Here is a 121,201-nt window from a genome sequence, read left to right as displayed (position 1 = left end):
CTCCTTCATTGTGACTTTGACAGAAAATGTAGGTTCTCTGATAACATATTAAACAAGAGATTGACCGGTCTTTAGTCAATGTTTGTCTCTATAAACTAGGTGAAACTGTATGTATCAAGGTATGCTTTCTGCCTATTTTGTTTTCCTTTTAACCCACTGCTGTCTCTATCCTATATGTATGTGAATAAATGCTTATACTGACAATGGTTTGCAAAGTTGGTACTTATCATTTCTTTCCTTTTGGGTGTTATATTTGTGAATGTTTGTCTGTGAGGCTTAGCATGCATATGTGGTACAAGAGGACAGGATTACTTGGAATAAAGAAACGCTAAAAAAGAAATGGGGAACAGACACTACAAGAAATAGGGGGCATATATATACCAGCATTACTGGTGTATTATTAAACAAAAGAAATATTCACCAGAAGGCAGCATTTAGCATGGTAAACATTTTTGTGTTAAGGAATTTTGTACCATTTCAGTTCAAAGCCCCGATGTCCTTCACACTGAATTTTTAGTGCTGTACTTGCATCACAACAAGAGTAAAAAGGAGTTATGACTGTTTTAACACTAGACACTTCTTTGGTTTGTGTGCTGGCAAATCTACACTATTGTCACTCTGCACTGTCTCACTCTCTCTCGCTGCCCTTTCACTCTTTGGCTTTGCTGGTACTTTTGAGCTTTTGAGCTTCGTTTTCAAGTTTTTTGCTTCAATTGGGTTAAGCATTTAATATTTTATGTTTGATCTTCAATTTCTCTTCTTTGTTGAGCAAAAAAGGTTAGGGCTTTGAAAGCCTTTGCATCAATTTTTTTACTTGTATTGTTGGATCTTTTCTTTTGTTTATAAATCAAAGGCAAACTTGGAGAATCATAAGCATCTGTAGAAGCTCCAATTTTCAACAGTGATGCTTTTTTAAAAATCCTCACTCTCATCTTTTGTCCTAGTAATATTTTTTTTTTCTGTTTTTCTACTTGACTAGTTGCAATTTCCTTCTCTGTAGTGTTTTCTTTGTGAATTTTGAAATATAGACCAACTGAGAGCATTGGATCATTGGAATTTTTTTCTTTTTCTATTTCTTTGTTCGAGGTAAACTGAAACCTTTTTCAGTTTGAGCTGATTGGCATATAGTTATCGTTTAAATTGGGTGTAGAAATCAAATCAATTGTCTGTTCAGTAAAGGTTTTATGCTCAGCATGAAATTTTCTTCAATGAGATGATAATCTAGAGAGTAATTTCACATTGTGGCACCACTTGCTTCTCACTTAACTATCTAGTTTTACTTCTTTGTGTTTTTGAAAATGACTTTCAGCAAGGTAGTACTTAAATTCCGTGTTAGACATGCACACACATGCATATAGAGGGAGAGGTAGACTTGTTTATCATGTGATAGTTGAGTCACTATAGCTGAAAAGAGATTGAAAAAGGTTAAGAAGATTCCAATCAATACTAGAGAGTAAGAGGATCGGTCGAGATATCTGCAGTAAAGGCAAAAGTGATTGTACTCCATCCTTATAGGACTTGTCTTTCATCTATTCCTCTTCTCTACACAAGTAGCTGTGTTAGAATCTGGCTTGAAAATGGTGGGGGATTTTTAATATGATACGATAAGCTTTGTTGTTTCCAGAACTAATTTGTCAATAACACGTCTTTATAGTGGCAGCCTGATCATATGATAGTGTTTCTTCAAAACAAAGGGTTGTGTGCAAAATGAGGTCAAATCCTCTGATACAGTTGAAATGAAAGCAGGGTAGCTTGCTATACATTCTTGCAACTTACATTAGTTTTGATATAACATTACATCAGATTAAACTGGGTGGGTCATATCATACGAGACGTCCTTTTATGCATTAAAATCCAACCTTAAACTTGGAACTGATAAAGATAAACAAAATATGATTCGACTGCCGTATGCACCATAGCACACCTTATTCATTTTTTTCTAAACTTACTGTGAAACTGCTTGCTTTTATCCATGTTTATGATGAGAAGAAGAGAGAGAGCAACAGAACCAAGTTAATACACATTGTTAGAATGGTGTTAGACTTGGCCATGTCTTTTCTATTATTTCATGCTATGAACTCTCATTTCTGTTGTTTGGCTGGAGAAGTAGTGGCTTCTAAGAAAGCACCTAGTTATGGAAGCAAAAGGCTGGTGGAAGATACCAAAAAAAACAAAATTGTATCTAATGAGATGTTGTTTACTAATTTACTCATTGTTTCCCAAAAGGTGGTCGTCCTCTATACAATGAACATGTTGAAGCAAGGGTTTTCCTCTCTGTAAGCCCCAGTCATATAACCCCTTTTCTTTTGAAAAAAAAAAAATGCTGTAACTTAAATCCACAATATAATAGTTTATTAAGAGTACAAATTTTCCATTAAAAATATTGAAGATGTTAGTGATTTATATTCATGCCTAATGCCTTGAACTTCTTGTGGCAACATGAGACCGAAGCCACCCCATTGCATTGAAATGTTTGAATACTAACTCACAGGAAGGATGGGTGTTTCATGAATGCAAAAACAGAAGGAATGGCAGGAATTGCATAAGCTAAAAACTGCAATTATTTTATGTTGTGCATGTTTTTGAATGCAATCATTGCCTGTTGATTTTAAAATTTGATTTGTCCTAGGAGAAGGCAAAAAGATTAATGGTTGAGCACTGTCAATCATATCAAAGAAACATGTCTTATATAGTAGATAAGATATTCACACGAGCACTGGCCGAGGAACGAGTAGTGGAGCCGATGGCTGACCCTGGCCAACTAGTTTTAAGGCTGTTCTTTTGGAACTTGTGTAGTATACAGCAAGAGCCAAAACTTGCCCAAATAGCAGAGACTGATAGATCTTACATGGAACAAGGAAATAACATCTGTCCAAGCTTCTAAGCTTGGTGAAGTAAAATTGGTTAAAGTCTCTAGGTAGTCTTCTATCCATGCGTTTTTGTACTCAAAATCTGATTAATTTATTCTCTCCATTTTAAAAAGTAAAATAATTTAATCATTTTCTTTACATTATCAATATTTATTTTTCAAAGTGATGATGTCAGTATTGACGTGGCAATACCATGTCACTCCAACATGTTAATACGGTAGTATCACATGACACTGACATGATTATATGATAATACTAATGTGATATTAACATAATGATATGATAATGTTAACGTGATAGATTAAGAAACAAATATTTTTAAAAAAAAAATTTAATCATGTTATAGGGATTAAATTGAACAAAAATATACAGTATATGAATTAAATTTAACAAAATTGAAGTGTTTAAGGACTAAATTGAATTAAAAAATATTTAAAAAATATAAATTTTTTAGTAGATGGTACATGTATTTATTAATAAGTCAAATTTTTAAATATAAAAGACTTACAGTGTTAAGAAATAAAAATAAATATTTTTTTACCTAATTATTTGATTTCATGATAAGTAAATTAATTTATCTTTTTTGCAAAAATTAAATTTGAATTCCTCTCTTATAAAGAAAATTCCAATATGTTATAAAGTTATATTTTTATAAAATCATGATTAAAATCATTATCACTTAAAATTTTTCTTTTTTTATTAAACTTGATTATTTTTAATGAGATAATTTCATAATTCATTCATAAAAAGAAACAAAAAATTTAATGACCTTTTTAATATATTTATAAATCAAAGTAAATCCATTAAATGCTTTAATGACAAAATAATTGGTCAAGAAATCATTTAATTTAATATTATATTATATATATATATATATATATAAATCAATTAACTCAATAGATCAATTGGATCAAACTGTTATATCCAAATTGCATTTAGATAAAACAATTGAATTCAGATACAATTAGTTTAATTGGTCGATACTTGGTTCTAAAATTTTTGAATCAAACCTACCAAAAAATCAAATTAATTTTATATATATACATTAATATATAATATATATTTAATATTTTTAATTTTTAATTACTATTTACTAGGTTACATTCCCCAGTTTTACTTCTTCATTTTTATTTTTTAACCACCTGTCCTTTAGTCTTTCTTTTTTTCTCACCTAGTGACCTTTACACCTTACTCTTTCTTTTCTCCAAAACCTGACCCAAATTCTAAACTCCCTAAGCAAGCTACAAGCCATAGTCAACTGAATCAATTCGATTATTTGTATACGATAAAACTTCTATAAATTAATACACTTATGATTAAGAAAATTTATTAATTAATTAAAATATTATTTAATTAATAAATTAATAATTTATTAATTTATACATTAATTAATTAAAATTAATTTATCAAAGTCTTTTTTATTTATATTTTCAAAATATTGAATTTAATACATATATTGTGTATTGTGATTATATAATTATTACCTAATTATCAATTATAAATTATCATTATTTTATGTATTTGTTTAACCAAAACAAATTCATGAATGTAATTAGTTTTATTAAACACAAGTCATAAATCTATCTATTTTTACAAAAAACGAAAATTACATTCCATGTGTACTTAATTAATATACTCATGAATATTAAGTCAAGTAAAAACACTTACAAAAATAACATACAGTATCACAAACATATAACTAAACACAATGACTTCTTATTTCAAAAGTATAAAGAAATTAACAATGATGAATGAAATGCATATAGTATTACGTGAATACAATATGAAATATCCAAATTGCATTTAAAAGCAATTGCAACGATGGGTGTCAAAAAAGTTTAATTTGCCAGTGAGCCAAGCAACAATATCAAATACGATCAAGAAGTTATCAGGGCATTTATCAACCAATATCAATTTTTTCTTGCAATTCGAGAACATTACACCAAAGCTTTTTAATGTAATGAGAAAAGTTAACAGTAAGGTCTAAGAACACGTCAATTTCAAAAAGAAACATGAATTACTAGATTCATGTATGACTAAGTTCATGATTATCTTAGTTCATGAATTCAATTTAATTCCCAATATTCATGAATTCAAGTTTAATTTCTAGCATTCTCATCGTTCATAAAAAAAGAAAGAAACAAACTAACATGAAAAATGTATTCAGAAAAGTTAGAGATAAGGTCTAAAGACACATCAATTTAAAAAGAAAACGTGAATTACTAGATTCATATACGACTAAGTTCATGATTATCTTAGTTCATGAATTCAATTTAATTTTCAACATCCTCGTCATGCATAGAAAAGGAAAGAAACAAACTAACATAGAAAATGTTGCACTTGCCCAAATAGTAGATATTGACAGATTTTATAAGAAACAAGGAACTGATAAACTTTCAAGGAAAAACAAGGAAAAAAAAAGGGAAACGGTTTATTGAGAAGTAAAATCAAATTCTGGATTTCTTTACATTTAAGGCTGTTAATGAACTTTTGCTGGGAATGACAGCAATGAGCCGGCCCCAATACCAAAATTGTACAATCATTAAATTTTGCAAAGCTTTTGAAGGAAAGATGCAGCTGATTATTGCAATCATTGCCATATTTAACTATTAATATACATACATATACACATATGCCATCCAGAATATGAGTATAGAGAATCATGGATTACAAATCACTCACAATCAGCATTGCAGTCACCATCGCAGTTGCCATATTGGCAAACCATGTAGTTTCAACGAGAGGCTTTTCTGGACAGAAAGAAACAGAGCAGATGGCAGAGGTCAAAACCATTAATAAGCATGCTACCACCAAGACTATAATGGTTAGAGAAATTAAACAATTTATATATCCATGTACTTCAAAATTGAAATAACTGATCAGATAGATCATGTCAATGCTAACATAATATTCGTTGTTGCAGACAACATTTGGGGACATCTTTGATTGTGTGGATATACACAGACAACCAACTCTTTTACATCCTTTGCTTAAGAATCACAAAATTGAGGTTCTTGATCCTTTTTTCAATAATGTTTTTCCTCATATATCTGTTATATTCTCATTATTATTTCTTACAAAGATGCATTAGCAACAACTAAAGTTTTCTTTAGTTTTTGTTGTCGTTGAGATGCAATTCAATTTGTTTCCATGAACTACATCTACTAATATTGATCTTTATGCCAAAACAGATGAGGCCTGGTTCAGCTTTGCATAGAAATTTGAAAAATTCTTCATTCAGCACTGAGTCTTCCTCATCAACTAATGTTGCAAAACTAGTTGGGTTGGGAAAAGGGTGTCCTAAAGGAACCGTTCCCATCCGAAGGCTAGTTGGGAAAGAGAACATGATCAGATCCTTTGACTATAATAAGTTTGGGAAAAACCTATCAATAGATTTTCCCATCAAAGAATCGGGTGGCACTGGTTATGATGTAAGTATCCTTGCTACTCTATGTAATTGATTATGGCTAAATCTTACAGTAGTCTCAGGGTAGAAATGATTCATATAATTGAATTCATAGTATGCTGGAATCGTTATGCGCCCGGAGAGTGGGAAGTTGATTAAAGGCGCGGCTGCAAACTTGATTATATACCAACCAAAGGTGAAAGACCACCAATTTAGCGGAGCAATCATTGAGGTTTCAAATGGAATGCCTGGTAATGCGGGCGCTATCCACCTAGGTTGGATGGTAAGTTCAAAGTTATCCAAAGGCCTACTTGATGCTTGCCGATTTGCAACAATGTCAATTCTAAACTAATATTATTGATTACAGGTCGACCCTCTTTATTTCGGAGACGGTCAACCAAGATTGTTCGCAGCTTGGGCTGTATTTTCTTCATCCCCATCCCACTTTTGTTCGTTTGTATTCTACCATTACTATTACTATTACTATTGATACTAAAACCTTTTTGTATCTCTCAGCAAGCAAGCAATGGGAAAATATCAGGATGCTATAATATGGATTGTCCTGGCTTTGTTCAAGTAAATCGCTACGCCACTTTTGGTTCTACTTTTAGCCGTGTTTCAGTAATTGACGGGCCGCAATATGGAACCCACATGAGTTTGACCGTGGTAAGCCCAAAACTTCATATGATTATTAACTAGTAATTTTCTAGAACAACATTGATTTATTTGTTCCATAACAATAGGAACCAAGTGGAAATTGGTGGGTCAACATTCAAAATGTTGGGATTGGCTACTTTGCGAACGAGTTCTTCACTGGATTAAGGGCTGGTGCCGATTTGACGCTCTGGGGAGGAACGGTGTACAGCCCCTTCCCTTCCTCTCCTCCGATGGGAAGTGGTCTTAAATATAACGGCGGTCCTTTCCGTCGAACATGTTACATGATCCAAGTTGGGTATGTTAATCAAGATGATGGGCATCGGTACAGTGACCCCAACCCATCCTCTGTGCAGGTAAAGGAATCTCGCTGCTATCTTGTTGGCAAAAATCGTTATGTAGATGATAAGTGGCGCTACACTTTCTTCTTTGGGGGTGAAGGTGGTGATTTTCACAGTTGTCGTTATTGAAGGATTAAATAAGAAAGAACCATTTCAATAAAATGACAAATATCACCTTAACAAATGCAGTTTGATCTCGTTTAATTCCTTTTCTTTTTTCTTTTTGAAGCAAATTGTGATGACATCCTGACGATACACAGTTTCCCCTTAGATCACTATAATCTAAATAAATTATAATTAAAAATAAAACAGAACAACGCACTTAGATTTCCTTTCAATTCTGCTGGTCAGGCAATTGCACTCCCCGTCCAGAGCAGACTCCAAAGGGTGCAATGTTCTTTACCTTGAGCTTTCAAGCAAGAACAAATGGAAAAACGAAGGAAAACATTACAGACAACAGCATCAGCGAGCTGGATGCTGTACTACCATGTACATATGTAGCCTGTATATCTGCATGCCCACAAGTTCTATACAGTTATGTAGGACTAAAGGAAAAAACCAAATGTGCTTTTTACAATGTTTTCTAGGCCAACAGATCACTCATAAATCTTATCCAAAAATACCTGTATCATATATCCTTTGATATACAGATAACGAGGAAAATGGCTTCAGCTGTAAAAGCATGTAGCAATCTCAAACCATAGAGCTATACATATGTGCAAATATACCAATATTGAACAAGTTCAAAACTCTCATGAACCTCTGCTGGAATGTTCAGCTTCAGAAGCATAATTGGCAGATGTGTAAGACCTACCACCTTCACTAAGCAACAAGTTTTTCAACTCTCTGTAACCCCGAAGTTCCTCTAATGCATCAGAAGTTGTCTTTGATGCAACAAGCCTAGAAGATGCAATACTTGAAGAAGTAGCATGTTCAACAGTTACAGCCTCTAAAATCTGGTTTTGCTCTTGGACACTGTTGCTCCACATTTCTGGCCTGGAGGCTTCTGAAAAATTAATTGAACTTGAAACGTCTTGGCGAAGAGGGGCTTTCTTCAGCATACGTACAAGAGCACCAACTGCAGCATCTTGGGATTTTCTATTCATAAACAATCCTGTCTCATGTGGATCAGACAGATGTCCTCTTCTATCATAAGACTCGGGCCTACATAATACGCAAAACAGGCCAATTCAGTTAACCCAAGGTTTCACAAATATTTAAGCAGCAAATTCATTTCAAAGATAAGAGATATAGCCGTTTTCAGCAAAACCCATCCATGCCAATAAAGATAACAGGTTGACAAGTGACCATGATGAAAAAATATATGGTGTTCTCTCCAATTTCAGAAAATCATAAAATGACTCATTGTGGCTTTTGAGATGAACTTCATTAAACATTTGTTTAACTTCTGTTCAATGATCAAAGAATTTTCTTGAGGGAACACTCCAACCAACGATTTCAGAAACAAAAGGCCAAACACTCAAACTACCTTTAGAACATTTGGGACCTGTGATAATTCTAAGATTAATAAAACAAAAATAGGAGGAAAAAGAAAATCACTTGTCATTTCATAGGAAACTCTCAAAATCAGGGAAGTAGGATGATGCAGAACAGGGGACTGGGAAGGAAACAGAGAAAAAAGAGTAACTGAAGAAAATATGAGGAAATGGGAAAGAAATAGAAGAACTTAGGGAGAAATGAAGAAAGACTATCCAATTCTGATAACTCAAATATAAAAGTCTCATTCATCCATAATCCCGACATCTCAATCATGCAAAAACTTGTAGAAGCCAACATAAAATAAGAAGTTGAGGAATTCCATAAATCCAAGTATCATGAGAAATACCAATCACAACCCTAATACCCTAATACTAAAAACAAAATAAAGCAAAACACTAACTAAAGGAAATAAACTGATCTTCAAAAAAAAAAAAAACCTTAAGGAAATAAACTGAATGGTGAGTGTCTGCGTGTGCCCTTTAAATATAACAAAGTAACAAAATAAAATCTACAGTTTGTTTAATCCTTCAAGCGGATTTATAATATCCAGCATTACAGGAAAGCAACTTAAAGACTGAAAAAGTTCCATGTTGTAATAAAGGATGATAAAAGTTATTGCAACTACAAAGGCAAATGAGACCAGCTACTCAGCTATTGTTTGCTGCAATTTTAGAGGTCACCGTTATCCTTGCAAACGGCAAAAAGGATAGATAATTCATGAAATGACTCCTCTGGTTTTGGTCTATTAACATGACCTAGCAGTATAAAGCCCCAATTTCAAACGGCTGCTTACTCCTATTCTAATTAACTATTCATTAGCATAGAGTGCTTCATTACTTTTAAACCAGTTGAGTCTATCAATTGGGCAATTTCTAAAACAAACCAACATCTTTATTAAGTTCAGAGCAATTGCTTTTACATGACAAAAATAAACTTATTTGGTGTTTGCATTCACAAATTACCCAAGAAAAGTAACAACAGAACTTAACTGAGGTTTACATGAGTTGAGTTGTATTTATTTTCTTCAAAGCTTGTGTTACTGTTTTATAGTTAATTAGTTGAGCTTGAGACATATTGGTGCAGAGTCCAAAAGAAAATAGACCATTAATGTTAGAAGGATACAGTATGAACGGGTTCTAAACATCTTTCGTACAGATTCTGACATCCTAAACAAGTTCAACATTTCCATCAGCTTCTATGCTCCATAAACTTTAGTCATTATCCAAATGATCTAATATAAGCAAGAGAAAGTACACGATATGCAAATAAACTGCCACGCGGTCTTATCAGCCATTAGAAGTTTAAACTCACGCAATCTTTAAGGCCTACGAGGCTATGACATTCAACTTTGACTTCCACCTTAAATTACATCTCATCCCCTACCCAAAAAAAAAACAAGCAGATAAAGAGGAATCCATCCATAAATCCCAAGAACATAACCATCTACAAACCTAATGTCTAAGTACTATTACCATGAAGATCTATGAAATGGTCAAAATATGATTAAACAACAACATTGTCAACTGATTTCAAGAATCAATCTCAATTTATTATTCTGCTTCCGAAACTTCAACAGTTAACACCAGGAAAACTCACCATCAATCTAACAACTCTAAGCCTAACCTTCCTGTCAATCAAGACTTTCTCACTGTCAGACATCTGTTCAACAATCAATTAAGATCCATAAGGAATCAAGCATCAACTGATAGTTTTCGACAAACCTCTTATATTCACTACCGACCCTGACAGATGGCCCTATTAATTAATTAAACCTAAATTTATATCGCTAAGCACCTACACCAACACATTACAGTTCACAAACATTGAGCCTTACCTACAAGATAAACTAGCACAAGCCCGCTCCCTCGAAAAGGTAAAAAAACCTACATGAATGTTGTCCTTTAACAAGCTATCCTTCCTATAACTCATAACAAATCGAAAGGATCAAATTGGAGCAAGAAGGAATGTGTACAAGGCTTCTGCAACCACCATGTCCTTCAGTCAATAACACATCTACTTAATCACCCATCTTTAGATTAATTTATTTATTCACCAACTAACAATGAGAATAAGTAAGGCAGCTATTGTTTGAGACTTCATAATTAGACAGGCCAAGTCAGCTAAAAAGTGGCCTCCAATCCTACCCTGTGACTTAAAGACATACTCCTACTTTCCTTACTAAAAATGATGTTAAAATAAAAGATATCTAAACAAATATGATGCGGACACCAATACTAGTTGCACCTTACAAGAAGCAGCTGAAGTAGGATTAGCACTATTTTCTGCTAAATACAACTAACAGTAGAAACTTCAGCATAGTAATATGATTGAACTTCCTCATATCTATTAAATATCATAAAGTTAACCAGCCAGGTTGTCTTTCTCAAAACACGAAAGCAAGCCTTATTTGGTAGCTCTCCATAGATGATAAACAAATACTTATCCCAATCCCTGAACCATGATTTTCCACTACTTAGGCTACTACCTGAACTAGATATCGATTATTCAGCTCCCTAGAAGCACCATATCATGATGCTTACATCAAATCTTGCGAGATCAGAACTAGATCAAGAAAAAATTCTCACACCCAAAGGAAAACTACTACTTTAGGCAAAAACATGATATGTTGATTCTAAGCTTTTTATTAAGTTTATACCATTTTGAGCAATTAGGACATAACAACATAGAGAAATTAATCCAGGGTCAGTTAAAACAACCAAATCAAGTCCTGAACCAACAAAACGAGGATAAAAACAACACAGGTAGTTAAAAGTAGAATTAGTAAATTAATTGTCTGCATTGAAACAGTGCACAAATGATGTGAGGGGTTAATTTTGAAGTAAAATTTACTTGATCTGTGCTTTACCTGCTACCTGGGTCCGTCATATCATCATCCTCCACATCAAATGGACAAGGAAACTCAGAGTCATCAAAATCATCCTGTAAAGACCTACTAGAACTTCGGGAAAATGAAATTCGTGGTGAGCTGTTGGAAGATAACTTCACTCCAGAATATTTCCGATAGTCTTCTTTCCCAAAGGAGAACAGCTACAAGAGACAAAGAATAAATAATTCCAAGTGGCAAAACAAAATACACTAGAAACCACAAGATGCCATTATGAGTATATAAAATACCTTCTCAATAGTTGCACCAGTTTGAACTGGACCGATATTATCCTTAGAAGTACCAGCTTTTGTAACTTTAAGGGGAGGAGATGGTGGCAAATTTTGTTTGCAGGACAATGCAGGGGAAGTAGCAAGCCTTGGAGCAGGTATGTTCACTGGAGCACTTTCAGAACGTAAAAGAGCTTTTGAGAGATGACTTCCAGGAATGTGAATGGGAGGTGATGGTGAGGGGGAAGGGGAGGCAGAGAAATTGGGGGAAGGACAATACTCATCGTAGTTTGTATTCTTCCTATGAGCTAGTAATGTCTCAGGAGGATGAGGAGATAAGCTCATAGGTGGCAAACACCGAGAGCTTGGGTTAGAAACCGAAGCACGTGATTCTGAATGTGTCGGTGATGGTGAGAAAGAAACTAAAGGCGGTGAAGCCTTGTAATGGTCATAACTCCAACTATGTCTTCTTGAGAATGGCAACGATGATGGAGAGCCGTGGGACACAGGAAGAGAGGGGAACCTCCTCAGTGGGTCTGCCAATGGGCTTCCAACATAATCTGGTATAAATTGAGGGGACATAGGGGTTGATGACTCAGAGCTTATATCTGAGATTGATGAACGGTACAAAACCGAAAGGGAAAGCCTTCCACAAGAAGTGTCCACAGGCGTAAACCAAAATCGCTGCATTTCTGCCTCTTCTTTACGAGTAAAGGGTTCAACAAAAGAAGATACCCTAGGAACAAGCTTAATGGCACGAATTTGACCAGATGAATTGAGATCACGAAAAATCTTATATGCAGGTAAAAGCCTAACAGTCACATATAAGGACCTCAACAGCAATATTGATTTCTTATATAACGTACTCAAATTATTACTACTTGACCTTCTGCTCCCTGAACTACAATCCCTACCCTTTCTACTTTCATGCTGCACCAACCATCTTTCTATAATCTTCTCACTTTTTGTCTCACTTCCCGATTCTTCTTGGTCAAAGTTCCAGCAAAACGAATTCTTATCTTTTGATGACAAGTTCCTCACAAGATCCCTCTTGGGGGAAAAAGTCACAGGTTCCCAATCAAGTGGCTTCTGCTCCAATATTACATCAACCACTACTGTCTCAAAATTACTCTGGCGGCAAAGATCAAGACTTTCTAGTGCTGAAGGGCACTCCCTAAGAGCTAAATTGAACCATTTATCTCTTGGTCTCACACTTGACGAAGACGATGAGGATGAAGATGGAGATGAAACAGTTTGTTCACCACTATAATTACGTGATGACACATAAGGAGACCTCGATTCAAGTATTATAAGAACACCTTTATAGAAGAATTCAGTGATAACTTGTTCCATTTTTGCTGCTTCAGTGTGACTACTGCTATGAGAAGATGCCATATTCTTAAAATTAGCTAAAGGAGAACAATCAGACCCTATAAGGGAAATTGAGATTGGAAACTTGTGACACCTGTGGGTATAAGCACACTGCAGTAAAGAAATCATTACGAACAATCAAAAGCTCATTCATCCCTACAAACCCAGTAAGAAATAACTCAAAAATAACTGAATTAACCAGTGAAAATAGCGATTCAAGTAGCTAAAAAGCACAAGAAGCAGCTACACGCATACGCATTAAAGATAAAAAAATCTAAGTTACCGGAAAATCCAATAAAAAGAACAACTTAGACTCCTGCTTTCTTATGTTATCTATAACTAACTCAGTCTGGTTGTGTAAGCAACACGTTTGGGCACATGGGTTTTTTTCATCCTTTTTCTGATATTTTTCATTTCGGGTTTTTCTTCTCTCCATCCATCTTACTTTTCCCAGAAATTTACTTCGCCAAAGTTTAAGAACTTCCTAAGAAAAGCTCAAAATTGCAGAGCCAGACCAACAAAACCAAAGTAAATAAAAACTTTAAAAAGAAAAGGGCAAAGGAAACTGAGAGGGAAGCCAACTCACCAGCTTGTTAATAGAGTGAAAATTGAATCATGGGTTTTTTTGTTTTCCCTTTCTTTGGAATGACTGGCTTATCTCCTTGTTTAGTTAAAATACTGTAGTTTAGTAAAAACTTCTTTGCTCTAGAGATTTTTTCTGAGGGAAAAGAAAGCAGGCCATGGTGAACTTCCTCGTGAAGTTAGCAGGGAGGGGAAAGGATGGGGCCCTCGGGAGCTGGACACCCCACTCCAGCTTGATCTTGCCATGTCATCAGCGGGTCCCTCTTGCCTAGACTAGCGTAAGACCATGGGTTGCCCCTGTTATCATTGTCCTCGGAAAACCTTAATTCCCTAGACTGGACCAGTTTCCAGTTTGTAGGCCCAAGCAAAGCCCAAATTGTGGTGGATTTGTTTTGTGAGTTAGGTTGTCCCTGTTTCTTCAAGTGGAAATCACATTTCTTTCATCTTACGATAGAGGTGTGTGTCAGTCACACTCACAATATAAATTGGATGTTATAAAATGCAAAATTTAGAAAGACTATTTTGTATTACACCCGAGTATTTATTTAATTGATTGATGTATAATTTTTTTCTTAAAAAATAAGATTCGAATCCTCCCTTCTCCCTTTCTCAATTATTAAAAAAAAAAAAACTATTTTGTATTTGTCTCTATCCCAACCACTTTCAAACTTGTCAAATTTGGATTTTCTTGGTATATTATCTTTGGTAAATGTAATATTACCTTTTATGTCACAATAAAAGATATAATTTTATGTGAAAATTTTTTTTATAATGCTTTTAAAAGAAAAATCAGCCCATCTTACCATGATTGCAATGAGATTTATTAGTAAATAAAACATGAAAAAGAGAACTTTTTATCAAGTGAGGGTTTGATTATTTGTTATGCATATTTTGTGTTTTAAATACACAAAATATTTGAGGACTTTTATCTATTTACATATTTTGTCACTTGCTTCTTTTGACATTTTGGATTTTTTTCTTTTTTATTTTTTATTTTTTTGAAAATTTTTAAATCAGACCCAACTTGACTTAGGTCGAAAGAAGAGACAACAGGCCCAAAATATTTTTGAAATAAAAATGCCTAAATCATTTAGTCAACAAATAAAATAAAACAAAAAAGAAAACAAATGGAACAAAAGGAAAAGCAATTAAATTACTAGACAAAAAGGGTTAACTATTGGTCATGCTGGCATGTATTTTGTTATTACAAACTATTTCAAATTACATCACTCATTACTAAATAATAGTTTTTGTGATATTTGTTTTGTGCATTCATTAATTATTTTTTATATATTTCTGAATCATATTGTTAGGATTGACTTTGATTTTCGTTTTGATTTTGACCTATGTCATTGATATTATAAATTGACATTTAAAATACTTATAGGATTGTTTAAATATTTCAATTTTTAAAATTATTTTAAGTTAGTTTATTTAGATCTTATCTTTACGTTTTAACTTCATGAATTTTCCAAAACCTTGTTCTACATGACTTTTCGAATTCAGTTAAATATTTGGAGTCATGGTCAATTTTGTATATTTAAACCTTACAAGTATATATATGGCATCTATTATGCATCAGGTCAGGGACATGACAATGAACACCAACTATCATTTTATTGAACAATGCGATACGTCACAACTGCATGTAAAATTAAATTTTTTAAAATAAATAAATAATAATACATCAAAGTAATATTTCAACTGTTAAAATTTATAAATTTAATATTTCAAATCTAGAGTCAAAATTTTGGAATGGACGAGATAGATTTATAGCATGTTTGGTTGAGGGAATGGCTAAGTCATTCCCCCTTTATTCTCAAGAAATTTTAATTCCTTTGTTTAGTTAAAAAATGGTCCAAAGAATAGTCATTCCATAAAAATGGCTATTAAAATCCTTCAAAACCAAGGAATAATTAATACCACCCTCTCCTATGGTATTAGCTATTCCATGGTTGAGGAATAAATTCAAAAATTAATAAAGACAAAAATACATCTTATAAGTTTAAAAAATTACAACTTCATTTGTATAAAATATTATTTCTCTCTCTCTTTTCTTTCTCTCACTTGATTCCAATTTTTAATAAAATATTAATATTTTAAAATATTAATATTAAATTATAAATAAAATATTAATATTTAAATTATCAATTATTAATAAAATAAATTATAAAATTATTCCTATTTAAAAACAAAATAAATTAAAAATAAATAAACATAATATCATTTAAATTAGATAAACAATATTAATAATTAAATCATCAATTATTAATTTTTTAAATAAATTACCAATTATTAATATTTAAAAAATAAAATAAAAAATTAATCATAATAATATTTAAATTAAATAAAATATTAATATTTAAATTATCTATTATTAATATTTTAAATAAATAATCAATTATTAATTTTTAAAAATAAAATAAAATAAAATAATTGATCACCATAATATTTAAATTAAATAAAATATTAATATTTTAAAATATAAATAATTAAATTATAAATAAATATTAATATTGAAATTATCAATTATTAATATTTTAAATAAATTATCAATTATTAATATTTTTAAAATAAAATAAAATAAAAATTAATCATAATAATATTTAAATTAAATAAATATTAATATTTAAATTATTAATTATTAATATTTTAATTAAATTCTAGATTATTAATATTTAAAAAAATCTAATAAAAATAAAATGTCATATTAATAATAAATGGTATTTTTGTCTTTTTATTTTCTATTCCTTTCTTATTCCAAAATTATTGTTACCAACCAAACACTACAATAAGTCATAATAATTATTTTTGTCCTATTCCCTTTGTCATACCAAACTAAGTAATAATTATTCTATTCTAATCTCACCTCATTCTATTCCCACATAATAACTATTTTATTCTATTCTTATTTATTCCGTCAACCAAACGTACTATTATAGAATGGAACAAAGTTTATTATTATATAAACAAAAATATTTTGTATCAAAAAATAATAAACTAATAATCATAACAGTTAAGACTTTGACTAACAATTGTTACTAATACTAAAATTGATTAAGAAATTAAGAAATAATGATAACTTAATAATATTTAAATAGAAAGATGAAATAAAGTAGGCACTTAATGGGATTGGCTCAAGCTGAAAACTATGTGGAAAAAATGCCTCTGGCTCTGAGTCTGACCTGTGGTTTGCAGGTGAGTCGTAGTAATCTGGGCTGTATTTTCTTAAGGTTGCTCCTCTGATTTTGATATGAACTAATTTATCCCAAGGCCACCTGACTCTTATTGGAGTAGAAAAGAGTAAATTGACCCCTAATAGTTTCCATTCTTTGTCGGATTTATCCTAATCCAATACACATATCGCAGTCTGCAAAATGAGTTGGTTTTCCACTCATGCTCTCTGTGGCACGATCGAAACGAGAGAAATCAGTTGACAAATGCTCTGTCGTGGGCCTTGCCCACCTCTTTCCCCTCCATTATGTGAAACTTCCACGAATCCTCCTCAACCCCTTCGTTTTTTGTTTTTTTAAACAAAAAGTTAGGATTGCATCAGTCAGCTTTTAATCCAAAACTTTTGAATGCTCTCACGATATGCTTCGAGCAACTTTATTATGGACTTACTTGGAATTAGCTTTAATGAATAGCTACTACAAAAATTCCCAATGGCATGCATGCATGTGTCCAGTTTTCTCTTTTGTGACAATGTTCCCACCTCTGTGTTTATTGTTAACGTCTGCAATTTTGATAAATTCATTTCATGCTAATATACTCCATAAAAGCTTCATTTAAGGGTTATCAGGTACACATGAACTTAACAAAAATTTACAAACGTCTCATGTCTATTTAAAATCAGTCAACTCAATATAGGAATAATGGAATTTAAAAACGGTACAAGCACATTTATACGCACTTGTAACATGTCTATTTTCCTAAATCTTGTAAGGATAATTTGGATAAAGAAAAAGATGATGCTTATTCTATGACTTATTTCCCATTGTCAATTAAATTTGTGAAGATACTTTGCACTCCACTTGGGAAGCAAAAGAACTATATACACAACACACCTGGTACGACTAAGGCTGAAGATTGTCGTTAGATTACACCTCCGGAAGATGGATTATTAAAGGGGAAACTGTACTGCATGCCTTTTTTTTTTTCTTTATGTTTTTATAGTTTAATTTTGTCTGTAAAGTGATAACATCAATCTTATTGTAAAGCTTAGTATCTTATAGCATTAATGTTTAAGTCCAGCTATGAACAGATGGATTATGGATAAGGAACAATGTTTAATTTATAACCTTAAACTAAGTTATTGGTTTCTTATTCTACCTCAGATTTTTGCAAGATCTCATAGACTATGTAACTTTAATTTAGACCCACAAGCATGGGTTCTTTTTTTTATTATTGGAACTCAGTAGATCGCTATCGGACTACTTGCAAGCAACAAGAGCACGAACTGGATTTCAGGGATGATGCAAAAAGATTTTTGTTTGGTTTTGTGGGCTATGTTGGGGGTTAGGGATGGATCCAGGGGGACATCATAATATCTAATTGTGATCGGATGAGAACCAACAACAAGCACAGTGATCACATTAATTAAACTACTTTTTTATTATATATAGTTTCAATTGATAAATATGAAATAAGATTTGAGTAAAAATCATATGATGTGAACAGTAATATTCAAAATATCGTGCTATCTTGTCACTTTGGTTTAAAATCACACATGCATTTAGTTCTGCTTGATTGGATACCGTCTAAGTAACTAAGATAAGCAGCTTAATTATAGTATTTTTTTTTTTTTATCCATGTGAGAAGATCAACTAAATCACTTTAACAAGGGAGCGTCTATCAAACTGAATTAACCTCTTTAGTCTCAATTTAGAAGCATTCAATCACTTTTAATTACTTGTCAAATCAATAAGTTACAAGATTCTCTCATTAATTTTACAATTCAATCGTTTATTTTTTTTCCAAATAAGTAATCTTATAGTTTGATAATTCTAACATGAACATCAAAAGTCCCTTACCAATCCAAGCATTTTGGACTGTGAATAAATTTACCAATCCAAATTTCAATATACAACAAAATTAAATGGAAAAAAAGAATAGAAAGAAAATTAAAAACTTTAGCACATTTTTTGGGACAAAGATTTAGATTAACTTAATCAACAGTAACAAACATATGTAATATGATATCCAGGGTATATTTCGGCTGCTCCTTTGTATGGTTAGTGGGCCCTTATTTGGGATTTGGAGACAGGCGGAGGCTCCTTGGATGCTCATATCTGGAAAAAGTAACGGATAAAATCAATGATCTGTTGAACACTACTTTAGTCGTTCAACTTTCCCTATATATGATCTCCCCTCATTCGACTGCTCAGCCAAGCAAGTTTTATCCAAACTCTGCAAACGCGCTAAAAGCATGGATTCAGCTCCTTCTACATTCCTCCAAGATTTCCTTGGAAACTTTCACTCCAGAAAATTACTGCTATACAAACCTCCTAGCCAACCATCAGTTACAGCAGCTCCTCCTCCTTACTCTCAGAATACCAACTTAGATGAAAATGTTTTCATGATACTATCAGTCCTCTTGTGCGGCCTAATTTGCTCATTGGGATTGAACTTCATTGTCAGATGTGCGTTTAGGTGCTCAGACAGGGCAGCTTCCGAGTCCAGTGACAACCCTTCAGCTGGAACAGTTAATAGAGGAATAGGGAAAGAAGCCCTGAAGACTTTTCCTGTGGTAAATTACTCAGCGGAGATGAAACTGCCAGGGCTGGACACGGAATGCGTCATATGCCTATCCGAGTTTGTGCCTGGTGAGCGCCTGCGGTTACTACCCAAATGCAACCATGGATTTCACGTTCGTTGTATTGATAAGTGGCTTAAATCACAGTCATCATGCCCAAAATGCAGGCATTGTTTGATTGAAACATGCCAAAAAATCATTGGGTGTAATCAAACTAGCTCATCAGAATCACGTCTTCCAGCTCAAGACAACGTTGTGAATATGCTGCCACTGGAACCTGAAGGTATGGTACGTGATTATAGGGGAGTGAGATGAGCGTGATTCTTTTCTTTTGGCCATTTGTGGAAGGCCCTCTAGCACTTTAATGGTCTTATGTTCCATATGGAAGCTCAATTCGGAGTTTGAAAGGCACCAAACTGACAACATTGATGTTCTTGCTTAAAGCGTAGACAAGTTCAATTTATAAAGCAAACCAAACTCGCCAAGAAAAAAAACGGCTGCAGTGGACATAATTTAAGCTGAGAATTACCGTCACGATTTCGGGAGACATATCTGAATTACCGTCACAATTATCAGTTCCATTATGAAGATGATTTCATTGAGCCAATGGGGTGTAGTGTTAATAAATTTTAAAATGCAATGAAAGGATCTTCCTCAGATTCCCTTCAGCTGTTCTAGTGTAATGATCACCTGACTCTTTAAGATATTTTGTTGTCTCCTACTTGAATGATGAACTGCTTCAAGTGGGACTATGTTTTACTGCAGTCAATCTTTTCCCCCGTCAAAATTCCGTTAAGAAACACATGGATAATTGAAAGTTGATCAATGTGTAAAGTTAAAAAGCGGGTTCACTCTCTGCTATTAGTGCAAAAGGGTAGTTAGAGATGCCTGATAAGAAAGGCACCAACAGACAAGCAAAAGGGAAAGCAAACACCCAACTTTAACCGTATTATGGAGACCTCATCATACTTTATCTTGAGCCATTCGAGACAAATTCAAAAGAGAGATAAGAGTAAGATGATGTGGCACTTGTTATTTTAGTTTATCTCAAAATTTTTTTAATATCAATTTGCCAATTGAAATCATTTGAAGTTAAGCTGTCTGGAAGAATCGTATTTGGCACCACCTCCACTGCAAATTTTATCGCCTCATTCGGACCATATTCTTGGTTGTGAATGAGTACAAACAACAAAGGAAGTCAATTAATTAAGAGCAAAAGAGATCTGAAATTTCACTGAGCCCACGTGCATGATAATGGATATTGGAGCGGGGTTCTAATTCTCAAAGCAACTTTCTGCCTTTTATTATGCTGTTTATGCATATATATATATATATATATCTTTCCAGCATTTGTTCAATTCATATTACCCCACTCATTGCTTTTATTAATAATAAAAAAATAGAAAAAAAAAAAAAAGCATGCTCTATCCTGTTCATTTGTTCCTTTTTACATCTTTCAAACGAGACCTATGGGGCCCTTCTCTTGGATCCCTTTGAAACTTGGCTCCTCATGTGCATTGTTTAAATAAAAAACTAACACCATATCAAGCAAGTTCCAAGACCTGCAAACAAATCCTCCTCAAACTTCAAACCACTGTTTTCTAAAAAAAAAAAAAAAGCTAATGCTGAGATCAGTGCCACATACATCAGAATTTGTTTACATTCAGCACATTGCAAGGGAAAATGGTTCTCATTGACAAACATGTTCCATAAGGAATATTTTTTGAATCAAATCCAATGTTACCCAAGTTCATAGAGTAAAACAATAACTTGCCCTCAAGGTATGCTCCCCATCTTATTCACTTTGACGATTTCGGATTGTGTGTAACTTGATCACCAAATACTTGGATGAGTGCGGTTCAAGTACCCAGCATTACTTGACCTTTGTGCTAATTAGCAGATGAGAAGAACCTAGTACAACCATAGAGTGGTGTCTTTTCATATAGAAAGTTAACGGCCACTTGTACTGAATAATCTACTACAAAGTTTGCTCAGCAAATAACAGCATCACTTCAGCTTTCAGCTAGTACTTAATTCCCACTTGTAAACTCCTAACCATATGTAAAAGGGTTCTTGTGATAGGGAGAAGAAGTGTTGCAAACAAATAAAAAGATATACCGAGGCGGAAGAGAGAAAGATTGGAGCAATTCTTAAAGTATTGAGTGTTGTGACAAGTGGAAGACAATAAGAAAAAAATTAGAGAGTAGAAGATAATTAAAGAGAGCATTTAGAGAGAGAAGCTCTCAAGTTGAGAATGTGTTAGCTCGAAAGGAGAGAGAAAAGTCCTCTTAAATGAATTATGAGGCTTTATATATAGTGGTAAAAGTGACGGTTACTCAAAAATAGACTTTAATGTGCTTAATGAATGACATTATTATGAATAACATTAATGTGAGTAACCGTTACTGTAATTGGATGTAACAAGACTTATTCTCAAGTAAAAAGTAATAGAAAAGATGTGTACAAGAATAGGTACAAGAAAAAAGCTATAGGAGAATAGGTACAAGAGAAAAAGATGTACATGAATAGGTACACGAAAACAAGGTAAGAGGATAAAACACTTGTACTTCAAGAAAAGATTAAGAAGAAGATCTTTTAACTACCTCCATATCTAAGCCACCAAGCCAAACTCCTCAGAATATTTCAAGACGAAAATAACCCATGAACCATGCCACTTATTCCGAATTGTTTTCATTGTCATCCAAGTGAAGTGGTTATTTTATTCGAAATAGTTGTTCTATTTGTATTAGTTGTTTAATATGGAGTAATGCTTTACTTATTCTAATTGTTTTGCTTTAAGTAATACTTCACTTATTCTAGTTATTCTGCGTAAAGTAGCGCTTCACTTATTCCAGTTATTCTGCGTGAAGTAGCACTTCACTTGTTCTAATTGTTCTCTATACAATATTATGTTGCAATATAATTCTTTAGAAAATAGGTATTAATCAAAATTAAGTATCTACACCATACTTACAAAAACATTATAAAAAATAGCTTGTGTGTAACACGTTGTAGTATTTGTTTACTAATTTCTGAACAAAAACCTGATTTTCCATCTTGTCTCTCTTGTTTTGCCCAACCTCTGTGCAATCCAACCCAGAGGATATGGATTCATTTAGTGGTACATCTAGTACAAAACAAAAACAAGTGCTTCCCTCTAGGATTAGCCTATCCCTGATCTATCAGTTTTATATGAAACATAGTAGAAAAGTAAAAAAGAAGTATCCCCCGCACATTTCTTCTAACAACTTTTGTCAAAAATCTATAATATTTCCCTGTGTATAAAGTACTTTACATTCAATTGGTGGTTCTGAAGTATTAAGTGCAGTATCCAGATAGATTCTGAAGTATTAAAAATCAGACTACTTGTATGGCAGGAAGCCAATGACCTGATCTCATAGCAAAATACACAAATTAAAGAGCATGGGTTCTAGAAACCAATATCTTATCTAATGCCAGCAAGAGTGATTTGGCTGTAGATTGCTGATGATCCACCAAAAAAATAATATAAAGTGCAAGTTATTAGTATTACTTTGACTGCTAAGACGAATTAACCATAGCCAAAATCAACTTGCATTCCAATATAGGAACATCATTGGCCTATCCCTTAAAGACAGGACTGCTGAGCTAATTTTATTGTGAAACATTTGTTAATTTATGGTTGCAAGCCTGTCCTGCATAACAGCATACAAGTTGATCGAACAACTATGTAAGAGCTGCAAATTATTTCTCCAAACAGCTAATTTGCTGGCTAGAAACCAACTCCACTACTGTCCCTATCGTGATCCTTAAACGAATTCAAAATAATTTTTAACATCGTGCTTGGTGCTAAGGTGTCATCAGGTTAATTAACATACCTTGTTCCACGGATTCCGGAGTTCCCTATGTCTACAGATAATTGTAATAACAGCAGTGAAGATTAATTTGCAGATTGGAAATCCATACTTGGACAGACAGACAACATAATATTTATGTTCATGGTACAGCTAGCATAGAGTTCATACCCTTAATAGCTGAACCGGTTTTATCAGATAACTCTACAAAATTAGAAAATCCAGGCTCAGAGAAAACTTTGACCTATATCAGTTTAACAAGATTATTCAACAATTCAATAGAGAAGGCATGATAAAGAAATTGAAAATCTGTCCTCTTGTGTGCTCGAGTTTCTAAAGTCATCTTTAGTGTGGCAAAGGTTTATCAGTTAATCTCCATTCCCAGATGACTGGCTAGTGGCTACCTAGTTGAGCTAATTCCATGGATGGGAACAATGGATGGAAACTGCCACATAGCTCCTTTTGCTCTGCTGATAGATTAATTGCCCTTTCCAATTAGAAGATTATATGTTGAGCTATAAAAGGCTTAATTACTGAGGATCAAACTTGTCTTAGTCCTAAATAAAATCTTGGAGTGGTTTAATTACCCTCAACACCCTCAAGAAATATTCTCATATATACTTGGCAAGCTGGCTGCTTTAACATAATTTTATATTATAAGGCTCTGACACACCTTTTCAGTGTAACTTTTTCATGTATATATAATTCTTCAATGAAACCAACTCCTAGATCAAGTAGTGCAGCCATCAGAAGAACTAAAACACTTCGAAAATATGTCAACTTCTTCAAAGCCCACCCAATTCTCCCAAGATTTACTTGAAAACTTTCACCCAAGAAAATTTCTCCTATATTCCTCTCTTTACCAAACAGAAGCCCCAACAATTTCGCCAGCACCAGAAAACAGTTATGCCATCACTAACAACTTCGATACAAATGTCCTCATTGTGATATCAATCCTCATATGCAGTTTGATTTCCTCTTTGGGGTTGTTCTGTATTGTCAAGTGTGCACTTAAATGTTCAAGTTTAGTTGCTGCTGAACCTGATGCGAACCCTCCATCAAAGTTAGCAAATGCAGGAGTTGAGCAGAAAGCCTTAAAGGCCTTCCCAACTGTAAAATACACATCCGAGTTGAAACTACCAGGCTTAGACACAGCTTGTGTTATATGCTTGTCAGAATTTGCCGCTGAGGAGCGTTTGCGGATTTTGCCAAAGTGCAACCACGGATTTCATACTCATTGTATCGATCAATGGCTTAGCGCGCATTCTTCATGCCCTACATGCAGGCACTGCCTGACTGAAACAGATCAAAAGACTGTTAACTGCAGCCAGGCAGACTCATTGGAACATCCTCTCCCAGTGCAGGAAAGCAGGCACATGGTAGAGAACTAGAAATTTGTAAACATTTAAGGCATAATCACAGGGATAAACTTGGCAGGCTTTCGTGTAATCTACTCATATAAGGACATTTCAACAATCAAACTTTCTTGTCTGCTCACTGAATAGAAATTAGATTTCAAAGCCATTTTTTCACAGTGATTACTAATAATCATTAAAATCATGATTAAAGCTATTTAACATTGAAATTCCCAACCTTCATTAAAATTCATACATGGTAGGGTCAGAACTCGACCACTTAAAGCAAAGCTGCAGCCACATAGTGCAATTATGCAATCTTGTGTCTGGTATATCAGTTTGCTAAAGATACACGAGAATTTTTCTAATCAAGAAATTGCCTTGTCGAAGCAACAAAGTGTTCATTGAATTGAAAATTCTTGAGAAGTTAATGTAGCAAAATCCTCTAACTGGATCAAAAAATCCAACCAATTGTACGATCAATCTTGCACAAGGAAAATGCAAAACGTGACCAGAATTCAAAAATAAAACCACGAATACTCCATCAACCAACAAAAATAGTTTAGAAGCACTTTACTCTGTTAAGAAACAATATATAGCAAAAGCAATAAAGGCAACCCGAGCTTTATCTTTGTTCCCCACTTTTCCAGAGGGCATTACCGACAAAACAGTTCGTTGCATTTGGACAACCCGAATCCGTTCGATTCCAATTTATTGTATAATTCTGAAGGGTATTAGCTCTTTATAAACTGGACTCTTAGAGTTTGCAAGTTGAATTTAGTTCAAAAAGACTCATTTCCATTTTGTTTTAGTTGGTTATCAAAGCAGGTCAAGATGTTAGAAAGTGTTGTATGACAAACGTCGTGTGCTTCCATGATGTTACCCCTAGAGTAAACGGGCTCTTTCCAAAAATTTGATGATCAATATGAAACGATGAACGATTCCTTATTGACTCAAGAAGCACAAGAAGGTCATCTTCACTTAGAATCAGTTGAACACATGGAGAACATGAATAAGGATTTAACTAGCTTGCCATTGTTTCAATTGCAGGATCCTAGGCAATTCTACGAGAGGAAAAAAGTAGTTGTACGAGTGTCCAATCATATAGGTGTTCATATTTTCAAACCGTAAGGATCATAGGTTTTTTGAATGGAACCTTCGAGGTTTGACTGGACGAGGAAGAGGGACAACTTCAGCCCTTAACAAAGAAAGAGCTCATTTGCTTTAGGCGCAACATCATGAAAGCACATAGTTCGTGATTCAACATCTCACCTGCTAGCTGTGATATCAACTGATATGCACCAACTTTAAAACGAATAATAAATAAATACTAATTATCCTAATAGACAGTATATAAATCCCATTTATCAAGATACCCTATTATCTAACTAATACCTAGAGATAATACAGAACATGTTAACTTTGATTAGAAATTGCAGTTGAGTTCAGAAACGTTGTAGACGCAAAACGAATTGTGGACAACAAATTTACACTTGGAAGTACTTAAGATGGTGCCGCTTCAGAGACAATCATAGTCTGTGTGTTCCTAGGTAATAAGAAAATCATAGTCCCACCTCACAGAATCTCAAGATGAACCCACCACATTTACAACACCATAAACCAAGAATTTTTTTGTAATTTTTGGTAAAAATCATAAAATAATATGTCTGCTGCCTTTTCTTCTAAAACATTTCAGGTTAAAAAGTTGTGCAAATGTTGATTAATGCACATGCTGAATTATCGTCTAACTTTATGTTGGTTTGTTTATTGATTCATTTATTTGATTTAACTCATTAATTTCTATGCAATACTTAATCACTTTATAACTTCAAAGTTGATTATTTCCACTCTTAGTTGGGGCTGCCATGCATGGCTGTGGTTGAATCGTTCTAGAAACTCTAAATTAGATATAGTTTTAGCAGCTGTGTCAGTTAAAACTAGTAACAAGGTGCTGGCCAGGAGGCTAGGCCAAAGAGCACGTACGTGGAATACACTCCAAACTGAAGAAAAATGCACATAGAAGGTGGCGTACAAAAGGCAACTTAATGCGAACTTCCACAAGTCTTCTTCATTGCTTTCCTTTTTCTTTAAATTTCGATTTTAATCGAACTTTTTGGTTTGCATTTTAGTGTCCTTTCCACAACGATTGGATCGTGCCTTTCACATGGTTTATTTATATTTCCTTTATTTTGGGACAGCGTGCTCATTGTAAAGAAAAGAATGCAAGGGTTTGTCGCCCTCAAAAGCTTCATGCCATTGCATCTTTTTGCCCTTTATACTTTGGACACTGTACACCCTAAGATTTTGTTAATATCCCTTTCCTACCTTTTACTTTCCGCTTATCAGCAGATGACAGGAGTTTGAGCAAGTGGAACAATTCCGTATATGCTGTTTCATGATTGGAATCCATGATTTATAGCATCTTTTCTATTTCAGATTATATGTGCAATGGGATTAATTTCAGGATTAGACGTAAGATCATTAGTTTAGTCTTAATTAGACTCTAGCTAGCTAGCTAGCCAGTACCTTTCAATCTGCTATGGAATTCCATGTGAGATTACTATTAAGAAGCTACTAATCACATATCATTGGAGCATGCATGCCTGTAATGCTTTGACCTCCAAATCATGGTATAGATTATTATAACTACTGTTTTAAGAGCATAAAACTACAAATTTGCTTGTAGAACACCACTTCTCAACATTGTTCTCCACGCCATTATCAGGAAGCCCATAACAATAACTAGAGATAATAATTTAACACTTCCACTAAAAGATATATAGTTCATTTAAGATTAGCCTATCACTGTCCTCTCATCTCTCACAGTCACAGAGATACGTAGATGGAAAAAAGAACACATTCCCTCACCTAACTTTCATGAACATGAAAGTACATGTACCTAACATTTAACCAAATACCAAAATTTCATACATATAATTTATAAGGCAATTAACCCGACAGATATTTTTCCAAGCTGAAGTAACTAAAGCACTTTAAAATCGTAGAATTAATCTCTAACCTAACAACTTAAGGAGGAAAAGGAAGGATTATGAAAGCATAGCATATTCAAATACGCAAGGTGTTAACCTGCCAACTTTTCATCCATTCCACGGAGTAGCAACTTGATTTTTAATATTACCAAAGGATTCACCCAAGATCCCCTGAAGAATTTTGCCTCAGTTTGGAGCCACAAGGAGTTATATATAGGATTCTGTTAGATTGTAATCAGCCACTTGCACAGCAGAAAGATAACAGCTTATCAAAGGGAAAAAAGAAAGGAAGAAAGAATCTTAAGGGGTCCCATTTGCCTATCAAATTTTGATGAGATGGCTAATGATAGGCTATTGAAGACGCTCCGTACAGATACCAAATCTCTAAACACTGGTGTGATAAGAAAGCAACAGTGAATACAACTAGTAATGAAAATGACACTGATGAACAAAAGGAGTAGTTATTGCATTGAGGAGTGGCTCACAGGGTGAGAGAAGCGCCCGTATTCCAAAACCAGTGCGACTCAGTGGTGTCTTGTTTATCTCTTTTGGTTATCTCCATCATTATTAACAGCACCTCGGCAAGTTAATGCGAAACCTTCTACATAATTCTAGAAAAACGAAAAAACAACAGTTATTTGACGTGATAACCATTCTATTTGTTATGTATAGTTTGATTTCTATTGGGGCTTTCTCATTCATTCACCATCAAAGATAGGCACAACAAATTCTGACCTCAACGCTAGTCAAAATTCAGCAGTTTCTTATATGTGTCAATAAGTGAGACAAGCACCAAATGGGAAATGGAGGAAAAAGAAAGGTCAGGGGCCAAGGGATGGAAGAAAAACACATACAGAATAGATACATGGCTGCCTCCTTTACTAGTGGGTGGCTACATGTGTTTTAAGCTGAACACAAGGATTATAGACTTGAGTTGAGTCTGACTCGAAAAAATTTTGGCGTCTATATCGCTTAGTACATTGGAACATGATTTTATTAAAAAAAAATTATAATCTCTATCCTGACAAAGCTTAAATGCCCACTTGACTGTTGAATCAACATGAGACATGTATGGCCCTACTAATCTCAAGACTGGAAAGGTTCATGGCTCCTTCCTGGCTTCTGCTGGACTGGGTCCATCAGGCCATTTCAAGATATTATCATGAAAGGCAATTGCCACGTGGCACTTTCTTTGCAGCAGAAGGTGGGTGGATCCTATTTGATAAGAAAGCTTCGTGAACTTCATAAAGTCAAGTGGAGTAACCATATGGTTTATAATTCTCCATAAAATAAAAGATAGAGCCCCTACTATGGTCTAAACCCTCAGAATATTCCCAACATAATTCATAAATTCAACAAAAAATATATTAAAAAAAAGGAAAAAACCTTATCATAGGACTCAAAATACAAATTCCAATCCCTACCTTTCCCTATATATAAATCCCCTTTTACAACTACCTGCAAGAAGTAGTATTTGAACGTCTGAACTCACCCTGCCTAACTATGTCCATTTCCATATCCACTCAACTTCTACAACATTTGCTTGGAGAATTCCACTCTAGAAGGTTGCTGCTGCATACCCCACCTTTTGAAACACCAACTACAGCAGCTCCAGCAAGCCCTGAAAACAACCACAATTCATCAGATCCTTACACCGGTAATAACAGCTTCGATGCAAATGTTGTTATGGTTCTGTCAGTCCTCTTGTGTGCCCTAATTTGCTCACTAGGACTGAATTCCATCATTAGGTGTGCATTGAGATGCACAGGTTTAGTAGCCTCAGAGTCCGGAGCAAGCACCTCAGCCCGGTTAGCTAACACAGGGGTCAAGCGAAAAGCCTTGAAGACCTTTCCAACAGTGAACTACTCTGCTGACTTGAAGCTCCCTGGCTTGGACACAGAGTGTATCATATGTCTATCAGACTTCACCCCTGGCGACCGTGTGCGGCTTCTACCAAAGTGCAACCATGGATTCCACGTCCGGTGCATTGATAAATGGCTGAGCTCCCACTCATCTTGCCCTAAATGCAGGCACTGCCTCTTAGAGACATGCCAAAAGATTGTTGGGTGTAGCCAGGCAAGCTCATCAGGACCTCCTCCAGTGCAAGAAACCATTGTGACCATCGCACCGGTAGATCCTGAAGGTTTGATACATAGCTATAGGTGAATTAGCTTAGTCGATTTTTGGTTTATTGTATCACATGCTAGCCGGAATTCAGCCCTGTTCCATGAAGATTGGCACTAGAAGGCCTCCACTTGATATGGAAAGGTCAGGAGCCAGAATACCATTCAAAACAAGTGTAAAGCTAGTTGTAAATTTTGTGCACAGTTTAAAATTTGTTACCTCCGTAATCATTTTTCTACCCTCCATAGGAAAAAGTGTTCATAACTTAAAATGGAAGTCGCTGCAAAGTATTAGACAAGAAGGACCAAGCAACTTAGTAGAATTTCTCTTGAACTAATCAGCTGAAGAAACAAAGGACGAAGCAAGTCAAAGAGTTGTGGGAGCTGACTGTACCAAACTGAAAACGAAGATCACTTACACCAGCAAGACCACAAACTTCATTTTAATATGAAAATAAAAGAAATGGCCACATTTTAATAAGTGCCTTTCAAACCAGCTTCAAATATAATACTACTAGTAGTAGTACTACATCATAAAGACCATTACCATCGGAAAACTTTTTTGTGGTTTAAGGGTAGGAAGGGTCGGGTTCTATTTTGTTCTACTGCCAGGACTTGATGTCTTTGTGTATTGGCAGGACTGTGCATGTATCAGTCATGGGAAGTGTATAGTGTCAGATTTTTGTATAGCAAATTTTTCTGGGTTGATATGGTTAAGATTTGGAGATTATACCTGCTTTTTGTGCCCAGGTATAGCCCACAAATCACTGGTCCTTTACTGATGTATTTTTGAAAGGGATTATTCCACCTTTCTTTGCAATGAAACTACGATCTTTCAAAAAAAAATAAGAGTACAAAATGATGGGTCTGCAACATCTTTCTTCTAAAAAAATGCTATTTTGTCTGTCAATTGGACGATCTGGCTACTTACAAATGACGTATACATAATAAATAACAAATACATGAACATTTATTTATTGTGAACAATATTAACTAAAAGGAATATTTAAGTATCTGATTAGTACTCACAAGAAATTCATACTCATGAATTTGTTATTTATTGTGTTCATGTCATTTAATTGTGGGTAATTAGAGTGTGACAATCAGATGAACATTTTTTTTTTTGAATTAATTACTAGAATATGATATTAACAAAATAAAGCTATCGCTTTTCACAAAAAACAAAAACAAGCTATCACTAGAATATTATTGAGATAATGCCATCTCAAGCAAATCCCAAAAAGATGATTCGGGACATGTGCAGTGAAATTTGACTTGTTTCAAACACAATGCAAAGAGAGGATACACACTTGCCAATCGCCATGGAGATCCAGAGGTGGCCTAGGTTGAAAAAGAAAGAAACCACATTCAAAACACAATATCTTGAACCAATAACAGAGCATTAAATCAATGGATGCTGAAGGTGAATCCACTAATGTACTTTCAAATCAGTATGAAATTGTACCAAAAGGGGGAACTTGTTTCATAGTTCTCACATAGCGGGAGCTGACTAATAACAACACTAGGCCGGCCGCCAAAATTTGATTTGGCTAGGCTTACTGGCACTAATTGCGGTTTCAGAGGGTGGGCCATGGATGGCAAAATATACTGAAGGTTCTTATTATGACTTTAATGTGGCTGTGAGCAAAGCTTAATGTAAAATCTATATCACCAATACCACCAGAACTCCAGCTTAGGAGGAGATCCTAATGAATTAGGGAAATCAATTGTTGTTATAACCACATTGTGGGTCCAAACTACCAAGAAAAATGGTGCTCCAATACCCTAAGGATTCATAGCAATCAAGGTATCACCGTATAGGAACAGCTGTATGTGCTAATTATCACGTTGAACATCATCCCAACTGAAAAAGCAAAATGTGATAGCAAACTGATTAAAAGAAAAAGCTTCATTATCTACATATCTACACGGCACCATGCCGTGTTAGTCAATCATTAGGTAGGTACATTGCATTTCTCAACTTTGTCCAAATTCCTTAAAGATGCATTGTTCGGACTCTTTCCCAGGTCTCCTCTGATGCATATTGGACACTCCATGAATGTCCAGTTGACACATCTGCTTGTACCATTCTTTCTGTGAAATGGCATTCTTTCTGTCCAACTGCCATTTCACAGAAAGAATACGTATTGAAAAGTAACAGTGACAAGGCACACAGATTCTCCAGGCCAATTAGGCTCCATAAACTACAGTATTTATCAAACTAATTTCCATCATTATATAAGCAGAACTATGTATTTCTTCCACATTTGTACTAAGAGGAAAATCTAGGTAAAGAGTGGGCGGAGATGTAGATAATTGTGCAATTGATTCCTTTTCTTGCTTCCACTGCAGCTCCATCAGGCTACAGCTTCAAGCATCGTAACCATAACTCTACACTCTAGATTTACACGCTCAATTTAGGCACGCAGGCATAAGTACACAAATGTATTGCATCAAATGAACAAAAAAGAGACACCAAAGGAATTACTACTAAAATAATGCTTTCAAGATTAATATTTTCAGAAAAGAACTCTTACATTGCTTCCACTTCATATTTAAACAAAGCTTCGGCATGCAGATGCAGATACACAATCCATTGCGACGATGAACACACAAGATATACCAACACAATTACAATTAGAGAAATGTTTTCCAAATTCTTTTTCCCTGCGTACAAAAAACAATAGAGAACCCAAAATACAAAATGTTGCACACAGTCGCACAAACTAGTAGGAAGCTGAAAGCTCAAGCTAGAGTGGAGATCCGATAAGGTGAAGTCCATGGTAGATTTTGAGCATACAAACAATTTGTCAACTCAGATAGTCAGCAAGCAATTCATCAAAATCTTGAATTGCACCCTGGCCCTGAAGTTGGTAATTATCAGCCTTGATAGAAACACATGCAATGCCACAGCTTAACATCTAATAACAAATTCACAAATGCATAAGTTTTTGTCAACTCGTGAATAAACACATAATGATGTAGAAACAAAAAACATTAACTGGACTAACTTATCTAAAATTGTGACCACTTTCTTTTAGAGAAAAAAAATCCTCAAGTATGTAATATTGTACAACAAAACTTGCAACCATTTAAGTTAAATTGGGATTTCCCAGTCCAACCCTGCCTCCCTCCCCTCCCCCCTCCCCCCTCCTCCCCCCCCCCCCCCCCCCCCCCCCCCCAACCACTAAAAAAGAACCCTGAAGTTTAAGAAGTTTATTAATCTGAATTGTTGTCAAAATAAATATAAAGAAGATCCTCATTAGGGCAGAGCAGTGGCTTCTGTTAATCTTGTGCTACAGAATAAATCAATGAACTAACGACAATGCCAAGCCAGGACAGCAGCTCCCGCTAATGCAATTGTAGCAGCTCCAGCCCCCACACCATATAACATCGAAAATTGTCCATTCGAGAATCATCCTCATGCCACACTCTTAATAAATAAATTTGCAATATGCCACTACACTTCCAATGTAAATTTTTTAAATTATTATATATTGCTAAACCTTTTCAACAAAAAATGCAAAATGAAAGATTAAAACAATGAAGAAAGACAAACCAAAAAAGTACACAACATAAATTCATATTATGAAGTTACAAGAACATAATACAACTTTTCAATAATAAAACAAAAATATTACCATGAGAACCTCCAAAGCTGTAAAAGTAAAATATAAACAAATCAATAAATTTGAAAAAGACCTAGAAATTAGTAGCATTTACACAATCTTTCAATGAATTAGGGAGGGATTTTCTTGATTTCTTTTGCACACTACTATGCTTTCAGATTCAATAGTTTGAGACTAAAATTTAAATATATATATATATATATATTCAAATAAAATGATAAACAATATAATGTCAATAAAAAAATACCTTAGAACAGTAAAGTAGACTTTTAAGCCTTAGAAATCATAAATTTGGAGTTTTTCCAACTCTTTACATAGTAGCCTCAACCATAGACCGTGAAATTTTTAAATTGATCACAGTAATTGTTTTGGATCTTTGGTGTGTAGGATTGAAGAGTTAAAAGTGCTTGCTTGTGAGTTGAGACATTCCAATTGCAATTGAATCGGTGTCTTGGTGAGAAAACCAAACCAATTTGGTTTTTAGTTAAATGTGCATGCTTGTGACATTCCAATTGCAATTGCATATTAATGAGTAAAGTCAAATAAACAAATATTTGTGATTTAACCACTCTCAAATACAATTTACTTTTAGTCCATGTGCCCACAAAGAAAGAGCACCACAAAGAAAATTAACAAAACCAACATATTTGCATCTCAAAGCCCACTTGTATAGGGTATTCAAACTTTGCGGGTGCCATTGTCCCCACGATCCCTGAGAATATATAACCACATTTGTCTATGGAAGAAATTTCAACCTAACTTTGAACTAAGATTATTTGCTTCTATTTTATCTTGGTTAGTTTACATTATATCAGTTTGGTGTCTTAAAAACACTGGTTGAATTGTGTAAGGATTTTGCATTTGTGTTGGATAACACTAGTCTCTCTTCTCACTTTAATTCAAGGTAACTCGCAAAAAAACTAATCTTCATTTATTGTTTACTTCCCAGATGAGGAAGTTGCTATATTAACTTGCTAGGAATCACTGCATGAATCTTTTGACGATATTATCCTTAATTTCCAAATCATTGGGACATCTCCCTCCAAATGTTTGGAACAATTTGTTTGTCTAGCTAGAAAGTTTTCCCTAAAACTATGAACTTAATGTGTTCGTGGGAGTCATATGTTACATGAATTATAGCATCTAGCCTAAGGTATGAAAGGGTTCCTATTATCAGGGACAGATCAATTGAAGGGCCATCAGGGCTCAGGCCATAGCTCCCTCAAAAATTTTTGAAAATGTTATATATGTGTATATACATTACATTATACTATAACATTCATAAAATTTCTGGTCTTGTTCTTCTTGTAGTTTGAAATACTAAACCAACTTAAAAGGTTGCAAATTCTAACTTACAACATTACATACTTGATGGTTTCGTTTCTCTAAAGGAACAACACTCACAAGTTTAGCCCCAAAAGCTAACATTACATACTTTATATAGTATTCGTTTGGCCCCAAAAGCTAATTGTTTCTAGTTTTCAACAATCACATGGGAAAAACCTATTAAGGCATTAACCCAGAAATAGCTAAAAAAGGAAATAAAGCAAATCCCGTAAGATTAAAACACCCCAACCCCGCCCCCCCCAAAAAAAAAAAATTAGACATTAACAATGAAATAGAAAATTAACAAAAAAAAAACAGCAAGGGAATCAGAAAGAGGATAAAAAAAGAGAACAATGAACCTTCAGAGCTGTTAAAAAGCAAACATCACAAGGTCCAGGAAGGAGGAATTGAGAGAAGGCCACGTGGATTGAGAGATGGAGAGAAATCGAAGAAGAAACACGAGCAGCCCTCGAAATTCAGATTGAAAACTATTATTCATTGAGAAATTCGGACATCAGGGTCCCCTCAGATATTTCTTCATCCACATTTTTCTGGCCGCTTCCAGTGTATAACTTCTCTTTCTTTCTCTTCGCATCTCTCACCCAAAGCGGAGGCCAACACCCTCGCCCCCCTTCTGAAAAATGAGGATCGCAACTCTCTATTTATCTTAGCAGCAGGGGCTTTACAAAAAGGCCTTCTTCCTGGCCATTTTTTTTACTTCTATTTTTAGTAAGTGCAGCCCAGCTCTTTAGGCTTTCAGCCCGAAAAGGTTTAGGCATATTCCGTGTTAAGATTGTTATTATAAAAATAAAAATATTGTTTTTTGGTGGAAAACAAAAAAAGAAATAGTATTATTATCACTCTTTGCATAAAAATTATGAAAACTATTAAAAATGAAACATTATTTTAACATGGACAAGAAAAAACATAAATTAAGGTTTAGATTCTCATAGTATTTTTCTTTAACTTTTCCCTTAATTTAAAATTTTAAAACACAAGCCTTGCTTTACTTTTTAATTGCTATGTATATCCTTGAAAAAAATTTAAAACAAATATGGCATACGTTTTTGGCAAGTGATAATTGTGATTTGTGACATATAACTTGACATAGAATCAATCTGTGTTATTTCCAATTTTCAAATTAATAAAAAAAAATGAAAGAGATTTCTATAAAATAGTTGTCCATTGTTTTTCTTAGAGTTGACTATTCATATTCACATGTCTTGTAATTTTTCTTAGAGTTGATTATTCATATTCATGTATTTAACCGAGTTCAAGTATCAACAATTGTATAAGAAATCAGGAATATGATATGATTAATTAAATATGTCAAAATCTTAAATACAAATACATATATATTTATTAAACATGTAATACGACACAGTACGCTAAATACATTTATTAAATAAATCAAGTTAAATTTTATGTGACACAACACGATTTATAATATATTTAAACAATTAGTATGATTAAAATTTTAAAAACAATTAATATGATTAAATTTAAATGTATACAATTACAAATGAATTATAAAACTTCATTATTCAAATTTAAAATTAATAATCATAAAACAATAAGATCCATAAAGTAGAATAAAATCCAACATCACCATCATCAATTATTATAAAAGAAAGTATTTATATAAAGTTTAAACGGGTCATAATCGAGTTATAAACATGTCAGGTAGACACATTTATAAGATTAATTAAACAAATAATAAATAGATACGAATTATATGAATATATAATAATATAATTAATTAAACATGTTTTAAATAGGTTAAATCAGTGTAACACATTTAAAACACAAAATTTTCGTATCCTAATCGTGTTAAGACAATTAAAACACAAAATATAATTATTTTAAATCCAAACTAACTTAACTCTATTTCATCTTATCTCGTTATATACAAAATTTCCAGGTCTAACTTTTTCTATAGTTCATTAAAAATGAATGTTTATTTTTATCATATACAATTTTAGAAAGAGAAAATTTGAATGCAAATTTTTGAATGAATAATACATATACTTATTATTAAATCAAATATACAACTTTAAAATAAATTTGATTTAAAAAATAATATGACAAATAGTTTTTTTTAATAAGTTTGCATTTACAAGTAAAATTACAATGAAATAACTTTTATTTGCATTGAATAGATGAAACCAATAAATAAATAAACTAAACAAACAGATCAAACAAAATCAATATAAACTTTGAGTAAACTTATAATTGGTAATAATAGTTAAATTACAGATTTATGAAAAAAAAAAAAAAAGGGTTTTGAATCTCTACTTGTGTGTAACAAAATTGAAGTCAGAAGTCAGAATCTATCCCATGAACAAAACAATTCATATAAATTCAAACCAAAAATCCGCAAACCCTGGTCACAATTTGTCATCAAATCCAATGACAAGATAAATTTATCAAAGGCAGTGACAACAGAACAGGGTGGTCCCATAAATGTATATAGATAGTAGGGACAAGGGCAGTTCATGTAAAACCAAAAGCTTTGTTCTCATTCAAAATTGAAATGGATGGGTTTGTTTAAAACATAGGAGTTTGAAGTTCATTGAAAGTGCAGTTTGGAGGTTGTCCAACTGTAACCGGGGTTCCACTATTGCTCCTTAAAATTTAAAAAGGGTGTATGGCTGAGTACACTCATCCTCTCCCTTCAAAATTTAAATACGGCAGCCATTTTACCCACTACTCCTCTTTTGATTGAGAAAGATGTGTTCCTCTGCTCTTTCGAAGGTGGAGTCCAATCAGACAGATTTAAATGCATTGGCAGCCATGTCATTATCAGGACGACATGGCCATTGGTTTTTGCTCTTTCGGCTAAGTCATGGATGGGATCTGCATACATGACTCCATTGTCATCGTATTAATTTTCTTTTTTGGGAATTATTTGTTAGATTTTATTATTATTATTATTATTATTATTAGTAATATTTTGGTGATGGCTCTCCCACCAACTCTGACTTGGACACTACTCCAACTAGGCGACTTCTTCTTATTCTTAATAGCTAAGCAAAGATTAATGATTTTAGGCTACCATTTGTAGCTACATATACCATTACAACATATATACCCTCAAATGATAATTATTTCTTTGCTTTGAATTTACTTTTACACTGATTCAATGTTCACAATATAAACTTTGTTTGTTACCATACAATCTAAACAATGAATCTTCTATATATATTTTTATTAATACGAATATTTCTTTTTTTATTATATATAATTTTGAATAACACAAAAAGAGATAACACTTTTTTATCTCGTAAATTCTATCTCTTTCGCTTAAGATTTCGACATGTTATTTTTAAAAAAATGAAATGTTAAATTCTAGTTGTTTGGGTATGCAAATAAATTTTTTTAATAAAATAATTATAAAAAGAAAAAAAACGTGATGAAAGGTGAGGAAGCAAATACAACAATGCATGTGCAACTTATTAACACGTATTACCCAAAGATATAACCAAAGTTATTGAATTAATCAAAATGAAAGGTGCAACATTATTGTAATGTGAAGAATATATTAAAAGAAATGGTAATATATCCGGTATCATATCAAGAAAGCTTGATGGCCCAAGTTATGGTGTGCCGCTACATAAAAGAAACGTCACTTTTTTCGCTAATCTATATGGAAGGAGTGTCTCTTTACAATGTGGCATATAGCCCCAAGGCCAAACTTTAAGGTGTAACAATAATTTAGTAGCTAGATTATCCTCATTTTCTTCCTTAAAATGCCTTTGGGTATTTTAGGTGCCAACCTAGCAACTGCTTTTCCAACTTCATTGATAAATTTAGATAGATGTGATTGTACTTGCCACATGTTAGCACATGCAAGTTTATAGGCAAAAGGGAAAATTTTATGATCCATTTTTAGGTTTTGCTTTATGACATACCCTGCTCCGTAATCAATCACAGGTGCAAATAATGAAGGAATCTCTTTTCTTTTCTTTTATTTTTTCACTCTATTATGAAAAATATATATAAAAAAATCATAACCATAATATCTGTTTAATCCGCAATTTCAAAAATTTTGCGACCATATTGTTATAATTTGCATTAAAAGAAAGAATAATAAATTAAATTAAATTAATAAAAAGAGAAAATGTTTCTTTTGCCTTTCAACTTCAATATTTCAGTATTTCTTTACGGGCGTCGGGAAGAAGTGGAGGCAATTTGAAATTTTAGCCCAATTATTCGAAGGTCCACCAAAAGGGTAAATGAGTAAGTCGAAAAAATAACCAAAAATGTGTCATGCACTGCATTTAATTATAATAGGTAAATATTAAACCATGCAATTTCAACTAGTACTACTACAACGTAAACAAATCATACTGCTTAAAAACTTGAACAACCCTGACACGTGCACATAACACGAGTTATCGTTGGATCATAAATTTAGAATAGAATGGAATAATTGTATGTTTAAAAAATAGGTAAAGAAACAAAGATAGCACTAGCACACAAATTATAGAATTCTTAGGTGCATTTGGGATTTGGGGATTTGCCTCCCCGCGAGCGAGTAAAGCCAAATGTTAGCATTCTCAGCTATTTATTTATTTTAGCGTATGATATAAATGAAATACTAACTTTTGATTGAAAACAAAACATATTTTGATACCAATAAGGTTCAATTGATAAGTTTTTCCACCTTAATAAAGAATAGAGATATCAATAGATACTTTGCATTACTTGACACGATTAAGTAAGATAAGGATACTTATAATCGGGTGCAAGCAAGATTTGAGTGAAAATCGGATAGTGATTTTAAGATACTCACTACTCGAACTCAATTATAAATAATAATTTTTAATATCAAAATTTAGTTATATATAATATTCTTTGTTTATAAATATTCTTATAATTAATATAATACTTACTAAAATTCATTAAATATTCTAAATATGATTTTAAGCTTTAATTTATTTTTAATGAATTGATTTTAATTTATTAATTTAATTTTAATTAATAATACACATAAAATTTGATTTTTAATTTACTTTAATCAAGTCTTTAATGGATATGAATATTTAACGGAGTAGTATGTAAGATATTCGTGTAGGTTTTCAGATAACAATTTCAAATTTTAATTACGTATTTATAAAGTCTAAATATCCTATTATATAATAAGATTAAAGTTAGAATACCTAAAAAATAAAAAACATTATACCCGTTGACATCCTTAAATTAAAGAGTGATCTTTAGTCATTCTTACTAGTGATCTTTAGTTGTTCTTACTATATTGGTAGTGGAATATTTTAAATTTTATAAGTGTTTTGACAAAAAAAAATCATCAATGGGAATTAAATAATTATCATTGGTTTAATAATTAATTAAAAGTCTATTAAATATACCTAATTGAATATTTAAATAATTATAATTGGTTTAATAATTAATTAAAAGTTTATTAAATATACTTAATAGAATATTTAAATAATTATAATTGGTTTAATAATTAATTAAAAGTTTATTAAATATACCTAATAGAAAATAAATCACATACTGTAACCTCATTTTTAAGTCACGACTATGTATAAAACAATTTTTTACTATTAATTACAATATATTTTGTCCTAACTTAAGGGTTAACAGATTGAACAACTAAGTACTAAGCATGCAGTAGAAAAAAGAAAAAACAGGTTGAGTGAAGCCAATATAAACCAAGCCAAGCCGAGCTGCAGTGCCGGCAAAAGACATTCTTTTGGTATTGTCTTTAAATAAAAATGCCGACCAGACCCCAACAAGACGGAGGGCGAATATATAGCTTTAGCTGAGATTAGAAGCGTAGCTGAGGCTTAATCGAACGGTAGAGATTAGATCAAAATCCCAAGGCGAAGAACGTGGGGTTGGGGGGGTGACGGAAATAAAAGCTGTCAGCCAGGTCACCCTATCTTTTCTCATGGTGGTGGAAATGATTCCCCCTTTGGATTCCCAAATTCTTTTCAATTTGCTACAAATTTCATTTGCATTTCAAAAATTTGCCAACTCTGCTTATACTATATAAATACCCCCTTTCTCCTCTTTCACTTTCCATTTCCACCTCCAGCACCAGAGAGAAGAGAGAACAGGGAAAAAGCGTCGTCGTTTTCTGCTTCTTCTACCACTCTCTCTCTCTCTAAAATATCCTCCTCGTTTCTCTTCTTCAGGTAAATCTTTTAACTCTTCTTCTATTTTACTTCAAATCGACCGATCTGTGGATTCTGTGTGCTTGATTTTGATGCTTTTTCGACGATGAACTGAGATCTAGGGTTCTAGAAGTTTCTGTAGAGTTTTAGAAAGTTAGATTTAGCTTGATCTGCTTCTCTTAGTCACTGGATCTTTACTTGGCTTGATCTGCTTCATTACATTTGCGATTTCTATGTAGATCTTATGAGAATTGATTTTTCTGCCTTTATTTTTAACTCGATCTTCTTCCACTTGTACGGATTAATGCATTCCCTGTCTAAATTTAATGATTTTCGAATTTTTTTTTTGGTTGAAGAAAGGCTCTACTCTGATCTTTATTTCTTTGGATAATTGATTCAATTTTCAGTCCCTTAGATGCTGTATGCTCTACTCCAATGACTGTTGTATGCGTTTTGAATTGATAAAAATTGGTTGTGCCGCTGCAGTAGCAAAATTTACTGTTTTTAGCTTTGCTAAAATGCTGAACAATTTTATCATATATATCTGAAGAAAGTAGTCGACTTAAGTGTTTCGACTTGTCATTTGGAGAAACTAGAACTTGATTTGTGCAACTCTTTACTTTTGCTTGTTTAGGTTGTTGAGAAGGGCATAGAATCCAGCTCAGTATCTTAATTTTTTTTTGCAGTATTGTAAAAGATGGCTGATGCTGAGGATATTCAACCCCTTGTCTGTGACAATGGAACTGGAATGGTGAAGGTTAGTTGATTTGCGGACATGAGTTTTATTCTCCATTATTGTTTATTTCTTTATGAAAAATGTGTCACTTTATCATGGTTAATTGGATATTTTGTTTATTGTGCAGGCTGGTTTTGCTGGCGATGATGCTCCCAGGGCAGTTTTTCCCAGTATTGTTGGTCGACCCCGACACACTGGTGTCATGGTTGGGATGGGTCAGAAGGATGCCTATGTAGGAGATGAGGCTCAATCCAAAAGAGGTATCCTTACTTTGAAATATCCCATTGAGCATGGCATTGTCAGCAATTGGGATGATATGGAAAAGATCTGGCATCATACATTCTACAATGAACTCCGTGTTGCTCCTGAGGAGCACCCTGTGCTTCTCACAGAGGCACCTCTCAACCCCAAGGCCAACAGAGAAAAGATGACCCAGATCATGTTTGAGACTTTTAATGTACCTGCCATGTATGTTGCCATCCAGGCTGTTCTCTCATTGTATGCAAGTGGTCGTACAACAGGTTTGTTAAAATAGAAACCTATATGAATTTTTTCATATTTTTAGATTGCAACTAATCAAGCTAACTCTGAATTATCTCCCTATTGGAACAGGTATTGTACTGGATTCTGGTGATGGTGTATCTCACACTGTGCCAATCTACGAAGGGTATGCCCTTCCACATGCCATCCTCCGTCTAGACCTTGCTGGTCGTGATCTCACTGATGCTTTGATGAAGATTCTTACTGAGAGAGGTTACATGTTTACCACCACTGCTGAACGGGAAATTGTTCGTGACATGAAGGAGAAGCTTGCTTATGTTGCCCTGGACTACGAGCAGGAACTTGAGACTGCTAAGAGCAGCTCATCTGTTGAGAAGAACTATGAGTTGCCTGATGGACAAGTCATTACTATTGGAGCTGAGAGATTCCGTTGTCCAGAAGTCCTCTTCCAGCCATCTCTCATTGGGATGGAAGCTGCTGGAATCCATGAGACTACCTACAACTCTATCATGAAGTGTGACGTGGATATCAGGAAAGATCTCTATGGTAACATTGTGCTCAGTGGTGGTTCAACTATGTTCCCTGGTATTGCAGACCGAATGAGCAAGGAGATCACTGCCCTTGCTCCAAGCAGCATGAAGATTAAGGTCGTTGCACCACCAGAGAGAAAGTACAGTGTCTGGATTGGAGGATCTATCTTGGCATCGCTCAGCACCTTCCAGCAGGTGAAATATTTTTACTTACATTCGGTTATGTTTTATGCATAAGTTGGTTGTCCAAGAGGGCCAAGACTGACATTCTTGCTTTACCTGTTGCATCAGATGTGGATTTCCAAGGGCGAGTATGATGAGTCTGGTCCATCCATTGTCCACAGGAAGTGCTTCTAAGTTTTATTAGTGCTTTGATGGTGAGTTACATTTTCCATTTAGTTGGCTTTTTTGTGTCCTGTGTCAAGTGAACTCAAAGTCTGGTTGATGTGGGGAAGTGTTGAAGGTGGAGATCATTGAAGGAGGGTGTACTTTGATCTTGATGTATTATGTAAGCCTTTCATCTGTTGTGACTTGTGATGACCGCTGGTGTCACCGCGATTGAGATGCTGGCCCTCTGGATATGGTGGTGGGCAGACAATTGGTGCTCTCAATTCCTTCCTTTCCATGAATCTTTCAACCATGTTGCTTAATAGGATGTTTGTAGCTGGAGAGTGATTGTCCTGCTTCTTTCTTTTATTTTCTTTAATTTTCATATTCAAGGTTTTTTTCCCCTGAGAACATGAATGTTAATAGCTATTGTACGAGAAAATTTAAATTAGTGTCAGTTTGCGGTCATAAACTTTTATGGAAATTATATTTGATACTTGGTTTTGAAATCTTATCATGAATTCTTTTTTTATGACAGTTTGTCAGCTCAGTTGTGATTATTATGGGAAAATATTAGAAATTATGCATGTTTGTCCTTGCTGATTTATGGGTTTAGGTGGTGAAGGTGAAACGTCACCTAGAGTGGGATGTCAAGTTACGTTTTATTGACTTGGCTTCGAAGGCATCTCTGGGGAAATAATGGGCATGTTGATATAGGTCGGATCAATAATTCAATAATTTGTTTTGAAATAAAAAATTAATTATATTAATTATTATTAAAATTAAATTAAATTATAATATAAAATATTATTAATAGTTTAAATATAAATTTTTAAATTATAAATAATATATTTATAAAGGAGAAAAAAAAAGAAAGTTTAGTATCTTTATAGCATTATGTATAAATAAAATTTTAAATTATTTAAGAAAATTAAAATAAGTGTTTATATTTATAATTATGTTTGATTAAATTTTTTATATTATTATTTTAAGTTAAATAATTTATTATATTTAATAATTGATTTAAGTTAAATTTTGTTTATTATTTTATATTGTATAATGTTAACGTGTCATATTAATATATCATAATTGATATGATATGTTGATATATTATAATTAATAATTGATATGATATATTGATTTGTTATTATAAATATTATGCCTATACTTATAAAAAAAAAATTCTAAAATTAGAACTTAAAAAGAATTGAATCTAACTTTTGAAGATTAGCTTAAATTTTTTACCACTACTTCAAACTAGCTCATCTATTTTGTGTAAGGGTGAGAAAATTACATATTATGAATTTTATATACTAAAATAAAAAAAATTAAAAATTGAGAGGTAGCGGCCGCTACCCTCTCCCTTCGCCCCTGTATACGCCTAGAATTTGATATTCCACGTGTGATGTTTTTAGAGAAAGTATAGGTATCTAATGCAATTATGAAAAATGGTACCAAAAAAATATATAAAATTGGTACATTTCTTAAGTAGTCATGGGTTAGGCTTTATTTACATAAAATAATTTTTTTAAAAAATTATATTTCATTGAGAAAATAACTTTTTTGGAACTGAATCCAAACCTAATCATATTGGGCGGGTTAAACTTACGGGTAACCCGGCCCTGAACACCTTTAGGTAGAAGTTAGCTGAAGGGCGGATATGTTGAGGAGTTTTAGTTTTAAGGTACCTTTGTCGGACGCTCTTCGTAAAACCCTGAGTAAACCCTGGGCACGTCTTCCTCAGCACAGCAGCTCTTTGCTTTGTGTTTCTCCCCGGCAGCTACCAGCCTGCCTGCCTCACGACACCGAACTTTTAAAAAACTCTCCCTCATTTTGGAACCCAGAAAGCCCTCTAGCTTCTCCATCTTTTAATAGATTCCAATCGAATAACCCCAATTCTATCCTAAGTATTTGAAATTTGAGCCGTTTTCCGACTAAGTTCGACTACTGCAACCAAGCTCTTTTCCTTCTGGTACTGCCACTTCTCTTTATTTTTGAGCAATATTTCCCATTTTGATTTATGGGTATTGATGGTTTTGTTTGTTTAGATGTTGGGACAGTCCTTACAGAAGATACGGCCTGCACTTTCGGCCTTTCCAACTTACTCTCCTACTGCTACAAAAGAGGTTCTGTTCTTGATTTGTCTCTCCATTTTCTCTTCATAATTCATTACTTCAGGCACTGAGCTAAGGACTTAGTATTTGCTTTTGCTCTTTGCATTTCGCTTCTTAAAATTTTGCTATAAAGTAAAAGTAAATAGTAAAAACCAAAATCTTAATTGATTAGAAATGAATACTCCTGTCCCAATAAAGTTCTCATTGGTTGACTAATTGCTGATAAAACATTTTAAACTTTGAAAATTTTTAATTTTATTTTATTTTTATAATTATAAAAATTATAAAATTGTTTTTTAACAACTTTGAATGAAGTAGTTTATATATATATATATATTGTAAAATCTAATTAATTAAAATATTTAAATTATAGGGGTGAAAGTTGAAATTTTTTATCAAAACAAAGTCAGTGACAACTTTATGGATAGAGGGAGTAAATAACTAAAATGCAACACCAACTCTAATATCGTTTTGTTCTATGTAAAAGTAAAATCATGCACTTTATTCTCTAAAAAAATTACATATTTAACTTTTAGTTCTTCAAAATTTTCCTTTTTTTGGTACTTAAATGCACTTTTGCCTTTTTTTTTTTTTTCTATTCCAGAAGCAAAAAGTAAGAAATAAGAATTAAATGTAACCTAAAAAAGGGAAACTGAGAATGTTGTAATACTTTGTTTTCCAGCAGATGCACTATGCTCTTGCCCAATTAGCTTCCAGTTCATCTGATGAGCAAGAAACTGTCAGTATCCCAAATATGAATCATAACAGTGACCACTTCTTTGAATTAGATAGAGTTGAAGTTGTTCAAACTTTGAATAATTTAATAAAACAGCCCAATAAGGCGTTGTCATTTTTTAACCAATTGAATGAAGATGGGTTCTCTCATGATCTTTGTACATACACTGCTATTGTGAGAATATTGTGTTATTGGGGTTGGGACAGGAAACTGGATTCGGTGTTGTTGGAAATCATTAGGAAAGAGAAACGTTTAGGCTTTGAAATTATGGATTTGTGTGAAGCTCTTGAAGAGGGGCTTGAGGGAGAAGACTCATACTTGTTGGTTCGATTGTCCAATGCATTAATTAAGGCATATGTTAGTGTCGAGATGTTTGATGAAGTTATTAATATCTTGTTTCAAACTAGAAGATGTGGATTTGTTCCACATATATTTTCATGTAATTTTCTTATGAATCGTTTGATTCACTGTGGGAAAATTGATATGGCTGTAGCTACTTATCAACAGTTAAAAAGAATTGGACTGAAGCCAAATGATTATACTTATAGCATTCTAATTAAGGCACTTTGCAAAAAGGGTAGTTTGGAGGAAGCTTTTAATGTTTTTCGAGAGATGGAGGAAGCAGAAGTTAGACCAAATGCCTTTGCTTACACAACTTATATTGAAGGGCTTTGTATGCATGGTAGGACAGAATTAGGTTATGAAGTGCTTAAAGTGTGCAGGAAGGCAAAGGTTCCTCTTGATCCCTTCGCTTATAGTGTTGTGATTCGGGGCTTCAGTAAGGAGATGAAATTGAAAGTAGCTGAAGATGTCTTATTTGATGCGGAAAACGATGGGGTTGTTCCTGATGTGACTTCTTATGGTGCCCTGATAAGAGGATACTGCAAATGTGGGAATATATTGAAAGCTTTGGATATTCACCATGAAATGGTATCAAAGGGTATCAAAACGAACTGTGTGATTTTGACCTCAATACTTCAAAGCCTGTGTCAGATGGGCCTGGATTTTAAAGCTGTAAATCAATTTAAGGAGTTTAGGGACATTGGGATTTTTCTTGATGAGGTTTGTCATAATGTAATAGCAGATGCTCTCTGCAAGGGAGGACAAGTGGAAGAAGCTAAAAAATTGCTTGATGAGATGAAGGGTAAACAGATTTCTCCCGATGTTATTAACTATACCACTTTGATCAATGGATATTGTCGTCAAGGTAAAGTTGAAGATGCATGGAACTTGTTCAAGGAGATGAAGAACAACGGCCACAAGCCTGATATTGTTTTTTATAGTGTACTTGCTGGCGGCTTAGCTAGAAATGGCCATGCACAAAAGGCAGTTGATCTTTTAAATTCTATGGAGGCACAAGGCTTGAAATGTGATACTGTCATACACAACATGATCATTAAAGGCTTATGTATGGGAGATAAGGTGAAGGAAGCTGAAAATTTTCTAGATAGTTTGCCGGGAAAGTGTTTGGAAAATTATGCTGCCTTAGTTGATGGTTATCGTGAAGCATGCCTAACAAAAGAAGCCTTTAAATTATTTGTTAAGCTGTCTGAGCAGGGATTTCTAGTGACAAAGGCTTCTTGCTCAAAACTCCTCAGTAGTCTTTGCATGAAAGGTGATAATGACAAAGCTCTTATGTTACTCAAGATAATGTTGTCTTTGAATGCTGAACCTACCAAATTAATGTACTGTAAACTCATTGGTGCATTTTGTCAGGCCGGAAATTTGAGTATTGCCCAGCTGTTGTTTAATATTATGATTAAGAAGGGGCTAACACCTGATCTAGTTACTTACACAATAATGATAAATGGATATTGTAAGGTGAAACTTTTGCAGAAGGCCTTGGATCTTTTCAATAATATGAAGGAGAGAGGGATTAAACCTGATGTTATCACTTATACAGTCTTGCTTAACAGCCATATGAAAATGAATTTGAGGTCTCTTTCTAATCCTGATGTGACACAAAAGAATGGCAAGACAATAATGGTTGCTTCACCTTTTTGGAGTGAAATGAAGCACATGGGAGTAGAACCTGACGTTGTTTGCTATACGGTTTTGATTGATCAGTTCTGTAAGACAAACAATCTTCAGGATGCAAGTAGGATCTTTGACGAAATGATAGATAGAGGATTGGAACCTGATACTGTGACATATACAGCTCTTATTTCAGGCTATTTTAAAGGAGGATATATAGACAAAGCTGTAACCCTTGTTAATGAACTGCTAAGTAAGGGCATACAGCCAGATACCCATACCATGTTGCACCATTGCATCTTGATAGCCAAGAGAGTTGTGAGAAGTAAGGACCTCTGTGACTCAAGTGGGTGATTTATCTAAAACATAAGTTACATTGAATCATAGAATGCTACTGAGTGATTGTCATTATATTTTGTCTTGCAGGATAGAAATGCTCAGACATGACCTTTTATCTTATCTTTATATTTGAAAGTGGCCTGTTAGTATGTGGCAGGCCTGAAGAAGGAAAGCTTTCTCACAACAAGAGTAGAAGTTATTTGCTTTTTCAGGACTCAGGTATTGAAACCACGCATATGATACTTTAGCACTTGGATGAACTTATGGTGATTCTTTTCATATATGTGATATGCAATGAGGTTTCTGTTGGGAATTGGATGTTGATGTAAAAATTAGTGTTCGAGAGTGGTGCAGTGTTTAAGCTGGCATAAAGGGATAAATCATTCTTTCCTCTTATCTTTTTTAATTTTTGTGTAAAGATTTGAGTGTTCAAAGTATGTACTTATAATAGCACGTAATAATCCTTTTGGTACTCGAGTAATTCAATATGCTGAATTTGCTTGCAATTACTGTGTAGCTTGAGGATGTGAAGCTGCGCAAACCTTTGTATTCATGAGATCTGATACTGGAGGACGAGAGATGAATTTTTACAACTTCAGGTTAAATTTTTTTTTATTCTGTTTTGCAATTTGCTCCAAAGACGCTGGATACCTCTCTGCTTTTTTCTTTTAATGGTGTTTCTTCTCCTTATTTTTAACTTGATTTTCAGGTTCGGAAAATTAATTTGCTCCATGAAAGCATCATGCAGCTTGAAGAGAAGATGCAAGGTATTCTTAGGAGGAAACTGTGCAAGTTAAAACCATTTCATAATTACAAATTTAATGCTTTCTGAATAATATTCATCAAATTAACAAGCTTATCCTGTTTTGATCACAAAAATTGCATTAAGTTTGGTCTCCTCAAGAAAAGGGTTTTGAAGTATTAAGTGCATTTCTGAATTGCATTTTTACTCTATTGTTCAACATTCTATAAGGGATGTAGAAACATCAATGTAAGGATCGTGATCACCTTAAGAATGATGTTTGACAGTTGCAGATAGGCTAAATGTATACATGATGTAGGACAGACTGGAAACTGTTGGCCCAGTTAGGGTATATGGTGTCTAGACCATAAAATGCCCTTTATATAAGTTAAGGGCTTATGGTAAAATTAAGGTTAGGGTTTTGCATTGAACTAGGATAAATTCAGTTGAGATCAGAACTCAAAAGAGGGCTGGAAAGTCAGGGAAGGGTTGCTGGAATTTTCTTGTAGCAGTACAATTAGAATAGAGCAAATGATTGCTGCCGTTTCAAATCTGTGAACAGTCACCAGAGAATCTTGTAGCAAGAGAGAATAAGAAGGGAGGGAAAACTCAATCACAAATTCTCCAAGAATTCTCATGAACTCAAATCTTTATTAAAATCAACTCTACCATTTTTGACCGGACAAAGAGATATAATACGCAATTACTAACTTGTCCTACTTGGTGGACTAGATTCCTAACCATTTGACTCAGGAATAGAACTCAACTAATATAAAATAAAGAATACTTTAAAATCCAACAGTTTGAATGAACATAAAACTCTAAGGGCCATTCCAGCAATACATAAAATAACCAAAGTACCTCTGGATGCCAAAACAACTATACTGATTAATTACTATTGTAATGCTGAACTAGCTACCAAGCACATCTTCTCTTGGAGCAAAAGGACTTCTTTGTTGTTTAATTCATAATCTTACTTTTTGGTTTCCAAAGAGGATGAAGTTTATCTAATCAACGTATTGATGTGTTATTAGTATATTTTTCTGATTATTTGGAATGAAAGAAATAGGTTATAGCTTTTTGTGTCATATTTTACTAGTCTGGTGATATTATTTGAGATGCTAAAGAAGAGAAGAAAAATAGTCATTGGCAGTAGCTTAGCTCCATTAATCTCATGTTGGCCAAAAGAACAATGGATGATGTTGCACATTTACTGAAGTGGATAAATATATGCCACTGTCGAAGTATGATTGCTAAATGCCAATCTTTGGTATAATTCTGATGTGGGTTTCTTGTTGGTAAATTTACTGCACACTTTCAATTTGACACACTTTACATAATGTCGCAACTCTTCTTATCAAATTAAGATATGCTTGTCTCGTTATCTTTGGTACTTCTTCTCCTATTATGAGCTCTTGGATTTATGGATTTACTAGCCTGGTTAAAAAACCATAAGCAAGCACCCAACGAAGAAAGCAGTATGAAGAGGAACAAGAACAAAAAGAGAAGAAGAAAGTGTCATTGGAAGGTGGCATCTTATTTGGCTTGCCTGTGTCCTTTATAACTTAAAATAATTGTCCATGTTGACGACACTGCTTCCTTTTAAATTCTTTAGATAGGATTTAGAGCACCATTAGTTTGTGCTTTTGAGATATCCCATCCCACATCTTATGTGAGTGTGATTCTTAAGACTCATATAGAGGTTCAAGTCAATCGCTACTAACAATTTGAGCTTAAGCTTTTAAGTGTCATGTGGTTTAAGCCTGAAAAATTACTAAGTTAGTGGTGCTTGGGCTTAACTTGTTGCATTTGGTATCAAAACATGTGTCAGCCCGGTGTGTGCTCCACATGGTGCTAATGAAATGTTGGTGCTATGGAGTGGGCCTTGATTGTGATTGTGGATGTGTGGCCTTGATGAAAGACATCAAGTATTTGAGTGGATGGGATTTTGTTACCTTATCCACATTTGATGCAAGTGATTTTAAGACCATATAAGGGTCCAAGTAAATTGCTACTAGTAACTTTAGCTTAAACTTTTTAAGGGCCATGTTGCTTTGGCCCAAGAAGTTGCTGGCCTGTGGTGCTTGGGCCCAAGTCATGACAGCGTTACTGTTGTGGTGCATGGACAGAAAAAAGCTTGAACGAGCAGGTCCTGTAAACATAATGGAGTGCATTCTGGATGTTATTACTTTCCTCTGCCATCAAATGGCATATTGCATTTATGTTCATCTTGTATCATCTCTATGGACCATAATCTGAGACATAAAAGCTGTAATCCCCACTGGCGCTGCCCCACCTCCCACTTGGGGATAGCTTTGGTATTTCACTAACACAAATAAACATCAGAAAAGAAGCATGTGGATAGCTGTGTCCATGTATGTGTGGAATATAATATTCTCTCTTTTTCTTTTCTCCACTGATATTATCAAAGTGTTGGAAGACAAATTTACCATTTTCTTTTCATTTCTTTCTTCTCTGGTCTAGAGTCAAACATAGGGTTAAGTATGGGTTTTCTAGATTGCTTCTTAAAAAGTAAGCCCCTTGATAGCGGACACTTTTCTGTGTAAAAATACAATTTTGTTTTAACCATTCTTTTAGAGAAGCAGAAAACCACAATCTTCTTGATTTGCTTATCAGAAACATTATAGGAAGTACTATTTTCATGTTTGGAAAAATAAAATGAGAAAACAGAAATGACATCACTGCTTCACTCCTACTTATCAAAATTTCTCCACTCTTTTTTCATATCTATTTGAAACTTTTGTCTACTTCCCTTGTATTTCACACTTTTTACTGGGATTATTTTTCTCAGGATAGCTCTGTGGTTCAGCTTCTTTCTGGAACCTCTTAGATGATAAAGCAGCTCCACATTGATGGTCAGAAGATTTTCTAAAGAGTAGCATGCTCAATATTGAGTAAAGTTGGAACTGGTCTAATCCGTAGAGACGGTTCTTCAGTTCTGGCAACCTGCAGCATCCTTTAGTGGTTATTGTTTCTGCTTTGCTGAGCTTATTACTCCTTTCTTTTCTCAACTTTGGGTGCAACAAGTGCTAATTGTTTGCATCAGATCTAGCAGTCCATTGCCAGATCAGATATCCATAGCATGCATGTCAGTTGCCCCTGTAACAAGTCATCAACCAGCCAAAGCAACAGAAGAGAGGAGATTTGTTTTTCCCAAAACCAATATGAAACTCGTAAAACAGGGAGGAAGCTAGTGACCCTCATCTTGTAAAAGCTTAAGAACCACATGAGTGAGCTGGAGAATTCAGAAGCTCCAGTTCACTCAGCCATCTCAAAAACCCAGTGAACAAACACTTCCTAGTTTTGAATTCAGTGTTGCACAAGAATTTGCCTATTTAAGCAGAGACTGGAACTGGTGCTCAAGAGATCATACACGGTAGATTCTGTACTGGGGATTGCTGGTGGCCAAGCTGCTGCCAGCTTCCTGGAAAATCTTCTTTGACCTCCAATAATTGAAGAATCTTACGACAATTGATAAGAGTTAATACATTGTATTTATTCATTAAAACTTTTTCCCCTGTAGGATTCTAAGTTTTGATTATATTTTTATATTAGATGATAACTGTATGCCCTTCTCTTTATGACGATGAGCTAAATATAGCAGAAAACATAATGTGGTAAATGGCAGGTCTTCTTAATAGCATTGTAGGTCCTTTTGGTATTAATATTGGTTAGATCCTACTGCTTTCCACTTACCTGGAAGCATTCCATTTTTTGATGTCATACTCTCTTTTTTATGTTCATGGTATCAAACACAGTCGAAATGATCTCCTAAATCTTAATATTTCAAGGCAATGGAAACTATTCTTCAGGTAAAATGCTCTATAGTTTTTTTCTTTTTTGGTTTCTGGATCATGGAAATAAGAAAATTACCTCTCATTCTTGAAGACTTTCCTGCATAAGGATGAGCTTCCAAAAGAAGTTAATAGTTTCATGTTTGCCTTTTGTGATTTATCTTTGCTTCCATGTTGCTATTGGTGATTCTTGGACACCAATATTGGCAGATTTATTTACATTTCTTTTAGGATACTATTTGCTTGATTTTGCATGTCTGCCCGTTTCACACATGAAATCTTTGCTTCTCATATGAACTGGCTAATAGTTGCTGCTAGGGTGAATGACACTTTTTGAGAGTAGATCTTTCCATGCATTGCTTCATAAAATTCATATTAATATATAATGTCAATCTCTTAGTTTGCATCACATCTAACTCGGTATTATTTGGATTTCAATGGTTTAACAGATTGATGTCTTATTCATTTACAATATTACTTAACCATGTCACTTGTTTAATGTTTAAGATGGACTGATGACTTTGCTCAATTCAGTTACTAATTCTCTCACTTATACTTTCTTTTCAACTTTTGCATGCAAAGAATGCTTCCTAATTTATTTTGTAATAATTTAATCTTGCAAATAATAATAAAAATATATTGGATGAACTAACTTGTTTTTAGTTATTTAACCATATGCTGTCTGCCATGAAATTCAGGTGCAAAGGCGAATACTCCAATCACCCTAAAAACAACCTGATGGAATTGCAACTCTGGCCATGAAGAGAAGCAGCTCGTCAAATGTTAGTCCCTACCTACCCAATCAACAATGGAACAATTTGAAAAGAAAACAGAAACAGTGAAAGAATGTAGAATGAAGCTAGTCGCATTTGGTGCTTTGGCACGCTTTCCTGATTCTTCATCCTTCAATTGGTTGCTTTGCTACATTTTTAAATTGAGGTGCCTGCCTGCCACCAATTCTTCTTTGGCAAAGACCCTAAAAAAGAACTAGTTATTTTGGAGATGAAAGTCATGTTCAGAAAGCTGCAAGACAACCTGAATCAAATTTCAGCTTCCCAGGCAGACTTTTCAAATGTCATTTTATGTGAAACAGTCGGACTATTTAGCATTTAGATATTTTAACTTTAACAAAGCCAATATTAGGCCGATGGATTGAAGCCGGGCAGCATTTCCTACTCTTTGCTTAGTGTGATTTTAACTAAAATTCATGTTGTTATTAGTATTTCTTTTTTAAATAAATATTATCCCTCATATGCCTGAGATATAGATGATAAATGCTGATTCTTCTCAATCAAATGCATCCTGGCCGGTTGTTGTTCCAAATGGTTGTATATTTGGAAAATTTCTTGTTTTATTAGAGGGTTGCTGATGGTACCATGTACATTTCTAGCTACTTCCTGCTTACCTTCAGAAGTGATTTTCACCTGCAGAATCTTGCTAAAACATAATTTGAATTGTGGATCTACTTATCACATAAGTGCAACCCAATACGGATACAGAGTGACAAGTGCTAGCAGCTGTCTCTTCCATCTTCACCAGAGGTGAGCATTATACACTCGTGCTGTTGGGACTTAACAGCAGTAGAGTAGATTATTTTCACACATCTCCTTAACACCAGGATCTCAATACAATACCCTACTCCCATTCTAGTAATAGGAAAATGAACATGCCGCCTCACTTTGAAGACAAGATAATATTATGCTAAAACTACAAAGAGTACTGTGAGCCAAAAGTAAATGCCAATAATTAGTGTTTATCTTTCTATAAGTCATCAAGTACAGTTCAAAAATAGAAAACATACAAAGTATCTAAACTATTTCATACAAAATTGTGACATAGAGCACTCCCTTCTTCCTTCTCTCTAGATAAAGCAAATATCAACCAAACAATAGCTCTTCAAAACATCGCCAATCAAAGACAATACCCAAAAATTTGAACCTTTGGATATCACAGATTCCCTCAAGCAGCTTGTTTTGTTGACTTCATAAGCTCTATGAATTCTCTAAAAGCTGTGGCAAGAAACAACGTGTGTTGAGCGAAAGAAATGGTTTTAACAAACATGGGAATCTTTGATCTTGGTTAAAAAGGAAAAACTGAAAACCAATACGTCAAAATTAGATGTAGGACAAAGTTCTCACCACAATCTGAATCATGAGGTCCTGGGGATGCTTCAGGATGGTACTGAAGAGACATAATATTTAAAGAAGGATATGCAAGACCAGCACAGCTTCTATCATTAAGATTGACATGAGTCACTTCCACACCCTCAGGGAGTGATGCAGGATCAACTGCGTAGTTGTGATTCTGCCAAATAATAAATTCTAAGGTGAAAACACAACCCAAATGATACAATGCACTTTTAAACAAATCTAACCAAGTAGATATACATCCAAACTTATAGATAGTATAAATGCAAAACATTGCAATAAAAATATAAATAAGATCTGCAATATTCAGATGAATATATCAAAACTTTGTTTTCTTCATTTTTGTGTGTGTGTGTGTCTGTTTTTCTTGTTCTTTTTTTTTTTTTGGGGGGGGGGGGGAGAGGGGGGGGTGGGGGTTGTGGGGAGGAGACAAGGGGGTGTTTAAGTGGAGTGGAGTTGGTTCCCAGAGTAAAATTTAAATCCATGCTGACAAAACTATACATGCACACAAGGGACTTATTTATGCATGGAAACACTTTGGCTAGTTAAACACACCTGAGCACTAATCTCAACATGACCATTGCGAAGGTTGCGAACAGGATGATTTCCTCCATGGTGACCAAACTTCATCTTAAAGGTTTTACCACCCAAGGCCTGGCCAAGTAACTGATGGCCCATGCAAATTCCAAAAACAGGAACTTTTCCCAGAATTTCCTTAACCGTTTCAACAGCATAAGGAACTGCCGAAGGATCTCCAGGACCATTGCTGAAAAGAACTCCATCTGGCTTCATCTTTAGGGTTTCAGCAGCAGGCCACGTGGATGGGACAACAGTGATTTGACAGCCATAAGATGCTAAGCGCCGAAGTATATTATGCTTGATCCCAAAATCATAGGCAATAACCTTCAATTTAAAAAGAAATGGAGCAGTGTAAGAGCAGACACAAAGCAAGGATTAAAACCTCCAACATAAAATTTCAAAAATAATACTAACTCTGTAAGTCTCTCGATCTCTTCCATTGGAGTTGAAGTCCCATTCTGATTTTGTTTTATCAACCCACTCATAAGGGGATTTGCAGGAAACACCGCTTATTAAATCAATACCTGCAAAATAAAGACAAGAAGAATAAGATTGCTTATCCTTTAAAAAGTGCTCATAACTTTTAAATAAGTATAGCTATTCTTACCTACAATGTCCCATGAACGTGACATTTCCAAAAGTTCTTCATCTGGTTTAGATTGTTCCGTGCTCAAAACCCCAATAAGACTTCCATCTTGCCTCAATCTGCGGGTGATTGCACGTGTATCAACATCATCTGCCATTATAGGAAAGCATCGAGATCAAAGGAGGCCAGAAGTTATGCCCAAAGAAAAGATTTGTCACAGTACATCTTAGGTTAAGCAGTCAACTATATAGATATTCAGTGCCATATATACAACTTACAAATTCCCATAATATTTCTTTCTGCTAAGTAATCACCAAGGGTTTCTGCACATCTCCAATTTGAAGTGCTGCAAAACATTTAATTAGAATTTGGGAAACAAAGGAGCAAACCTTTTGTGTGAAAGCTGTAAATGGCATAATCTAAGAGATTGAGAAGAGGACGAAATTTACTTAATACTTAGACTTCTGATCACCAGGCCCGCAAGAAAGCATTGACTTGATTCTTCATCATCTGATGGGGTAGGCATCAACATCAGATCATATATAGTTTTTCAACAAGTCAGACTTGCAAGGATTTGAAAGGTAAAATTTACTTACCAAAATTTACTCCAGTGTTGCCAATATGTGGATTGGTCATCAGGACAAACTGACCAGCATAACTAGGGTCTGTTAGAATTTCCTGATACCTGCATAACAATTATATTTTGCCGATGAATTAGACAATGCCTACAGATGATAAACTTCAGTTTCCATAGTCCACATATTTACTCTACAATGAGAAGGAAACAAAACAAAGACATAGCAGATAACAAAGTTTATAACTCCACTATAAAAGCAATGACAAGCCTTAAAACAAAAATGAATTAAAGGAAGAAGTCTTCATTAATTCCATTATTACACAAAATCTAGATAATCTTATCAAACACAGCTTCAAATTAAAAAATTTACTGCAACTTAAGTTTATTAAATCCCACCTTCTTTCGTCATTCCATTATTGTCATTCAGAAACTTTGAAATTTCTTAAGATTTTAAACCAAAAGCCAAGGCAATCTCATGTTGAAATATAATATTAAGCATCAACAAGCAGTCAAAATTTCCTTAATTTTGTTTATTCTAAAAGGAAACCAAAATTCAAATAATGTATCATCTTACCCTGTTAAAGAAGTGTTGAAAACCACTTCACCGACTTGGGTTCCAGAGGCACCAAAAGATTTAGCCCTCCAAACAGAACCATCTTCAAGAACCAGCCTTGAATCCGCTAACTTCCATGGCCTCTCCGCCAACCCTGAAAACCACCCAATATCACAGAAAAAAGGAAGAGACAAACTTTAGAAGGAAAAGAAAAACGGAAAAGAGTTTACCAGTGGCGGCACCGTCAGGGGAGAGAGAGCATCTGACGAGCTTGGAGGAAGGTTTTGGAGGGTTTTGAGTAAAGCAAATAGAAGGGTTGATTCTAAGCGAAAAATCCACAGCTTTCATGCCCATTTTTTTCTCTGAAAATGTCCTTGTCTTCCTTCTTTAGGGTTTTATTATGTGCGTTGAGCTACAACAACGCTACCGGTGATAAACCGCTGCCTTTGGGTTTGAGCTAAAAGACAGCTAAACGATGGCTGCTCTGAAAAGTGAAGGCTGCTCAGCGCTCAGTTACTTCCAAAATGCATTTTGTCGGTTTTTGGAGGAAGTAGGTATTTTTGGAAAATCCACTGCGTTTAGGCTCTCATGAGCCTCTTCCCTTCAAACCAATCTTATTTTTTAATAATGTTATTGTGCAAATTATTGGTAAATTATTTAGAACCCCGTTTGATTATTTAAATTTGACTCATTTATTGTTGAACCAAATTAAATTTTATAATATTCCATTCCAGTGATTCATTTTGAATTTTTCAATATTATATATATATATAATATAATATAATATTTATTAAAATTTTTATATCAATTTTGAATTTAAATTAAATTAATTATAATTACCTTTAATCAAATCTAACTTAAATAATTCAAATGTCGAGCTTAAACCCAAATAAAAATAAATTTTGATTGAGCTTCAGGCTTGAGTTTTTTAACTGAGCTGAACTCAAACTTGATACTAAATCAAGTCATCTCTAATTGACTCGTAATTGCGATAAATATTTTTTTTTTTTTACAAAAAAAAGTTTGTGTTTACTTAAAATTGAAGTAGTTTTAAAATTTTATTTAATCATATGGTTTGGTTCAAGTTTTAACTAATTGTTATTATTCATAAATAAATAAAATAAGTGTAATAAAGAATATTTTATAAACACTATAGCATTTTTTTCTATTATGATTTCATTTGGTTTAAATTCATAACACAATAGTTTGCACAAAAATAAATGGGCCGTAAAAGTCCACCTTGGAAATAATATGGGCCATTAGTAGGTTGGGGGACTCAGACGGTCTCCAACTAGGTTTAACATCAAATCCACGGGAGGGGCGGGGGGCCCTATCATATTTTCTGAAAAACCCAAAACCTCAGTTTCTTTCATTTTCTCATTTCAGGAAATAGAAAGCATTTTAATTATTGAGTTTCTTAAACCCCAGAAAAACCATGATCCGCATCGCAAGCCATCCCAAACCTCTAACAACACTCGGTCACCAACTCCTCCAACGCTGCACCGTCAGCGGAACCGCCAAGGGCAAAGCCAAACTCAAAGCCGGCCAACCTTTAAAGCGCTCCAAAGTCTCCACTAAAAAAGGTAAAGGCGGTGCTCCTACCGACGATTCACTCCCGAAAGGTGGCCGAATCCCCGACGAAAAGCAAAGACTCTACGACCAATGCCTCAATGCCCCCACTCCAGTCCGTCACCTCTCCCCCAAGGAGCGAGGCCGCGAAGCCGAGCGGGAAAAATTGGGATTAATAAGCAAAGAACGGCAAAGGGAAATGGAGATTTTGAAGAAAGGAGGAAGAAAAGCGATGGGAGTTCCTGATGATCCTATGATAATGGGGACACCTGGGCTGGATTTGATCACATTGGGCCTTATTGATGCTGATAAGATACCCAAATACGAGCTGACGGTGGAGGATGGACGGAGATTGGCTAAGGAGTATAGTAGGGTTTTAATGAGGAAGCATAGGGCAAGGCAGGCGGCTGAGAGTAATTTGTTGAGAATGAAAAAGGAGGCGATTGAGGCCTTGCCAGAGAAGCTTAAGGAGGCGGCTTTGGTACCGGATTTGACCCCATTTCCGGCGAATAGGTTTATGGCCACTTTGACTCCGCCTATTGAAGGGTATATTGAGAAGGTTAAGGAAGCGGCTAGGAAAAGTTCCGGGAAGCAGAAGCTTAGGTGAAGTCTAGGTGAAAGGTACATTTTGCTGTTTAAGTGTTTTAATTTAGAATTATGAAATGGGTTCTTGATGAATTGTTAGGTGCTTTAGAACAAAAGCTGTTTTCTTTATATTAAAAGTTTTATTTTTGATGGAATGTATATGCAATTTTTTTTTTTTGTGGGTTTAATGTAATTCAGTTAAAAACCAAATATGAGTTAGTTTTTGTTAGTTAGGTATCACCGATGCATCACTTGACAATTCTGAATTTGTTTGATAGTTGAAATTGACCTTAATTATTGAAATCATTTTGGGTTTGGATCAGAATGGTTGGACTATTTCATTTTCAATCTTAGTTAACTGATCTCTGGTCTTGAAATAAATTTATCAAAGGTAGAAGTGATATGTGGCTGACTGATTTTTTTAACTTGTTGTCACTGGAAATTTTCCAACCTAGAGTATCACAATGTCAGTTTGTGAAAGAAAGGGCCTGCTCATGGGACATCCCAAGTCTAGAAGGATGCTTTTTGTGACTGATTTTGCATTAAAGATGTTCCATTTCTTACTTTATAGCTTTGTTTGAAATATTTGTTTTGACAATGTTCATTAGGACATAAAACAGGATTTTACTTGAAAAGTTCATTGTTGGATCAATAGTTCTTGAATTGCCTGATGTCAATCAAGTTACATAATAGAAAAGTTTTTCCTTCTCTGGATGAGTTCAACATGTTGGCCCGTTAAATTTTCATAGCATTGGCATCATGTTGTTCACTCAGACTTCTAATTTTGAGAGATTTTTGAGCAACTCTTTTTTTTTTTTTTTCCATGTTTGATGTGGATTGGACATTTGGTTTTATCTGAGAGTAAACATTTGTGGAATATATTAATAATCCAAATATCACACATGCATTTCTTACTCATGAAGTCTTTATGAGCAGTGCTATATTTTGGTGTCAAAAGAGTTGGCCAAGCAAGTATGTCTTTGATGTCAAGGTATCTTGAATGTATATTTGCTTGATTCATCAATTGCTAGCTGGCAAGAACTTTCTTTACTGTTCCTGTATCAGCAACGTTTGCAATTTCTCCACCTGCTTGCTATTCTTGTGGCTCTACAATTCGGAACTTTGATGGTTTTATAAGATGAACTTGCTTGTTTCGTGAATACCATCTTTTTCTCACTCTAGGATCTCTTGTGGCTGCAGAATGAAGGGACGTTCCTTACCTATGAAATTGGTGATCCATTATAGCTGCAGTGTAGTGTGGTTTTCTCTGACAGCAGACGGTTTTAAAGTATTAAAAATATCTAAATGTTAGGTGCCTGAAAATAGTTTTGTGAAAACTTATCAATGTACTATTTTCTGGTTCAACATTGAAACTGGCTTCTTTGATGATGTGTTGTAATCCTAGCATAGGCAACTTACAATGATGTCTTTCAAGACTTGCATGCAATAATCTGATGGCTCAAAATTGATGGTGTTGTTTTTACTGAAATTGATGGCTTAAATAGCCTACTAAGGTTGTAGTGAATTTTCCGTGGTTTTCCCAGCATAGAAGCTTTAGCTATTTCTTGCGCAAGGTGAAGTAAGTGGCATGAGCCTGGATTTCTCTTATCAATTTCAACGTTTTTTGACATTTTGTGCTTGTGTGTATTCATTTACTCCATTAACTAGGTTATTAGTTATTGTTATTTCATAAATTCTCATCACTAATGAAGAGGAAATTCAATCTCCTCATATGAGTCAGCTTGTAAAGTACTTTAGTTCCTACCAAATAAAAGCTTGCTAGCAGTGGCACCGTCGTAAGCTACAACAATCTCTTTCAGCCCTATGAGCAACCGGACGGAATTTCTATGGTTTGTCTCGGCCCTCTGCGTGCAGTCGGTAAAACTCTGTTATCATTAACACCTCCAAGAAACGCATTTTGTATTCTTCGCATAATGTTAAATCACTTTTTCTTATCAGACCAAGCTCTTGAGCTTTCACTGCTTAGACAATACTTTGTGCCTTTTCGAGAACAATTCATCTGTCAATCTGTTATCTGGTGGTGGTGGGTCTCTCAAGAATCAATTTTAGTCACATAGGCTATAGCTACCATTGTAAGTCGTCCAAATCAGTTGCTGCTGCATTCTTCCGCAGTTCCTCTTTCTCCCTTCATATGTACCTCAACCATCGCTCAGTTTCTTGTTAGCTTCTATCATCAGCGGCATAACTATTAATTGGTTGAACCTGATGTTAATTGATTAAAATAGATTGAATTTGATTAATTAAGATAGATTGATAATTAATTAGAAGGGACAATATGTTCGAATATTTCTATTTATTTTAAATTTTTAAAATTTGAAGTAAAATCCATTGAAAAGTTCATTATTAATAATATAGTTTTAAATATATAATATCTCAAGAAATCCATTTTTTATTTAGTAAAATTTAAATAAATTTTTATTACGTTTAATTAAGTTATTGTATATTTATTTTATATTAAATAAACATTTATTATTACTGGTTGATTAATTTTCGTTAGTTACAATGTCGTTTGTCATTTACGATTACTTAATATTGACATGTTATAATGAATGTGATGTGTGATGATATTGTCACTTTGCATTTTTTACTGTTCACGTCATATGAATATAAAATTATAAATGATATTTTAATTAATAATAATTAATTAAAAGTTAGTTATAAAAATTTATTTGATTCAAAATAAAAGTACATAAGTTTAATTAAACACTATAGAAAAATAAAAACTTAGGTTAGATATCTAAATAAGCTTCCGAACTATACAAAAATAATAATAATTTAGTCCCTATCTTTTTATTACACTTAAAAAAACTCCTAAACTTTTATTTGTATCAAATAAAATCTTTTATTAACGGTTGATTGTACCGCATGATGATGTCACATAAAAAAATTTATTAATGTAGGGCGAGAAATGTATATTTGATTCAAAATAAAAGTTCAGATATTTAGATATTTAATCATTAGTTTGAGTAATTTTTTTATTATAATTCAATCAAATTTTTTTTACAATTAGAATTTATAATTTCTACTTAAATCTCATTCACTTTTATTACTTAGTTGAACCAAAATGGTTTTAGGCACGCATATAATGTGTTTACATTTCTCTTTGCCCCATGGCAAAAATTTCATTTTATTCGAATTTTATATGGATTTATAATTAAGTTTAAAATTATCTAAATAATTTTTTATATAATATTTTAAAAAATCTATAAATTATTTAAAATATTTAAATAATTTGTTTATTTTCTATTATAGTCAATTAAGTTTTTATATTTTTATTTTGAATCAAATAAGCTTTTATAACTAATAATTAATTAATAATCATTAGTCAAAATGTACTTATTATTTTACTCTCATGCATTGTTGATATGGCATTAATACGATGTTAATATAAATGATAAAAAATTTCATATGATTTATCATGTTACATTGGCATGATAAATTATTATCCATTATGATACGTCAATGTTATATAGTATTGCATGACAAGTAATATTTTGATGAATAATATTTAATCAATCATTAACTCTTAAGATTTATTTGACTCAAAATTAAAAATATAAAAACTTAATTAAATGTAATAAAAGAATAAGATCTTATTTAAAATGTTTTAAATAAGTTAATTTTTTAAAGTTATTCTAGCTAATTTTTTAATTATAAATATATATTTACTATTGAAATATATTATTTTTAGGTAGGGTTTTTTTATTTATGTTTTAACATTCAAAAAGCTATTAAAGAAAAAAATTTCAAGTTCAAATTTTATGTTCTCTTTTTATTTTATGTTGGTTTAAAAAATAAAGTTATTTTTTTAATTTTATTTCTAATAATCAAAATTGAGGGGCTAAAGTAGTATAATAAAGATAATATATAGTATGATTGACAAAAAAGGGAGAACTGGAGATGATTATACAAATTTATTAAATATTAATTAACAAAATAGTCTAAGAAAAAGTTATTATCAAATTTAGAAAATATTAATCATTTTAATGTATATATAAATTTAAATTTCCTTCTCCAACTTTTTATTTAACACATAAACTTAATTTCTAAATGGAGTAGTAATTAAGGACAAACTCTTTAAAATATATATATAAAAATATAAAGAAAGACATCAGACGTGCCGCTTAAACTGTTTCTACAGTGGCACCAACGTTGAATCCAGATCCCTCGTTTCTTCCCTCTTCTTGCTGGGTTTATCAGGTGTTTTGATTTTTTTAGGGTTTAATTCTCACTCTCTGTCAATATAACCTTCGTAGACACCTTAATCTCCATTCTAAAACCCCTATCCAGAAAATGGCTCGAAACGAAGAGAAAGCTCAATCGATGCTCAATCGATTCATAGCCCTAAAAGCCGAGGAAAAAAAGAAACCCAAAGAGCGCCGCCCATACCTCGCCTCGGAATGCCGCGACCTCGCCGAGGCTGACAAATGGCGTCAACAAATCATGCGAGAGATAGGCCGCAAAGTCGCCGAGATCCAAAACGAAGGTCTTGGGGAGCACCGCCTCCGCGACCTCAACGACGAGATCAACAAGCTCATACGGGAAAAGTCACATTGGGAACGCCGTATTGTCGAACTTGGCGGCCCGAATTATGCCAAACACGCTCCTAAAATGACGGATTTAGAAGGGAATATAGTGGATGTTCCAAACCCTAGCGGACGAGGGCCTGGGTATCGGTATTTTGGAGCTGCAAAGAAGTTGCCGGGAGTTAGAGAGTTGTTTGAGAAGCCGCCGGAATTGCGAAAGAGAAGAACGAGATATGATATATATAAGAGGATTGATGCGAGTTATTATGGGTATAGGGATGATGAGGATGGAGTTTTGGAGAGAGTGGAGGGGCCTGCGGAGGCAAAGATAAGGGCGGAAGCGGAGGAGGAGTGGAGGAGAGTAGAGGAGATTAGGAGAGAGGCAAGGAGAGGGGCGAAGGAGGTGGTTAGTGTGGGGGCTGCGGTGAGGGAGGTGTTGTTTGAGGAAGAGGAGGATGTGGTGGAGGAGGAGAGGAGGGAGAGGGAGAGAGAGGAGAAGGAGAGGATGGAGAAGGAGAGGGAGTTTGTTGTTCACGTGCCGTTGCCGGATGAGAAAGAGATTGAGAGGATGGTTGTGGAGAAGAAGAAGATGGAGCTATTGAATAAGTATGCGAGTGAAGGATTGTTGGAGGAACAGAGTGAAGCAAAAGATATGCTTAATATTCATCGGTAGAATAGATGATGGTAATGTTGTATTTTTGAATTTAGACTGGTGATATAACATTTCTGTTTTGGTTAGATTGCTTTAAATTTTATGTGAATTATGTGGAATTTGAGTTTGTAGAAGTACTTTTCCATATGCAGCTTGGTAATCATGTCCAAATGAGCAAGAAAATTGTTTATATTTGCAAATTTTGATAATATTTGCACTAATTTTCTGTCATTGATAGACATGATTGGAATTATGATGATATTTTTGTTAATCTTGTGATAGCTCTCACCTGACCTCTTGATGATGCTATCATACCTTGTTGTTATCTTTGGTTGTTGGATGAAGTTAGAGATTATAACAGAATGTTGGTTTCTTATTGATGCTACTTTGAGTGATAGCCATTCATTCTAGTTTTGATTGTAAACCTTGAATAGTTATCTTGGTAAAGTTTTACTTGACATTGGATGAATGATATTGCCTGTGACCTCTGAGTCTTTTTGATATTTATAACAGTCACTATAACAAGTTTTCTTGAGTTTAAGGTGAGGCTGTAGATAGTTTTTTTAATTGAATGATATAAATTTTGCTTATAGATGACATTTATGAGATTTGATGATATATAAAAACAGGTTTTGTACCATTTAAATCCATACTGGCCTTTCAACACGATGTATTCTGTAAGCATTAACTCTATTTTAGGGGTTAACTTTTAAGTGGAAGATATATAACTGTTGAACGAACTTCATGTTTGAGGATAGCATGATCTGTGCAATTCCTATATGGCAGTTGATTCTAACTGATAAAAATCTTAGTTAAAAGAAAAATCATGCTCTGTTGCTGTTTTGGTACATGAGTTATTGTAGGTTTCCTAACTTGTTTAAGTACCTTTACCTTGTGGACAGCTTTCAGACTTTCACTTTCACCATGGAGAGGTCATTAGTTTGAGGGAATAGCCTTCCTACAATCAGTGGAAAATAGAGTAATCATTTTAATAGATAGAAAGTTGGTGTCATTGCAGTTTATGGTAGCATTCATGTCGATTAACGATACTTGCTATCAAACAGGAAAATGACGCGGCACTTGTGATCTTTATTAACAAAAGATTTCCCCCAAACTATTACTTAAAAAATTAATTACAATGTACACTACAAAGATCCGTGCTGATGATAAACATGTATGAATTTATGTTCAAGGCATAGATTCTAAATGTCAAGCATCCCATATATGATGTGTTAAGATTTTGACTTTACAGTTCTTATGAAGTAACTTCAGGATATCTGACCATGCATGGGTTATGTGGACTTGTGTGGCATGATTGTCTGATCTGAATTGATTAAGAAAACTCCTAGGACAATATAGTGTAGCAGTGTAATGGATTCCATAAAAGCTTTGAAGTTCTATAGCTCCATTTGGTTGTTCTCTAATCGTTTTGATTCTTTTGGAGAGCAATTTTTTTCGTGAAACAAAATGTGGATAATAACAAAACTTCTGCCAACAATGTTGTTTTTTATTTGGTATACTACCTCAAGCCAAAACTATTGGAGATCATCTTTTGAAGAGGTTGTAAATCAACTATGCTTCTAAATTCTGTCGACAGTGTTGTTTTTCATTTAGTATACTACCTCAAGCCAAGACTACTGGAGATCATCTTTCAAAGAGGTTGTAAATCAACTATGCTTCTAGCCTTGATGATGTCAAAATGAGACAAATCGATGCAGTTACAATGCTAAAAGAATATGTTATGGTTCATGATTTGTGGTGAAAGCCTCATTTTGTGTCCTGCCAGTGTATGCAATCTATTTATCTTTGAATTATTTTTTTAATTGTCTAATCATTGCCAAATTGATTGCCTTCTAAGAAATTCCAACTGTCTACTTCGTCTCCTCCAATCACACTATATTATAAACATGCACAATCGCTGAAGTGCGTGTGTTAAGAGGTTCGATATGTATATCTGCATGCAGACATCAGAAGATGAAGAGAAAATTTTATCCTTTCACTGCAGGCCATGTATTTTATATACTGTGTTAATGTGTCTCAATTGCTGTGCAGCTACAAAATCATTGTGGTCTTGGATAGTGGGTTTTATGTGATTATATGTTTCATTTATCAAAATAAAACTATTTAGGATGAAAGTGAACTACTTTTCTGATGTTTCACACAGAGTATTCCACTTTCTCTTGGCATCTTATCGTCTACAGTTGAGAGCCAAAAGAGACATCTTATACACACCGTTCAGGAATGTGTTTGCTTTTATCAAGTTGTTTTTCGAAACCGATATTTGGTGTGCAGCTTTTGCCTTTCTATTGACTGTTTGAAATCGGTTGAATCCAATTTGTGACCATCGCAAGCACTGATTTTTGCATAATTGCCTGGTTGATTTTAAATATTTTTCTGAGGAAGAGGGGTAGAGAGATGAGAATGAGATGGTTTTGTTGCCTGAATTCTACTTTGAGCCAAGGAAACTTGTGCACACATGCGAACATAACTTAGTTATACGAGATGCAGAAAAAGCTTTTGCTTCTCAGTCAGGCAAATTCTCTAAAAGGGTCAATAATGAAAAATGCATGAGGCTGGTTTCGCACCGGGATTCCGCTAGTCTTGGAGGTGAACTCTTTGCCTCTTCCATTTTTTATCATAGCAAAGACATATAATATCTTATTTAAGTTGCTCGACACATTTTGCTTGCAATTAGATGTCGATATCAATGGCAAAGTGAATGGTAAGGCAGAACCTTAGGCGAGAACATTTGGGTAAGGTTTGTCAAAGTTGTGTTTCTGCAGCTACAACGATAGCAAAATGGATATTTTTTTTCACTTGCTTCATATTTATGAATTGGTTTGGTGGAAGGACTGATGATTAAATTTAAAACGTTTAATTCGGAGGCAAAATCTCAGAACCTCTTGGCGCTTGCTTCTCAAGTCACAAGGACAAGAAGCAGACTTGTGCCTGGAATTTCAATGCCAAACAGAGTGCTAGAGGAGTGGCCCAACTGTTGAAGTGAATCCTTCCTTCAGAATCCAATCTTTCCTATATCACAACATACTATAAGGCATGAGGTTACTCGAGAGGTGAGAGTCTCAACAATTCATTTCGGATTTTCCCGATTGCCATATCTGACAAGTAGACTGACGTTACATAACAACTTGAGTCCCACACCGTCGAAACACTAAAGAGGAGATGTGACCAGCTGCTATAAAAAATAAGCATGGGCGAACTGGGAAACATACTTACCTGGACGGGGTCAATGGGCGATCAAAAAGGCTCATGGCCTAGGTAGATGGCCTCCATTGCACTTTGGTGGTGCATCTGTCTAAGGTCTCCCCAAGTGGGAGAGCCTACGTCATAATTTGTGGCAGAGGGGGCCTGCGTGCGCGCGGCCCCTACCCAATTTTGGAAGTGTAAACGTTTTGGATTAGGTGAAGATGGAGCAGATGAACGCCTGCGGGTTGCTGTGGACCCGGAGACAAAGTGGCGATTAGTTTCAGCCGTCTTTGAATGTTGCATAAGCATGACCTTCATTTACGGATTGCAATTCATGGGGGGTATCGTTAATCATTCATGGAATGTAATTAACGGTTGGTAACGAATGTAACGGAGGAAAAGTAACCACAGGTGAAAACTTTAAGCACCCACCCAATCTTTCATCATCAATTACATGTGTAGAGACTCTTCAATTCTTGACTAGCTTCAGTTCTTACCCAATGTGTCATCATCATTCTAAGTATGTGCAGACTCTAGAAGTCATGATTAAACGAAGATGATGAATGTAGTAAAAAATAAAGGAAAATATTTCAACTCTTTTAATCTCGAAGAAAAATCAAAGGTGAAAACTGAGTTTGTTGATGAACATGGGAATATCATGTTCTGTGAACTAGTGCTCAATTTGCAAATTAAGATTTGCAGCTTAGTTGAAAACAGGCAATCCTAATGGCATCATAGAATCATCTCATTAGAAAATTTGTTTTTACAAAGGTGAATTGTAGAAAGTTCACAACTATACATGCCAATGAGTGTCTACTATCATGCTTTACTAACAAATGCCATTATTTTGCTGCCTATTTGTCTTGCCATATTATTTGTATAGTGTAAGCAAGTCCCATCTTTGTGTCAATCCTCATGTGAAGTTTAGGAGATTAAATTTTAGGGCCCTCACCAGGCAAGTCCCACATGGCAGGAAGACAGGAAACAACAGTCACCCCCTTTTCTTTATAACCAATCGCCTGAGCCTTACAGAGGACTCATGGAGCCGTGCAGAGAGTACAAAGCGAACTATTCTTTCGCCTTTTACTAAAGAATACCGTGTGCTCGCTGCTGAAAACGGCATACACCAATTTTTGGGAGGGGCATTTCTTGAAGAATGCCTCTTACTAAGGCCAGTAAAAAGTTTTAATTAATAGATTCTTCAGTTTGACCTGTCAATTTTAGGGCAGTAGCTGTTTCCTTTCTGTAAGATGGGAGGTTAAGTATCTGAATAATGCACCAATGGAACTACCACCATTGACATTGTACTTTTATTAGTGTTCTTAAGAATCTCAAGATTGATGACCACGGTTTTACATAAATTTCCAAGAAACAAGTTAGCAACTGTTTCTAACTAGTTGTAACTACCATGCTGCTGCTACTAGCGGATTCGTTTGGCTTTGCCCTCTTTGTCTGTGATCTCTAGGTTTTGCATTCTTAGTATCAAGGTATATTGCGACAATGAAGCTACTACCCTATACATTGCATCCAATTAGTTTTCCATGAATGTACCACGTATATTGATAAAGATTGCCAGTTTAATCGGGTGCATATTCAAGCTAAAGTAGTAGTTACTGCCCATGTTCCATCAACCAAGCAGCTTGCTGAAAATTTTCACCAAGACATTAGGTCGAGACAGGTTCTTAGCTCTCTTGTTCAATTTCAAAAGAAAAAAGTGTCAATAAAATCTCTAGAATTTCAACTTTTCACTTCAAATCTCTTGAGAGAAGAGAGGCTTATAGTTATAGGTAGAGTGATATCTTGGTATAAGAAATGACTCACTTCCCGCATCTGGAGAAAGCCTTAGATAATGGATGAGCACTCACAATAAAGTTGATCCCCGGAGTAACATTGAAACTAACTTACCTGGACGGGGTCGATGGGCGATCAATAAGGTCTATGGCCTAGGCTTGTGGCCTCCATTGCACTTGGGAGGTGCAACTGTCTAAGGTCTCCACAAGTACGTCGTAATTTATGGTCGTGGGGGCCTGCGTACGCGCGGTCACTATCCAAAACTGAACCAAGTTTCTTGTTTGGGCGCTATTTCTGCCTGATGCTGGCCCTGGTCAAAATGAGTCCTCTCATTCATGAAATCGGCTAATCAGAGTTCAACGTTAAAATTGACAGCCTTGGATGGAAGATCGGTCCACAGAGCTTATCTAGCAGAGAACCCCCTGCCACATTAGTGTTTAGTACCATTGACTTGCTACTATTGTGACTTGGCTATTTGTAAATGCGTATATATTAATAAGTTCATAACTTTCGTTGATGATTCATGTTTCAGAAAGAGGTGATAGGGGAAAAAGTAAGAATTAGAAGGAGAAGCGCTTCCTGATAAAGTGATAAACTTTTTTGCTTTAAAGCCAGAAGACTAGGTGAAGCTTGACAGATTGATAAAGAAAAATAGTTTGCCTCTAAATCCATGCCTTCCTTTGAATAATGGCTTTCTTGTTTTGTGCATCAATTAGCTCATAGAAAAATGAGATGGAAAATTTTTTTAAGACAAGGCAAGTTAGTCAAGTGCTCCAGTTCCACAATCCTAGATAGGAGGCAAATAGTAGTCCAATCCTTCAGCTTCCTGTAGAATGGCATATAGAAATCTAGATGTCATTTGTTTAGTAAGATTCTGCTTCGCCCCAAGCACCTTACTATGCACGCCTCTCAAGTCCCAAGTTATGACCCTGACACTATCCGAATCCCTTCTCCAATTTTAAGAGTATGCCAGCTTACACTTCATGCTTTAATTAATTTGCAAATAAGAAATGTCAATTTCCTATAAATAAATAAGATATGCTCTCTTATGATGTCACTCGATATAAAATCAAACTCTTCTTTTCGCCTTTCTTGAACTACCCAACCAACTACTTAATCAGTGAAAGATTTAAGCTGGAAACACTTACTGACCATTTCATTGATCTCTTCTTTTAGCTGATTTTTTACCTTTTAACTCTAGCACTAGGCTGTCACTTGTCAGCTTTTAACAACTAACATCAATGAATAACAATTTTATTACTTTGAAAATTATTCTACAATCAAGTAATCTTGAGTTGTGCACACATGAATCCAATATGCAAGAGTTTTGTTATTCAAACAAAAAATAAAATGAAGGCAATTCTCATGCTTCACAGCGAGGTTTATGCCGAAAACATCATCATTTGAGTGTTCTTTACTCTGATCGTTCTAAGACGAAGGTATTACCTTTATCATCTCTTCCAATCATCATGGTATCATCTACAAATCTTATGGTCAATCAAGGAACAAAGTACATTCGATTTCATTCAAGCAGGAATTAAAGCTCCACTCCAATTGTCAAGTTGCGCTTAGAAAAGTGATAATGCTGTTTTAGGGAGACTAAAAGTATACGAGATCTCAAGCCAACCTTCTGGATTGAAGATGCTGAGCAGAAGATCATACTTTTTTCCAAGTACATTCCTCAACTGTTGTTTCCTCCTAAAAGAAAAGCAAGGTTTTTTTTTTTTTCAGTAAGCGCAACATATAGGAATAGTTTCAGCAAAAGTCTTTGTCTTCAGTAAACGACTCGCAGATACTTGTTGGATTTGCATATATACCTGGTCTGGAGTAATTGTTGATTTGTCATAACACATGTCAACTCTCTGTAACAATTAGAAATGAAGACATTTCAGGCATAATACCCAACTTGGAAAGAATTCTGATAGGTGGGAAAAATTAAAAAAGAAGGGAAAACAGAGTGGTTTTGCTAACTGTTATAGATGCTGTCTTCAAAGTGTTGAACTCGATTTTAAGCCGTCCATTCAACAGATTCAAACCTGGAATGTTGAACTCGATCACATTAACCGCTTTGGCCTCCATTTTTTTTCATCAGCAAATGCTCAGGGTTAGCATCAGGAAACGACATACTAACATAAAACAGTTTTTGAAAGGTTATATTAACAGTATGTGAGCTGCTAACTTCATTGAAGAGATAAAGGAAGCTAATCAAATTTGTCAGAATTTGATGCATGAGGAAAAAAAAAAGGGTCACTGCAGCAGTTCAGATTGTCTAGAGAAGAGTTACGAGTAGGGAACATATACGAAATGAGTTTTTGACTATTTACTTTTTAAATGCACTTATAATTTGGTGAGAATTAACCTTACACCTTAGCAACATCAATGGTCTGATAGATATCCCCCAGGGTGAGGAAATGTCTCAATCCAAGTTTTGTCCTCCTGGCTCCCAAAATTGTTTTTGTACCGTAAACAAGCTTCCAGCATCCTCCAACCTTCCAATTATAAAAATAAAACTGTCATTGAACATTTTGAATTCCTATTGTGAGAACAGACATCTTATTTCATTCGATATTGAGGAGTAAACTTTACCAAAACCCTCATCATACATATGGCAACTGAAAATATTAGGTGATAGCTTTAGCATGATCATTTCTATTAAGGACCATAACTTCCTATAATTAGCACTACCTTGTTTTCAAGTTGGAAAGTATACATACATACATACATATATGCATGCATGTATGTATAATCTGGATTAATTAGATATGGCACCCTTCCATAGTACCTTGGTACAGTACAGGCTTTAGAACTGGTGATAGGAGAAAGAAATTGCATTGAATGTACCTTCTCTAGATGTAATGCAGGGTCAGGCGTCGGATTCTGGGTCTGAAGCAACGCCACCAGCCTTTCAATCTCAGATTTTCTCGCAGACTGCACTCCGAAAATCCCTCCATTGATTCCTAGATATACATACAACTGCCACACATGTCAATTTTCATTTCAAACTCTTCATGTCATCAAAGCTAGAGATGGAATGAATATGTGGCTGAAATTTCCAAGGTTTTACCTTTGATCGCCTGGTAAAAGTTTGTTTTGATCAGGTCAGGTGTCCTGTTCTGTAATGGTTCCTTCCCTTTTTCTTCTACCTCCATGTCATCATTAACTAAGCTACAGCTATCTTCAGCAACTTTGGTGGTGTTTTTGAGAATGTGTTTTAAACCAGATGGAGGCCCAAACAATCTTATGCTCTTGGTTGTTGACTGCATTGCTGGGGCTAATTTCTGAGCTGTTATGATTTTTCTGATCATAGGTATTGAAGGAATTGCTTGGGAAGTGGGAACTGGGTGCTGGAGAAGCTTGCAGGCCATGATTCCAAACTTCCAATCACAAGTAGAAACAAGATTTTGCTTCTTTTATGTTCTAGACAAAGATGAAGATTTAGTTTATGGCTTGGATACTGATGGTTCTTTGGCCATTGCGGCATTGTCGGTTTAATTTTTATTCTCCTTTTCAATAAGCTAGGTGCAACAGTATTTGCTTATTAATATATTTCAATCCCTGTAGATTAGAATGCATTAAAATTGAAATTATTGAGATTGGAAACTTCTGCTATGCAGACAGATAAGTTATTATATTTTTGTATGAATAATTGATAGAATTGGTCAAACATCAAGCATCTAAAGCATTAGGAGATTTGATTCATTAGCATTCTCTTTGATGATCTTCCATACAATCTTAAAAACCTTTATTAGTTCTTCTTCCCAGGCGTTTCTTGCATCTTTTGTAGCATGTTTCAAGATAATTTAAAAGCATGAGACAAAAGAGCCTAAATGTTATCTTCGTTTTTTTTTTCTCTGCAACCAAACAGCTATTAGAGTGAATTTTTCATCTGAAACCAAATGGAATAGCCTCGTCAATGACCTGTTTGAACTCATGGTTACTAGCCAATATGATCTAAAAAATCAACTGAAAAGCTAGGGCTGGTAGATACTATGTAAAGGGGAGGAATGAAATGTTGGCAGAGAGCAAAATGTCTTCCATTTTTGGATACAGTGAATGTTATTAAGCTCTACCTTGCACTTTATAACAGATTTACTGCATCAAAATCTAAGCAAAGTTAATTTACTAGTTGCGGGGTAACAGGTAAGCAAAACGAAATCGATGACGCTTTCCTTAGTATAGAGGAAACGTGGTCCGGATCCCACATCACCAAGTCAACAAAGAGGAGTGTTTGTGTTTCATATAAATAAAGAGCCAACCGAGAAAGATTAGCATCTTTGCGCTTGGGGCAATGACGCAGCTAGTGAGGTTCTAACCGAGGCGCGTCTATTGCTGGTTGAAAACTATTTCCAAACCCCCTCATGGGCCTGGGTTAAGCCCTGGCCTTTGAGAATTTCTGGAAGGGCTCCCTTTGGGGTAAAGCCCTACAATTCTGAGTTTAAAATTGTTCGGCTATAATTTTTGAGGTTATACTGTACGAAAAATTGTTCACTAGGAATTTTGGAAGTCTGAGTTTGTAAGCGGGTTAGGAGCTAGGCCTAGAGGGAAGTTAATCTAAGATTTCAATTTCCAAAAAGCCCAAACTCAGTTAACGACTTTAAGTCGAAAATTTTTTCAAATTTAAAATGTTTCGAGTTTAAGATAATTCAAAACGAATTAAAGCTCGTACTTGAAATTATTCAACTCCGATTTACTACAATTGGTACTTGAAAGTTTTGTTAAAATGAGTACAGCTAACATACAATTTTAAAAAGAAAACCTAAAAAAAAATGTATCCGAATTATCTAAACTCAAAACATTTGAATTTAAAATAATTCAAAATGATTTTTCCATGAGAATACAATTCCCTTTTTATTTTTAAGGAATTTTTGTTTCTTTATTTGGTTGTGAAATGCTCTAATGAACAACCATTTTTCTGGAATGATTATCCCTAAAATCATCTAAAACTGAAGAATAGATAAGATCAATTCCATGATTTTAGCTGTTCAATGGATGAGAAAAAACCTTAAAAAGTGATAAAGATTAAAATGTTCTTTACAAGTTTGAAAAATTGTAACTCTAATTATGTAAAATAATTTTTTTATTACAAAAAAGGAAAATGAAGAAAAATTTAATAGAAATTTTAAAAAATTAATTATATATTATAAAAATAATATTTTAAATTTAAAAATTAATTAAAATTATTAATATTTTAATCAAAATACCATTTAAATTATAAATAAAAAATAATATTTTAAAATATTGATGATTAAATTATAAATAAAATGTTAATATTTAAATTATCAATTATTAATATTAAAAAAATAAAATAAAAATAAATAATCATTTATTATATAATAAAATATATTTAGCTTTTTATATTTTATTTTTTTAATTTCAAAATTATTTTTACTAATTAAATATTATAACAAGTTATAATAACAATTCGTAACTTATTCTTTTTATCGACCAAACTAAATAATAATATTTTTATTTTATTTTATTCAACAAATCAAATGTACCACTCAAGACATCAATAATTCTAGTTGACATAGCCGGCTCTTCCCAAGCTTACAATGAAGTATGTCGGCCATTGTTCAAGCTATGAAGTCGTGTGGTTAGCACATAGCGAATTATTCTTTTGCCTTTTACTAAAGAATAGCGTGTGCTTGCCATTTTAAGCAACATACGCTAATTTTGAGAAGGGTATGCTTAACTGAATACCCCTTTACTGATTCTAGCTTCTCAAATATTTATATGCCAAGTAAGAAGGGTATTCTCCTACTTATCCTAGTTTTTCAAATATTTATATGCCAAGTAATCTTGGTTGAATGAGCATATAATAATACACAAATAGGAGTATGTATATCAAAAGCCCATGCCCATTCTAGGGGGCAATGCAATTAAAATGAGCATTAGGTTTTCTCAAAATATCTTCCAACTCCATAAGACATCCAACAAACACTAATTAACAAATATGAATTGGTGTAAAAACAATGTTTCCGTCCTTCCTTTTAAAAAGAGGGAAAAAGAAAGAAGAAAGGAAAATATGTGGATTTGTACTTTTCCTTTTCTGTTCAAAGGAGCTTATGCCAATCCTTTATTTACAACATTAATTTAACCTCTTCATTTCAATCCATTTTCCATATCAAATACACACGAAAGGAAAAATAACTTTCTTCCTCCTTTTGTTTTTTCGTTTCTCACCTCTGTTCCTCTCATCTAGTTTTCTTCTTTCCTACCTAACATAGTGTTAAAGGATGGATATGGTGGTAATCCTTTCAATCCGGAAATTAATAGGACACAAATTAAATTGTTATCTGTAAAAGGAAAGGTGATGGATGAAGGCGGGAAGAGCACGAGCGGACAAAAGTGAATATCTCAAACGAAAACATTAACGTCCCACATCACGCACAGAAAGCAAGTAGCAGCTTTCCCTCAAGCTTATAAGGAAGCGTGCAGAGCCAATGAAACTCACGGAGCCGTGTGGTGAGCACAGAGCGAACTATTCTTTCGCCTTTTACTAAAGAATACCGTGTGCTCGCCACTCGAAGCGGCATACGCCAATTTTTGGAAAGGGTGTTCTTAATTGAATGCTCTCCAACCAAAACTAGTTTCAATGTTTGGCAATACGAGTCAAGTCAATTTGTAAAGGGTGTTGTTAATTGGATGTACGTTTCAATGTCTGGCAATACGGGCTAAGTCAATTTTAATGTTATGTGGTAAGAGTCGACAATGGTATCGGTTAAAATTGGAATAGCATGTATGTCAGGTGAAAGATTGGAGGGGGGTTTATATGGTAGTATAAGTTCTAATGTGGTTTTTCAAGACATACTTATGAATGTCAAAGCATTGCTCGCTTTGCTTGAGAGCAGAAGGCCTAAAATGCGGTCTTTACTGCGGCCTTTATCCAAATTCAGACAAGCTTTTTATTTATATTTATCGTTGGGCTTCCAAAGTGCATTGCTCAATGAATTGCAACATGGATTTAAGGGATTACAAGAAGTTTTAATACTGTCTCATTTTTATTATCTTTGTCTTTTTGTAAAATAACAAAAAAACTTTGATTAGTATATTTTCAATACTCAAAATTATCATTCTAAAAAATATTTATTCAAATAATGCAATTATAATTATCTTTATCGGTAAGGTCATTGTAAGTAACTTTTTATTGCCTAATTAACAAAAAGAAACACAATAGAATTTTGTGTACTGGGAAATGAGATAGTATTTCAATGGCAAGACGATAGCTCTATAATCAGTAAGGTCCCTTCCTTTTATGAAGCTATTTCAACTTTATAGTAAATATTTTTTTCAGCTAAATATGTGAGTTGGTTGGTGGTTGGATAGACTACAGAGTAGCACATTGACAACAAGCAGCAATTATCACCCAATAGTCAGTATCTTTTTCAGTGTCACGATTTTTGCGTGAACGTGAATTTTATATCGTTGAGAGATAATATTCTCATCGAGTAGAGTCACAGAGTCTCACATTAAAGTCCAGTAAAGAGTAAAGGAGGATATTATGATTTAGAGAGAAAAGCCATAAATTTCACATCATTTATTAGAGTGATATTAAAAATATAAAAGTTCACATCACCTTTAACTTGCAAGGTGTTTTTTGTGAAATAAAATCGTGAGTTCAACGAATCAAAGTGGACAATAAGGTTGGTGTGAATCGTGACACTGAACTTGAATCTCACATTGTCAAGATAATGCTCTCAGCAGATGAGCTACAAAATCCCACATCGAAGAAAACTCTCTTTCTCAATGAAGTTATGATCCTAGAGAGGGGAGTTATGAATCTCATATTTACTATGTATTAGAGTGATACTGAAAATATAATAGTTCATACTACTTTTAACTTATAAAATGTTTTTTGTGGGATAAAATCTCATAAAATTATGAAGTCAGCGTCCCAAAATGGACTGTGGCACTCACTAACCATCCGATGGTCAGGTGGTCGATAGCATCAGTATTAATTGTTTTAAATTAAAAAGATGTTCAAATTTCTAACACTTGAATTGACCTTTTAAGCTGAACTTCAAAGGTGCACAAACGGTTTTTTTGCATTTTGCGATGAGAAGCAAAGACACAATTTGCATTCCAAAAATCTTAACAGAGTGATTTGGGAAGAGACAAAAGCAATCCTCTTGGCATATTTGCCAAACTGGGCCTCTGGAAATAACTCACTCTAACATTGTACACTATCTTTTTGGTGCCTTGTCTGAAATGAAATGTTGAAATACTTGGAAGTTAACAATTGAATTTAAGTCAACACACTGATGTCTTCTTCTGATCTTTCTAATATGAAGGTATTTCCTTTGTCATCTCTCCCTATCCTCATGGTATCATCTACATATCTGCAGTGTTCACATGAAGTAAAGGAACAACCACTTTCTCTACCATCCCAATCTCAAGGAGGTAGAAAACTAAAATGTTGGGTGAGTAAATCAGCAGTGATAAGAAAGGATACGTGATCTCCAGCCACCCCTCTGGATTGAAGATAGCTAGCAACAGATTATAATTTTTCCGGAACACATTCATCAACTATTGTTTCTCGAACAAAGAACAAGCATTTTTTTAATTCCAAGTTAGAATAGATAAACTGAGCAGTCTTTGGCTCAATTAATAAAAGTATAGCAGCTTACCTGATCTGGAGTGATCGTTGAGTTATCATAATTTATATCAACTCTCTGCAGAATATGGAGAAAAGGAAAACAGTTCCATCATGATTTATAAGTGTGTAGAATGTATTATTGAAGAAAAAGGCAAAAAGGGGAATCGGAGCTTTAACTGATTTGGATGCGATCTTGAAGGACGCTTCAATCGTCAGCTTCCCATTCAACAAACTCAATCCTCTGGCATTGAACTCGATCACGTTAACCGCTTTGCTCTCCATTTTGCCCATGATCAAATGCTAAAGTTAGTAGAAGGCAAACGACATTACAAACACAGTTTCATATAGAAACGGCACACTAGCATTTAAATTTGGTAATATGATAGTAAGATTCTGGATATTTATTCAGAAACAATATGATTAAGTCCCCTGGAATTTCTCAACTATTTCACGTACTCATTAGCTTCACCGTAAGAAAATCTTATCATGAATTCATTATACCTTTTCAACATCAATGGTCTGGAAAAATTCTCCCAAGGTGATGATATCTCTCAATCCCAGCTTTGTTCTCTTTGAACCCAAGATTGTAATTGTACTGTAAACAAGCTTCCAGCAACCACCCACCTTCATTCCATTTATAGAAACATAACTGTAACTCCATCCTTTAGCATATTTCCACAAATAGAATACAACTGAAATGTTACCTTATCTAGATTTAAGGTAGGATCTGGAGTTGGGTTCTGAGATTCTAGCAGCTTCACCAGAGCCTCGATATCAGATTTCTTCGAGGATGGTACTCCAACAATCCCTCTATTGATTCCTTGGAATATATACATAGATGCAACAAACATTTCAATCTTTATCTCAAAAGCTTTGATGAAGTAGAGAAAACAAATGGGCTGAAAATCCCAATGGCCATACCGTTGACTTCCTGGTAGAGTTTAGTTTTGAGCTGGGAAAGTGTTTTAAGATCTTGTACATCTTCCTCACCGACTAAGCCAGCGTTCTGCTCAGCAACCTTGGTAGTATGAGTAGGCCTAAATCCATTGCTCTTTGTCATTGGATATGTGGCTGAGACCACTCTGCAAGTTCTCACCCTTGCTTTGATTTTGGATATCAGAGGAACCACTTGGGGAGCTAGGTTTGCTGGTTGGATAAGCTTGTTGGACATGAATGCAGTCGTTGGTACAAAAAGTTTTGCTCCCTTGGCCTTTGGGAAAGGAAAATAAAGCCCAAGTTCATGTCTAGACGAGGGAAAGTAGCTCAGGACCATGTCAAGGTTAGCTGGCATCGCCCTATCCAGTTGATAAATGATAGGTTTTAATTATCCATCGGCACCTTTAATATGTGAACGGTTTTCGGTTGGTAAATTCAATTTCAATTTCATTTTCCATGTTTCTTTTTTAATTTTTTTTGTTTAAGTTTGTAGAATATTCCAGCTTCAAGGTGCACATGCTAACAGAGAGACAAGCATTACCATCAACAAATTGATGACTATCTTAATTCTTACCTTCAAGGCGTCAACAGTAGCGAGACAGAGCTTTTATGTTTTGGGTGGCGGGTATTACTTATACTTTTTTTTTAATAGTATTACTTACACATGCTTAATTGCGATAAGAGATGGAATTTACTACCAACAGATCTTATATCTATTTTGGGACAATTCTTTCAACACATAAACCAATCTCCGATCTCCATCTCACTTTACTTTTCCATTGTTTTAGTATGTCCAATAGGTAAGTTTCCACTCAGCTATGCAAAGGTAATAGTACTAACATGCTAAAACATCTATCAAAGGTAGTCAAATTTAAGCTACGGTAAAACGATGCTTTGATATTTCTAGTATCAGCAGTTCTTTTCAGGTTATCTGAGTTCAAATACTATTTCTCAAGTGGCTACATGAACTCTTATTTAGATCCTCCAAATTTTACTGGAGTATCTTTCTAAGCTGCTTTAGATTTTTTTTGACTCTTGCTGCTGTTTCCACTGCTCGGGGGTCAGAGCTTTCTTTATTGAGAGAGCATGGATTTGCTTCATCTCCTCTTCCAGAGCACCATTCACTATTCTATGCCTCTCCAGAAGCCTCTTCCCTTCGAATTGTTCAGAAACAATCTCAATTGCAAAACTTGCACCACACCTGATCCAATCACAAAACTCATTATAAAGTATCCAAATGAAGGATGAACTAGTGCACAAATTCAAATAAAAAATGTCCCCAATATACTCACCCTCCAGATGTATCAATTACTTCCTGCAACACACAAGTATAGGAGTTAGTTTACAAGAAAATAGCATCAGATGTACAGGTATCAAATTAGAAAAATGAATATCGATAAACCTTAGGAAGGCTTAGACATATGAAAGCAAAATTTCAAAAATCAAAAGTTGGGTGTCATTCACAATTAAAGAGCAGATAAGTTTCTAGTAATCATCAATGCATAAACAAAATGATTCAGAAGGGAACCCTGCCAGGAACAGAAGCATTGTGTTTGATTGAGCATATAAACTCATACTCCACATATATTTATTAACAAACGTTACTAATGCCATTAGATAACAATGACCTTCAGGCCAAATCCTCATTATAGGAAACAAAGGTGCCAATGCCATTGGACGAAGGATGACATGAGCTCAAAATCATTAGAGTGTATGGTGCTATTTTCTAACTGAAGAAGGAATGACCTCCCTCATAATGCACAAAAACAAAAGAGCTAACGGGCTTTTTCTTTGAAAAAAAAATGACACTTCAAGAGGAGAGTACATCATAAATGGAGTTATGACTAACAAACAAATTAAAAAAAGTCTTTCCAAGCAAAAAAAACACTTTTCAAAACAGTTAAGAAATTGATCTCCTTCAGGTTGGTGTTATGATCATCCGGATCCAGGTCAGAATGAGAAAAAAATTCAAAAAGCATCCAGCACAACTTTGTTCAGCTTCCTATGGATGCTTTCAAATAGATTGAAATTACTGCCAGATTCTTGCAAAGATCAGTGCCAGTATGGCTAACCGAAGAATTGCAAATAGACAATCTAACAGTCTTCAAAATCACTGAAGGCAACAACAAAACAAATTTAATTCTAATCAAAACTCAAACGTCATTTTTGGTGATATATCAACCAGAGACTAGCAAGGAACCCTTACTCCTCAACAATGTGTATCAGAATATGTATACATGAAGCCTTGAATATTGAACCTGAACTGTTACAAAAATCACTGTCAAACCTTTTAGAAACAAAAAGAAAATTATCTTTTACTTTTCTCTTCTCAAGTGATAAAAAGCTAAGATGATAGCGTACCCTTCTCGACATCTTTTAAAACTGGGTCCTAATAGCTGCAAAATTAAGATTAATTCCAAAACCCTTTTCATCACAATATCATTTTGTTTAACAATAAGAAGGTTCAACAATGGTTACATGACAAGAATGAGCTTGAGGTCCTGGAAATCAGCACATTATAGTGAGCTGAATGGTGCCCAAACAAGTGCATGCACCCTAGAGATAACAACTGTGTTAAAACCCTAAACGAGGCCCAATCACCCCAACAGGATGAACAACCTTTCCCCTCAATCCATTCAAAGCTTGAAAGACATATTATTCTTTCTCATTCAAACAACTCCAGCCTAAAGTGAACCTACAAAAATTTCAAGAGTGACACAAAAATCTCAAGACAAATTCATCAAAGGCAGCATGATACTTGCTTACTCATCAATTTCCAACTTGCTTTTCCATAAGTGTTCAACAAAATTTAAGTTCTACCCCATATCCCCTTGCATTTTGCAAACTTTTTTTCACTTAATGGCTATTAGAAAACTGCTAATGTGTAACTATGAAATAATTGGTCTACATAAAAGTAGCATCATGCTTCATGCATTTTATTTTATTTTTTTTCAAAAAACTTTTTGATTTTTAATTCTTCAAAAATATAATTAATTTATTTGAAAACAAAAATCAAAGTGCGAATGCATTATTGTATTTCCCGAAACATGATTAAGGACGAAAGAAAAGGCCTTTACTTTGCATACTTAGACCTAAAACCAATTGAAAACAGGTAAGCAAATAGAACCCAGAGGCTGAAATTTTCCAACTTGGATTGGATAAAGGCTTATGAACGTGAATGAAAACTGAAGAATCTGAAATACAGGTGAGGTTACCAGATGAGACGGCTTCAATTTTGAAGTCAACGACGATTCAACTTGCTCCTTGGTTACTCCCATCTCCTCTTTCTCTGTGCCTCTTCGTCGCCGCTTCTCTCTTTGTTGGCTGGGTTCAACTTCAAGGCACGGATATAGGCCCAAAGTCCAATATTCCTTTTACCAGAGTATTAATGAAGAATAATATAAAAGGGAAAGATTCGATTTGGGTGGAGTAGACTTTATGGACTATATTCTACGCAAGGCCCATTCATTCCTAAAAGCCCATTTTCAATTTATTTGATATATATATATATATATACACATATATACATATACATACATACGTAACATAACAATTAACGTGATAATAAGTCATTTTTCTTTCCACTTTGTGCATCAAGTTGATACATTGCACAAGAAAAGGAGGGGGGGGTCCCTCTCCAAATTAATTGAAATGATTAAAATTCGAGTACCATTTCATTAAAACTCTACAAATTGTGGGGTCATGTTGCCTTTAAACCCTTTGTAAAATACAATGCATGTGAACCGTCCACAACTCAAAGTTAAATTGCAATTATAGTTAACTCCAAAATTAAAGAGACATTAATTAAATGTTTTACTAATAATCAATCATTAGTTAATTACTCTCCTTCCATTGTTTTTCCATACCCCTGTACTTTGTTTGATCAATATCTCATGCCTTTCATTAATTATCAGCAAGCTCTTCGATGATAATTGAATAGAACCAGAATGCAATTTGATTTGTTCTTGGTTTTCTCTTGGATTTATGGGTTAATTAATTAGAAGAGAAGAAATCTTTAATAACTTGGTTGTAATCCAAAGAGGGAAAATACAAAGTTTGACCCCAAGTAAGACACGATTGGCTAGTGTTCCAGCTATGAACTAATAATGCCATACGTTACTTGTAAACTTAAATGTAATAAATAATAAACAGCAGTAATGAAATGAGTAAGTGAAGATATTGGAAGCAGGCAAGGGACAAGGGACTCAAAGAAAACTGCATTAACTGGACGGAAATGAGCCGCGTTGGTTTGATGGAGACCACATACTCAATTCTCATCCTACCATTCCCTTGGGGTTGAAAACTTGGACTTTTTGCATCAGATTCTTCTTACGAATGAATGCTTGCCTGCTGGGTAGTATGAAAAGATGTCCATAAAATCAAAACATTACGTGAACCAATTCTATACTCCTACTTTGATAAATATCTTTTCCCCCTTTTGGGAGTGAAAAAGTCCAAACCAGACTATCAAAATAAACAAGTATTCATCTTGTTTGTTATTTCTTTTTGAATAGCAACTCATACTCTAACTCAACATTTATGTCGGTCCATTTTGGAAAAAAAAAAATCTGTTATTTACCACTCGATGCTGACCTCTGCCAATCCAACTGCATGCGTGCATGTGTTTAATTTTTATCACTTGCTTTACCCGAAAGGAAGTTGTTTGGCCATGTGGGCACATGAACAAATTCAATTGACGGAAAGTGGTTTTTGTTTTTCCATTTAACCTTTTGGCGAGAATTGACTAATTTTATCGACCCTTCTTTTGGTCTTTAATATGTATTTTGTTTGCAACCAATGTGGCAAAGACGGGTTGCATTATTTTTATAATCACTATGACTTGGAATCTTAATCTATAAGTACAAGAATAGTGACCTTTTTATTCCCAAGTCAAGTTTTTCTACCGCAGTCAATAAAATCTGCTGAATTAGTTTTAACTGCTACAAAAAACAATATCTTAACTTAAGCATAAATGCCTTCTTTTTCTATATAAAATTTTCTTTCTCTGACCAAGTTTAAATTTTTATAAAAATAAAAATTTCATTTTCATTAATTTTGTTCCTTCAAATGCAAATATGATTGTAAATTATAATAAGATAAACTCTATTTATATTTTTCATGGTTTTAACTTTTTTATATATAGTATTTTATAATTTTTTATTCAATTAACACCATATGAATAAGTTTTGTTTTCATAAGAATTTATCTATTCACATTTAAAAGGTAATTTTGTAAGTTTTTTTTTTTTTTTAACAAAACCGATGGTGTAACTCCTTACGGGCTACATGCTAGTAATTGGGAAAAATCATAAAAATACCATGTAAAAAAAATAAAAATCACAAAGTGTGTAAATTGAGTTTACCCTTTGAACCATTATGAAAAATAGAACATTGTTATTGTATCCCTCAAAGAACAAGTAATGATAATTTCATTCCAACTAAGTATGTGTGGATGAGTGAGTTCAAATGATTGTAAGTTGAAACAAGTACCATAACTTTAGCATCTTCAATATTATTTTCCAAAACTTCTTTTCTTTTTTTAAACCTAAAGAGTAGTTTAGTCATTTTGCACATAAGCAATCCAAAAGCAAATATGAAATGAAGACTGAAAAGGCCAAAAAGTGGGCAAAAGTGAAGCTGGCAAATTTAACCAAATTTGGTTGCCAAGACAAAATACCAACTTGTCTCTATCTACACACCTATTGCTCTTGCTGCTTTCGCAAGGACTGTTTCCAGCTCTATCCAAACTCTAACCCTAAATCAACCCCTTTTAAAAAGGGGATTTTCTATGATCTTGATCCAATTTTTTTATTTACAATTTTACCCATGGCCTCCCAAGATATTTAGGGCCACTTATCCTTGCATGCTCATTGCTGGAAAGCCCACTTATCTTGACCCAAAATTCAAAATCATGAGTTGGGTCAAAACGCTGCAAAAAAGTCAAAGACACGCATGACAGGTAAACCAATGAACAGTTGACATGTCAAAAATATCAGCTTGGTTTGAGGCCCACTTGATCACAACTCCTCCTACCCCTCTTTATCTTTTTAAAGAAACCCTAAATCGCCTATCTCTTTGTTACCTACTTAACCCAATCAAATGGTAGAATTGTGAGGGAAAAAAGAGAGAAACAATTTTTACCTTAAAAAGAGAAAAAAAAAAAAAAAAAAAAGGAAAAACACCCATCTCCTAAAGTCTAAAAAAATTTACTTTTTCGACATCTTCAAGAAAAACCAACTTAAATTTTCGCAATTTTTTTGCTTTGGGGCTGTAAACTATTCTACTGAAGTGTTTGTGAGATGATGGAAAATTCAGGTTTCCCGGAAAATAATACAGTCGCCGACAACGTCAGCTTAGAGAATGAAGAAGAAGTTACGGTGAAAAACGAAGAGAGTGAACGGAATTTTCCGGGGAACCGTTGGCCAAGACAAGAGACTTTGGCTTTATTGAAGATAAGGTCTGACATGGATGTTGCTTTCAGAGACTCTGGTGTCAAGGCTCCTCTCTGGGAAGAAGTTTCCAGGTTTGGATTTCTTTTTTTTCTTCTGAATTCTGTTTGGTGCTTCTTTCCCGGAGAAAATTAACTGGAAAATAAAGGCAAATGTTGGGTTCTAAACAGAAAATGTGGGAAACATTTGGTTTTCAAATAATGGGTTCATTGTGTTTTAACTTGGGGGTATTGAATTCCTTCTTGTTTAATTATACTGTTTTGAAAGAACCAGTGGAGCTATGAAATGTAGTAAAAAACTTTTATCAGTAAAAAGTGCTTACTTTTTTTATACTATTTTCTTGTGTTTTATTTTAATTTCACTCTTCAGGTTCAATATTCTTAGTTATCTTTGAATATTTTTAGTTACTTAAGTTTATTACAATAATTTTTTAAGTTAAAATAATTAATTTTGAGGTGCAACAATGGGATTGTTTCACCAGGAAATTGGCCGAGCTTGGATATAACAGAAGTGCCAAGAAATGTAAGGAGAAGTTTGAGAACATCTACAAGTACCATAGGAGAACCAAAGAAGGTCGATCTGGAAGATCGAATGGCAAGAATTATCGTTTTTTCGAGCAATTAGAAGCATTGGATCATCATCCTTCCTTGCTTCCACCTGCCACTGGACACATTAATACGTCAATGCAACCCTTTAGTGTTATCCGTGATGCTATTCCGTGTTCTATCCGAAACCCGGTTTTGAGTTTCAATGAAACCTCTGCCTCGACTACTTCTTCATCGGGTAAGGAATCGGATGGGATGAGAAAGAAAAAGAGGAAATTGACAGAGTTTTTTGGGAGGTTGATGAGGGAAGTGATGGAGAAGCAAGAAAATTTGCAGAAGAAATTTATTGAGGCGATAGAGAAGTCTGAACAAGATAGGATGGCAAGAGAGGAAGCATGGAAGATGCAAGAGTTGGATAGGATTAAGAGGGAGCGTGAGCTATTGGTGCAAGAGAGATCGATTGCAGCAGCTAAAGATGCTGCAGTGCTCGCATTTCTACAGAAGTTTTCAGATCAAGCAACCTCAGTGCGATTGCCTGAAACCCCATTCCCTGTTGAGAAAGTTGTTGAGAGGCAAGAAAATAGCAATGGTAGTGAGAGTTATATGCACCTAAGTTCTTCTCGATGGCCTAAAGATGAAGTGGAGGCTTTGATAAGGCTGAGGGCTAATCTTGATTTGCAATATCAAGACAACGGACCTAAAGGCCCTCTATGGGAGGAGATATCAACAGCAATGAAAAAGCTTGGCTACGATCGAAGTGCAAAGAGGTGTAAAGAGAAATGGGAAAATATGAACAAGTACTTTAAAAGGGTAAAAGAAAGCAACAAGAAAAGACCCGAGGATTCGAAGACATGTCCTTACTTTCACCAACTAGATGCTTTATACAAGGAGAAAACCAAAAGGGGTGATGGTTCAGTTAATTCTGGTTATGAATTAAAGCCTGAGGAACTTTTGATGCACATGATGAGTGCCCCAGATGAACGACCGCATCAAGAATCAGTGACGGAGGATGGTGAAAGTGAGAATGCTGATCAGAATCAGGAAGAAAATGGAAACGCTGAAGAGGAAGAAGGAGATGCTTATCAAATTGGAGCTAATGATCCTTCTCCGATGGCAATTATTGGGTGATTTGAGACAAATGGTGAAACTCTCTTTTGAGAGCTAGAGTGGGAGTGCCTGAGTTTTGTCGAGTGGGTCAGGGTCCATAGTGTCGTGTCTGTATAATAGATTGTACGGGGGCAGATTTCAGCTTTGAGAAGTTTCTTTGATACAACGTGGGAGGCATCTGGGTAAATGGTATCCATCCTTAAGTGTATATGGTCATTCGTTTGAATAAACATGTGAGGCGGAGGGAGAGAGTGGCATAAGGAGAGGCTGTGTGTAATATATATTATTCCAAATATACCTTCTTTTTTTTTTTTGGCTTTAGATTTGTGCAAAAGGGGGAAATGGTTGGTTGATTGGTTTGTGCTTGTATCACTCTCAGTTTACACTTTATGACAAAGTGGTAATGATATCACCCGTGCGCCTGCAATCGGTATGATTGGGCAAAGAAAAACCTTTAGACATGATATCCTTTTAGCCAAATTTTTGTTAGGGTATAATTAAAACAGTATCTCCTTTTGGGGTTCATCACTTGTGCTTAGACTTTGCCAAGGCTTCTTTTTATATGCAATTTTCTTTAATGGGATTTGGAAAGGTTGCATTTCTGCACTCCCCGTTGTGTCATTATGTCAATTAAATTGTTGACTTAATATCCTATATTAGAATGTGGTTCATCATAGAGGCTTTGCATACCATAACTTGATTCTTAAGACATTAAATAGCATATATATATATATATATATGTACTACTCCATCAGTGGGTTGAGTAATGCTTATAATTATATGTGAAATATAATTTCCATGTTAGCATTGCTTGTTATACTTGTTCATGATAAAATAGTAAAATGTTGGAATTCAACCAATGCTCCATCTGATTTAGAGAACATAAAAATAAAGAAAGATTGAGAGGACAAAATGATTAGATTAGTTAAACAAGAGCATTTAGTCTTCAATTATATAATAACTCCCGCTTTGTGGCTATCGTTATCCTTGTTTTCTTATTAATTAAGGAAAATAAGTTTTCTACTCATCTTTTCCTCCCAATTCATTTTCTCTCGCCGTACACCATGTTAATCACATGCTTGCTTTGCAGGTAATGTTTTAAACAAAAAAACCCTACTAAGACATGCGAAGCAAAATTAAGACTTTTTCTAATTTATTACTACTAGCATATTTGGTTGGAAGAATGACTCCTCTATTCTTAAGAAACAAATGTTCTTTTGTTTGGTTCCCACATGATCCAAGGAGTAACCATTCTTTTAAAATGACTACTCCCCATGATAAGTTAAAACTAAGGAGTAGCTAATACCAACACCTCTTGTGGTATTAGCTATTCTTTAGTTGAGGAATAACTTTAACCAAAATGTTTTTTATAAGTTTAAAAAATTATATATTATATATTATAAAAATAATATTTTAAATTTAAAAATTAATTAAAAATCTTAATATTTGAATCATAATAATATTTAAATTATAAATAAAATATTAATATTTTAATTATCAATTCTTAATATTATTATAAAAAAGTTTAAGTTTTTAAATATATATTATAAAAAATAACATTTTAATTTTAAAAATTAATTAAAATTATTTATATTTTAATCACAATAACATTTCAACTATAAATAAAATAAATATTAAAATGTTAATGGTTAAATTATAAATAAAATATTCATATTTACAATGTTAATGATTAAATTATAAACAAATATTAATATTTAAATGATCAATTATTAATGTTATTATAAAAAGAAAAAAGTTAAAATTTTTAAATATATATTATAAAAATATATTTTAAATTTAAAAATTGATTAAAATTGTTAATATTTTAATCATAATATCATTTAAATTATAAACATAATATTAATATTTAAATGATCAATTATTAATATTTTAAATTAATTATAAATTATTAATATTTTAAAAATAAATTTAAAAAATAAATAAATCATAATAACATTTAAATTATAAATTAAATATGAATATTTTAAAATAATATAAAATAAAAATAAATAATCTCATATATATATATAATAAAAAATATTTTTATCTTTTTATATTTTATTCTTTTCTTATTTTTATCTACTAAATATTATAATAAATTATAATAATTGTTCTTACCATATTCTATTCGTTATATCAAATTATATAATAATTATTTTATTTTATTTTTACTTTATATAAATTTTAAAAAATAATTATCTTATTCTATTTTTTTCTGTTGCGTAACCAAATGTGTAAAATACTATTTTGCCTTGGAGGACACTGTCAAGTAAAAAAAAGGGGTCCACAGTTCACTAAATAAGTGGCGCCAATCTTCCCTTGACAAAGCCTTATCTTCTTGCTGTGGGCCTTAGGTGTTGAAGGTTTAACTTCAGCGTCAACAACAAGAAGCGACATTTTACCCGCTAAGAATAATTTCAAAACAAAAATGGACAAAAGCATTGAACTTGGAAGCCGTGGGCTCAGGCCCTCTGGCTTAACGATGATTGAATCAAGGGGATAAGATTGGTCTATGGGCTTAAGACCATGTTTCACGTGGCTGAACCACGCCCTTTTATCTTTTTTACTTTGGAGTTTACACCAGGAGAGATAAAAAGAAATAAAGAAATAAACAATTCATAAACTTCATTTTGAAGCTATGGAGTTGCAGTGTTGCACCTATCTTAACGGCAAATTCACATACAAAAAATAAATAAACAAAAAGAAAGGGAGAGATTTTCATTTTTAAATGAATAATAAATATTATGATGAGTTCTAGTAGCAAGTCAAGATTTGTAGGGGGAGAGTGACATTGGCTCATAGCATTTATAGCAAAGTTCCTCACATCATATGGTAGGGTAGAACCTAGATAAGATTTTTCAGGTGTTTGTCTTTTAATGAAAACAAGATAAGTGTTAAAATTTGACAACTTGACAAACACACAATTAGTGTACTCTTCATGAGAATTTTAGAATTTTTATTTTATTTAGCACATGGATGGTGGGAAAAAAGATTTCCATCAACATTTTTTATTTTTGTGACATGCCTATTTAACTAAACAAATTAGCATATTCATTTTTTTATTATTTTTGATTAAATGAATATGTGATGCACATAATTTAAATTTGTTTACCTTGGGTACATAATAATTGTGTAAATTTATGTTGAAATTGATTTTTATATATGTTAAAGGATATAAGTAGTTGACATTAATTATTGTTACTTTTGATAAACACTGAGTTATTCCATTGAATTCATGTGAATATATCCGTTATTCTTCACTCATGATTACAACACTAGATTTAAAGGTGGTAATTGGGTGTGGATATGGCTTGTTTTATGGTAGAGCTCAAAAATTCTTTTGCTCTTTTACCTCTATTTACAGCTACTGCTTAGAATGAATAAAAAACTTTGGTCTAAAACCTAGAAATCCATGCACAAGAATATATAAATGAAGGACCCTAAGTTTACATTACAGTTACATCCACACCACAAGATCAGGCTTCTCTCCACCCTCAGATTATAATAGGTTTTACTCTCCTTGAGATCCGAGTCTCTCATTTTTCAATAAACTAACTGCGCCTCTTTTGCAAAGTAAGTAAGTAGCAGCCTTCACTCACCAAACCCAAACAACTCTGATCTCTCTCTTTCTTGGCACATCAATGGCAGAGTACGAGCCAACACATCATCAGACTCACCACCACCATCACCACCAAGCAATCCCAAAGGAAACCGCTCTCCAAGCATTAAACACCATAATTCAACTTCACTTTGAGAAGACCCTGGAAAAGAAGAGGGCTATAGACCTCCAAAAGAAGGAGCTCCACAAGCTTTTCCAGCTCTTCTTCATCTTCCTGGGGCTTGTCTTCATGGCTCAGGCTCAGTCTACTCGTCTGCAGTGCCGCCATTGCTGGGCTCCCATCACTCTTCTCTCGATGTCCCATCTCATTTTCTATGTCTCAGTGGCTCAGACCTTGAGGTGCATCAATGGGTTCAAGTACCAGAGGAGGTGCCACAAGCTGACTCTCGGGTTGGCTACTGAGAAGCTGAGAGAAATGAAGTTGAGGATCAACAATGGCGAGTTTGTAGATGGGTTTGGAGAAGAGGGTGAGTTTGAGATTCATTACCAGGAGCCTCCCGAGAGCTACTTTGCTAAGTTCAAGAGGAACTGGGCATTGCATTTTGGCTTCTTGATCTTGATCTATGCCTTCATGGTCTCTTCATCTGTTGTTCTGCTTTGTTTTTAGGTGGTGGGTGATCTTTGATCAAGGTCTATTTTTTTTTAAATTTATTTTAACTGAGTATTTTTAGGGTTAATTTAACATTTAAACAGGCAGGAATGTTAATGACAAGAACAACTGATTGCTTTATGTGAATACCTTGGATTCTTGATTGGGCTCCTTCTTAAATTAAAAAAAAAAAATTGAAACTGATGTTGATTATTCTTACTTTTGATGTTCCTTTTTTCTTTATGTAATTTACATTTTTATTTTTCCTTTTCAGTTCCATCTACTAGTATCATTTTTCAAGGGTTGTAAAATTGATTATGCTTTTGCTAAAGGTTCTAATTCGCAATGATGAAGGTAGGGTTGCTTTCTATGGATACTTTTGTATATACTAGTACTGTATTATTGTGATTAATTGTTTTTTTAGTTCCAGCATTCCTTTATGTTTTGGGGTGTGTTGTGAGGTTGGAAAGGGGAAAATCTACTTTTTCAACTTCTGATGATGGTTAGTTTCCGGACAAGGAGACAAAATAATGCAGTATAAATTGCTAGGTTTCTTACAGGAGTAGAGTTAGCACCTGAAAATTACTATTAATTATATTTGAATTTGAAATTTGAAAACTAGAAGTCCATATATAACCTACTCCTTGACTGCTAACTAGGTTTCTGAGAAGAGTGTAACTGATGCATGACATGTTTAGTCTGTTTGAGCAGATGGTCCATTCTTCTGCTTTTCTTTCATGAGACTAAGATTCCTTTATTTTCACATGCTTCATCTTTTCTGCAGGAGTACTAGTATTTTTTACCAGCAAATAAGCTTCATAGGAAATGCTTCTTTCCTCCGTAGAACCATTGGCCTTGCAAGGAAAACATAAATATTGGAGGTGGTAGATAGTTTAATGTCATGAGAAATATAGTTAAGTGTAAAGGCAAGCCAGGTCTTGTTTTCACTTTTCACCATCGAGTGTTAAAAGTATCAACTATGTTGTATTAAAGAAGAAAAAAAAGTAAAATGTCACATGAAAGTACAAAAAAGTTGCTTTCAAAGCCAGTTTCATGGGCAAGGTAAGTATAAAAAAGTACAATTATCCCGTAAGCTCAACGAAACTGGTACAACTTTGTTTGCTTCATTCACTTTCACTTCCATTAATAATACGGTTTGAATTGCAGTACGAGGGTCCACAAATGTGGTAGAAGGGTGATGTTGCCTAGTAATTTTCTTTCATCTGGCCTAGTACCCATTCATTTAACATCAATCTTACGCAATTAAGGATTATAATAGGGTTACCGGAAACATATGGGTAAAAAATGATGGCAGGGAAGCTACCGTTGAAAGCTCCAACCCCACGCAATATTCATCCAAAATATGAAAATCCCTCAATGGGACCTAGCTGCTGTCCTTTCGCATCTGTCAGGTTGTAGTCTTCTTTATTAAATCCCGCTTGTATGTAAATCCCTCCTACAGGACCAACCTATTTTGCCCCACTTTTAATTGTTCTATTCACAAACGGCATAGCTAAATTGAATACCAACTTTGGAACAGCTTTCATGGTCAACTTTTTTAATTCAAAAGATATGCTTGATAGATGAAGGAAGACTCTTAGTTGTAAATTCAATATTCACCTCCTCCCTTATTGAGGTAGAGTTCATGATATTCTATTAAATTTTGTTGTAGGGTTCAAAAATTTTGGGTTCAATTCTTAATAGGGTTGTCAAACTATTGTAACGTGTGAGTTTGAGAACTTAACTACCTTAACGTAAGGTTTGGAGCTGTCATCAATATTTTTTATTTAAATATGATTGGTCACTTAAAAGAGAAGTGTTGATATTCTTAATGAAAACAAATTCGGGAGTTTGATTAGGTGTAAGGAAAGATTAGCATTCCGCGACACTCGTTTGAATAACAATACTAATTAATAATTTGTTATCCTATTTTAACTTTATTTATAAATTCTATTCTTATTTCTGTTAATCATTATTTATATTTTATATTTTCAAGTCTTATTCATCATTAAATTTTGAAGACTTTTCTTATGCCTTCCAACACACTAGTAGGGGTTTTCGAAATCCTCCACAAGAGAATTCAAGAAGACATGTTTATTCCTTCAAATTGACTGTCATTAGGTGTTAAATATTTGATAAGGATGATTTTTGGTTTTAAATTTTATACATTTTATTCTTATTATTTTTATTTTTATCATTGTGTAAATAAAATCTTCATATCGAAAAACACTTTCTAAATTATCTCAATGCTTTAATAAAATTTAAGAGCTTACCACTGCTCAAAAAGAAAAAAAAAATCTGAAAAAATATCTTTACCTAAAATATTTCTTGAAAAGACTTGTTTGTACAAGCTTTTTGACAAAATCCCATAATTAGAGATTTTCTTCCATGAACCACGTTTATGTTATTAATTCACATGAAATCATTATGTAGTTTTAATTTTAAATAACTGAAGGAAAAACCTTGTGTGGGAAAAATTTTCGTAGTCTATTCCCACGTGAAATGAAAGCCCAAAAAAAAAAAAAAACCATGAATTAGGCAAATGAAGCAGAAACATCTCATGATCATCCAGTACTCAACACAAGTTCAAACTCCCACATCCAGTACCCAACACATTATTTGTTCATAAAACCTTGTGATCATATGCATGTATGCTTTGTTACACAATTAAATTTCGACCATAAATATTTTCTTATAATTTCCATGAAATTTGAGTTAGAAATCATCATCAAGATTTCTGATCACCTTGTTTTTATTCTATTTTATTGAAGTTTACAATCGCCGTTCCCTTCTTAAAAATAAATTTATGGCCCATTCTCAATATTTTGGGCCAAATAATCAAATCCTAGAAAAGCCAACTTGGTGATGGCAATTAATTATGAAGACAAAAAATTGATAAAAGAATAACTCAATATACTAGCTATTCTCCAAGACAACCTACTTGGAGCTGTAAGCATTTGAATGAAACAACCACCTCAGGCTAGAGCATTACACAATGATTTGTATGCATCAACACACAGCTTAAATTTCTCTTCGGCCATTGCCTGCATACATGCATCCACAACTTGTAACTATCACAAATCCAAAATTAAATAAATAAAAAAAAGAGAAATAAATCACAGAAAATACAGATGCCATGACAACTCAGTTCCACTAAGTCAAGTATCTAAAGATTGCCCCAAATAGGATCCCTGCCCCCAGCTTCCCCTCAAAAGACTCCAAAAAAAGAAACAAATAAAGAAGAACACACACACACACACACAGAATCTCAACACATTTAATAAACTGGAACTAAAAATCCATGAACTTTTGTCTAGACCAGAAGCCAATATTATGCGAGGGTTATGCGTTAAGGACCCAGAAATATTGGAGAGTATTCATAAAACTGCCACCATTCAACAATATAAAAATAATATTGGAATTTGGAAACTCTAACTAACCTGTGAAGGACCTTGATGCTTATCAGGATGCCACTTTAAAGCTGATAAACGGAAACTGCAAGGTAAATATTAATAATTTTAGGATACATAAAAAGAATTGGAGCAAAGGAAAAGCTGGAATATGTCCAATCTTCAAGATGACAGGCCTCTTCACATTCAAGTTGAATGCAAGCACCAAAGTACTTACGCATTTTTAACATCTTCAATTTTCAAGGGGCCAGTTGGAGGCAGACCAAGGATTGATCTATCAGAACATGATCCTACAGCACATGACTCATCCTCAGACTCAGTTTCACTCATAGTCTCCCACTGTTTTCTTCTTTGATTAGTCCAGCCTGATTTTTCTCTCCACTCATATCCAGATTCTGAATTTTGGAAAGAAGATTCCCCCCTAGAAGACCAAGTATACCATTTGTTCCCAAATGTAGCTTGAAAGATTGTCTCAGGATGATCAAAGTCCTCAGAGAAACTCTCTCTTCTAAACCTTCCTATGCATGTGAGAAAAGAAGACATCCAGTTTGTCAAATCACACATGAGGGTGCAAGCACTCAAAAAACTATCACACCTATATAATCCAAATGTGGCCTTGGTTTTCACCTCACAAACAAGATTAGCTAGCTAGGTTCTAATATCTCACTTTATAACAAGCTATTAAAGGTACATCTTTAACGAAAACATCATAACAATGTCGAATAACCACAGAGGTTTCTCTTTAACAAAGAGTATTTTAATATTGGACGATATCTAGGCATTATTGTTGCAAACAAATGGAATAACATTTTTCTTTTTGAATGTGTCTGAAATGGTAATACAAGCTGCCATGACAAATATAGAAAACAAGAAATTTCATAACAAATCATAGTTCTGACTTTAGTAAGTCATCTCTGCTTAAATTCTTATGCATATGATGGATAAATACAATATTCATGAATAAGGAAAGAAAAGCAGGGTTATTTTTGCTACCTAAGCTATATAACAGAATTTCATTGCTTTTCAATATTATGACGAGGCCCACATTTTATTTAACAAAATAAAGTTCTTCCACTGATAGGCATGCGGCTGTTGCATAACAGGAAAATTTATTTGCCATTTCACTAATGATATCAGATGCTACTTTAAAACAACCTGCCGTGTGAGGCTCAAGGTCCCACATTCAAATACCCTTTCCATCCTTTGTCTTGTTACAAACAAAGATTCAGTTACTTTGGTAATCAAGTCAGTAGTCTGACATAATTACTCATTGTTTTAGAAAAATAGACGGATGAAACATAAGATTAGACCAATAAAGCAAGATAATTACTAAGCAGAAATAATTAATCAGATTTTAGAATTATTTTATGAAAAAATCTTAGATTCCACACTCAGCATAATTTAAGACAAATTGTGGAACCCAGTTCAGCAGAAACTATTGCATAAAGAAGGCAATATTTATTTTAAATTTCATTTAAAGAAACAATAAGAGGAACGGAATAACAAAAGAAAGTTGAAGCTCACGTTTTATTTTTTTGTGATTAGATTTCCCAGCACGTCGTCCAGGAAACCTTGATCCCCACTTCTTATTGGAGCCATCTGAATCCTGGCCTTCTGTTCCATCAAATTTCCATATTGGATCGTCATCCTAGTTAGAAGCCAAAGGCATGCATAAGTTTATTGTAATTTCAGGAACAAATTTTGTGTAAACTAAATCTCTGAAACAATGTAATGGATAAACAGGATAAGGGTATTGTCCCATACACTTGAGACCAATGGTTTACTTTGGAAATAAATAAATTCAGGCTTTACATACACTAGAGTCCACTAGCTTTTAAGAAAACGATATCCAACTTGTCATCACATCACCCATCACAAAAAGATTGCAACCTTACTCTTTCAATGGCCTTACTAAAATCCAAAGCTTCTATACTCAGATCCTAGATGCACACTTTATGTATGAAATGATAAAATTGCAATTTCATGTTACATGTAAATAGCAACAATGCAAACAATGAAAAAATTAGAATTAATTCCAAGGCATACACCTATGATTAGTGAACAAGAAATAATCCAACTTGCTTTGTCCTTATGATTTTTTATAATGTAAACATGCTGCATGCATTGATCTTTTTAATTACAAGATCAATATCCGGTATTGGCTCCATTTGAGAGGGGTAATTCAGAATGGTCCTATACTAAATAAATAATTTGCCCAGGGAGTGTGAAATCCTATAAATCCATTAATGCTGCAGCTTGACTAGGAAACTGGTCTTTATCCCTGAATTTTTTTGGCAAATTAAAGAGCTAGAACCCATTTGGTCTGGTAGAGCACTTGGCAAACAATACCATGACTGAATGGAATCTATAGCTCGGAGAAAATAGAGTACATAAATTTTGAACCCTGCCTCTCAATGGTCTTTGCATCATTAACTAAAATGGAAATTATCAGTCAATATTGTGAAACAATATACAGGAGCTTTTGTCTCTTCAACAATTTAAGTACTATTGTAATTCTCTACAACCTTTCATTAAATATGTTTTTATTCACTCTAATGGTTTAACATACCTAAATATTAAAAATTAGCAAAAACAAAGATAAAAAACTTTGATTAGAAAACATGAATGAATATAAATAATAAATACTAATAAATGCTATTTCTTATGGTGTTCTTGCTATCTAATTATTTCAAAAACAGACACCCCTGTGCTCCGACTCTCACTCTATAAAGTAGTCCTTTGGATCAACCTTTTACCATGAGATGACACTATCTGATAACTGACATGTCAAAACATTTACAATTTGGCTTGGTTATAGAACACGTAAAGAGTTCTAAAACAATCAGCATAACCAAAATTAAACTTTGATAAAACCATATAGACAGACTCTTGCAATTAAAACTCCAAAGCACTGGGCAGATAATTGGTCCATTGTTTGCAAAATAATTGATTAACTCCTAAATAAATCAGAATAAGCAAATAGAAGTTGGAATAAAACCATATAAACAACCAAAAGTGAATTTTATCACAATTTAATCATGCCATGAGTATAAAATAAACAGTGCACCAGGAAGATGAGACTCCACACCTTCAATACGATAAGGGTTCTAAATCAAACAGGAGTCCTGAAAAGTTTACCTGAAATGAAATATTTGAGGAACCGGTATTAAAGAGAAGGTCTTTTAGAGCTCTCTTTGCATCAGCACGCTTTTGACGTACTGCATATCTTACATAAGTCTGCATTCAATATTTGCAATGTCAGATAATGTGGTCTGCTAACAGTTATTAGAAAATTACCAATCTTGAAATATGCCTATTTGACATACTAGGAACAAGATAATTAAGAGAGCAGTACAAACAATTTCACAAATAGATGCCCCCAAACTGCATACCTTAGAGGGTTGTTGAGCTCGTTTTTCATCCTGCAAAAACAATGTTAATTGTCAAACTTTCTCATCAAAGGCAAGACGTACAACTTTATCCTAACTCCTAAACCAAAACTTTCATGCATTACTAAAATCTAAGGCTCAACTATGCAGTTGCTGGTGGTCCAGAAAGGAAAAGCAGTAGAAAACCTATTCATATAAAAGACAACTTACTTTTCTCAGGACTAGGAACAGGCAGTATCGAGAATGAGGTTGAAAATTGCAAAAACTAAACATTATGAATATACAATCATCTACCAGTTAAGTGATGTGCTCCATCAGCTGACAAGATTAGTCAACTGAATCTTTCACAAGACAATTTGAAGTAGTATTCTTCACTAAATAATAATCTTAACAGTAGCACCCATCAAACACAACCAAGCAGAATTTTTTTTTTTTTTTATTTGCTCTTTGAACAGAGATTCATGCATCAACCACTCAGACAAGTGTTCAGGTGCCACCAAGCAGAGATTTATAACATAAAATCAAGCATGAAACATTGAACCTCAATTATCTATTTAGTTTTGATGTTAGCATCACACAGCATTCAGAAAACAAGATTTACTCTTTTTTTTTTCATTGAAGAAATGACATCAATCCTTCTTATACAAATTCATGAGCTTGCAATTTCAAATACACTATCCAAAGCTTTTCAGCTTCCCCAACTAAAAAAAAAGAAAAATCCAAACTATCCCCAAACTCACCCATAGCATTCAACAAACAAGATTTACTCTCTTTTTTTTTCATTGAAGAAATGACACCAATCCTTCTTTCACAAATTCATGAACTTGCAATTTCAAATACGCTATCCAAAGCTATTCAGTTCCCCCAACTGAAAAAAAAAAAATCCAAACTAACCCCAAAACTCACCCATAGCATTCAACATATATAAGCATAAAAAAAAAAGGAAAAATAGAAACAAACTCACATAATTCCATTTGTTCTTCCATTTTTCACAGGTAACAGGCGTTGAATGGAATGAAGCAACATGGGTTGTTGCAACAGTAGCCGTTGGTTCTGAAGGTAAGAAAGCTGGAACCAATGAATTCTTGAGTACCAAGACGTTTCGCCATCTGGATATTTGCATAATCAAGGAAATCAACACAAAACCAACTGTCTCCAAAACTCGAAGAACCAATCAATTAGGCTGTTGTTAGACAGAAGAAGCTTTGGGTTCTTTTCCTTTTTTTGGTGGTAAAAAGAATTGGTTTAAATTTTAAAGTGAGAATAAGGTGAACTCTTTTCGCGGTGGTGGAAGAGAACAAAGACCGAGATGGTCTCTTCTCCTTCCCTTGTTGGACGGAAGTCGGAAGCTGAAACATGTGTTCAAACTTCGACGTAAAGGATTTTGGGTTGGAAACCTTACTTGTTTCTGGGCCACTGGCGGAGAAGCCTAGAAGAGGAATAAGTGAAGCGCCAAGTGAAAGGCCCAGCAAGTAGAAATTGGGTTTTGATTTGACTATGATAATTGATAATACACACACCAAATACAAGACAAATTCTTATATGTTATGTTACAGATTTGATGATGAAAAAAGAAAAATGGGAAGAGAGGCATAATGTTGTTGAGGTACTGAAATAATAATGCCGTACGTGGGGCAAGCAGACCAGCATGAGCATATGAAGTTATCATTGCTTTGGATGATCAATAGTTTTTACATTTTGTCATTTAAAAAAAACCATTTATTCTTTTTGTAAAATAGGGAATTACTGGGGAGAAAAAAAAACGTAGGAGAGGGTATATTTACCATCACGGTGATACTTACTGATCAGATAAAACTTATATGAATATATATATATATATATATACACCCCATATTCATTTAATTTAACCTTCATGAATAAATAAAATAATAATCTTAATTAACATACGATCAATTGAAACTAAATGACAAGCTAAATTTTAGTGTGGCACAAATGTGATTAACATAGTCTCACATATATTTTGAATCTCATTTCAAGCTATAAATACAATATAATCATATATTGCTATATGTTGTACACTTTTAGATATTCAATTATTATCATTTAGGTTGGGCAAATTAAGTACAATGACTGTCTTAATAAGTACTTTTAGTTTCATAGCTGCCTAATGATTGAGACAGCTAATCAACCAAGATTTCTCATCATCAACCTAATCACATTCTATTTCTTTTGAGAAAAAAAAAAGTTATAGGAATAATAAATATTTAAGTGACTTCAGAATTTTGATTTTGAAGAGACATCTTATAAAATAGAATTCAAAGTAGCTCCAACATGGCAACATGGGCCAACCCCTTTCCTTACAATCTCTCCATGAATTTGACATTAGGGAGTAGATTGAATTAATGGATAGCAGATATAGACATGGCGGAGAGAGTGGAGTTATGACCAACACGATGTAATTATAGGCACACCACCCTTGAATATCCTTACTTAATTGCCTTTATGAATATCCTTGAATAAAGGAATTATCATTGAAGCATATTCCGCCGCCCTGGAAACAAAGACAACTCTGTTTAGATTCTGGCTCTCTGTTTTCTTTCATTTCCTCATTGTTATCATTTCATTCATATCCCGAATCATGGATTTGGCAATCCTGAAACGTGGCTTCCCCTAATGCTGGAACTGTCTTTAGTTTTAAATTTTAGCTTGGGAATTGTATCCGTTTTTTAAGCATAATTCTGCCACTTGGATTGTTTCTAGATGGCTCAAAACTGCAGTCCTAGCCGGTACCACGAAAAGTGATCAAACTGCATCGGTATCCTATCATGCCTTTTCATATTCTTTTAATGGTTAAGCTAAATGTATATAATTGATCAGTCATTGTATAAATCTTTTTAATTCTCTGTTATTTTTATGGTTTACATCAAGTAACATGTAACTGACCGTTAATTGAATCATGTTGTCGCTTGTCATGGTAGAATAACTATTCCAATGTGTTCCATATTTTTCCAGGACAGAGGAGTCCAAACACACATGGAATATAAACATGTAAAAAACTTGACAGAGAATACAGAACCCCACCTGGCTCTTTTACAACCCATTTCCATTGCATGCCATGGTCCATTCTCCCTACGCATTACACCCCCATCCATGGCTGAACAAAGAGCCAGCTCCTCAAAGTCTTCCATGGTCCACAAAAAAATAATAAAAAAGAAAAAAATAAAAGAACCCCACCATCTGTTCCGGTTCCTATTCCAAAATTTGATAAGCTTTTAGTCAAGAAAACGAAAATCATTTTATCTTAATCAACGCCACAACAAATTGGAGTCATCAAAAGCTTTACAGCTTGAGACACCTGTTATTATTATTCTCTATGTAATACTTAATAGATATAGAAACGATTTGTTGGAACGTTAATAAAATCTTTCAATCTGTTTCCGTTGTCGGTTTGTCTATTTTCTGTCCCTTTGCATTCTTTCTTTACCGCAGAACTTTTGTCGGAAGCCAACAAACCTTAAAAACTTCCTTTCTTTTCCCTATAAATCTCCTAAATCTTCTCTGTCTCTCTTCTTCAATCTTCCTCTCACTCACCCAAAACAGGTGAAAAAAAGAGAAAGAAACAGCATTAAAGAAGAACGTTTTTAGAATAGGCTCTTTGGTTTTTGAAAGCTGATCAGGAAAACATGGGAGGTTGCGCTACTAAGCCTAAGGTTTTGAAGGGTGACGAAGGGGAGGTCCCGGCTCCGGTACCTCCTCCTGAGCCGACGAAAGAGCCTATTCCTGCGGTTCCTGAAGCAAAGGAGGCTGCTGATGTTGTTGCTCAAGGTGAAAAGAAGGTGGAAGATGATCATGCTAACGAGGCTGTTAACGCCAAGGGCGTTGGTGAGGCTGAGAATGTTGCTGATGATGACAAGGTCGATGATCAAGCAAACAAGCGACGATCTCTTAGCAACTTGTTCAAAGAGGTATCTGTTTCTATTAAAGAATTTTTATGCTAAAATTTGAAGAAAGGGTTTAATCTTTATTGGCATTTAAAGATGATTACTTTTGTTAGCAAAGGTTGTATTGGCTTTGGGTGCAATAAAGGTAACTGTTCATGACTAAAATGCCATTTTAGATATCAAAGAAACTGCATTTTATACAAAATCCAATGGCTAGTATTGTACAAAATTTTGAACATGGAATTCTTGATCTTTTGATTCCAGGGTCGTTATTAATTGTGAAGCATATGTTAATTGCCTTGATGTTTCTATGCATTTTGATTATTGATTGATGTGATTTCGTTAAAGCTGGATGATGGGATCATTCATCCGAATACGGTCATATCTGTCCTTTCAATATGTTGGTTGTTTAACGGCATCTTTATCCTGGCTCTTTCATTGAATTATAACTGGTTTTGTACCCTTCGGTTGGTGAGTAAAGGTAAGATTCAAAAAGAAGATAAAAACAATTCCTCGCATAGCTCCTGTTGATTTGGTGTATTGAATATCAAGATTCAATAGTCTAGTTATATTTTAATTGGCCCCTTGTCTTTTTGCTTGCCTGATATCCTGTCTGTATCAATCATTTACTATTCCTAACACGTCGTGGTGAATTTTACAATGTAAACTTTTGGCCACCTCTTATAGCACCAAAGTTGATGGACGCCAGGTACTTTGAACTGGAGAATCAGTATAATAATATCCTTACCATTCAATCCAATCCATCAAGTCTCGGTTTTATCAGAAATAAACCTGTTTTGACTTATGGACCTACCAAATGTTTGTTTCCTCTTTGTTTTTTGCATCATTATGTGGTTGTTTCAATGTTTTCTATAGGGGGTAGAATAGTGGCATCCTTTGCCCTTTGTATCTTTCCGCATCTTCATGTCCCCATCTGCGCGTGCAAGAGGGGTTTGATTAATTTTCCTATACAGAAATATGAATTATGACTGCAAGAGAAAGATGAGTTTTGCACAAAAGGTTTTCTGTAGTTCCATCATGATGCATCAGTGAATTTCAGGCATCGGTTCTTTGCATTGATTTCAAATTACAAGGGTACATTTAAATTCTTGACACTATGAAAACTGAAAAATGTTTTAAACTGCTTGTGTTAAATATATTGTTTTTGATCCAAGATCTGTAATAAATGAATGTTTTCATAAAATTATACCATGAGGGAATTGGAAACTAGTATTGAGCAGCATATTTGGTGGTGGGCAACCATGTAAATGCCTTAAATTGATGGTTTAGGGGATACACCGATCCATTAAGGACCTCCTGTACTGGTTTGTTCTGTTCATTTGGATAATCTACTTAATCTAAACGTATTGATGAAGTTATAGGTGCTTTAGTTTTCTGTCATTGTGGAATGTATCTGAAACTCTTTCTAGACATTCTTATCTGTAAAGCTTCATCACTGTGCATCCTTGATTCCCTGTGTTTGTTTTCTTCTCAGTAATGTTGCACTGTGGATCCTAACTCCAAAGCATGACAAATATAAGAAATTAGGTGATTTTATTTTCGGCAAACTAGCGGTTCAAATTTTTCCAACAAATATATGCAAAGAAGAATTCAAGTGGTTCTGCTATTAGGGCTGATGAAAATGGTTTCATCGTATTGGGAGGATTAATGTTCTGTCAAAGAGAATGACCAATGGGAACTTAGTCAACTTTTAGGATTGGTTGAACAATATTTCAAAGCAATAATAAGGAGGATTATTTTACTCTTCAGCACTTTATTTGTGTGATTAAGGAAATTTACTGCAACTTCTCCAATGGTTCATTCATGGATTACTAGATGAAAATGCTGCATCATTTGGCATCATTAAACGAATTTTATTTGATAGGCTTTAGCAACTGCAGTTTCTTTTGTTTTTTTAATATAGTTTAACTTGTATTATTTGCAGAATGAAAAGAAGGGTTCAGCTGAGAGTGATGACTCACCATCAGAGGTAGCGGAACAAGTATCACCGGAACTAGTGCAACAAGAATCAGTGGAGCCCGTGAAACAAGAACCAGTGGAGCCAGTGAAACAAGAATCAGTGGAGCCTGTGCAAACAGAATCGGTGGAGCCTGTGGAACTAGAATCGGTGGAGCCAGTGAAACAAGCATCATCAGAGACTGAGAAACTTAAAGAGGCCTCTGTGGCTATGGATTTGGAGACCGCGAAACCTGTGAACCCAGTTGAAGAAACCTCCAGTCCAGAATCTGTTGTAGCTCCTGGAAAGATTGAAACAGAACAATCAATTGAAGCCGCGCCAGCAACTGAGCCAGCAGCAGCAGCGCATGTGTCCTAGACACAAAACAAGGAAACATCAGCTGACGGTAAGGAAGAGAAGACACAATTAGCAAAGTGAAGTTTCAACAATAATATCGAATTAAGTGTGATAAAGGAAGAATGAAAAGGACTGATATGAGGTTAGGCTGCTGGAGAGATTGTTGTGGAAATCAAGCAATTCACTTGGTTTAGGCGGCTTTTGAGTGGACTTGTTTCTATTGTTCTGAAATATTTTTTTTTCTTATAATCTGAGTTTGTCTTTGATATTCTCTACTTGTTCATATGGACATATGGGATTTTTAGATTGAATATATGAGCATAGTTTCTGTACTGCACCAGAACTCTGTTTTGCTACCGTATGCTACTATGATAAAATTATGAATTTCTAGCAGCTATAAGCACCAGTGCATTACTAAAAAACCGAAGAAAAAGCTAACAGGTGCTTAAACAAACATGTTGAGATTGATTTCCATTTTATAAGGGAGAAGGTTGCTTGTAAACATCGGCTACTTCTTTTGATTTTTGTAAGATCAAGTTGCAATTGTACTCAGGCCATTCTCTTCGGTCTCCACTCTATTTAGTTCATGTTTAATCAATTGAGCTTGAGAGGTCCTGTTATATGTAGACACCTACTTCAAAAAAAAAAAAATAAAATAAAAAATAAAAAGAACTTAAAAATAAAAAATTAATAAGAAACAAATAAAAATAAAAAAAATAAAAAAAATGATGAATGAACAGGAAGGGACTGAGCGTGTGCTCAGCCCCTCCTCTAGTTCATCATTACAGGGCATTAATGCCCCTGAAAGGTAGCCGGATTTGGGGAGGAGTGGTCACCTCCGGCTACCAACCCTCCTTGTTTGCCAGAGCCTTATGCTCAGAAGAGCATGATTTCACCTCTAGATTGTCCAAATTTTTGGACAATCCAGTTCTTAAAAGGGGGGTTTCAAACCGATCCAGAGGACCCGAAAAAAAAAAAAGATTTTGAAACCTAGATTCATGAACAAAAAAAAAGAAGACCAATCTGTCAAAAAAAAAAATAGATTCGAGCAACCAATACCACAAATAAGCCATCAAAAAATCCTAAACTACCAGCAACAGAAATCCACAATCAAAAAAGAAAAAATAAAAAAATAAAATTACAGGAAAAAGAAATGAAAATGGGAGAAGCTGTGGATAACTGAGGTTCTTTAGTTTGTTTCTTTTTGAGGAGGAGCTGGTAATTTGGGGCCGGTAAATAAGGGGCTATTTGGTCTTGGGAAGCCGACCGACGGAGGCTGTTGAAGCTAGTGGGTAAGGTCAGATCGACGCCAGTAGAGAGGGGGTATTTGGTCTTGGGAAGCCGACCGACGGAGGCTGTTGAAGCTAGTGGGTAAGGTCAGATCAACGCTGGTAGAGAAGGGAGGAACACCTGGGCTTCCGGTTAAAGGCAAGCCGTCGACGTAAGGGAGAGAATAAGGAGAAAGAGAGGGAAAAATTTAGAGAGAAGTTAGAGAAGGTGCGGCTAGAGAGAGAAAAAGAAGGTAGAAAATGAGAAGAGAAGGGAAAATGAAGGTCTAATTACTTAGGTTTAAGATCAAAACGACGTTGTTTTGGTAGATTAAAAGCTGCCAAACAAATACCCAAAACGGTACGTTTTGGGCTCAGTTTTGTGGACCTCAGGAAGCAGATTCGGCACAGCAGTTTTGGGCGTTCTGTGGGTTATTGAATTGGGCTAATCTGAGCCTAGAAAAGTAACCTTCCTCTCTGGTTTTAATTGATTTTGTGTCTTGCCTATTTTTGTTAAATAAAATGCATTTTCATTTTTATTGTTATAATTTAAACCATATTAGGAAAAGTTATACATATATATATATAATATGAACGCTTATATTTAATATTAGAAAATCAAAATAACAAAAAAATAAAAAATAATGATAGTCATAATAAAAAAATAGTAAAGATACATAGTTTAGAAGAACATATATATATATATACATAAAATAAATAAAATAAATAGTAAGAAAACTAATCATAGGTTTAGTTTATGTTAAAAATAGTAATGATAATAAGCAAATGATAGGAATATAAAAAAAAGGAAAGAAATATTCATATTTAGATACTTGTAAATATAATATATATATATATATATATATATATATATATATATATAAAACAAAAAAACAACAACATGATACAAATATAAAAATTATAAGAAAAATGAGATGATTGTTTGATAAACTCCACCTAAAAAAGGTAAAGAGTTGCTTCTTTTAAGTGGATTTTTTTGGTGAGTTTGAGACGGATTTTCACCGAAGCGTCGGGATAAATCCAAACTCTAAACTCCAATACCCATTAAGTCAAATAGTCGTTGTTAAGAAAATAAATTTACACAATATTGCATCCGAACTTAAATTAGTTAATTAGCTTAAATAAATATTACTAAATAAAGTTAATTTAATCGTTTAAAAAATTAATTAATTGTTTATTTGATAAGTTATATAATCAAGTAAAATATTAATCAACAACGTTAATTAAAGGATATGGATCTAAATAGAAAACAAAAAAATTCATTATTTAAAATAAACAAGTCATGACATCATTTTACGTTTGCATCATGTGCATACGTAAAACCAAATAAAATAAAAAAACTCAATCAGCCAATTTAATAAAAAATTAGTTAATAAGCAAGGATTAAATCAAAAGTAGGCTATAATAGGATAACTTAAGATTAAATGGTACCATTCATGGACGGGCGCCATGGAGGTGCTAACCCTTCTTCGTGTTTAACCGCACTCCCGAACCCATCTCTAAAAGACGTGGATCAATTCTCGTTCTTTCGACGGACCTAAAATTAATTTAGAACTTCGTCGATTAGAATCGGGTTAATAGGTGACCAATCACACCTAGATAAAAAAGATTGGTGGCGACTCCTAAACCATTTTATTTTCACCGACGTCTAACGGTCGGGTTCTCGAACCCGCACGTTACGACATTATCCGCAGCAGCAAAATCTATGAGTATTAACCAGAAATATTGATTGTGAAAGATTCAAATGTAGCAGAGGAATAAAGCAGCAGAATTGCTACCTAAGAAGTTGCTACTTGTAAATAGCAACTTTGTGTTTAACCACACTCCCGAACCCATCTCTAAAAGACGTGGATCAATTCTCGTTCTTTCGACGGACCTAAAATTAATTTAGAACTTCGTAGATTAGAATCGGGTTAATAGGTGACCAATCACACCTAGATAAAAAAGATTGGTGGCGACTCCTAAACCATTTTATTTTCACCGACGTCTAACGGTCGGGTTCTCGAACCCGCACGTTACGATATTATCTGTAGCAGCAAAATCTATGAGTATTAACCAGAAATATTGATTGTGAAAGATTCAAATGTAGCAGAGGAATAAAGCAGCATAATTGCTACCTAAGAAGTTGCTACTTGTAAATAGCAGAGGAGGAATAAGGGTTGAAGAAATGCACCGTATCATTAAAAGATGAAGACAGTAAAGACAGGGGTCTATACTACACCGTTTCAATAATACCAAAAAGATGTAATTAATTTCTTTTAATAGCGGTTATGTTAGTTAACAGGTAGATTAGTTACAGCTCTTTGTCTTTTTCCTCTTTTGTAACCTGTATATATTTACAAACTTTCTTATAATTCTTTTCATGGAATGAATCAAAATACCATTCTCTAAAATATTCCATGCACTTTCAACCATATTTTGTCATGATATCAGAGCAAGTTAAATGATACCTGAAAAGATCAACTCCTCTCGAAAATGATAGCAGCTAAAATTATGTGATCTTTTATGCTTTTTCCATCATCACTAGTAACGTTGCTATTCATTAGAATCTTTCTTTGGTTTTCCAATCTTTTATTATTTCTATTTGATCTTTTAGTTTTGATCTCGATCATGTTTGAAACAAGTGAATCGAGATCACAGGGATCTTAAACTTCAACCCATACCCCATTACAAACACTTACTCAGATTTTAGCCATTAGAGACCCTCAATCTCCTTATTACTTTCACCATACTGATCACCCTGGTTCAATCACCATCAACCCTAAGTTCACCACAAATAACTATTTGGCATGTAGCTGATTGTTTATTCTTGCCTTATCCATCAAAAACAAAATGGGGTTTATAAATGGATCTATTTCAAAACCTAAAGCAATGGACCCTTTATATCCATCATGGATACGATGCAACAACCTCATAGTTGCATGGTTCCTTGATTCCATCACTCTTCTGATTGCATCAACCAATTTTTATATGGACTCTGCCATGGATATTTGGAACACTTTGAAATAGAGCTTTGCACAGCCTAATGACACCAGAGTATGTAATCTGCAATATACCTTAGGTAATGTCACTTAAGGAACCAGATCAGTTGATGCATACTTCATTGAACTTAAGGGGATTTGGGAGGAATTAAGAAACTACATACCTTTACCTCACTATGTTTATGGCAAGTGTAGTAAAAAATGTTTCAAAAATACTTTGACTAATATCAAAAGGATATGGTCTTTAGGTTTCTTAATGAATTAAATGATTCCTTTTCAGCTGTTAGGTCTCAGATAATATTGATAAACCCTATAATAGCACTAGACAAAGTATACAGTCTGGTGTTGAGGGAAGAAGCTCAAAGAAACTTGTTGTTCCAAACACAACCTGCATTGCAGTCATCAGCTATGTTAATCTCCACTGATGAAAAAAAAAACTTAAGAAAGACCTAATGTGCTCTCACTGTGGAAAAAAAGACCATATAAAAGAGAAGTGCTACAGATTGGTTGGGTTTCCAGAGGACTTCAAGTTCACTGAGACCAAAACAAACTATAAGAAAGGGAGATCAGTAGCTAACAGTGTCACTCACACAAATGAGGACCAATGTGCAGATGTGCAACTAAATTAGGATGATGAATCAACTAACAATGGCTATATGTCCCAATTAAATGTCATCAAACAATAGGTCAGCAAGCTATTTAAACTCTTAAATGAGAATGGAATCATATGCACAGATGGTAAGAACCCTTCACAAAATAGCCACAAAAACAGACCATCCCTAGTTAAGTCAGCTTTTGCAAGTACTATTTTAAACCACTTGTGTTTTAGTACTTCAAATAACATGCCATATAATTTCAGTCAAGTTAATGTTTCCATGTTTAAACAAGATACCTGGATAATGGATTTTGGAACCACTGATCACATTTGTCATTCTTTAAATAGGTTCATTTCAGCTAGATCAATTAATAATTATTTTGTGCATTTACCAAATAATGGCAAAGTCCCTGTTTGACATATAGGAACAATCAGATTATCATCTTTATTGGTGCTAAAAAATGTCTTGTGTGTACCTTATTTTAAGTTCAATCTTATATCAGTTGGAGAGTTAACCAAGTCAAAGAAAATTTGTCTTTTTCATTGATGAATATTGTGTTATCCAGGACCTTCCATCTTGGATAGTGATTGGGGTTGCTAGAGCATTTTCAAGTTTATACATGATGCAGGATAGCAGCATTGAACAAGATTTTTCTCAATTTTCTTTTAAAAAATTAGCTAAGAATCTTTTTATCTTTTTTGTCAATTCCTTTAAGACAAAATACAGAGACTTTGATTTGTGGCATTTTGGACTAGGGCATGCCTTAGTAGAAAGAATCAATGTATTATAGAAAGCTTTTCCTAAAATTGGTTGTTCAAGTGATTTACTATGTGAAACTTGTCCAATTGCAAAGTAGAAGAAGTTGCCATTTCCAATTCATGTACAGAGTTCAAAAACTGCCTTTGAGTTGATACATATGGACATATGGGGTCTATATGAAGTTCTAACAATAAATAGTCATAGGTATTTTTTAACTATTGTAGATGATTTCACTCGTTTTACATGGATTTATTTAATGAAAAGTAAGTTTAATGTGTCAACCATTGTGTATGCTTTCAACAACTTGGTTTAAAGGCAAGTTAATAGCTTTATAAAGTGTTTAAGAACAGATAATGGCAGAGAGTTTAACCTTGCCAATTTTTATGCTGAAATGGTATCATATATCAACTATCCTGCACAGGTACCCCACAACAGAATGGTGTAATGGAGAGAAAACACCAACATATTCTAGCTGTAGCAAGAGCTCTAAGACTCTAGTTAAATGTTCCATTAAGTTTTTGGGGATATGCTGTGTTCATAGCCATTAACATCATAAATAGAGTGCTAACTAGAGTCCTGCAAAACAAATCACCATATGAAATGTTGTTTCAGAAACTTCGTTCATATGACTATTTCAAAGTATTTGGCTATTTGTGTTTTACATCCACATAAACACAGCATAGAAAGAAATTTGATAGCAGGGCTAGTAAATGCATTTTTATAAGATATTCGAGCCATATGAAAAGACACAAAATTGTATGATCTTCAAGCACAAAGAATACTAACATCTAGGGATGTTGTTTTTCATGAGGACATTTTTCCATTTCATTCTTTAAAGCATACCAACCAAGACTTTACATTTGATCAAACACTTGGTGTGCATGCCACTCCTTTCCACATTTCTGAGCCTAATTGCACAAATTTTCAATCCCTTGACCATGACCAAGTTGAAACACACTTGGATGAACCCTTATTAGACCTAAAACAACCTACCACATCAAAAAATGATCATATATCCCATAATTTACCTTTTTCTAGTAATCTGCCTATTAGTGATAGTACTAAACAAACAGAAATAGTTCAATATACTGATTCAGATCAACAAGTTAGGAGAAGTTCAAGAGTAAGAAACCTACCAAAATACTTGGAAGCCTACCAAATTGATTTGCCTTCATACACTAATACTATCACTAAACATCCAATAACCAATTATGTCTCAGCTCATAATCTATCACCTGCTCACAAAGCATTTACAATCTCATTGTAAAAAATCTAAGAACCTAAAACTTACCATCAAGCTATGACTCATTCATATTGGAGAGATGCAATGGTAGTTGAACTGTAAGCTTTAGAAGACAATGGTACTTAGAGCATAGTACCATTGCTAGCTAAACATCATTCTGTGGGTTGCAAATAGGTGTATAAACTAAGCTGAATGTTAAAGGAAAAGTAGAAAGGTTCAAAGCAAGACTTGTTGCAAAAGGTTTTAGTTAAGTTGCTGGTTTTGACTATACAGAGACCTTTAATCCTTTGGCTAAACAGTCAACAGTCAGAGTTTTCTTGGCTTTAGCAGTTGTAAACAATTGGTCATTATCACAGTTAGATGTTAACAATGCATTTTTGCATGGAGATTTACATGAAGAAGTATATATGGACTTACCCCAAGGATATACAGTTAAGGGGGAGTATCCTAATGACTCCAAGTTGGTATGTAGATTGCATAAGTCCATATATAGACTTAAACAGGCTTCTAGGCAATCAAATGCCAAGCTCACATCATCTATCCTTCAATATGGCTTCAAGCAGTCAATGTCAGACTACTCATTGTTCACTATGCGTACAAATGATGGTGAATTCACAGCTTTGTTGACTTATGTTGATGATATACTAATTGGAAGCACATAAGTTCAAGCAGTGGCAACAATAAAAAATCATCTTAGTTCACAATTCAAACTCAAGCACCTTGGAGTTGTCAAATACTTCCTAAGACTTGAAGTGGCTAGATCACCACAAGGCATCTAAATATGTCAGAGAAAGTATGCTCTCGACTTGCTAGAAGAATATGGCATGCTTGAGGCTAAGCTTGCATCAACACTTATTGATTACAACACTAAGTTAAACAAGGCAAACACAGAAAAAGAAACAACAGATCCTATAAGATATAGACAACTGATTGGAAAACTCCTTTATCTTACATTCACCAGACTTGATATCTCATATGCAGTACAAACATTAGCTCAATTCATGGATAAACCAACAAATGAGTATTACAAGGCAGCATGCAAAGTATTAAAGTACCTTAAAAGAACACCAGGTCAAGGAATCTTGATGAAAGCAGACTCAAACTTGAAAATCACAGCATACTGTGAAAGCGACTAGGTAGGGTGTCCTGACACTAAAAAATCCATTACTGGCTATTGCACATTCATTGGAGAATCACTAGTGAGTTGAAAATCCAAAAAACAACAAGTTGTGGCTTGGAGTTTAACTGAGGTAGAGTATAGATCCATGGCATCCACTTGCTGTGAGATTCTTTGGATTAAATATCTGTTAGCTAACTTTGAGATTGACCACAAGGATGCAGTAAAGCTTTATTGTAACAATTAGTCATCAATACATATCCGCAAGAATCCAGTCTTCCATGAAAGGACAAAACATATTAAAATTGACTGTCACTTCATCCGAAAAAAGGTTATGAATGGTATAATAGAACCTGCTTATCTTCCAACAAATTTGCAGGTTGTTGATACATTTACAAAAACTTTGCAACCTGGTCAATTTCAGAGATTATTGTGCAAGATGAACATTCACAATGTTCATGCTTCCTTTTGAGGGGGAGTATTAACCAGAAATATTGATTGTGAAAGATTCAAATGTAGTAGAGGAATAAAGGCAACAAAATTGCTACCTAGGAAGCTGCTACTTGTAAATAGCAGAAGAGGAATAAGAGTTGAAGAAACGCACCATATCATTAGAAGCTGAAGTATAGAAAGGGGTCTATACTACACCATTTCAATTATATAAAAAAGATGTAATTAATTTCTTTTAATAGCTTTATGTTAGTTAACAGGTAGATTAGTTACAGCTCTTTGTCTTTTTCTCTTTTGTGGCCTGTACATATTTATAAACTTTCTTGTAATTCTTTTCATGGAATGAATCAAAATACCATTCCCAAAATATTTCCTGCACCTTCAACCATATTTTGTCAATGAGATAAGAGTCTTGTTTATCAAGTTTCTGCTGATAACACTATATATTCTCGTATTCAATTACTTATCTTCACAATTTTTTCGTGTAATCATGTAAATTGGATGAATAAAATAAGACTAGATGGCCAAGTGTACTTCGAGAGGGCCAATCCTTCAAAAGAAATTCTCAGTCACTTGTGTATAGAGACAATATGAAAAACAATAACAGATATTAAAAACTATATGTCGTGACGTGCGGGTCCGGGAACCCGTTCGCCAGACGCGGGCGAAAGATTAAAATCGTGTGGGTGTGGGAGTCGCCACCAATCATGTTCATCTAAGGTGTGATTGGTCACCTATTAACCCGATTCTTAATCGACGGAGTCCTAAATTAATTTTAGGTCCGTCGAAAGAATGAGAACTGGTCCACGTTTTTTTAGAGATGGGTTCGGGAGTGCGGTTACGCACGGAGAAGGGTTAGCACCTCCGTGACGCCCGTTCTACGAACGGTACCATTTAATCTTAAGTTATCTTAACATAGCCTTTTCTTAGCTTAATCCCTATTTTATTGATTAAATTTTATTGAATTGCCAGACTGAGCTTTTCACTTGGTCTTACGTATGCATATGATGCAAGCGTAGAATGATGTCGTGACTTGTTTATTTTAAATGATGGAGTCGGTAATCTTTTATCGGAAAATTATTCGAAGACCATCCCCACGCTTTGGTGAAGTCTCGAAATTCTCCTCACCTAGAGATATCCCCGGAAGAACTCGTCTCTACGAGCTCCTCGGGGAAATCCCATCATCGGGATTCCCGCGCCATATGCAAAATAAGAGTGGCGTGCAATGACAGAATAAAATGATGGTATCTACATGCACGCGTTTATTGATGATCTAAAAATTTTGATTATTTGTTATTTATTATTTTTTATTTATATATATACTTTATTTTTTTGATCTTCTTTTTAAATCCATGTTTGTTGTTGGTCAATTTTTTTACTTGATCACAAAGCTTATCTAATAAATAATTAATTAATTTTTAAACGATTGGATTAACTTTATTTAGTAATATTTATTTAATTCGAATGTAACAAAATTTCCTTCCATATATTATTTCTTAACAATAACTATTTGACTTAATGGGTTTTGAAATCTAGAGTTCAGATTTATCCCGACGCTTCGGTGAAAATCCGTCTCTAACTTCGCACCCGAAAATATCCACCGGAAAGAGGCAACTCTTTGCCCCTTTTTGGTGGTAATACTCAAATATTTATTCCAATTATATTATTTATTATTATTATTTATTTATTTCTCATTTTATTATTATCATTATTTTTTATATTTTTTATATTTTTTATTTAAAAAATAATATAATATATATATATATATATATTTGCATCATGAATTATTATTATTATTATTATTTTATTTTTTTGCAAGTCTCCAAATATATTTATAATATTAACATTTTTTATTATTTGTCATTGTTATTATTTACATATATATTTTAATTTTTATTTTTATGAATTTTTTATTTACTTATTTGACATGTTCTTTTAGATTATGCATTTTTACCATTATTTTTTTATTACTATCATTATTTTTTTATTTTATTTTTTATTTTTAATATTAAATATAAGTGTCCATATTATATAAATATTTCTTTCCTAAAAAATGTATTTTAATTAAAATGGGCTAGACCCAACACTAAGAAACCCAAGCAAAACAAAACAAAAAAAAAGGTTATACTTTGTTGGGCTGCGATTGGCCCAACTCGACGGCCCGCGGGAGCCCAAGTCTAACACCCCGGCCTGTTTCTGGAAGCCCACGAGGTAGGACCTAAAACGCACCGTTTGATGCCTACAAAGCCACTCAAAACGACGCCGTTTGGCCTGGACCTTCCAGCTTCTGCTTGCCTCTCTGAAACGACGCCGTTTTGCCCTCCTTCCTCTGAAACGACACCGTTTTGCCCTCCTTCCTCTGAAACGACACCGTTTTGCCCTCCTTCCTCTGGGTATAAAAGCTCTTTTTTTAGCCTTTTTTCTTCATTTTCTCATTTCTGTTTTTTCTCTCTAGCCACACCCTCTCCCTTCTCTCTAAAAGTTTTCTTCCTTTTCTTCGCCGGCGCCGGCGTCCTCCCCTCTCTTCCCGTCGGCTTCTCTTTCTCTTCTCTCTCTCCCGGCGGATCTCTTCGCCTTCTGTCGGACGATCCTTCTCTTTCCTCGGCCTCTCTTTCTCTCCTCTCAGATCTCACCCTTCCGACGGCCTCTCTCTCTCTCCTCTCAGATCTCACCCTTTTCTCCTTGTTTTTCTTTGTTTTGTTTCTTTCTTTTTGTTTTTCTTTTTCTGGGGCTAACCGCTGGTTTTTCTCCCTTTTTTGCAGGGTTTTTAAAGAGCCGGGTTGTCCAAAAAATTGGACAACCCGGCGAGGGGGTTCTGGCACCCCCTGGAGTTGGTGGCCAGAACCCCCCATCACGCGTAGTGGGTGGGGGATGGGAAGGCGAAGGGATGGCTGGGGGTACGCCCAGCCATCCCCCATTTATTTATTTATTTATTTTTTTATATTATTATTATTTTTTATTTATTTTATTTAATTTAATTTAAAATTTTTTATTTAGGTGTCTACAGTTGCCGCTCTTTGTACATTCTTGAGAATCAAGGATAGTGCAAAGACGTAGACACCACATTTGGCTTATCTTGAAGCCAGTTGGTTTAATCAAATCGATCTAGAATCGACTTATCTCAAAATAAGTTCGAACAAAAATGAAATTTCTAGACTTGATCTGGGCTTGACCCATGTTAGAACAAATTCAATTAAGATTCTTAGACTTAATCTTGGCTCGACCTATCTCACAACAGGTTCGATTTGAACAAAATTAAAATTCCTAGACTTAATCTAGGCTCGACCCATCTCACAGCAGGTTCGATTTAAACAAAATTAAAATTCTTAGACTTAATCTAGGCTCGACCTATCTCACAACAGGTTCGATCTAAAAAGTAAAATTCCTAAACTTAATCTAGGCTCGACCTATCTCACAACAGGTTCGACTTAAAAATTGAAATTCCTAGACTTAATCTAGGCTCGACCTATCTCACAACAGGTTCGATCTAAAAATTGAAATTCTTAGACTTAATCTAGGCTCGACCTATCTCACAACAGGTTCGACTTAAAAATTGAAATTCCTAGACTTAATCTAGGCTCGACCTATCTCACAACAGGTTCGATTTAAACAAAATTAAAATTTCTAGACTTAATCTAGGCTCGACCAATTTCACAACAGGTTCGATTTAAACAAAATTGAAATTTCTAGACTTAATCTAGACTCGACCTATCTCACAACAGGTTCGATTTAAAAATTAAAATTCCTAGACTTAATCTAGACTCGACCTATCTCACAACAGGTTCGATTTAAAAATTAAAATTCTTAGACTTAATCTAGGTTCGACCTATCTCAAAACAGGTTCGATTTAAACAAAATTAAAATTCCTAGACTTAATCTAGGTTCGACCTATCTCAAAACAGGTTCGATTTAAACAAAATTAAAATTCCTAAACTTAATCTAGGCTCGACCTATCTCACAATAGGTTCGATTTGAAATTCCTAGACTTAATCTAGGTTCGACCTATCTCACAACAGGTTCGACCTAAAAATTGAAATTCCTTTAATGCTAACTTAATTGGAATAACATGAAATGGAAAGACTTAAATCCTTCCATTGAAGTTTTACAATCTCAACCCTTTAGGTCGAGTGACTTTCTACCTTCGACGCTTGGGACATGAATTAATTTTGACTCTTGTCGAGTGCATGGCTAGGCATGTATGCATGATTGACATGATAGAATGTTTTTCATGTTTATGATTAAGGTTCCAAGACCTTTTCGCTTCATTCGATTTTTCACTGCAACTTTCGATCTTCTTTGCCTGTTTTCCTTCCTTCTGTAGAGTTCAGGTAACTCCAGACTTTCCCTTAAGTAACCTCTCCTTTGACATTTGACTTCGCCTTAGGTTCAGGGCTCTGCCATTCCTTTTTTCATCCTTAAGTCTTTTACGGAACAATGAGTGTAATTTCTTGCTTAATTAGTTCATTTCTTTTACCAATTATCATTCATTTCTATGACAATCACTATGTGAATCATGGGATGGTAAATAACGAAAGAGTTAAAATAAAAAGGCGAAGAAAAACTTCATATATGAGGAATCAAATAGTTCAAGGTAAACATAATTTACAGGGCAGACATTAGATCTTTTAAATAATGAACACCCAGACCACTAAGAGAAAACAATCTGATATTCGACTTCAAGAATTGTCCTTGATTGATGCTTTGATCAAATCTGTAGGTTGCAGATTCCTTAGCTTCCCCTACTTTGTGAAATTGTGGAGTTCCATCCATGGTGTATTCAGGCTGACATCCCCAAATTCCATTCTATCTTCCTGTTTTTCGGCCTCAAGCAGCCTTTTTTCGGGTTTTTGGCATGAGCCTCCTCCCTTAGGTATGAGCTGCCCATTTCGGGTTTTCAGCACGAACCCCCTCCTTTAGGTACGAGCCGCCCTTTTCGGGTTTTCAGCACGAACCCCTTCCGTTTTTTTTTTTTTTGTTAGGCATAGTACTTCTTCACCGCATCTGCATTTATTGGATTAGGCAGATCTCCCCCATCCATGTTAGCCAAAATCAAAGCTCCTCATGAAAAAGCCTTCTTTACCACGTATGGCCCTTCCCAATTCGACATTCATTTTTCCCGAAAATCAGTTTGATTAGGGAGTATTCTCTTGAGAACCAACTCTCCTTCTCGGAACTGCCTGGGATGAACTTTTTTCTCGTATGCTCGCATCATCCTTCGTTGGTACATCTGACCATGACAAAGAGCCGCCAGCCTTTTCTCCTCAATCAGATTCAACTGTTCGTAGCGGGAGCAGACCCACTCAGCATCTTCCAATTTCGTTTCCATCAACACCCTCAATGATGGGATTTCTACTTCAACAGGTAGAACTGCTTCTGCACCGTATACTAATGAGTACGGAGTTGCCCCGGTGGAGGTACGCACTGAAGTTCGATATGCATGTAAGGCAAAAGGAAGTTTCTCATGCCAGTATTTATAAACTTCAGTCATCTTTTCGACAATCTTTTTGATGTTCTTGTTGGCCGCCTCTACTGCTCCGTTCATCTTCGGACGGTAAGTTGTCGAGTTATGATGTTTGATCTTGAATTTAGCGCAAACATCCTTCACCATCGCACCATTCAAATTGCTTGCGTTATCCGTAATGATCCTTTCTGGAAGCCCATACCGACATATGATCTCCTTTTGGATGAACCTGCACACCACCTTTTGTGTCACATTGGCATAGGAAGCCGCTTCTACCCATTTCGTGAAATAATCAATGGCCACCAATATGAATCGATGTCCATTAGAGGCTTTTGGCGTAATAAGTCCAATCACGTCCATTCCCCACATTGAAAATGGCCAAGGTGCCGTGAAAACGTGCAGTGGGGCTGGCGGAGCATGGATTCTATCAGCGTATACTTGACACTTGTGGCATTTTCGAGTAAAGTTTATGCAGTCTGATTCCAATGTCAACCAATTGTAACCAACTCTCATAATTTGTCTAGCCAACATATGTCCATTAGCATGAGCTCCACAAGTTCCTTCGTGGACTTCTTTCATTATTTTGTTGGCTTTCGCAACATCCACACATCTCAAGAGTACTTGGTCTCGACTCCTTTTGTAGAGCACTTCTCCGCTAAGGAAGAAACCCATTGCTAATCTTCGAAGAGTTCGCTTGCCATTATCGGTGATATTCTCAGGATATGCCTAGTGCTTGATGTATTGCCTGATATCATGATACCACGGCCTACCATCAACCTCTTTTTCAACATTCAGGCAGTGTGCGGAGACTTCACGAACTTCTAAATCAAAAGGGCGTACATCGGCCGCCTCTTTTATTTTGAACATCGCTGCGAGGGTGGCCAAAGCATCAGCAATCTGATTCTCTTCTCGAGGCAAATGGTTGAAACTGATTTCTTTGAATTGTTTGCTTAATTCTGTAACCAGCTTTTTATATGGAACTAGTTTAGGATCTCTAATTTCCCATTCACCTTTCATTTGGCATATCACCAAAGCCGAATCTCCGCAAACATCTATCGCGTCAGCCTTCATCTCAATTGCTGCTTGTAATCCCATTACCAACGCCTCATACTTCGCCATATTGTTGGTACAATTGAAATTTAATCTCGCCGTGGCTGGATAGTACTTCCCATTTGGAGAAATCAACACTGCCCCAATTCCTTGCCCCAAAGCATTGGATGCCCCATCAAAATACACCTTCCATGGATTGAGTTCATTGGGACCAACCCCTTCTATATGTAAGACGGCCATCAAATCTTCATCTGGAAAATTGAAACTTACAGATTCATAATCTTCATTAGCTCGATCTGCAAGGAAATCGGCGATGACGCTCCCTTTGATTGATTTTTGGGACACATACACAATGTCATACTCAGACAATAGCACTTGCCATCGAGCTATTCTTCCGGACAGGCAGGGTTTTTCAAAAATATACTTGATAGGATCTAATTTCGCCACCAACCATGTTGTGTGATACAACATATACTGCCGGAGCCTCTGAGCGGTCCATGCTAGTGCACAACACATCTTTTCGAGCACAGAATATTTGGACTCATACTCCATGAATTTCTTGCTCAAGTAATATACGGCTCGTTCTTTCTTCCCAGTTTCATTATGTTGTCCCAATACACATCCCATAGAATTCTTGTTCACAGTCAAATACAGAATGAGAGGTTTTCAGACCGTCGGTGGCATCAACACCGGTGGATTTGTGAGATATTCTTTGATTTTATCAAAGGCTATTTGACATTCTTCATTCCACTCTCCTGGGTCTCGTTTCCGAAGCAGCTTGAAGATCGGATCACATTTGCAGGTGAGTTGGGATATAAATCGAGCAATGTAATTCAGCCTCCCTAAAAATCCTCTCACTTATTTTTACGTTTTGGGAGGTGGTAGCTCTTGAATAGCTCGTATTTTATCCGGGTCCACTTCGATTCCTTTTTTACTGACTATGAACCCCAACAATTTCCCAGAGGTTACACCGAAAGTGCATTTTGCAGGATTCAACTTGAGCTGGAACTTCTGCAATCTCTCGAACAGTTTCTTGAGATTGACAGTATGATCCCTTTCTGTATGAGATTTTGCAATCATGTCATCCACGTATACCTCTATCTCTTTATGCATCATATCGTGGAACAAAGCTACCATTGCCCTTTGGTAAGTGGCGCCTGCATTCTTCAATCCAAATGGCATTACTTTGTAACAAAACGTTCCCCACATGGTCACGAACGTTGTTTTTTCCATATCTTCGGGTGCCATCTTAATCTGATTGTAACCAGAAAAGCCATCCATGAATGAGAACAAAGCATGTTTTGCCGTGTTGTCCACAAGAGTATCAATATGTGGCAAAGGGAAGCTATCCTTCGGACTCGCTCTGTTCAAATCCCTATAATCGATGCACATTCGAACTTTTCCATCCTTCTTAAGAACTGGAACTATATTAGCTACCCATTCAGGGTACTTAGCCACCTCTAAAAATCCAGCATCGAATTGCCTTTTTACTTCCTCTTTAATCTTCAGCAACATCTCTGGCTTCATCCTTCTCAACTTCTGTTTAATAGGCTTGCAATCTGGTTCCAAAGGTAACTTGTGAACAACCATGTCAGTATTAAGACCTGGCATGTCCTGATATGACCAAGCAAACACGTCCACATATTCACGGAGCAATTCTTCCAGCTTCTGCCGTTCATCGGATGACAGCGAGGTGCCAATCTTAACCTCTTTCTTCTCTTCTCCATTTTCGAGGTTAATCATTTCTGTGAGTTCCTGATGAGGTAAAATCTCATTTTCTTCCTGTTCCAACATTCTCGACAAATCA

At 34.5% G+C, this 121,201-nt stretch overlaps 15 protein-coding genes, 1 long non-coding RNA gene, 5 other non-coding genes and 3 pseudogenes across 37 annotated transcripts; 17 read left to right on the top strand and 7 right to left on the bottom strand.

Moving 5' to 3' along the window:
* The first annotated feature begins 5,532 nt into the window (after positions 1-5,532).
* On the top strand, positions 5,533-7,552 carry LOC18611775 (protein neprosin-like). Its single transcript, XM_018116995.2, has 7 exons — positions 5,533-5,694; positions 5,794-5,880; positions 6,062-6,301; positions 6,392-6,559; positions 6,644-6,697; positions 6,793-6,942; positions 7,020-7,552. Exons 1-7 carry the CDS (start codon positions 5,533-5,535, stop codon positions 7,398-7,400), a joined length of 1,242 nt encoding a protein of 413 aa, XP_017972484.2. The 3' UTR covers positions 7,401-7,552.
* A 166-nt stretch (positions 7,553-7,718) lies between these two features.
* LOC18611770 (Autophagy-related protein 13) lies at positions 7,719-14,027 on the bottom strand. Its single transcript, XM_007048200.3, has 4 exons — positions 13,843-14,027; positions 11,907-13,367; positions 11,638-11,819; positions 7,719-8,435 (listed from the first exon to the last, which is right to left on the bottom strand). The coding sequence occupies exons 2-4, from the start codon at positions 13,278-13,280 to the stop codon at positions 8,024-8,026; spliced, it is 1,968 nt and encodes a 655-aa protein (XP_007048262.3). The 5' UTR covers positions 13,281-13,367; positions 13,843-14,027; the 3' UTR covers positions 7,719-8,023.
* Positions 14,028-19,138: 5,111 nt separating this feature from the next.
* On the top strand, positions 19,139-20,036 carry LOC18611768 (RING-H2 finger protein ATL78 pseudogene; annotated as a pseudogene).
* Positions 20,037-24,174: 4,138 nt separating this feature from the next.
* Positions 24,175-24,874, top strand: LOC18611767 (RING-H2 finger protein ATL78 pseudogene; annotated as a pseudogene).
* Positions 24,875-29,072: 4,198 nt separating this feature from the next.
* On the top strand, positions 29,073-30,122 carry LOC18611766 (RING/U-box superfamily protein). Its single transcript, XM_007048196.3, has one exon. The coding sequence runs from the start codon at positions 29,275-29,277 to the stop codon at positions 29,935-29,937; it is 663 nt and encodes a 220-aa protein (XP_007048258.1). The 5' UTR covers positions 29,073-29,274; the 3' UTR covers positions 29,938-30,122.
* A 2,256-nt stretch (positions 30,123-32,378) lies between these two features.
* Positions 32,379-35,571, bottom strand: LOC18611764 (uncharacterized). Its single transcript, XR_001926308.2, has 2 exons — positions 35,209-35,571; positions 32,379-32,815 (listed from the first exon to the last, which is right to left on the bottom strand). It is a non-coding gene; the product is annotated as an uncharacterized LOC18611764 (long non-coding RNA).
* A 5,306-nt stretch (positions 35,572-40,877) lies between these two features.
* On the top strand, positions 40,878-43,592 carry LOC18611763 (actin-7). 3 transcript variants are annotated; one of them, XM_018128615.2, is made up of 6 exons: positions 40,878-41,010; positions 41,676-41,746; positions 41,853-42,246; positions 42,338-42,951; positions 43,048-43,133; positions 43,212-43,592. In XM_018128615.2, exons 2-5 carry the CDS (start codon positions 41,687-41,689, stop codon positions 43,111-43,113), a joined length of 1,134 nt encoding a protein of 377 aa, XP_017984104.1. In that variant the 5' UTR covers positions 40,878-41,010; positions 41,676-41,686; the 3' UTR covers positions 43,114-43,133; positions 43,212-43,592. The 3 variants fall into 3 exon arrangements, with proteins under 3 accessions (XP_017984104.1, XP_017984096.1, XP_088664172.1); XM_018128607.2 differs by having other exon boundaries at positions 43,048-43,592; XM_088808046.1 differs by having other exon boundaries at positions 40,898-41,010; positions 41,624-41,746; positions 43,048-43,592.
* Positions 43,593-44,741: 1,149 nt separating this feature from the next.
* Positions 44,742-54,155, top strand: LOC18611762 (Pentatricopeptide repeat (PPR) superfamily protein). 11 transcript variants are annotated; one of them, XR_016026299.1, is made up of 8 exons: positions 44,743-45,055; positions 45,132-45,209; positions 45,880-48,232; positions 48,334-48,465; positions 48,764-48,845; positions 48,956-49,013; positions 51,801-51,973; positions 53,502-54,155. XR_016026299.1 is itself a non-coding variant. In XM_018123770.2 (3 exons), exons 2-3 carry the CDS (start codon positions 45,132-45,134, stop codon positions 48,259-48,261), a joined length of 2,460 nt encoding a protein of 819 aa, XP_017979259.2. In that variant the 5' UTR covers positions 44,742-45,055. The 11 variants fall into 11 exon arrangements, 1 of the variants encoding a protein (XP_017979259.2); XR_016026298.1 differs by having other exon boundaries at positions 51,801-52,385; XR_016026296.1 differs by having other exon boundaries at positions 51,801-52,489.
* Positions 54,156-54,536: 381 nt separating this feature from the next.
* Positions 54,537-57,805, bottom strand: CARA (carbamoyl phosphate synthetase A). The gene is made up of 10 exons (XM_007048186.3): positions 57,476-57,805; positions 57,267-57,399; positions 56,712-56,800; positions 56,565-56,625; positions 56,394-56,461; positions 56,137-56,265; positions 55,944-56,053; positions 55,506-55,853; positions 54,942-55,107; positions 54,537-54,812 (listed from the first exon to the last, which is right to left on the bottom strand). Exons 1-10 carry the CDS (start codon positions 57,597-57,599, stop codon positions 54,763-54,765), a joined length of 1,278 nt encoding a protein of 425 aa, XP_007048248.3. The 5' UTR covers positions 57,600-57,805; the 3' UTR covers positions 54,537-54,762.
* Positions 57,806-58,581: 776 nt separating this feature from the next.
* LOC18611760 (uncharacterized) lies at positions 58,582-60,888 on the top strand. 2 transcript variants are annotated; one of them, XM_018123815.2, is made up of 2 exons: positions 58,582-59,435; positions 60,582-60,888. In XM_018123815.2, the coding sequence occupies exon 1, from the start codon at positions 58,681-58,683 to the stop codon at positions 59,419-59,421; it is 741 nt and encodes a 246-aa protein (XP_017979304.2). In that variant the 5' UTR covers positions 58,582-58,680; the 3' UTR covers positions 59,422-59,435; positions 60,582-60,888. The 2 variants fall into 2 exon arrangements, with proteins under 2 accessions (XP_017979304.2, XP_017979299.2); XM_018123810.2 differs by having other exon boundaries at positions 58,583-59,435; positions 60,600-60,888.
* Positions 60,889-63,518: 2,630 nt separating this feature from the next.
* LOC18611759 (pre-mRNA-splicing factor ISY1-like protein) lies at positions 63,519-65,899 on the top strand. The gene is made up of 2 exons (XM_007048183.3): positions 63,519-64,630; positions 65,501-65,899. The coding sequence occupies exon 1, from the start codon at positions 63,714-63,716 to the stop codon at positions 64,617-64,619; it is 906 nt and encodes a 301-aa protein (XP_007048245.2). The 5' UTR covers positions 63,519-63,713; the 3' UTR covers positions 64,620-64,630; positions 65,501-65,899.
* Positions 65,900-67,824: 1,925 nt separating this feature from the next.
* Positions 67,825-67,985, top strand: LOC148764484 (U1 spliceosomal RNA). Its single transcript, XR_016024308.1, has one exon. It is a non-coding gene; the product is annotated as a U1 spliceosomal RNA (small nuclear RNA).
* Positions 67,986-68,845: 860 nt separating this feature from the next.
* On the top strand, positions 68,846-68,963 carry LOC148764483 (U5 spliceosomal RNA). The gene has a single exon (XR_016024369.1). It is a non-coding gene; the product is annotated as a U5 spliceosomal RNA (small nuclear RNA).
* A 736-nt stretch (positions 68,964-69,699) lies between these two features.
* LOC148764482 (U1 spliceosomal RNA) lies at positions 69,700-69,850 on the top strand (annotated as a pseudogene).
* A 1,058-nt stretch (positions 69,851-70,908) lies between these two features.
* On the bottom strand, positions 70,909-72,958 carry LOC18611757 (fibrillin-5, chloroplastic-like). Its single transcript, XM_088802848.1, has 7 exons — positions 72,658-72,958; positions 72,435-72,550; positions 71,960-72,082; positions 71,565-71,666; positions 71,411-71,455; positions 71,205-71,278; positions 70,909-71,080 (listed from the first exon to the last, which is right to left on the bottom strand). Exons 1-7 carry the CDS (start codon positions 72,956-72,958, stop codon positions 71,008-71,010), a joined length of 834 nt encoding a protein of 277 aa, XP_088658974.1. The 3' UTR covers positions 70,909-71,007.
* Positions 72,959-73,863: 905 nt separating this feature from the next.
* On the top strand, positions 73,864-74,014 carry LOC148764481 (U4 spliceosomal RNA). The gene has a single exon (XR_016024378.1). It is a non-coding gene; the product is annotated as a U4 spliceosomal RNA (small nuclear RNA).
* Positions 74,015-75,177: 1,163 nt separating this feature from the next.
* Positions 75,178-75,296, top strand: LOC148764480 (U5 spliceosomal RNA). The gene has a single exon (XR_016024374.1). It is a non-coding gene; the product is annotated as a U5 spliceosomal RNA (small nuclear RNA).
* A 753-nt stretch (positions 75,297-76,049) lies between these two features.
* Positions 76,050-76,167, top strand: LOC148764479 (U5 spliceosomal RNA). Its single transcript, XR_016024368.1, has one exon. It is a non-coding gene; the product is annotated as a U5 spliceosomal RNA (small nuclear RNA).
* A 1,482-nt stretch (positions 76,168-77,649) lies between these two features.
* On the bottom strand, positions 77,650-79,501 carry LOC18611755 (Plastid-lipid associated protein PAP / fibrillin family protein). Of its 4 annotated transcripts, none has more exons than XM_088803457.1 (7): positions 79,111-79,499; positions 78,894-79,009; positions 78,691-78,813; positions 78,367-78,489; positions 78,221-78,265; positions 78,046-78,119; positions 77,650-77,932 (listed from the first exon to the last, which is right to left on the bottom strand). In XM_088803457.1, the coding sequence occupies exons 1-7, from the start codon at positions 79,478-79,480 to the stop codon at positions 77,839-77,841; spliced, it is 945 nt and encodes a 314-aa protein (XP_088659583.1). In that variant the 5' UTR covers positions 79,481-79,499; the 3' UTR covers positions 77,650-77,838. The 4 variants fall into 4 exon arrangements, with proteins under 4 accessions (XP_088659583.1, XP_007048240.3, XP_088659579.1 ...); XM_007048178.3 differs by having other exon boundaries at positions 78,367-78,465; positions 79,111-79,497; XM_088803453.1 differs by having other exon boundaries at positions 77,650-78,119; positions 79,111-79,501.
* Positions 79,502-80,002: 501 nt separating this feature from the next.
* On the bottom strand, positions 80,003-82,497 carry LOC18611753 (BolA-like family protein). Its single transcript, XM_007048175.3, has 3 exons — positions 82,341-82,497; positions 80,418-80,440; positions 80,003-80,326 (listed from the first exon to the last, which is right to left on the bottom strand). The coding sequence occupies exons 1-3, from the start codon at positions 82,401-82,403 to the stop codon at positions 80,143-80,145; spliced, it is 270 nt and encodes an 89-aa protein (XP_007048237.1). The 5' UTR covers positions 82,404-82,497; the 3' UTR covers positions 80,003-80,142.
* A 2,701-nt stretch (positions 82,498-85,198) lies between these two features.
* On the top strand, positions 85,199-87,637 carry LOC18611752 (trihelix transcription factor DF1-like). The gene is made up of 2 exons (XM_018126145.2): positions 85,199-85,647; positions 86,055-87,637. The coding sequence occupies exons 1-2, from the start codon at positions 85,424-85,426 to the stop codon at positions 87,244-87,246; spliced, it is 1,416 nt and encodes a 471-aa protein (XP_017981634.2). The 5' UTR covers positions 85,199-85,423; the 3' UTR covers positions 87,247-87,637.
* A 3,007-nt stretch (positions 87,638-90,644) lies between these two features.
* LOC18611751 (uncharacterized) lies at positions 90,645-91,807 on the top strand. Its single transcript, XM_018115115.2, has one exon. The coding sequence runs from the start codon at positions 90,867-90,869 to the stop codon at positions 91,449-91,451; it is 585 nt and encodes a 194-aa protein (XP_017970604.1). The 5' UTR covers positions 90,645-90,866; the 3' UTR covers positions 91,452-91,807.
* A 2,335-nt stretch (positions 91,808-94,142) lies between these two features.
* On the bottom strand, positions 94,143-99,627 carry LOC18611750 (Chaperone DnaJ-domain superfamily protein). The gene is made up of 7 exons (XM_007048170.3): positions 99,197-99,627; positions 98,236-98,265; positions 97,982-98,080; positions 96,368-96,491; positions 95,061-95,361; positions 94,874-94,928; positions 94,143-94,477 (listed from the first exon to the last, which is right to left on the bottom strand). The coding sequence occupies exons 1-7, from the start codon at positions 99,353-99,355 to the stop codon at positions 94,409-94,411; spliced, it is 837 nt and encodes a 278-aa protein (XP_007048232.2). The 5' UTR covers positions 99,356-99,627; the 3' UTR covers positions 94,143-94,408.
* Positions 99,628-101,531: 1,904 nt separating this feature from the next.
* LOC18611749 (uncharacterized) lies at positions 101,532-104,485 on the top strand. The gene is made up of 2 exons (XM_018128591.2): positions 101,532-102,158; positions 104,080-104,485. Exons 1-2 carry the CDS (start codon positions 101,877-101,879, stop codon positions 104,467-104,469), a joined length of 672 nt encoding a protein of 223 aa, XP_017984080.1. The 5' UTR covers positions 101,532-101,876; the 3' UTR covers positions 104,470-104,485.
* The last annotated feature ends 16,716 nt before the right edge of the window (positions 104,486-121,201 follow it).

The sequence above is a fragment of the Theobroma cacao genome, chromosome 1 (genome assembly GCF_053813885.1).
Source record: "Theobroma cacao isolate CCN51 chromosome 1, ASM5381388v1, whole genome shotgun sequence".
NCBI classification, from domain to species: domain Eukaryota; kingdom Viridiplantae; phylum Streptophyta; class Magnoliopsida; order Malvales; family Malvaceae; genus Theobroma; species Theobroma cacao.
This window is presented reverse-complemented; position numbering and strand designations above follow the sequence as displayed.

Excerpts from the sequence above, each read along its gene's own strand:
- LOC18611751 (XM_018115115.2), top strand. The coding sequence starts at position 90,867 with ATGGCAGAGTACGAGCCAACACATCATCAGACTCACCACCACCATCAC.
- CARA (XM_007048186.3), bottom strand. The coding sequence starts at position 57,599 with ATGGGCATGAAAGCTGTGGATTTTTCGCTTAGAATCAACCCTTCTATT. Across the intron at positions 56,626-56,711 it reads CAACACTGGAGTAAATTTTG|ATGATGAAGAATCAAGTCAA; the intron begins GTAAGTAAATTT and ends CTACCCCATCAG. Across the intron at positions 56,462-56,564 it reads ATCAGAAGTCTAAGTATTAA|CACTTCAAATTGGAGATGTG; the intron begins GTAAATTTCGTC and ends AATGTTTTGCAG.
- LOC18611775 (XM_018116995.2), top strand. The coding sequence starts at position 5,533 with ATGGATTACAAATCACTCACAATCAGCATTGCAGTCACCATCGCAGTT. Across the intron at positions 5,695-5,793 it reads CTACCACCAAGACTATAATG|ACAACATTTGGGGACATCTT; the intron begins GTTAGAGAAATT and ends TCGTTGTTGCAG. Across the intron at positions 6,943-7,019 it reads CCCACATGAGTTTGACCGTG|GAACCAAGTGGAAATTGGTG; the intron begins GTAAGCCCAAAA and ends CCATAACAATAG.
- LOC18611762 (XM_018123770.2), top strand. The coding sequence starts at position 45,132 with ATGTTGGGACAGTCCTTACAGAAGATACGGCCTGCACTTTCGGCCTTT. Across the intron at positions 45,210-45,879 it reads CTCCTACTGCTACAAAAGAG|CAGATGCACTATGCTCTTGC; the intron begins GTTCTGTTCTTG and ends TTTGTTTTCCAG.
- LOC18611759 (XM_007048183.3), top strand. The coding sequence starts at position 63,714 with ATGGCTCGAAACGAAGAGAAAGCTCAATCGATGCTCAATCGATTCATA.
- LOC18611766 (XM_007048196.3), top strand. The coding sequence starts at position 29,275 with ATGTCCATTTCCATATCCACTCAACTTCTACAACATTTGCTTGGAGAA.
- LOC18611753 (XM_007048175.3), bottom strand. The coding sequence starts at position 82,403 with ATGGGAGTAACCAAGGAGCAAGTTGAATCGTCGTTGACTTCAAAATTG. Across the intron at positions 80,441-82,340 it reads AATTGAAGCCGTCTCATCTG|GAAGTAATTGATACATCTGG; the intron begins GTAACCTCACCT and ends TGTGTGTTGCAG. Across the intron at positions 80,327-80,417 it reads GTAATTGATACATCTGGAGG|GTGTGGTGCAAGTTTTGCAA; the intron begins GTGAGTATATTG and ends TGATTGGATCAG.
- LOC18611770 (XM_007048200.3), bottom strand. The coding sequence starts at position 13,280 with ATGGCATCTTCTCATAGCAGTAGTCACACTGAAGCAGCAAAAATGGAA. Across the intron at positions 11,820-11,906 it reads CTGGTGCAACTATTGAGAAG|CTGTTCTCCTTTGGGAAAGA; the intron begins GTATTTTATATA and ends TGTCTCTTGTAG. Across the intron at positions 8,436-11,637 it reads ATGACGGACCCAGGTAGCAG|GCCCGAGTCTTATGATAGAA; the intron begins GTAAAGCACAGA and ends CGTATTATGTAG.
- LOC18611755 (XM_088803453.1), bottom strand. The coding sequence starts at position 79,480 with ATGCCAGCTAACCTTGACATGGTCCTGAGCTACTTTCCCTCGTCTAGA. Across the intron at positions 78,490-78,690 it reads AGACCATTGATGTTGAAAAG|CATTTGATCATGGGCAAAAT; the intron begins GTATAATGAATT and ends TACTAACTTTAG. Across the intron at positions 78,266-78,366 it reads TCAAGATCGCATCCAAATCA|AGAGTTGATATAAATTATGA; the intron begins GTTAAAGCTCCG and ends CATATTCTGCAG.
- LOC18611749 (XM_018128591.2), top strand. The coding sequence starts at position 101,877 with ATGGGAGGTTGCGCTACTAAGCCTAAGGTTTTGAAGGGTGACGAAGGG. Across the intron at positions 102,159-104,079 it reads TTAGCAACTTGTTCAAAGAG|AATGAAAAGAAGGGTTCAGC; the intron begins GTATCTGTTTCT and ends TATTATTTGCAG.
- LOC18611757 (XM_088802848.1), bottom strand. The coding sequence starts at position 72,958 with ATGGCCTGCAAGCTTCTCCAGCACCCAGTTCCCACTTCCCAAGCAATT. Across the intron at positions 72,551-72,657 it reads CTTTTACCAGGCGATCAAAG|GAATCAATGGAGGGATTTTC; the intron begins GTAAAACCTTGG and ends ATGTATATCTAG. Across the intron at positions 71,456-71,564 it reads TGAAGACAGCATCTATAACA|AGAGTTGACATGTGTTATGA; the intron begins GTTAGCAAAACC and ends TAATTGTTACAG.
- LOC18611750 (XM_007048170.3), bottom strand. The coding sequence starts at position 99,355 with ATGCAAATATCCAGATGGCGAAACGTCTTGGTACTCAAGAATTCATTG. Across the intron at positions 96,492-97,981 it reads CCTCAAATATTTCATTTCAG|GATGACGATCCAATATGGAA; the intron begins GTAAACTTTTCA and ends GCTTCTAACTAG. Across the intron at positions 94,478-94,873 it reads AGCATCAAGGTCCTTCACAG|GCAATGGCCGAAGAGAAATT; the intron begins GTTAGTTAGAGT and ends GCATGTATGCAG.
- LOC18611752 (XM_018126145.2), top strand. The coding sequence starts at position 85,424 with ATGATGGAAAATTCAGGTTTCCCGGAAAATAATACAGTCGCCGACAAC. Across the intron at positions 85,648-86,054 it reads CTCTGGGAAGAAGTTTCCAG|GAAATTGGCCGAGCTTGGAT; the intron begins GTTTGGATTTCT and ends TTGTTTCACCAG.
- LOC18611763 (XM_018128615.2), top strand. The coding sequence starts at position 41,687 with ATGGCTGATGCTGAGGATATTCAACCCCTTGTCTGTGACAATGGAACT. Across the intron at positions 41,747-41,852 it reads ATGGAACTGGAATGGTGAAG|GCTGGTTTTGCTGGCGATGA; the intron begins GTTAGTTGATTT and ends TTTATTGTGCAG. Across the intron at positions 42,247-42,337 it reads TGCAAGTGGTCGTACAACAG|GTATTGTACTGGATTCTGGT; the intron begins GTTTGTTAAAAT and ends CTATTGGAACAG.
- LOC18611760 (XM_018123815.2), top strand. The coding sequence starts at position 58,681 with ATGATCCGCATCGCAAGCCATCCCAAACCTCTAACAACACTCGGTCAC.